Source organism: Sinohyriopsis cumingii, chromosome 2 (genome assembly GCF_028554795.1).
Source record: "Sinohyriopsis cumingii isolate HCF-2022 chromosome 2, ASM2855479v2, whole genome shotgun sequence".
NCBI lineage: Eukaryota > Metazoa > Mollusca > Bivalvia > Unionida > Unionidae > Sinohyriopsis > Sinohyriopsis cumingii.
In genome coordinates, this window is record NC_142962.1 from 87,201,081 (window position 1) to 87,345,259 (window position 144,179).

The 144,179-nt window shown below is 36.8% G+C and overlaps 1 protein-coding gene across 1 annotated transcript; it reads left to right on the forward strand.

Moving 5' to 3' along the window:
* Positions 1–133,203: 133,203 nt before the first annotated feature.
* On the forward strand, positions 133,204–133,794 carry LOC149805323 (uncharacterized). The gene has a single exon (XM_089934064.1). It carries the CDS (start codon positions 133,204–133,206, stop codon positions 133,792–133,794), a length of 591 nt encoding a protein of 196 aa, XP_089790190.1.
* Positions 133,795–144,179: the final 10,385 nt, after the last annotated feature.

The window sequence follows — 144,179 nt, forward strand, 5'->3', positions numbered from 1 at the left end:
GCCCCGTCAGCACGGAGTGGGCTTTGCCATCAAAAACAATCTCCTGGCCTCGGTTGAACCTCCCACAGGGGGCACTGAGCGTCTCTTGTCCATCCGCCTTACCACTGCTTCAGGTCCTGTCAACATCATCAGTGTCTACGCCCCAACCCTCACGTCATCAGAAGACGTGAAGGATCAGTTCTATGAGCAGCTGGACGAACAGATCAAAGGATGCCCCAAAAATGAACCACTATTCCTCCTCGGTGACTTTAATGCCAGAGTAGGTGCGGACCACGAGTCATGGCCTACCTGCCTCGGATATCATGGCACTGGAAAGACCAATGAAAACGGCCAGAGACTGCTGTAGCTATGCACCTACCATGGCCTGTGCATCACAAACACCTTCTTCAAGTGTAAGCCACAACACAAAGTGTCATGGAAACACCCCAGATCTCATCACTGGCACCAACTCGACTTGGTCATCACCAGGCGCTCTGCCCTTAACAGCGTCCTCTCCACCAGAACCTACCACAGTGCAGACTGTGACTCCGACCATGCCCTTGTGAGCAGCAGAGTGCGACTACAGCCACACACGCTACACCGCTCAAAACCAAAAGGACGTCCTCGCATAAACACTGCGCAGATGTCAGTCCCTGCCAAGGTGGAGGAGTATGTGTCTGCCCTGAACAAGGCTCTCCAGGACCTGCCTGAGTACGACGCTACAGCCAAGTGGAACGCCATGAAGGGTGCCATCTACAGTACAGCTATGTCAAAGTTTGGCAAGAAGGAACGACCCAGCTAGGACTGGTTCAATGCACACCTATCAAGGATGGAACCACAAATCGAGGAGAAACGAAAAGCCTTCATAGCTTACAAAAAATTCCCTAATGAGCGGACGCTTGCTGCTCTCAGAAGTGCCCGAAGTAACACCCAACGCATTGCTAGACAGTGTGCGAACGAGTACTGGCAACAACTGTGTGAAGGGATCCAGCGCAGTGCCGAGTTCGGACACATCCAAGGTATGTACAGTGGCATCAAGAAGGCTCTAGGCCCTACAGTGAAAGGGGTCGCTCCCCTGAAATCCCTGACGGGAGAGAAGATCACAGACCGTGGGCAACAGATGGCCAGATGGGTGGAGCACTAATCAGAACTATACTCCCGAGAAACGTCAGTCACTGATGCAGCCCTCAGCAGCATAAAGAATCTGCCCACCATGGAAGAGCTCGACAAAGTGCCAACCTTAGAGGAGCTCAGCAAAGCAATCGACTGCCTTCCAAACGACAAAGCACCAGGTAGTGACAGCATCCAGCCCAAAGCTATCAAACGTGGAAAACCAGCATTGATTAAACCACTGCACGAGCTACTTTGCCGCTGATGGGAGGAAGGAGTAGTCCCCCAAGACATGCGTGATGCCACAATTGTGACCCTTTACAAAAACAAGGGCGACCGCAGTGACTGTAATAATTACAGAGGGATCTCGCTCTTGAGTATTGTTGGTAAAGTGTACGCCCGCATCATACTCAACAGGCTGCAGTTGCTGGCAGACCGTGTGTACCCGGAATCACAGTGCGGCTTCAGAGCAGGCAGGTCGACGACAGACATGATCTTCTCCCTACGACAACTCCAAGAGAAGAGCAGAGAGCAAGGTCAACCACTCTACATGATGTTCATCGATCTCACCAAGGCCTTTGACTTGGTCAGCAGGAAGGGACTTTTTGAACTTCTGAGTAAGATCGTTGCCCCCCAAAACTCCTCAGCATGATAATCTCTTTCCATGCAGATATGAAGGGAACAGTCCTGTATGATGGATCCTCCTCAACCTCCTTCCCAATTAACAGTGGTGTGAAGCAGGGCTGCGTGCTGGCACCAACACTTTTTGGGATCTTCTTCTCCCTGCTCCTGTCCTACGCCTTCGACATGTCCACGGATGGCATATATCTACACACCAGGTCCGACGGGAGGCTGTTCAACCTGGCACGACTGCGCTCAAAGACCAAAGTGAGAGCTGTGCTCATCAGAGAGATGCTTTTTGCAGATGACGCAGCTCTTGTGGCCCACACCGAGGAAGCCCTCCAGAGACTGGGAGACCGTTTTGCTGTTGCCTTCACGCAGTTTGGTCTCACCATCAGCTTGGAAAAAACAAAAGTCAGCGTGCAAGATGCCACCATTGCCCCTTCAATCAAAATCAACAGTGTCACCCTGGAAGCAGTCAACAACTTTACCTACCTAGGGTCAACCATCAGCAACACTCGATTGATATGGAGCTGGACAGAAGGCTTGGAAAGGCAAACACCATCATGGCTCGATTAACGAAGAGGGTGTGGGAAAACAACGCGCTGACAGAGCACACCAAGGTCCGAGTCTACCAGGCCTGCGTTCTCAGCACCCTTCTATATGGAAGTGAGACCTGGAGTACCTACATGAGGCAAGAACGCCGGCTCAACTCCTTCCATATACGGTGCCTAAAAGGCATCCTGAAAATCAGCTGGTAAGACCGTGTTCCACACAGCGAGATCCTTCAGCGTGCAAGTACCCCCAGCATGTACTCCCTGCTAATTAAACGCCGCCTTCGATGGCTGGGTCACGTCCGACGCAAGGAGGATGGAAGGCTGCCAAAGGACATCCTATATGGACAGCTGGCTACTGGCATGAGAAGAGTCGGACGCCCCTCACTCCGTTTCAAAGATGTGTGCAAGAGGGACATGAAGGCATGCAACATTTCACCCGATGGCTGGGAAGAGCTGGCCGAGGACCGAGACACCTGGAGACTGATGGTAAACAATGGCATATCAGTCGCTGATGCGAGGAGAGGCCTGTTGGCGGCAGAGAAACGTAAGAGAAAGAAGAACGCAGCAGCAACCACAGTAACGCAGACTTCCCAGTATGTCTGCAGCAACTGCAATAGGGACTGTCACTCATGTAGAAGCCTGCACAGCCACAGCAGACGATGCCAACAGAGACAGACAACACCCCAAGGGCGCTATTCGCATGGTCTTTCGAGACCGAGTCGCCAATGATGATGATGATGATGATACCCTATTATGTATATTTGATTTAATTTAAATGTTTGTTAGTTTTAATTTTTAATTCTATTAATGCTAATGTAATGTAACTTTGTTTACTGGATTTGATATTGTCTAGAATAGAGTTCAGTTCAGTTCTTGTTGATTTTTATTTTTATTTTTGACGTAAACAACTAATAATAGAAACGCTGTATCTCATCCTGACCTAATTCCCGACCTTGTTTCAAAATCAGTGGCAGTTTTAGCAAACAACTTTTCTTTCATTTTTGTAAATTCTTTCTCAGAGTAAAAATTATTATGTTAAGTCAAGGCCATACCTGGACGACGTTATATTTATCATGTAACAAGCTTTCATTTCTTCTGGAAGGTCGACCTCTTGACCCCTATCCGGGAATCTGTTTTGATGTTTATGTTAGCCGTATACCTAATGTTTTGTTAAGAAGTAGTCAATGGGCTTAAAACTTTTGATATGTTAAGTTGTGTTGATGTGACCAGTTTGGGCTGAGATCTTATGTTCTTAAAATTATTGGATTTCAAGTGATCATTTTCCCAGGAAATACCAAAGTGCTCTAAACTAATTCTTCGACAAGGACATTTATCGAAATTAATACAGAATTCAATATCTGGATTAATATTTTCTGTGACTGAACAAGAGACTGATGACACTTCAGCACTTCGCAGGTTACAACAGACGTCATCGTCTTCGATTTTGGATTTCATCGGGATTCGAACTCAGTTTCATTCAGGATTTTTTATTACTAGGACTTTTATTTTTAATTCTTAGAATAATTTTGAATTTGATTCGTAAAACCTGAGTTCTTTTTCCTCATTTTTTCACTTTTATTCTAATGAAATAAAGTTTTGTTAAATTTGACAATGCGTGTTCTCTTTAGTTTGTTCCTGTTACTTTTTGTAAGAGCCTAGACTCGTAATAACCCCTATAACCAGGGTTTATTATACTACTACATAAGAGGTCATCATACCCCAATATCACGGGTCATTATACCCCTATATCAGGGGTTATTATACCACTGTATCAGGGATCATTGTACACCTATATCAGGCGTCATTATACCACAGTATCAGAGGTCATTATTCCCCAATATCAGCGGTCATTATATCCCTATACCAGGCGTAATCATACCCCGATATTATGTGTCATCATCCCACCATATCAGAGGTCATTAAACCACTATACCAGGGGACATTATACCCCTTTATCATATGTCATTATACCCCTATAAATCAGGGGCAATTATACCACTATATCAGTGGTCATCATACCCCTATACATCTATATAATGATTCATTTGTCCCCCTTTTGGCGGGTCATTATACCCCTATTTCAGGAGTTACTTTTGCTTTAGCTGCTTATAAATAACACCTAAGTGGGGACTTCGCTGTTTTTCAGGTTCATTTGGATGAGCGTTATACATTACTTTGAATCGTAAGCAATTCGAATGTCCATCATATTTGAAAGAGATGTTTTTTTTTCTTGTGTTTTTTTTCTTTCGTCTTTTTTCCAAATATGATTGCAGCAAAATATCAATAATAAAGCAAAACCAGCCAGTCTCACAACCTGTTTTCGGACATTTTCATTAGACTATTTTGCAGGTGAAATTTAAATTGTTGTATCAACTAAAATCAAAGGTGAGTAATTGTTTAATTGGATGGCTTTTTTAATTCATTATGTAAAACGCTTTTATGACTTGAAATTACTACAATCATGCAAATACAGATATAATAAAAATGATAGTGAGAAAGAGTTCACATTTTTGTTCCTTCCTTTTCCCTGTAATTTTGAGTGGTCAAACAATTCGATTAATATGAATATAATACTAGGTAAAGAGACGGGTGGGTGGGTATTTTCGTACTTATGTTAGGGTGATTGTATGATATAAAATACTTTACTTGTTATTAAAGTGATTTAGATTTTGGATATAGCTATCTAGTAGATGATCGACACTGCGTTATTGCCCGGATCGAGTAATTAACTACATAAAATATAAAATTAATGGATGGAATAACAGAGATCTAATCAATGATATAGAACAGAACAACACTTGCCCCCGTATATAAAATATAACAATTTAATCAATTATATAAACAACATGAAATTGAACATGACAACTGAATAATACATTTTCTCTTAGAAATAGAATGACAAAATTTATGCGAAATGCAATTAGTCGTGCTGTTATACCGATAAAACAATTTCATCACAGGTCCGAGTGACTGATCGAATTCAAATTACCGGCATGTCAATATGACCTGGTTGCTTCCGGTCCTTTCCAAATCAGTGTTGATGACAGGTCGTCGTTGCCTTATATATTTTCCATCTGTCTGTCTCTCTTCGGGTCCTCAGTCGTCACTTGGTTGCAGTCTTTTCCACACTACGGGGTGCACAGGTTTGGAGCTATGTTTTTCTTGTTCTCACTCCCTTTTCTATAAAGTCCAATCTTCTTTTTCGTGTTCTTCAACTTTCCAGACCCCATCCCTTGGACAATTTTTTTAACCAGAGAAACTTCTTGTTAATTTCTTTTGAATATCTCAGGTTTCCCTTCTGACAGAAAAGCTTGAACTGACGAACTTTGCAAGAAAATTACTTAAAACCCTGAATTTCGTTTGGGAAACACACACTATCGCTCAGTTAAGCAATTAGGATGAAATAATTACATTCTCTAACCGAAATGTTAACACTCCTTAGTCGGAAAATTTCTCTATACTTCCCCTTTACTTTTAACTATTCTGGAAAATATAATTTTATGACACCTATTTCAATTTGGCCCAATATTTCCCAAAATATGTCTCTGGCTTGTCCCTACTTTGTCATTTTCAACACTTAACCCTACGTTGTCGTATATGTCGGGCCGTTATCCTAGAGGGTCCTAATTAAAACACAATCATGCCTCCAAACAAGAGAGGTTGACCATTGCAAGCTACCAATTTCTTGCGAGCCTAGCCCATACGTCAATCCTAGCGTTTACATGTCATGCTGATCACGACAAAATTTGCTGTCACAAGGCATCTACACAAAGTTTGCACCATTACAACATATATACAAGCAAAAAGAAGGAACATCCGTGAGTATCCGTGTTCATCAATGATGCAAAAAAGAACACTGGCGTTAACCGTATTTGGTTCTAGTGCATGATGTCACTCGGCCGTGATAGGAGTGAGTTCAAATACTTGAATTAAGTAGTCGCTCGTGTGCGCATGTGGGAGTGATATAATAATTTAGCAAAGACACATTCTAGCTATTTAATCAATGAAATATAGAAGAATGAGAAGTCGGAGAATAATATACATCAATAGTTTAGACTCTCTCTCTCTCTCTCTCTCTCTCTCTCTCTCTGTCTATCTATCTATCTATCTATCTATCTATCTATATATATATATATATATATATATATATATATATATATATATATATATATATATATATATATATGGCACAATGACGAAGGTTCCCGAGTACAAATAGAATTGCTCATTCTCACAAAGTAAAGGTGGCGTTATGTTCCTATGCCCTGAGGAAGTTCGTAACCATTCTTAAACCCTTGTTCTTTCAGCTATTCATGCATATTTAAATATTCCATCTAAATATTCATACGCTTTTCCATATTTCTTCCAAACATTGGCACGTATTTCAATATTCGTTCCAACTTCTCACGCATACTTAAATATTCCTTACAACTATTCATGTGTATTTCAATATTTCTTTCAACTATTCATGTGTATTTCAATATTCCCCCAATTCGTCAGCAGATAACACCTCCTGTTATTATTACGGTTCAGCCCACAACATGTAAACAAAACTTAATGCAAATTCAATTTTGTTTATTTTCAAATTCAATCAGTCGCTCGTAAACTGATTTTAAATTCGTAGTTTCCCAAGTTTCCAGCGTTTTAGGTTTCAATTGTCGCACGAATGTCTTTGCCACAATGCAAATGCTTCGAAGATTTATGCTAATGACCAGTGTGAGAGGGAAAATCTAAGCTTGGCCGTTTCCTCTGAAGCATATTGTTGCTAAATTCGAAATCTTCAAAAGAAAAGAGACAGAGGAAAAGGCCAATTACTGAGTTGTCATCTGTGCCCGCTACCTACGAAAACCTGTTATTGTACTCTTTGTATGATGTTCACCCTAAACTGATACTACGATTAAGAAAAACAACACGTTCACCAATTGGTACGGTCGAATTTAAGCAGGGGGATATTTATTAGTGAGGTCAGTAGCCAGAGGGTGTTAAAGCGTCAGTATCGATGCCTGTTCGGAGAGGGTGTTGATATCATAGTTTATAGCAATGTTATGATTCGAGAAGAATTGGTTACCATAGCTGCACATTGCTGAATAGACTTTAGAGTTAAAGTAAAGGTCTGAAACTCAACTTTATTTGTACGGCATTTCTTCATGAATTTTAACAATATAAAGTTGAGATGTTATTAAACAGCTCCCTTGCTCCAGGTGTTTTGCTTTGCACATTCAGAAGAAAAAAAAACAACTGTTTTCGTATGGTAAGCAATTTCTCCTTTTGTTTAAATAGAAGCAGAAATACCCTTCAGTCAGCCTCAAGTGACAGATTGCCATATTGACTGAAACATATTGGTACATTTGATTTTAGCTCATAATTCCCTACTATAGTGAAACATTATGGTAAGCTCATAAGTCCCCATTATATAGATTGTCATTAACTAGCAGACTCTCACTGGTTTGAAATTTATCTTTATTTATAGACAAACTGACACCGTGTCCAAAATGTCAACAGTAGTTTGCCCTTTTCTACCCATGAAACTGATACCAAACGACTCAGAAAATTATTTAAACACAGGCACAAGGCACATTTTATGCCCGTCCAAACTGATAAATGTTTAAAAACAATTATATTGAAATATCAAACTCCTTATATAATCCTTACTATGGCTGCCGATGACGTCAACTGAAATGGTCTATAAGTAAAATTACAATAGATATGAAGATAATTGGAGACCTCAGTAACTACTGTGTTACCGTGCCATCTAAATTCTACAACTGGGACAAAATATATTTGGCCCAATAGCCAAACATTGCCCATCGTAATTGGTGCGTCAGTAACTTCTGACTGTTAAGAGCGCTTTCAATTTCATCCTCATTGTAAAGACGTTTTCACATAATGCAATGAAATATACACTGCATTGAGACGAGTTTGAATAAAGGCCAGTATTGTATTGAGACGAATTTTTATTAAGGCCAGTATTGCATTAAGACGAATTTGCATTAAGGGGAGTATTGCATTGAGACGAGTTTGCATACAGGCCAGTATCGCATTGAGACGAATTTGCATTAAGACCAGTATTGCATTGAGACAAGTTTGCATTGAGACGAGTATTTTATTGAGGTGGGTTTGCATAAAATCCTGTTTTGTACTGAGAAGAATTTACATAAAGGCATATACTGGATTGAGACGAGTTTGCCTACAGGCCACTATTGCACTGAAACGAGTTTTCATAAAGGCCAGTATTGTATTGAGACGAGTTTGCATTAAGGCCAGTATTGTATTGAGACGAGTTTGCATACAGGCCAGTATTGCATTGAGACGAGTTTGCATACAGGCCAGTATTGCATTGAGACGAGTTTGCATTAAGGCCAGGATTGCGTTGAATCGAAACTGCATTAAGGCCACTATTGTATTGAGACGAGTTTGCAAATCATGTCTTAATCTTTAAGTGGGAATATCAGTATAAGTATTTATTTATCAAAATGAACATCTGCTACATGCAACATTTCGATACAAGATTTAAACAGACAGTAAGCAATACAAAAACGGTATAAGAAGTACATTTAACACCTAAGGAGGCTCACTACAGAGCGAATCAAACAAATTCTGCGTTAGTCTTGATTGAGGTCGATGTTTTGCCTATTTCTATAAACCTGAAGACAATAGTCGTTGTTAACTATAGGGTTCTTAAAAACGAAAATACTAAGATAACTTTATTCTAATCATCTAATGACCACATATCACGAAATTTTAATTTCGAAGTTGCATGGATTGTCTTGCTTGACATTTGTGTGACTAATCAGTAAGCGCCACCATATACCAGTAAACACGACCCAAGTACCGAGTACAAAAGAGTTATTACTATCTCAAATTACTGGAAACTTAGAATATCCCCAAATATTGTTGATGATGACAACGACGATAATAGTAATTATAATAATAATAATAATAATAATAATAATAATAATAATAATAGCAATAGTAATAATGGCAATAGTAGTACTAATAAAATAGACTAGCTTAGTGTGCAAAAGAGATACACTTTAAACAAATAAACCAAGTATTATCCGTAAAGCCTTTGTTGTTTCAATTTACAATGAAATTTTATAATCAATCTCGAATACTAGTAATAATGATACATTATTGGGCCACCAAAGTTTGACAGAGCCGCACTGGCTTGAGGAATAAAGAGAACTGTATCCTTCTGAGAAAAAATAATTGTTTGTCAATTGATATCAACCAACCACTCAGTCAAATGGTAGAGTGACGGTACGAGACACATGTGGAAAAGTGCGAAACAGAAACCCACTGTACATGGATACTACATATTGTAACCAGGAACTTTTGAAAGTGCGCATAAACGTGCTTTTTAATTAAGATAACCAAAAGTACGGCTAAAGTGGCATCTTACTCGGACCTTTCCACCCTTGGTTTCGTTTTTGTTTTTGATCTAACTGAGGGATTTTAAGGTTATTTTATGAAGAACGTTGGTGTGAACGTGGAAATCTTTACAACTGATTAAATGCAAATTTACTTACATTATACATTTTCCCAGGTGGTAAATAAGAGATTAAAAGATGTTCCCAGTTTCACCGAGATGAAGCTATGTATGGCTCATTGTTCAATTAAACAACGTCATTTATTACCTCCAGGCCATTTTTCAGTTTCGTTTCCATGAAGCACGTTGAAAGATTTGTGCATTTGCTAATGGCAATATTTATAAATATTTATCAGCCGAAATCTGATTAAAGAGGCCGGTTTGTTGTTGCCAAGATATAGCAATGGTAATGAAAGTCCAAACACTAAGCATTCTTTCTTTTTTCCCTCCCGACCGCTCTGGTGGCCTAGTGGTTAAGCGTCCGCCTCGGATGCGGGAGGTCGTGGGGTCGATCCCCGGCCGAGTCATACCAAAGACTTCTAAACTGGTACTAACAGCTGCCTCGCTCGGCGCTCAGCATTAAGAGGTTAGTGTTATGACTGCTCAGCCTGGTGTCAAGATAATGTGACTGGGTGGGACATCATGCTACATGTCTGCGGCATGATGCCCCAGTGCTAGACATCAATATAAACTGCTATACTGCAGACACGGTAACGATATGACTGAAAAATTGTTAAAGCTACGTTAAAATTGGGCTATGTCAGGTTTTCATTTGGGTCATGTCAGGTTTTAATTTGAGCCCTGTCGGGTTCTTTTATAAGAAAAAGCGAAGCAGATAGTTTGGTTGCCATGCTTATTGTTTCACATTAATATACAAGACCATGTCGGACCTTTAGGTGCGGAAATTATTTCTCGAAATATTAAACGATTTCATGGAGCGAAGTAGAATATTGAAAACATGAAAGAATATACTAGTATGGAAAATACATCATTAAACAGAATATTTTCTTGTTAGTAAATACAAGTGCCGGATTATGGTTCTTGTTGGCCCTAGGTACATAAGTATACACTTTTCATTAACAAGGCACAGTGCATAAGGTGTCTAATGGATTATATGGCCCGGACAAAATCTCCAAAGAGACCATGCCTTGTTACCCTAAACCACGATTTTCATGTTCGAGTGAAGTTATTGCTTCGTCAAATTCAGCAACATTGAAATTGACGCCATTGAGGCAACAGTTATTTCCCTTAAAACATAAACTAAGCCGAAGAGTCTCCGATCTTCGACTATAGTCATCGCTGCTCTATTAAACTGAGTCTAATGGATACCACGCACTGACAAAAATCATACTGCTCTATTAAACTCAATCTAACGGACATCACTACCAGACTAAAATCATCGCTGTTCTATTTAACTTCCCATAAAGGACTCTGTTCTTTTACTTAAATCATTGCTACACTATTAAATTCCTCCGCTCTTTCATGAAGCAATTCAGAGGACTTCCAGCAGCCTCCTTCAATGTTCCGATGTTAATTGTCTTATGTGTATTAAAGTTATACTGTGTTCATGACTTTTGTCCGGGATTGAATGTTGTTGTGGATGGACTTTGTGCATAGCTGACCTTTGCGTATGATTGTAAGTTGTAAGCAAGATGATTACTAGAATTTGAGTTCAAGGCCGAACCATTTTTACAAGTCAGTGGAATTTTCCATTAGAATGATTAGTTTTTCAGAATATTATATCGCGTCGCAGGTAAAGTGAAAATATGCATATATAGATATATAGGGATTTGGTAAACAAATAAATTCATTCCGGTTTTATTTCAGTCTTTGGAAACCTTCCTCAGAGTTTGCGAGCGCTGACGCATACATACATACATACATACATACATACCTACATACGCACGTACGTACGTACGTACGTACATAAATACATACATACATACATACATACATACGGAGAGGATACAGAAGGAGCTACGTTGAGGAGGCTATTAACAAAACAAGACTCCTCAACAGAGGAAGCCTTCTGAGATATAAAACTAAGAAAACCAACAAGTGTACCCCTTCGTGCTAACTTTCCACCTCGATTCCCCAAACCAACAAGTGTGCCCCTTCGTGCTAACTTCCCACTTCGATTCCCCAAACCAACAAGCGTCTCTTCGTGCTAACTTTCCACCTCGATTCCCCAAATCAACAAGTGTGCCCCTTCGTGCTAACTTTCCACCTCGATTGCCCAAACCAACAAGTGTGTCCCTTCGTGCTAACTTTCCACCTCGATTCCCCAAATCAACAAGTGTGCCCCTTATTGCTAACTTTCCACCTCGATTCCCCAAACCAACAAGTGTGTCCCTTCATGCTAACTTTCCACTTCGATTCCCCAAACCAACAAGTGTGCCCCTTCGTGGTAATGTTCCACCTCGATTCCCCATACCAACAAGTGTGTCCCTTCGTGCTAACTTTCCACCTCGATTCCCCAAACCAACAAGTGTGCCCCTTCGTGCTAACTTTCCACTTCGATTCCCCAAACCAACAAGCGTGTCTCTTCGTCCTAACTTTCCACCTCTATTCCCCAAACCAACAAGTGTGTTCCTTCGTGCTAACTTTCCACATCGATTCCCCAAATCAACAAGTGTGCCCCTTCTTGCTAACTTTCCACCTCGATTCCCCAAACCATCAAGTGTGTCCCTTCATGCTAACTTTCCACTTCGATTCCCCAAACCAACAAGTGTGCCCCTTCGTGGTAATGTTCCACCTCGATTCCCCAAACCAACAAGTGTGTCCCTTCGTGCTAACTTTCCACCTCGATTCCCTAAACCAACAAGTGTGCCCCTTCGTGCTAACTTTCCACTTCGATTCCCCAAACCAACAAGCGTGTCTCTTCGTCCTAACTTTCCACCTCTATTCCCCAAACCAACAAGTGTGTCCCTTCGTGCTAACTTTCCACATCGATTCCCCAACCAACAAGTGTGCCCCATCGTGCCAACTTTCCACCTCGATTCCCCAAACCAACAAGTGTGTCCCTTCGTGCTAACTTTCCACATCGATTCCCCAAACTAACAAGTGTGCCCCTTCGTGCTAACTTTCCATCTCGATTCCCCAAACCAACAAGTGTGCCCTTTCGTGCTAACTTTCCACCTCTATTCCCCAAACCAACAAGTGTGCCCCTTCGTGCTAACTTTCCACCTCGATTCACCAAACCAACAAGTGTGCCCCTTCGTGCTAACTTTCCACCTAGATTCCCCAAACCTACAACACATGATACGCAATTATAGGTACCATACTGAATCATCAAAACGTCTAATGCAGAGGTGGGCAAACTTTCCAGTGCAAGTGCCGCATACACAAATTTACACCTTGTCGCGGGCCGCATAGTTCATTAAGTAAAATAATTAATATTTGAAATAGCAAAAACAAAAGGTTTTCTAAATAACAACTAATTAATTTTCAGTTGTCAATATGTTGTTAATATTTGAAAATTTAAACTTCAAAAGAAGCACATTTATTTGATAAACAGAGTAACATAAACAGAGTCAGTATGAATGATGACTTATTCCTAGGCCGCATGAAATCCCTTGGCGGGCCGCATGCGGCCAGCGGGCCGTAGTTTGCCCACCCCTGGTCTAATGGGTATATTTCAAAAAGCTTCTATGGTTGCATACCGTTGACCTAAAAATCGCAAGGATCATCCAATACGTGCCAGGATAACTTCAAACAAGACCACAGATTCAAGTACATACCATTGCAAAGACAAGTGTTGACTAGTTGGCAAACATATGCCCCAGACGAATCTTTCAGAAGTTTGGCAACATGAGTTAAATACACGATCAATCAGAAGTTAGGATGTAAAGCCAATAATACAATATGTCTTCAGAGATTCAAGACCTGTGCCATTCTATATGTTGGCGAAAACATTGATTTCTAAACGCGAATGAATATACACTAAAACTAAGTTTGCAACAAATTCAACGCGAAAATCGCCAACCACTACAAATAGAAAGGACTTTAAGTAGAGTCGTTCGAGATGTTACCAACTGAATCTAACCTGGGATGGACAGATATAGAACACACACGTAACAAACGATACTGCAGTTGTAAACTCATAGTGAATTTAACCTAAATAATAATAAAAATCTAACCTTCCTGTTGCAGCCTTCTCAAAATTGCGACCAGTCATCAGTTTGGTACCCAACGAAAATTTTGCTCTATTATCTACCGAAGTATGTGAATTTGGTATAATTTATTGTCTTTGTTCACAATTTAGAATTTGGTCAAAACATACTTGATAGACACAAGAACTCGTTTATCTACTATTTCTGCATAACTGTGTATTGTTATATCTCTTGTAAATTGTTCCAAGTGATTTTGACATGTAGGAGTCCAGTCTACCATGTAGGAGTCCAGTTGGACATATAGGAGCCCATAATTTGTCCTAGATTATGTGTTAAGTGCTTGTTTTGTATATATATATATATATATATATATATATATATATATATATATATATATATATATATATATATATATATATATATATATATATATATGTGTGTGTGTGTGTGTGTGTGTGTGTGACGTGTTTAGGCTCGAATAAAAAGTAACACAAGAAAGAGTGAAAACAACAAGCTTTGAAAAAATATAACAATTTATTTCCCTGGAAATATTCTATAAAAATGAAGGAAAAAAATGAACTTACGGTTTTATAGAATCAAATTCAAAAAATAATCCAAGAATAATCCACGAATAAAATTTTTGAAGTCCTAATAACAAAATGTTATTCTGATTTCAAGTTTGAATCCCGACGAAGAATCCAAGATGGAAGACGATGACGTATGGTGAAATCTGTAGTGTTGAATGCTACAGTTCCTTGTAGAAACAATAATTATCACTCCGGTTTCTGATAGCTGAATAAATGTTTATAAACAATTGTCCTTGTTCAACAGTTTTACATGTGCAAACGTATTTTCCAGAAAAATAACAGAATTAATCCTTTTGAATCCAAGTAATTTGAAATAAGCCCAATCCAAGTAATTTAAAATAACTCCAAACAGCACAACATACAACTTCCATCTTTAAAAAGCCTTTGTTACATGCATTCAGATTGATTGAAATCATAGTATGTTACACAGAAAGTCCAAAGTTACTAGTGCATAACGCCAGACAGGAAATTCTAATGTATTCATGCATTTTTCGTAAACATATGCTATGCTGTTTATTCTTTGGTTATTACTTGTAAAATGATTTGTTTCGTATGAGACCTGAACTTCGTATTTTATAGGATTTATGCATCATGACGTCACGAAATCGATTGCACAATATGCAAAAACAGTCTTCTCATAGGACGGCCGTCCATCTAACGTGTAATCGATTTACAAGAGAAGGCTTTACACAGCTATGACCATCCATGCGACGTGTAAATGATTTGCATGAGCTTGCTTTACGTTGCTACGACCGTCCATGCAACGTGTAAATGATTTGCAAGAGTAGGCTTTACACAGCTATGACCGTCCATGCAACGTGTAAATGCTTTGCAAGAGTAGGCTTTACACAGCTATGACCGTCCATGCAACGTGTAAATGATTTGCAAGAGTAGGCTTTACACAGCTATGACCGTCCATGCAACGTGTAAATGATTTGCACGAGCAGGCTTTACATTGCTACGACCGTCCATGCAACGTGTAAATGATTTGCAAGAGTAGGCTTTACACAGCTATGACCGTCCATGCAACGTGTAAATGATTTGCACGAACAGGCTTTACACAGCTACGACCGTTCATACAACGTGTACATGATTTGCACGAGTAGGCTTTGCACAGCTACGACCGTTCATACAACGTGTACATGATTTGCACGAGCAGGCTTTGCACAGCTACGGCCGTCCATGCAACGTGTAAATGATTTATCAATTCATGAATCCTGTAAAATACGTTCACTTCTTTAATAATTTAAATTGTTCGACGATCATTTAAGGAAATGGCATGCGTTCTTAATAGAAAATACAGTCAAAAGTCCGGCTGATATTTCATCGTGCACCATAAAATGAGACCCAATTATGAGATTTAGCCCATTCGAATTGCCTAACCATGTTTTCTTTTTGGTCTATAATTTTTCATTTTCTTTCTATCCCTTCTCATACTTCTCTAAAAGGTTTAGATTTCAAGAAGTTACATATGAAGATTAAATGTGCAAAATGGGAAACTTTCTTCGTCCGACATCTTTCGTAACCGCAACTAATTGAACATAAACTCCTGTATTCTTTTCCACAAAAAGAGATTTTAAAATTTTAGTACCTTTTATCAGCTAACTTTTATTGATTCAAAATATAAACACCAAAGACATTATGATAGCAACCAAATAACGAAAATCAAAGTTGTATTTTCGTCAAGCCGGAGAATCAGGGTGATTCCTTCTTAAATAGCAAATATTGTTTTTCGTAAGGGGCCTCAAAACCGACCCAACCTAACACTTGCGTGAACGTGGGTTGATAGTCCAACTCAAGAAAACAGTCGTCTCCAATTGAAAGGTTCTTAAAGGTACAAATACTACAGTAATGTCTGCTAATCACACAATGACTAATAATTACACACTTTCATGTTTGTCCTGTTTGATATTGGTATGATTACTCATTAAGCCTTTCCGAGTCATATATTACTACTTTATGCCTTGCAATAACAGATACGTTTCTTCTAATTGGAAACGTTGTTCAACTGACCTCGTGTCTGGTCGAGAGAAAAGAATGTTTCTCACTGACCCACCCAGCCAATCTCTAGATTCGGTTCAAAAATGCCTAAACCTTCTTTCATTTAAATGCAGATTAAAAATAGGAATAGATCTTCTTTCATATAATGCATGTTGCGAGCCTCGAAGCGGACTTCCAGTGAAACTTTTTTTTTACTTCCTTTAGGACGCGTTTTCATTCTAGTTGCCATGTGGACTTTCTTTTTTTCCAGAAAAAAATGATAAACAAATTACAAACCTATCCAGAATGGCAGCGCTGACTACAGAAAATCTTTCTTGTTACATGGGGTCTCACTATCAAGAGAATCAAACAAGTTCTGCGTGAGTCTGGCTTGACAGTCCATATTTTGCCTGTTTCCAAGGACCTCAAGACAACAGTCGTTGCAACTGAAAAGACTACCATAATGTTTTCTAATCTCCCAATGACAACACTTCACGAAATTCTCATATTAGCTACGTTTTCCTTGCTTCATATCTTGAGATACAAAACACGACCCAAACACCTAATACAACGAATTATTCCTGTCTCAAATTACTAAACTCGTGTACCTAAATTTATGCAGGCATTCCTTATGTTAGGAGGTAAGGAGGGTTCACTTTAAGAAATTAGTCCATGCTGTCGTAATGTCTCGAAATTTCTGCATACTATGACATCTTCTCCTAGAAATAAATTCCCAATACCGACAGTAAAAACATAATTACTAAAATCAAACAAAGTTATAAACTCGTGCTTAAGTACAAATATGACTTACCCTGGGTTAATTACAAAACTGAACCTGAATGAGTTGTTTGACACAATAGTTAAGCATGCAGTTCACGGTCGCAATCGATCAACGTCTCTTCTAAGTAGTATTTAAATAATTTATATACTAACAAAACATACTAATCGTAACTTACAACTAGTGTATGAGTCATCGGATTCATATTCATATCCATCTACAGTTGTCTAGTTTAGACAAGAGAAATATCAACTGCAATTATGTGCATTATCTCTTGCTTTGCAATTTTACTCCAACGTGTAGTAAATTTAGACAAAATTATCTGAAGTTCAGACAGTACTGTAGTAAATATAGACACAAACTAAATGAAGTTCGAACACTACGGTAATAAAACATGGACTCATTTAGACATAACTACCTGAAATTCGAACACTACTGTAATACATTTAAACACATCAACCTGAAGTTCGAACACTACTGTAGTAGATTTAAACTACCTGAAGTTCAAACAGTACTGTAGTAAATTTAGACAAAACTACCAAATGTTCGAACAGTACGGTACTAAAAAGTGGACTCCTTTAGACATAGCTGCCTGAAGTTTGAACACTACTGTAATAAATTTATACACAATTACCAGAAATTGAAACACTACTGTAGTAAATTTAGACATAACTACCTGAAGTTCGTAAACAACTGTAATGAAAAGTTTAGACACAACTACCCGAAGTTCTAACACTACTGTATTAAAAAATGGACTCCTTTAGAATAACTACCTGAAATGAAGTTCGAACACTACTGTAGTAAATGTAAACACATCTACTTTAAGTTCGCACCCTACTGTAGTAAATTTAAACTACCTGAAGTTCAAACAGTGCTGTAGCAAATTTAGAGAACACTACCTGAATTTCGATTACTAAGGTAATAAAAAATTGACTCCTTTAGACATAACTGCCTGATATTTGAACACTACTGTAATAAATTTAAACACGGCTACCTGAAGTTCGAACACTACTGTAGTAAATTTAGACCAAACTATCTGATGTTGAAACAGTACTGTAATAAATTTAAATATAACTACCTGAAGTTCGCAAAAGACTGTAATGAAAAATTTAGACACAACTACCTGAAGTTCTATTACTAATATAATAAAATATGGACTCCTTTAGAATAACTCCCTGAAGTTCGAACACTACTTTAGTAAATTGAGACCAAACTACATGATGTTCAAACAGTACTGTAGCAAATTTTGACAAAACTACCTGAGGTTCGAATACTATTGTAATAAAAAGTGGACTCCTTTAGATATAACTACCTGAAATTCGAACACTACTGTAATAAATTTAAACACAGCTACCTGAAGTTCGAACACTACTGTAGTAAATTTAGACAAAACTACCCAATGTTCGAACATTACTGTAATAAAAGGTGGACTCCATTTGAGATAGTTTCCTGATATTTGAACACTACTGTGATAAATTTATACACAACTACCAGAAGTTCTAGCACTACTTTAGTAAATTTGGACCAAACTACCTGAAGTTAAAACAGTAATGTAGCAAATCTAGACAAAACTACCGGAAGTTCGTAAACACCGGTAATAAAAGCTTAGACACAACTACCCGAAGTTCCAGCACTACTGTAATAAAAAAATAGATTCCTTTAGAATAATACCTGAAGTTCGAACAGTATTGTAATAAATTTAAACACATCTACCTAATGTTCGAACAATACTGTAGTAAATATAAACTACTTGAAGTTCAAACAGTACTGTAGTAAATTTAGACAAAACAACCTGAAGTTCGATTAATACGGTAATACAAAATGGACTCCTTTAGAATAACTACCTGTAGTTCGAACACTACTGTAATAAATTTAAACACATCCACCTGAAGTCCTAGCACCACTTTACACCAAACTACATGAAGTTCAAACATTACTGTAGTAAATTAAGACAAAACTACCCGATGTTCTAACACTACTGTATCAAAAAAAATGGACACCTTTAGAATAACTACCTGCAGTTCGAACACTACTGTAATTTAAATACATCTACCTGAAGTTCGAATACTACTGTAGTAAATTTAGACCAAACACACCTGAAGTTCAAAAGGTACTGTAGCACATTTTGACAAAATAACCTGAAGTTCGAACACTACGGTAATAAGAAATGGACTCCTTTAGACAAAAGTACCTGAAATTCGAACACTAATACATTTAAACTACCTGAAGTTTAAACAGTACTGTAGTAAATTTAGACAAAACTACCCAATGTTCGAACATTACGGAAATAAAAAGTTGACTCCTTTACACATAGCTGCCTAAAGTTTGAACACTATTGTAATAAATTTATACACAACTACCTGAAGTTGAAACACTACTGTAGTAAATTTAGACAAAATTACATGAAGTTCAAACACAACTGAAATTTTTTTAAACATAACTACCTGAAGTTCGTAAACAACTGTAATGCAAAGTTTAGACACAACTACCCGAAGTTCTAACACTACTGTAATTAAAAAAAATTGGACTCCTTTAGAATAATACCTGAAGTTCCAACAGTGCTGTAATAAATTTAAACACATATACCTAATGTTCGAACCCTACTGTAGCAAATTTAGACCAAACTGCCTGAAGTTCAACCAGTAATGTAGCAAATTTTGACAAAACTACCGGAAGTTCGAATACCATGGTACTACAAAATGAACTCCTTTAGACATAACTACCTGAAGTTCGAACACTACTGTAATAAATTTAAACACAGCTACCTGAAGTTTTAACACTACTGTAGTAAATTTAGACAAAACTACATGAAGTTCGAACACTACTGTATAAAACATTTGACTCAATTTCGATTAAACAATACAGCTCATGCATGCTGCTATAACAATATTCTTTTATCAATATAAAGGTCAAAAATCTGCATTTGGTTAGGAAAATAAAATTAGGGAACACATGTCTAAATGACTTTTTTTTCTTTTTCTAATATTAAAGTGATGGAGAAACATTTGTCGTCTATTGATAAAGAAGCAAAACGGTTGAGAATCAGTCTACTGATAAAGAAGCAAAACGGTTGAGAATCAGTCTTTCTCAACAGGCAACTTGGTAATTGTTTGGAACTCAACCTCCATTCTACAAACTGTTGAATTACGTTATCTGTTTCTCAGTGTGTAATCAAAACTCCCATATTTGTTTGATCACTTCCGCTGATTAAACCCATTATTGCCCACGATTTTATACTCACATCCTGATACAAAAATAAATCTTAGTAGAGCTATATTAAAGAAATCTGTCATGAATGCAGAATAACACAACTAATATTATTATTGTTTATCACTTCGTGCTTTCAATGTCCCTGTGGCGAAGTACTCATCCATTATCTGTCATTTTTCAAAGTCAGACGGAGAAGGAAGTGTTTGGCACAGTGAAATACCCGCAGGTACATTCTTTCCACAGCGTCTGACTTTATTCGTTTTCATAAATCTGAATGTGTACTTTTGACCTCTAATTGTATGGAGATTAAATGACGCACTCCATATTAGCAAGGTGTGAAAGTTTATCAGGGTACTTTATCATAACATGTTTACGAAAATAAAGAAGCCGACCGCATACTCTGTAAACCTTTTCTTAATATTTCAGTGGGTCTGTACAATATTACCTTACATACATACATACATACATACATACATACATACATACATACATACATACATACATACATACATACATACATACGTATAAATCAATGTCGCGAGATAAAGGAATCAAAAGTTTCCTGATGGTCTTAGATTGGAAAACTCCAAAAATGTTGCATGCTTGTTTTGAAGAAAAAGAAAAACTGAGCCCATATTTACGTTTCTTAGTTGTTTTGTTTGTTTTGTTTCGTTTTTTAAAATAAAAACGAACATTTAGTAAGAGCATTGCAGTAATATGGATGCTAAAAGAAAAATGTTTAAATTGTAGTGCAGTTGATGAGAATGATTGTTGTTATTCCTTCATTTCTAAAAGGAAACAATATAAAGAAGCAAACAATTTAAGGAAGCAAGATTTATGGTGCACAAATCTAGTGGAAGTATATAATAAATGTTGGCAAACAGGACTTAATTAACATGAAAACTCTCTTGGGTAAATTTGTTTTCTTCATCTACAACAAGGCACGATCCCGACTTTTTAAAGTAATAAGACCAAAGTTTCCAAACGCCACACGAAGAGAAATATCGGGGAGGTCAGCACTGGGTTTATTTGTTTGATGTCATTAATTGCGTATCATCCTATATTACAGGGCAATTAGTTCGTTTATTTACCTAACCATCCAATATCCTAAGTGCAGAACAAGAGGTAATTGATATAAATCCGTAGACTATGTATATGTAACGGAGTAGGTGTCAATTAACCATCGACGTTCACTTCACTAACCAACCTCCTACATTGGAATAAGTACTTTTTTTTTTAATCACGCAGCAAGCAAATATGTCGTCCATAGTTTCGTGAGCTCATAATGCACCACGATTGCTATAAAATAATTAGTCATCGGACCATTATGTCTTACAGTGTTTTCTCCTTTCTTTTTCTTCCGGGAATGACAACGAAGAATATCATTTGCTTGTATACACATTAGTTATTATAAGACCCTTACAATGCGCATGTCCCTGTGTCTCTGTAGTCATATTTATGCAAAAGACATGAATGCATCATATAGTTATTGGAAGCCTTATGGCTAGAAGATGTTTTGATTTTAAGGTCGCTATGTCCAACTCTCTTAGAATCCAGTATTAGACCAATCACTATTATTGCAGAATATTGTAACGGCAGAGATAAGTAATCTAAACAAGACACATATTTTAAGAAAAAATAGCCAGCATGTATAAGTTTCATATCGCTCGTACAATAAAAAGAGAAGCAAGATTCTTTAATGCGCTTTCCAGGATGATAAGGAATAATTATGTGACTATCAAAGTTTTCAAATGGCTCATGAAGTAAAACATAGACAGTATTGTTAAGATTTTACGATCTTATAAGAGCGAAAACCAATAACAATGTAAAGTTCAACAAAAAGTTTATTTCCCTATAATATAAAGTGAAAATATAAAAGATGTAAAAACGAAATTACGGTATTGGGAATAAAAAAACCTAAAGTTGTATCGCATGACCAAATGCATAAAGTTCCAACTGAATTCCAGTGGTATTTCAAAAGTTCCAATATTGAATGTGCTGATGTAGAACGTCGTAATGTCAAATGGACTGAACTGTGCTGATGTGCTAAAAGTCTTTTGATGTATCACGATAATATAATCCAAAAATGTTCTTGTCTGAATTCACTATAATTCCAAATTAATGTTCCAGCCCAAGAATATTATTGATGAACACTTTGTAACTCTAAAGAATGAGTATTTGAAAAAATAATTTCACCCTAATAAAAAACTGAACACAACAATAAAACTGACTTTACTTCATATTAAGATGAATATGTTTACCGTCATGGATAATGATCCTAATATTTAATCTATGCTCACCGAGTAAGTTTAGCTATGTATTATGTTGTTTACAAAAACAATGTCCCTGGTCAGATACACATGAACTCGATTTTGGACAAGGTCAAGTACAAAATACAAATGTATATAATCACTGAGAAAAAAAAGCGAATAAACAATAAAGTTAAATGAGATAATACCTAACAGTAGTGACCGATAAACTTATTTGTCGTGTATAAGGAAGAAAGAACATGCACTCAAAGCTGCTTAAGTATGCAAGCAACATTATTGGAAATTAATGCCTAAGTGTTCTGGTTATATTCAGGCTCAAATTTTGGTAAAACATCTGATTCAGTTCCGTCATGACGGAAGTCCAGTGCATAAAAATATTTTCAGGTAATTTTGTCTCGTAAATTGTAATCGTAGAAAACTTTTGAATTGCAAGCAGTATATAACTTGGGAGCAGTTTTGTGCTCGTAAAAACAGTAGAATAGATCCTATAGTAGACAAACGTCAAATGTCTCTTAAAACAGTAGAATATATCTTATAGTAGACAAACGTTAGATGTATCTTAAAGACAGTTGAATAGGTCTTATAGTAGACAAACGTCAGATATCTCTTAAAACAGCAGAATATATCTTATAGTAGACAAACGTCAGACGTCTCTTAAAGACAGAATGTATTTTATAGTCGACAAACGTCAGACGTTTCTTAAAGACAGTAAAATAGATCTTATAGTAGATAAACGTCAAATGTCTCTTAAAGACAGTAGACTAGGTCTGATAGTAGACACACGTCAAATGTCTTTTAAAGACAGTAGAATAGGTCTGATAGTAGACACACGTCAAATGTCTCTTAAAGACAGTAGACTAGGTCTGATAGTGGACACACGTCAAATGTCTCTTAAAGACAGTACACTAGGTCTGATAGTAGACACACGTCAAATGTATTTTAAAGACAGTAGAATAGGTCTGAAAGTAGACACACGTCAGATGTCTCTTAAAGACAGTAGACTAGGTCTGAAAGTAGACACACGTCAAATGTCTCTTAAAGACAGTAGACTAGGTCTGATAGTGGACACACGTCAAATGTCTCTTAAAGACAGTACACTAGGTCTGATAGTAGACACACGTCAAATTATTTTAAAGACAATGGAATAGGCCTGAAAGTAGACACACGTCAAATGTCTCTTAAAGACAGTAGAATAGGTCTTAAAGACGACTAACGTCATATGTCTCTCAAGCAGTAATGTGTGTGTGGTTAGGATTTTTAACGTAGCTTTAACACTTTTTCAGTCATATTGCTACGATGTCTGCAGTGTGGCAGTTTATAGTGATGTCTAGCACTGGGGCATCATGCAGCAGACATGCAGCATGATGTCCCACCCAGTCACCAGTCCTAACACTAACCTCTTAATGCTGAGCGCCAAGCGAGGCAGCTGTACCATTTTTGTAAGTCTTTGGTATGACTCGGCCGGGGTTTCGAACCCACGACATCCAGCTTCCGAGGCTGACGCTCCATCCACTAGGCCACCGCAGCGGTCTCAAGCAGTAATACATTATTGCAAACAAGAATGAACAAATATATTTTGTGTGTCTTCATTCATTGTTTAAAATTGGAAAAAGGCGTATTCTTATTTATGTATCGTAACAACCAAAAACAGCCACTCTCTTTGCAGATACATCTGTAAAAAAGATACTGAACATAACATTGTGTGCTTATGAATAGTGTTCTTGTATAAATAAAATTCCCATGAACATGACATCGTTTCTATGAATAGTGTCCGTGTATAAATCAAATGCCCATGAAGATGATGACATTTTACGTTTATGAATAGTGTCCATGTATAAATATATCACTCACCACAGCAGACAATAACGTCTAAGAGAAACGGTAATAACATACAACGCACTTGTTAACTCAGTCTTGATTTATTACCATTGTATACGTAACAGACTGTATGCGGTGCGGTATTTGTATGTAAACAAAACAACGATGGGATTGCTTTGCTTCCATTATGTATCTACTATGATTAAACAGATTTTAGAAGAAGCAGGTTTGAATTATTATTTGCTGTAAAGTCATTTCTGCCTTACAATATTCAATATTTTACATCACATGGGGACAGTTCAGTAGTTATGTATCACACCCCTTCCTTTAAATTTTAGACGGATACTCATTATTTACCTATCCAAGTCGATACATCCGACCCGTTTCTGAGACACATTCCTGCTTGTTGAAGACAAGTAATCGAATCACCATTTTCCACGAGCACGTGTACTTAGCAGAGGTGACAGTCAGACTCATTTTTTTATTACATGCGTCTTGATATAAATGTACAAAATAATACGCCATCCTCTTACAGGAAGGACAATTCTACGATACTTATTTTGGGTTTATTAAATCCACTCGTTCCTTCGCCCAGATTTTTGTCGAGTTATTAGCCCCATCAATAACTTATTTACAGTCATTTGCCTTCAGTAGGTCAGAAAGACTCTATAAAAAGCATTGTCTAGGATTCAAAGATCAGAGAACAACCAATGACGTCTCAAAAAGTAAGATTTAGACGTGAAATTACGAAGATTTTAAAGTGGACGTAACATATATTTTAGGATATCATGGAGCCAGCACATTAATTCACAACGCCTGCTCTTTAATCATTGCAAACTGCACCATGTGCACAAGACGCATACGTCACGGATACACTTCAAAATAAATTACATGTAAAACCGAGATTTACAGACCAATAACATACGCCTTCAGTAAAATTGAAATGCATATTTTTAACACGTTAAAACAATGACAAACTCATTTTTAATATTAATAAGGTCACTTAAAAGCGATAATTTTGTCAAATATTCAATGAACATGTTTCACAAGGATGGTCATTTCTTATTCATGATAGTATTTTGCATGACTGTTAATTTCTACCTACTAGGCATTTGTATAAACTGTAAAAGACCCCCAATTAAACCAAACGAGACGATGGCATTTTATAAACTGTAAAAGACACCAATGAAACCAAACCAGACGATGGCATTTTATAAACTGTAAAAGACCCCAATGAAACCAAACGAGACGATGGCATTTTATAAACTGGTAAAAAGTCACCAAATGGAGACGAGGGCACTCTAAGACAAAATATACGCTAAACAATGTAAGAAACCTGGACACAGATGTAAGGACAAATCATCATGTAATGTGTATGAATTCTAAAAGCCTGTTAAACTTGCTCTGTCATTGCGAAACTGTATTGGCCCGCCTTGACCTTGCGACATACATCGCTCATTAAAAAGCGTTTTCCGTTATAATTACGTACCTGACGTCAACGTGCGAAGTTAAACAACTAATTAAATGCTGTTCTACATAGAATACGTCTTTCCCCGGGTGGTACTTAGGATTAAAGGATTTATCAAAGTACCAAAGATATGGGAAAGATCAATATGTGATTGCTTATTAAAAAGTATAATTAATCACCTCTTGATAACGGGTCCGATTCTTCTTTGTAAAAGGTTGGAGAACTGCACTGTGTATTTTAATAAAATCTACCGTAATGTTTCAAATATGTAGTAGACAAGAATTATCAGTTTTCACTCGTATATGCTAATTAACTGAAACTCAATCGCATGGAAAACAGACTTTATTCCTTGGTTATATTTAGACATATTACATTTGATTGGTATTTTAGCCAGAGCACTACTTTGAACTTATGTCCTCGTACAGTCTATCCCAGGCAAATTAAAGCAACAAAAAAGCAACTAGACAACCAACCAGCCAAATCAGGAAATCAGCAGTTATTTTTTCCATGTAGGCCCATTGCTTTCCATCAAAGCTTCATTTCCGCACTCTCAAATAATATCGGAAAGAATATGCTGAGACAGCCGTTATCAAGTGAAAGTTAGATCATAAAGAATACACATTATTGCTCCCCCACCCCCTTAAAACTGCCTTTTCTACCTCAGCGAAATATATGTTGTCAACATTTGCTTGAGATTCACCCAGCAGTAGATAAATAGTTGTCTTCTGTCTTATCTGTAGACGTTTCCACACACATCACCGTTTTCTTTCTTTCCTGTCTATATTCTCACACATTCTATCTTCTTTCTTTCCTCGATATGTTTTCACAGGCATATCTGTCTTCATTCGTTCCTCACTCTAATTCTCAATACATCTCTTTTTTCTGTAAAATATGAAAATAGTTAATCACAAGCGAATAAATGTATCCCTAACAAATATTCATGTATGCTGGTTTCTTGACACTGGTTGCTATCTGATGATACATTATACGTGTAATAATTTATATAAATGGCAGATAAAACGAAATGGCAGCTAACATGTGTAATAATTTATATAATTGGCGGATAAAACGAAATGGCAGCTAACATGTGTAATAATTTATATAAATGGCAGATAAAACGAAATGGCAGCTAACATGTGTAATAATTTATATAATTGGCGGATAAAATGAAATGGCAGATAACATTTAGAGTAATTTATATTATTGGCAGGTAAAACGAAATGGCAAATAATATTAGAATAATTTGTATAATTGGCAGATAAAACGAACTGGCAGATAACATGTGTAATAATTTACACATTTGGCAGTTCAAACGATATGACAGATTTTGTTTGAAGAATCAGTGATAACAACGGGCGGTAAAACATAAAGGCAGATATGAGATTAGTACTTAACAATTTAATAAAATTATTCGGACTACTTTTGTGTGAGTGTGTGATTTGGAGTTTTTAACGTAGCTTTAAAAAAATTCAGTAATATCGCTACGATGTCTGCAGTGTAGCAGTTTATAGTGATGTCTAGCACTGGGGCATCATGCCGCAGACATGTAGCATGATGTCCCATCCAGCCACATTAACCTGACACGAGGCCGACCAGTCCTAACACTAACCTCTTAATGCTGAGCGCCAAGCGAGGCAGCTGTACCATTTTTGTAAGTCTTTGGTATGACTGGCCGGAGATCGAACCCACGATCTCCCGCATCCTAGGCTTACGGTCTAACCACTAGCCCACCGGAGCGGTCTCGGACTACTTTTGGAAGCTATTTCAAAGATGTAAAAGTGGAGTAAAACTGTCATCATAGTAGTCATTTTCATCATCGTGGTCGTCATCATCGTCATATTTGTTCTTCTTCCTTTTCTTCCTGGTCCGCTTCTTCCATAATGATGGTACTAACAGTTGCCTCGCTAGACGCTCAGCATTAAGAGATTAGTGTTAGGACTGGTCGGCCTGGTGTCGTTGTTGTTGCGGCCAGTATTAATGGTGGAGGAAGAACCCGGGAAATCCCCGGAAAGAACCACCGACCCTCGAGAAGCTACTGGCAAGCTTTCTCACATACCCACATTGGCCGAATTCGAGACTCGAACCTGGTGTCAGTTTAATGTGACTCGGTGGGACATCATGCTACATGTCTGTAGCATGATATACCAGTGCTAAACATCACAATAAACTGTTACTCTGCAGACATCGTAGCGATATGACTGATTTTGTTTTTAAAGCTACGTTAAAAATCCAAATAACACACACACACACACACACACACACACTTCCGTGGCACGAAATACACGAAATAATGTGTATACTCCGGGAAATGAAGACGAATACAGTCAACAATGGTATGGAGACGACGTTGCACATGACGGTTTTAATTATGATTATTATTTTCATATTTTTCAAATAACAATTTTCAGGAGATGATAGAATATGCCTTACGTGCAAACACCAAGTAAAGGATGACATTCACGCTTACGAGAAAGATAAAGAACAAATATGATACTTGTGGAAATGTCAGCTTTTTCTACCATATTATCCAGATCACATCAATGTTCGTATGGAAAAGAAATGTAAAAATAAGCATGACAACGTGCAGACACAAGCCACACAAAGCTTCAAGTACACCCACTTGGATCAAAGTACTAGAAATACTGTAAGGTTGGAGCTCATGACATTACTGATAGACTGCCATTTCAATGCACATGTCGAAAGAACAATTCTTCTAAATTGGAAAAAGATTTAAATAGTTTTATTTAAATGTTTGCCATGATAGTTGTGTTTGACATAATATGGGCTGCATACTTGAGAATAATTTAGCATATACTTTACAACTGAGTACCCATTCATTTAATTGTCAGCACGCACGAAGTCTAATACATTATTTGAACTGTCATTCATATATATATATATATCATGTTACAAATGGGGGAAAAACTTCTTAGGTGTTGAAGGTCACTGTAAATTTTCATTGATCTAATATATATAAACAAGTACGTAGCTGTTGTGAATTTCGATGCAATATTACTGCTGTGTTATCACAAAACATCTCATAATATTGTATCCATTGAAATGATACTGATGTGTTATTAGAAATATCTCAAAATAATTGTATCAGTTGAAATAGTACTGCTGTGTTATCATAAATATCTCAATAATATTGTATCAATTCATTTTACTCTTATCCTTTGTTTTTAAGTCAATGTAGAACACAAATTCAATCACCTTTGTTTTGACACCAAGTTCAATTAGGTTTGACTCCAAGTTCAATTAGTTTTGATTCCAAGTCCAAGTAGATTTGACCCCAAGTTTAAATAGGTTTGATCCCAAGTTCAATTAGGTTTAGACCGTCCATCATAAACTTTGCTCAAAATTTCGAGTTACATAATGTTACCTAGACTTAGAATTATTACTGCAAACTGACCAATGCAGCCTTTTGGTCAGGAAATGTTACTAAAAACTGACCAATGCAGCCTTTTGGTCAAGAAATGTTACTGCAAACTGACCAATGCAGCCTATTGGGCAGGAAATATTACTCCAAACTGACTAATGCAGCCGTTTGGTCGGAATAGAGGTAAGATTTGGAGTCTAGTACATATTTGGGACAAAGGGAACCGGTTTTCTGAACTACTTCTGTAAAAAGTTGATTGTTCGCCCTACATTTTAATTAAGAGCCAATTAATTAATGCAGGAAATATTTTAATGAAGACCACATGTCAGTACCATGATTCATGAGGAGTAGTAATCGTACGATTGTCAGGATGACCATGATGGTGCAGTGTTTGACGCCAGATGAATGTCATTTTCATCCAGAGCGAGCTGCATATATATTGCTATGACAGTGCTTGAGTGACAGCCACACGTTGATAAGACCATCGGGTCAGAAGAAGTGACCCTATAATGATTTTCAGGGTGGACGTCAAAGCAACCATTTTGGATGTTAGATTAGTATCATTTTAATGTAGGAATAACTATATATTACATGAGAGTTTTTCAAGCGTTGGTATGGTGATTTGTGAGAAATTGTTATTAAAAAGATTTTCAAATTATATTCAGGCACACTGATATCATTTGTCTTTTAAGTACTTTTATGTACATTTGATTTACTTTAATTGTTTGTTTGTTAGTTTTAAATTTGTTTTATTTCATTACATGTTATCATAATGTAATTTTATTTACTGGATTTGATATTGTCCATAAATTTTATTCAGTAGTAAACAACTAATAATAGAAACTTTGTATATAATTCTGACCTATTTCCTGATCTTGATTTGGAACCAGTAAGAGCTGTGATAAACAACGTTTTTATTTTTTTTAATATTCTTTCTCATATTATTTCTCAGAGTAATATTCATAAAGTGCAATAGAGGCCATGCTTGAAGTACGTGAAAAATAACATTTATCAATTAGGTTTATTTTTACATTTCTCGGATTAATTGCACTTTTTATTGATCTAGGTTAAATTGTGAGTGCATTAATTGATTTTATGAAGGCATTGCCTTATACTGAAATATATTTTTGTATGGCTTTGGCTTATTAAAACCGTCATTAGATGTAGAAACTGAATATAATGGAATTCAATTACACTATTGTGGGTTGTAAGGTTAAAGATAACACATTCTTTCTCGAGAATTTTCTTGTAAAACATGTGCATGTCAAGGGGAATGTTTATGTCAATATTAATGACGTAGAGAAAACTTTTATTTAAAAGGACATTGACGTTCCTGACATTGTTATGATAACGATGTTATCAAAATTGTATCTTGACTCTGCCGTAATTCAATCAACAGGTAATGATGGTTTACAAAATGTATTACATGTCCCGAAGGCTGTTGTTTCGAATGAAGATTAATAATTAATACATTAAGACTCTTGTTATGGCTTTTCGGAAACGTGGTAGAGTTGCCAATAACAAATGATTTTAACATTATGGAAACGGACAAGTTATTAACGAGGTACTGGTATACATTTCATAATACAGCGTAAAAGTTTGTTATGCAATTTAGTTGATGTTCTTATTGCTCCAATTCAATCACATGATGCGGAAGAGTGGCGATTTATACAAGGTACCAATGTTGAAGGTGGTTCATTTGTTTTGGTTTTTTTTTGATTTTTTATTTATTCTGTGACACTGTATATGATGAATTGGGTAGGGTTCCTCTTATAATACCTTTTTAGGAATATTAAAATTGGTTAGGAATTATGAAATATTGGTTAGGAATTAATACATTTTGGTTAGGAATTATTAATTATAGCAAATGGAAATATTCAAAAATAGAGTATGCCATGTTTTGTGTAGAAATTATAGTAATCCCAAATTTCTTCTTTAATTAGTAGTATGAATTAAAGAACGTTTAGAAACACTTGGTTTCCGACACCTAGGTGTAAATTATGTTGATATATTCTTATATGTAGCAAACCAGATCTTGAAAGATACGTGTGTTCAAATTGGAATTCTAGGTTTGAATCGTCATGTAGAGCAAGGTTATATTCTCACCTGAAAAAAAAAATGACATTCATGGTAAAAGGATCAAGCTTCATTTCTATTATTAATTTTAGAAAAACACTATCTGAATTGAACCCACGATACCATAGACTCGATGCTGGAACAGGTGGATAGGCGTTCAGTCCGTATCAAATGGAAAAAGGAGATATATTTGTAATGCGATAGGGGATGAATTAATTTTGCATTATAATGTAACTATAACATTGTTTATAAATGCAAGTGTATTCCTAAATATTATTGGAAGTAACTAAATATGTCCATCATAGTTATTAGTTTACCTTCAACTAATGAAAAGATTATATGAAATTTAAATTATTCTGCTTTTAAACTTCACAGTGAATTGTTGAAGTGTGCACTATAATCTTACAATGAATTTATTAAACTTTTTGCAAAATATTTTTAACGAGCCTCAGTCAGGTACTGTATATGATGATAATTGTATATTTTGAACTTTTGTTGTTTTAACTGCTTCAGTTGCTGTTAGTGTACTAACTATATAATTTTCTATTCAATGGGTAAGATTTTCTTTTTTCTTTTTGTCTTTTTGGGGCGTTTTCCAGATTGGTTGTTAGTTAGGTTTCTTTTTGTAATAATTTTCTTAGAGTCATAAATCGTAATGATTCGTATTTTAACAGATACATTATGGTTACTGGAGTAATAGTTCATATTTTAGCACATACGTTATGGATACTGGACTAATGATTCATATTTTAGCACATACGTTATGGATACTGGACTAATTATTCATATTTTAACGCATACATTATGGATACTGGATTAATGATTCATATTCTAGCACATACGTTATGGATACTGGACTAATGATTCATATTTTAACGCACACATTATGGATACTGGACTAATGATTCATATTTCAACGCATACGTTATGGTTACTGGAGTAATGGTTCGTATTTTAGCACATACGTTATGGATACTGGACTAATGATCCATATTTTAACGCACACATGACTAATGATTCATATTTTAACGCATACGTTATGGATACTGGACTAAAACTAGATATATGTCCATAGTATTTAAAATAATGTCCGTTATGGATAGTGAGTTAAAACAAGAAATATTTCCATTTGAAATTGGAAAAGATAATAACTGAAACATATACATTTTATTAAGATGGGTATTTGCTATTCGTTATATTACAAGTGCAGACATGGTTATATAGGTATATTACAAAGGCAGACACGTTTAAGTATAATTAAACGGTAGACACGATTATGTATATTACAAGGGCAGACACGATTTTGATTATTACAAGGGCAGACACGGTTAGGTAGTTATGTTACAAAGGCAGACACGTTTGTGTATAATATACAAGGGCAGACACGATTAGGTATATTACAAGGGCAGACAGGATTATGCATATTACAAGGGTAGACACGATTAGGTACGTTACAATGGCAGATACGATTAGGTATATTACAAGGACAGACGCGATTAAGTATGTTACAAGGGCAGATACGTTTAGTTTTATTGCAAGGGCTGACACGTTTATGTATATTACAATGGCAAACACAAATAATTATATTACAAGGCAGACACTATTACATTGCAAGGACATTTACTAATGTTTATGTTACAAGGGCATGTTCTATTAGTTATATTACAAAAGCACTGTAAGTTATATTACAGGGTTAGGAAACGGCTCCGGTGGACTAGTGGTAGAGCGTCCGCCTCTGATGCGGGAGGTCGCGGTTCGAACTCCGACCGAGTCATACCAAATACTTTTAAAAATGGTACTAACAGCGGCCTCGCTTAGCGCTCAGCATTAAGAGGTTAGTATTAGGACTGGTCGGCTTGGTGTCAGGATAATGTGCCTGGGTGGTACATCTTGCTACATGTCTATGGCATGATGCCCCAGTGCTAAACATCTGTAAACTGTCACACTGCAGACATCGTAGCGATATGACTGAAATATTGTTAAAGCTACGTTAAAAATCTAAATCACACACACACACACACACACACACACACACACACACACACACACACACTCACTCACACACACACACACACACACACACACACACACACACACACACACACACACACACACACACACACATACACACAGACACACACACACACACGCACACATGCACACAAACACACACACACAAGGTTAGGCAATGAAAAGAGAAGACAAACAACATAAACTGAAATAAAAGTTGATGAAAACTTCTTAGGATTAAGATTAATGTAATATATAATTTTCTTATGAGGACGAACGTTTTATTTCCCTTTAGAGAGTAAACATAATCATGTGTCACAGGATAGAAATGCACACTGTCATGTATCACAGGGATAGAAATACACATTGTCATGCATCGAAGGAGTATAAACACACGGTGTCATGTAACACAAAGATGGAAATACACACTGCAATATAACAGGGATAGAAATACACAGTGTCATGTAACACAAGGATAGAAATACACACTGCACTGTTATGTAGCATAAGGATAGAAATACACTGTCATGTAAAATAGGGATAGAAATACACAGTGTCATGTGACACAAGGATAGAAATACACAATGTCATTTAACACAGGGATAGAAATACACACTGTGATGTAACTTTGGGATAGCGAAAGCAGACAAACATTAAGGCAATGCCTATAGTTAGGCAAAGATGGCTAGAGCTAAGATTATTGGCATACATGTCTAAGAGTATTGGTCTACATGTCTAAGCGTACTGGTATATGTGTCTAAGAATATTGGTATACATGTCTAAGAATATTGGTATACACTTATACAAGTTTTGGTTTACAAGTCTAAGAGTATTTGTATTCAAGTTATGAATATTGGTATACATGTCCAAGGATATTTGTATACATGTCTAAGAGTATTGGTATAAAAGTCTACGAGTATTGGTGTACAAGTCTAAGAGTATTGGTATACACGTCTAAGGATATTTGTATACATGTCTAAAAGTATTGGTATAAAAGTCTAAGAGTATTGGTATACAAGTCTAAGAGTACTGTATACATGACTAAGGATATTTGTATACATGTCTAAAACTATCGGTATACAAGTCAAAGAGTACTGGTATACAAGTCTAAGAGTATTGGTATTATACAAGTCTAAGAGTATTGGTACACATGTCTAACGATATTTGAATACATGTCTAAGAGTATTGGTATAAAACTCTACTAGTATTGGTACACATGTCTAAAAGTATTTGTATATATGTCTAAGAGTATTAGTATAAAAGTATAAGAGCATTGATATAAAAGTCTACCAGTATTGGTATACAAGTCTAAGAATATTAGTAGAAAGGGAATTAGTACTCGAGATCTGACAGCTGAACTGATCAAGGAAAAACAGAATGGACATATATTCTCACAAGGAAGTTCTTGGAAAAAATATAAGAACACTGTTGTGCAGAAAAATGAAGTGCTGATTTAGCTGGTCATTCTAATTGCATATAAACTCTCTCCGAATACGTGTTTGCATGTTTTGCGCAATCTTTTAAATTTAATCATTGAAAAGTATCAAAAGTGTAAAATTTGGATGAAAACCACTAAAGTCAACGTTAGGAAACGGTCCCATACAAATATATGCAAAGTTACGTCATTGGTCAGATAACAGTTTTGTTCATTTAGAAACTTGTTCAGTAAAATCAAGACTGTTACCATACCTACATCTACCTCAGGTGGAATAAATTGATATAAAATGCCTTTTCTATTGAATTACATTACTTGTGATAAGATTGCGAAGTGAGCACATCACAAAGAATGCACAAGGTGAGGGTTTATCTCCTTAATTATCGTATGCCGTTTTGTGTTGTTCACAATTCCAATCAGTTGGACGATTTTAGAGGATTAAATATTTATTTGAAAAATATTGCAAAACGCACAAACAATCTCTTTTTACTGCATTATTGGTATACTTTTGTTTGTTCTCAACCGACATTATACATCACAATTCCACCTACCCACCAAGACAGGAACATAACACTTTTTTAGCATTAATAAGTGTTCTGTGTGGTTAAAGAATGACAGCTCCTGTTTATTGAGGGTGGTTTCATTCCCATCGAAGCGCTAGTTAACATGCTGCTTATTAATAATGTACTGAGTTGAATACCAAAACAAATTAGAGTAGTTTCCTTTATTTCCATAGGATCTGAATACCAAAACAAATTAGGGTAGTTGCCTTTACTCCCATGGGAGGATATACCTGTGGATTTTATTATGATGGCTTTGACCTTGGTTTGAACCTCCAAAAATGTTTATGCGAGAAAGCTAAATAATAATATAAGACCGCGGGTTAAATGGATTGTGATGATGCTTCCGATAATAACAGGTTTAGTCAGCTATAAGATTTAACTGAGCTACGGTATGTGCAATAATGTATCCTATCAGAAAGACTCAGGTCTGTTAATCGCTGTCTTCAACGTTTTCTTTGGTGAATAATACAACAATAGCAAATGTCTATCATTTATCACAGCGTTACTAGATTTTCTCCGACGCGATGAAATATCTATTATTTATCACAGCGTACGAGATGTTCTCTGACAGGATTCAGCATGATGTTATCGGACCTAGGACTTTGATACGAACTGCCCTGTTATGATGCTAAAAGTACGAATGCCCTGTTATGATGCTAAAAGAACGAGTTGCCCTGTCATGATGCTAAAAGTATGAATGTCCTGTTATGATGCTAAAAGAACGAGTTGCCCTGTCATGATGCTAAAAGTACGAATGCTCTGTCATGATGCTAAAAGTACGAGTTGCCCTGTCATGATGCTAAAAGTACATATGCTCTGTCATGATGCTAAAAGTCGAGTTTCCCTGTCATGATGCTAAAAGTACGAATGCTCTGTCGTGATGCTAAAAGAACGAGTTGCCCTGTCATGATGCTAAAAGTACGAATGCTCTGTCATGATGCTAAAAGTCGAGTTGCACTGTCATGATGATAAAAGTATGAATTACCCTGCCATGATGCTAAAAGTATGAATTCCCCTGTCATGATGATAAAAGTACGAATTACCCTGTTAGATGCTAAAGGTACGAATTGCCTTGTCAAGACGCTAAAGATAAGAATTGCCCTGGCATAATGCTGAAGGTACGAAATGACTTGTCATGATGCTAAAAGATGACAGGCTATCAGTTTTTAAATGATATTTGTCGACGCAAGCCAGATAAATTAACAAACAGCTACGGTCAAAATATTTTCTATTTAAAGTGGATGGGTTATTATGATATCGTTTGTGGTCATGGATATTGTTTTTTTTTTAACCTTTGCCCCAGGGATATTTTTTTTGTGTAACCGTGGCCCCAAGGATATTGGGATTTTTTGTTACCTTGGCTCCAAGAATATTGTTGTCTTTGTTACCTTGGCCTCAAGGATATTGTTCTTGTGTCACCTTGGTCCCAAGGACATTGTTTTCTCTTTGTTACCTTGGCCTCAATGATATTGTTTTTGTGTTACCTTGGCCCCAAGGATATTGTTGTTTTGTTACTTTGGCCCCAAGGATATTGTTGTCTTTGTTACCTTGGCCTCAAGGATATTGTTCTTGTGTTACCTTGGCTCCAAGGATATTGTTTTTGTGTTACCTTGGCCTCAAGGATATTGTTCTTGTGTTACCTTGGCCCCAAGGATATTGGTTTTGTGTTACCTTGGTCTCAAGGATATTGTTTTTGTGTTACTTAGGCCCCAAGGATATTGCTGTCTTTGTTACCTTGGCCTCAAGGATATTGTTCTTGTGTTACCTTGGCCCCAAGGATATTGTTTTTGTGTTACCTTGGCCTCAAGGATATTGTTATTGTGTTAGCTTGGCCCCAAGGATATTGTTTTTGTGTTACCTTGGTCTCAAGGATATTGTTTTTGTGTTACTTAGGCCCCAAGGATATTGCTGTCTTTGTTACCTTGGCCTCAAGGATATTGTTCTTGTGTTACCTTGGCCCCAAGGATATTGTTTTTGTGTTACCTTGGCCTCAAGGATATTGTTATTGTGTTAGCTTGGCCCCAAGGATATTGTTTTTGTGTTACCTTGGTCTCAAGGATATTGTTCTTGTGTTACCTTGGCCTCAAGGATATTGTTCTTGTGTTAGCTTGGCCCCAAGGATATTGTTTTTGTGTTACCTTGGTCTCAAGGATATTGTTCTTGTGTTATCTTGGCCTCAAGGATATTGTTCTTGTGTTACCTTGGCCCCAAGGATATTGTTTTTGTTTACCTTGGCCTCAAGGATATTGTTCTTGTTACCTTGGCCCCAAGGATATTGTTCTTGTGTTACCTTGGCCCCAAGAATATTGTTTTCTTTGTTATCCTGGCCTCAATGATATTGTTTTTGTGTTACCTTGACCCCAAGGATATTGTTTTTGTGTTACTTTGGCCCCAAGGATATTTTTGTCTTTGTTATCTTGGCCTCAAGGATATTATTTTTGTGTTACCTTGGTCTCAAGGATATTGTTTTTGTGTTACTTTGGCCCCAAGGATATTGTTTTTGTGTTACCTAGGCCCCAATGATATTGTTTTCCGTAGTCAACATAATTGCATGGCAATGTGTTATAAAATCACCTGTAATGAGGTAATATTACATGCGTTCATTATTTAAAGGGAAATTATAATTTTATGGAATACCCGTAGTGAATTCCTTTGCTTACTAGATGTGGTTATCGAGTACGATCGAAATGCCATACCGTAGATTCATCAATGTCGTAACCTAGGATATATTTACCTTAAGGCATGATGTAATGATGTTAGGCAACCACTAATATGTTATATTTTTATTGTGTTTTAAATAGACATATATAATTTTGAGTGATGTTACAAGAGTGCAGGTTACAGTTAAAATCCTCTCTTTATTGAATAATGCAAATGTAGAGCTGTAACGATGCATGCATTTGGCAAAACTTCTGGTATATTACTATAATAGTTATAATATACTTGCCAAGGCGACTCCATGCACAAAAGCCCTTGCGCTTCAACTATGACAGCTTTATTACAACCATAATTAGCCCAGTTAAACAGTATATGGCTCGCACTACTGTGGAGAAGTATATCGCTAGAACTATTATATATCGCTAGAACTATTAAAAATCGCTAGAACTATTATATATCGCTAGAACTATTATATGTCGCTAGAACTATTATATATCGCTAGAACTATTATATATCGCTAGAACTATTATAAAGCAGTAGACAGCTTGTACTATTTTTAAGCGGTATACAACTCGAACCATTGTAAAACAGTATATGGCTCGTATTATTGTAACAGCTTGTCGTTGTTGTTGTTGTTGAAGGGATTAACGCCATTTTTCAGCACAAGATAGGCTATACATTGCGGCCAGTGTAAATGGTGGAGGAAGAGCAGGGGAAAACCCTAGAAAGAACCACCGACCAACGAGCTACTGGCAAGCTTTCTCACATACCCACATTGGCCGAACGCGAGACTCGAACCCATGCAGACAGAGGTGAGAAGGCAGTCATCCGTAACGGAGAGTGCTTTAGACCACTTGGGGCCCCCTTGTACTGTTGTAAAGAAGTATAAAGCTCGTACTGTTGTAAAGCAATATACTGCTCTCAATATTGCGGTAAAACTATGCAAAACTTTAAAAAGTTTGGAAAGAATAATTTTGTTAACGTCATCTATGAACTTTTGACATTTAAAAAATATCAAATATAATTGTTTATGAAAGAAGTGACGCACTGTTTGCATGCTTGATGGTGAACTCTATCAGAAATACTTTATTCTGGTTGTCAGACTGAGGAATTACCTTCGTTTTTTAATGCATTAGTGCATCGAAGTTACGTAGGATTTATTACCTATAATTCATTTTCGAAGAAGGAAAAATATTCTTTAGATGATAAATAACATAACATCGTGCATATCTGATGGATAAAACATCAGTGAGTCAAATGATAAATGTGTGCATGTTCACCCCTCTATTTCAATGCTCTCAGGTCTTCCTATAATTTGTATGTATTCCCTTCTAAGTCAAATTTTCTGAAGTCGTCCGATAAACTGTCTTTATGTATCCCCTATAACTCGAACACTCTGAAGTCTTCGTATAAACAGTATATATGAATCCCTTCTAACTCGAATACTCTGAAGTCTTTATATAAACTGTAGACATGAATCCCCTCTAACTCGAATACTCTGAAGTCTTCCTCTAAACTGTGTAGATATGTATATCTTCTGGGGCCCCGAGTGGCCGGGTGGTCTAAAGCGCTCTCCGTCTCGGATCACTGCCATCTCATCTCTGTCTGCGTGGGTTCGAATCTCGGATTCGGCCAATGTGGGTATGTGAGAAAGCTTGCCAGTAGCTTCTCGTGGATCGGTGGTTCTTTCCGGGATTTTCTCGGGTTCTTCCTCCACCATTAATACTGGCCGTCATGTATAGCCTATCGTGTGCTGAAAAATGGCGTTAAACCCCACAACAATAGTTGTTTAACAACAATGTATCCCTTCAAACAAGAATACTCTGAATTCTTTCTATAAACTGTCTGCATGCATTCCCCTCTAGCTCACCTACGTTGAAGTCTTTCCATAAATTGTATGTTTGTATTCCATCTAACTCAAACACGTTGAAGTCTTCCCATAAAATGTGTGTATTTATTCCCTCTAACTCGAATACTCTTAAGTCTTCTCGTAAATATTATGGTATACCGGAAGTGTCTGCAAGCTGATTAATAAAAAAAGAAGATTGTGACGCCGCAATGACTCATGAATACATCTGTGATGCACACAGTATAATCTGCGCCCGCTAAGCTATGAATGGTGTTGCCTCGTATTGATAGATTGGTACAAAGTGTGTCCTTATTTTTTTTTACTTAGAGTGTAAATGAGTGACTGAAAACGATATTTCTTCATTGTATACAGCCAGTGCGTTGACAAGTTTGTCTGGGATCAGTTACTACAATTTGCACCCAGGATACCGGCGGGTTACGAAGTATAAAGAAATAATTTTGCCGAGTTATATGGCTAATGTTTATGAAATAGAATCAATATCATAAACTTATCACTGCGGGCCCATGTTTTGCCCTCTGCGTAGTGCTTACAGACTTTGGTCTATAATGTTCGCTCATGGTTGATGTCAGTACTTAATTCCTTGGATACCATATTGCGTAATCACATGACCTTAGTTCGTCAAGCGATATAATTCTCTTACTTTGCATTATCAAAGTACACACAGCATTTTTTATATATTTTAAAAAATTTATGGCAATGTTAGTGACAACTTCATCAGTTATTTCTAGCATGGTTAAAGATGGTTCTCGTTACTGTAGTACTGACTACTCAGATCGCAAGGCCTCGTGTCCGAAGCACCTTTGTAGAAACATTCTAATGAATTTCATTTTCATTATTGTGTAGTTTGTAGATAACATACCAGTCCTTAGATAAATTTCTCTCTCTCTCATTTGAAAAGAAATCAACCTATCCCTCAACATATGATATGTTGATGAACGTTTCAGAAAGTATTCTTATAACGTATTTATAACTTAAAATCGAAACTAATCGTAGGTCATATATTTACACAATGAACTCTTACACTTGATCTGAAAATATAAAGTCTATTATCTTGAATCGATTTATGTCGATATTTTTATACAGTGAGTTACTCGCGAATATCTAATCAAGAGGCCCTCGAATCTAGAGTGTGCCTAACCAAGAGGCCATTTGATTCAAAAGAATGTTCCCAATCAACAGGCTATTTGCTCTAGAGTATGCATAATCATTAAAAGGCCATTGGTTCTAGAGTTTGCCTAACCATTAAACGGCCATTGGTTCCAGAATGAGTGTAATTATTAAAATACCATTGGTTCTAGAGTGTGTCTAATAATTAAAAGATCATTGGTTCTAGAGTGTGTCTAATCATTAAAAGGCCATTTGCTCTAGAGTGTGTCTAATCATTAAGAGGCCATTGGTTCTAGAGCAGGGGTGTCAAACTCAATCGCTCAGCGGGCCAAAACTCAAATCACACGTAAGGTTGCGGGCCGAACAGGATAAACATTCAGTAAGCGGAAATTTAAACCTTTTTTAAACATTAATATAAATTAAAACAGAAAAAAGTTTTAATAATAAAAAATCATTGGCATACCCATTTTCGCTCTTATGCCAATTTGTCAGAGCTGGATGTTTGGCAAGGCTGCTAATTATAGGGAATTTGATTTGCACTTTATATCGCAGGGCCATTAAAAAATATTTTTGCCTAAAATTCTCTCTCGGGCCGAATATAATTGTTCGCCGGGCCTGATGTGGTCCGCGGGCCATGAGTTTGACACATGTGTTCTAGAGTGTGTCTAATCATTAAGAGGCCATTGTATCTAGAGTGTGTCTAATCATTAAGAGGCCATTGGTTTTAGAGTGTGTCTAATCATTAAGAGGCCAATGTTTATAGAGTGTGTCTAATCATCAAAATACCATTGGTTCTAGAGTGTGTCTAATTATTACGAGGCTACTGGTTCTAGAGTGTGTCTAATCATTAAAATGCCATTAGATCGAGTGTGTCTAATCATTAAAAGGTCATTGGTTCTAGAGTGTGTCTAATCATTAAAAGGTCATTGGTTCTAGAGTATCAAATCATTAAAAGGTCATTGGTTCTAGAGTGTGTCTAATCATTGAGGTAATTGGTTCTAGGGTGTGTCTAATTATTAAAAGGGTATTGGTTCTAGAGTGAGTCTAATCATTTAAAGGCCATTGGTTCTAGAGTGTGTTTAATCATTGAAATGTCATTAGATCTAGAGTGTATCTGATAAAGAATACATTGGGTCTTAAGTGTTTTTAATCAAGAGGCCATTGATCTTGAGTGTGTCCATTCAAGGAGCTGTTCGGTCCAGAGTGTGTCTAATCAAGAAGCCATTCGGTCCAGAGTGTGTCCATTCGAGAAGCCGTTCGAACCAGAGCGTATCCATTCAAGAAGCCATTCGGTCTAGACTGTGTCTAATCAAAAAGTCATTTGGTCCAGAGTGTGTCCATACCAGAAGCCTTTGAATGTAGAGGACGCCTAATCAAGAGGTCGTTTGATCTTGAGTGACTGAAAGCAACGAGCATGAATACAACCTAAACTTAGCTTGTAATCGTTTTTATGAGGGGTTATCGTGTCAGCTTAGGTTGTAATCGTTTCTATGAGGGGTTATCGTGTCAACTTAGGTTGTAATCGTTTTCATAAAGGGCTTCCGTGTCCACTTATTAACTTCTCAATGTTTTAATTAATTCTAACATTGACAGGTTTTTGATTGATATGTTTTTTGTCTTTATCATTAATCATAATCAGTTCTGACAGATGAAGACAACTTCTTTGTACTGTGATAACACTAAGCCTTCAAGAAATTCTAATTATTGCTCGCAATAACTGAAGGGTTTCTGAAGTGCCACTAAACTGCGCGCGACAAAACAGACGACTTTCTTAGTACTCGAGTTCAAAATACCGTTAAAAAAAAGACAAATACAATACCGACCCCTGTAAGGTCCTTGTGATAGCTTGGACGATATTTGTCCAGCCGCTTAGTGTTCATTGCTTGTCCGCCATTTTCTAGATGTATCTTACACTGGCTTACAGTAATTGGATTGGAGCTTTGAAGCACTGTGAGCGTTGTTCTCATTGGTGTAACAAAATTCTGGCGCCAAGAAGATAGAAAAATATATAAAAAATGCTTCATCGGGTTTCTTGTCACCCAGATTATATTTTACGCTACGGTGTTATTCCCAAATGAATTGCCATTCACCTTTTCATTCAGAGTCATGTAAAGTTTTGCTCGTGTTCTTCTGAGTGGAGAGTTTCTAAATGTGCACATAGCTTGGCCTGAATGACTCACTGTCATGCGATGTTTTAACATTAATTCGTCTACTCTAAGAGTTCACCATGGATACACGCACTGGGTACTAGTCACAGAACCAACACGTGAGACCGCAACCTTATTTGCTACAATGGTCTCCTGGTGTCCATGCTCACCGGGAAACTATTTTACACCCCACGAAACCTCCGCATCGCCGCAGGATAATTTTACCCGGTATCTGGAATAATACATATAGTACTTTATTAACTGGTTTTTATTTTTGTTAGGTATGTAGCAGTGCAATTATTCGGGATGTAATTCTATCCGACTTATTATCCAATATCATCATAATCGGATCAAATAAACCCCGAAGGTACAACACGTACATTATTTACATTGCAAAATACACTGAATTTGGGCTCTCATATTTGGAATATTGGCTTTTAATAAAGTACAAAGTGGCAATACTGTACAATAATCGATTTCAAGTGCATACGGAAACAAAAGCAGAACACCAGGCTGTATTTTTCTTGATACTTAATCACGCTAATAAACCATTGCATGCTTCGAAATATTTAAGTATCTTTTGTTAGATGTGCTTGAACTATCTTATTTAGAATTAAATCACGCAAGCACCATTTTACCTTGAAACTACTAACAATAGATATTTATTTAATTGTCAACATTATTAGAATATGACTAAAAATAGGAAATCAATCCGTTATATGTTTATTTTTAGTCATATACTAATAATGTTGACTATTAAATAAATATCTAACCGCATGCTGAATGTAATTATATTGTTTTAAATATTTTCTCAGGGTGTAGTTTACATACATACTACTCGTCAAACAAAACTTGCAAATACATATGTATTATTATCGCGGTAATGCGATCACGTGGAGTTGTCAGCATCAGTACGACACGCTACACGTGGAGTCATGATCAAGATTTTCGGATGCCGACAACAACACGTGATGTAACAATCACGATTGAATCACGACGGTAATAATAGGTATCTTATATACCTTTCAGTTTTCAATTAAATTAATAAAGTCCCAAAACACATCTTTAAAAAATGAAATTGCTTGACATTTAAAACCTTTCTTTCACGAAGTTAATCATAAGTAACAAACCGATTTTTATTTTGAACAGCTGCTATGCGAATGAATACTATTTCTATTAACTAAGCGTCTTTAATTGCACTCACGTATTGCACTATCATCACTGTAAATAACACGAGTTCTGCAACGCATGTTGGCAGCACAGACCGATGCATGTAGTTTACAGCTATTGTGCAGTTGTCCAATATTGTATCATGAAATATTTTACCAGCTGAATACCAGGGAAAGTTTACATGACGAATTCAAAATCAAGATCATAAATTAGTAGAGAGAGACAGACATACAGAGAGTAAGAGAGAGACAGACAGACTGACAGAGAGTACACTTGCTGTATATTCGTACCATACAATGTTAATGTTAATACACTTTGGCTTCTGTTAGAGGAATTTAAGGCAACAATGTAGTCAGAGGTGAGTTAACCGTATAACTGCAACGCATGAATACCTACATTCACGTCTAAGTTCCATCCTTCAGTGCGGTTTTTAGTTCATGAGCGGAAAGGCCTGAACATGTTCTCATTGGTTGTCTGTATACGTGGTAAAGTCATACAGAACAGATCGTTTGTCCCGTGGACATTATTTGTAATCGATATTTCATTGATGTGTATGCTGCCCAGCCCCTACTTTGAACATCCGATAATTAAACGGTTTCAAACTAAGTTGACTGGAACTCAGTTCTTTCTTGTCCACATATACCTCTAAACAGTGTCCGTCTCAACTATTTTTGCACGGCGACAAAGTTTACATTCTGTAAAGCCGTCACCTTTCCAAGAAGCTGTTGATAGTCGTCCTACCTTTGATAATGAAAGTTTTCTATCAGATTACAACTGTATAACGTATCGCCTAAAACAAGAGATACAGGAGTTATTGCCAAGAAACATGGGACATTCGAGTGATCGCCAAGAAACAAGAGACGTTGAAGTTATTGCCATGAAACAAGATACATTGGAGAGGCGGTCAAATTTGTGTGCAGTATAATATGTATTTTCACCGCCTTCTCAAGCCTTAAAATCTGACCGCATTACTGCCTATGATTCGGACTTCATAGTCAAATGAATTATGTTATACGTAAATTCCTATCTATCTTCAGTAATAACATCCTACTTAGTGCAATTTGACTTATTTCCGGTTTCTTTTCGCATTACTATTCGTTAAATTAGGGTTATTCCCTCCCCCCCACTAATTTTCAGTCCATTCTTGCTCATTTGCTTTGTGATTAGGTATATTCTACTCCAGCCTTACCCTTTTTTTGAATTCTATCTCCCCAGCCTTGCCATGAGCGGCATTTGAAAAGTTCTGAATATTTTGTTTTATCTCTTCTTTCTCTTCTTACCTGCCCTTAAATTGAATGGTTATCGAGAGACCACATGTTACCTTCAGCTACACGTGCAGCACGTCGAGCAACTATGCGCGTGGCGTAACATAGGTAAATGACAGTGACGTAAAAATGTTGGTGAAAGTTAACAAGTCTGTTACCGTGCAAAGAGCATACAGTAAAGTACGGCACTCTTAGGGGCCCCGAGTGGTCTAAAGCGCTCTCCGTTACGGATCACTGCCATCTCATCTCTGTCTGCGTGGGTTCGAGTCTCGGATTCAGCCAGTGTGGGTATGTGAGAAAGCTTGCCAGTAGCTTCTCGTGGATCGGTGGTTCTTTCCGGGGTTTTCCCGGGTTCTTCCTCCACCATTAATACTGACCTCCATGGCCTATCTTGTGCTGAAAAATGGCGTTAAACCCCACAACAACAACAATAACAACAACAACGGCACTCTTAGGGTATTATATGACTGATCTCAAGACGGATTAGGATACAGTGCGCAGATGTAATTCTTTGTCATAATCCTAAACTTCTGAGGTGGTTTCATCGTTCCTAAGATAGTCACAACTATATGGAATGGGAAGTGCTGCTGTTAATGGTTATTTTATGAAGACTATAATACACAGTGCGTGAGTTTTCAACAGGCTTTCTTGCTGTGTAAGTCCGGATGGGGAGGGGCTGGCAAGGTTTCCGGACGCCATCTCAAAGACTAAAATAGTACACGCAAACGTACAGTCACTGGTCACTTGAATTGTAACTTTCGTTTTCATCTTGCGCACGTTTATTATGTATAATGCACACTTGGAGTAAATAGACACATACTTTTGCTTTGTTTCCCTTTCAAGGAAAGTCAGGGTCTTATTTAAATTTTGGAAGGTACCCCACCCCCCAACATTTGACCTGATCCGGCCCTGCTGTGCATCAGTAAGCCAGTCTACGAGTCATGCAACGACTTCATCTGGTTTCTCGCTCCACTTAAGTGTTGATAGATACACAAAACGTTCTGACTGACAGTTTTTGTCTAATGACACTTTCGTGGCAGTTGGGCGATCAATTAACGCGTCGTCGTGTGCCACTCAAATCCCAACAAGTGCCTATACCTATGGACCTCAGACGCATACTCTCGCTGGCACAGGTATGAATATCACGTGATTAACTGGCACACGGTCAGTTTGTCTTACGTTATGCCTAATGTCCCTCAAGTATCCGACTTTTATGAAAAGTAAATATCCTCCAATCTTGACCTTTTGATACAATTTTTCTTTATAACATCAAGTTAAATTACATTCATGTGTCTGAAGTTGGAAAAAGTCTATCTGTACTTTCAACATCTTGCCGTTTTGGACAGTCCGCCAAATCGTTTTCAGACGATGGTTTCTTTAGAAATCATTGAGCCTAAATGCGAACAAAGCTTGGTTTTAAATGCTGTCACTGCACTGTGGCCTCAAACTTAATCTTTTTACAGGTTAATGGGTTTACTGTTGACTGTATTTCCAAGGTATATACTGTTAAATGCTTCGGGTTTCATATGAGAGTCTTTATTACAGGTTTAAATGATTTATGTCAATGACCAGTGAGTAATGAAGGGTCACACGGCAGTTGTCTTGGTAAAGACTCGTGACTAAATTAAGGCCAGTAAATAGAGTCAAATTTTATTATCCATGTACCTATTCATCGAGTATGACCTCAATACCATTCAAACTATTGTCATGAGTTAACATTGAGTTTGTCAGAAGCAGCAATGCGCTGTTTGTTGAATCTGATCTTTATACTGGCCCACAACTGCTGATCGTCGATGTCGTCAACTGGCCGACAACCGCTGATCGTTGATGTCGTTAATTGGCCCACAACTGCTGATCGTTGATGTCGTCAACTGGCCCACAACTGTTGACCGTTGATGTAGCTAATTGGCCCACAGCTGTTGATGGTTGATGTCGTTAACAGGTCCACAACTTTTGATTGTTGATGTCGTTAACTGGCCCACAACTGCTGTTCGTTGATGTCGTTAAAAGGCCCACAACTGCTGATCGCGGATGTCGTTACTATCTGGATCAGTAACATCAGTATCAGTCAGTAGACTGAGACACAGGCTTTCAGCCAACGTTCCCTCTAAGCGAATGGTAGATGTGCGCGCTATCTATGCACGCTGCATTGTGCAAACATTACTATGACTTGAGCAATATTTTTTAGATCTTCGTCGATTGCAATGCACGGGAATGTCTGAGCAGCTGCGCGGCCAAGTGCGCGTAGCTTAGAGGGAAAGATACTTTCAGCATAACTATAGTTTTGTCAGTTTTCGAAGCGATATTATGAAAATTAGAACTATGATATCCAAATTCGAGGCCATGACTACAATGGCACAGAGTTCGACACCTGGGGTGGGGAGAGGAGGGTGTAATGTCATTATTGATATAGGCAGTTATTTTGTACGTGCCAATGGAATCCATGTAACGTTCACTTCATGAATGGTATATGATGTTCATTAGTGCAGGTAAATTGTCGAGTTGATGGGGTCAGGTTTCTAGAAAAGATTATATAGATAGCTTAAAATAAACTAAAGAACAGAAACAATTTTTAACACATACCAAATGGTCAACAATAAATCTCAAGTTAGTGAACATAGATTCTGCATTTATGCCTTCAGTGTACAATTGAAGCATTTTATTTCGCTTTAAAAAGAACTGAATGAGTCAGACATACTCTTCAATCACTGTGTTCTAACACCGTGTTTTATACGGCTATATAATCACTGTGTTCTAACACCGTGTTTTATACGGCTATACAATCACTGTTTTCTAACATCGTGTTTTATACGGCTATACAATCAGGGCCGTCTTAACAACACTGTAGGCTCTGGGCAAAGCAATGCACTGGGGCCCCCTACCGGCCTTACCCACCCACAGGAATTCCACTAGATGTCACTATTTTTTAAAGTTGGGAAACGTGCTTCCCACTACACTTTTAATGCAAATTAAATTGCCAAAAGATCGTTCAATATTCATTAACAATATATGCAGCATGATGCCCCTAGAAGCGCGAGGCCCTGGTTAACTGTCCAGTGTGCCCATGCCGTAAGACGGCACTGTATACAATCACTGTTTTCTAATACAGTGTTTTATACCGCTATACAATCACTGTTTTCTGAAACAGCTTTCTATACATATGGGTCATTTTCCAGTAGTTCTTCTCAAGGGTGAAGTTAACACATTAATAAAATATTGTTGATATCACGGAACTAAATTGTAGAAGTAAATATGAGAAGTAAACTATGTCTTGTAGAGGATTTTAGTTTATATTTCTGTTCTCTGTATCATGGTTATTTTTAGTATTGATCTTTATATCATTGTTATTTTTAGTATGCATCCTTATATCATGGTTATTATTAGTATGCATCCTTATATCATGGTTATTATTAGTATTGATCTTTATATCATGGATTTTATAAGTATTGATCTTTATATCATGGTTATTATTAGTATGCATCTTTATATCATGGTCATTATTAGCATTGATCTTTATATCATGGATTTTATAAGTATTGATCTTTATATCATGGATTTTATAAGCATTGATCTTTATATCATGGTTATTATTAGTATTGATCTTTATATCATGGTTATTATTAGTATTGATCTTTATATCATGGTTATTATTAGTATTGATCTTTATATCATGGTTATTAGTCCATCTCTCTGGTAAGTCAGATGTAAAATACAGACAAAGTAACGAATGTAGGCAAAAACCTGTTCAAAATCGGATTCTTGTGTTTAAAGAGAAAGTAAAGGGAATGTAGGATAACTTTTCAAGTTTAGCCATTTTTCGTAATATATGTAGGAAAGTATTAGACCTGAATCACACGTTAATGTGCTTCGTCATTAGGAAACATGGCTTTAGGAGGAACGCAGAAGCTAATACTGAACCCATACGAACCCAAATTCTCATAATGGAGTACTGTACCAGTTTCTGGCGCATATGAAATAGACGAGTGAATCTTTACCTCCAAATCGGCACTGTACTCTGACCTGATGTTGTACATCCAAAATCGGCACTATACTCTGACCTGATGTTGCACATCGAAATCGGTGCTGTATTCTAATCTGACGTTGTATATTCCAATCGACACTATACTCTGACCTGATGTTGTACATCCAAATAGGCACTGTACTCTGACCTGATGTTGTAAATCCAAAATCGGCACTGTACTCTGACCTGATGTTGTACATCGAAATCGGCACTGTATTCTAATCTGACGTTGTATATTCCAATCGACACTATACTCTGACCTGATGTTGTACATCCAAATAGGCACTGTACTCTGACCTGATGTTGTAAATCCAAAATCGGCACTGTACTCTGACCTGATGTTGTACATCGAAATCGGCACTGTATTCTAATCTGACGTTGTATATTCCAATCGGCACTGTACTCTGTCCTGATGTTGTACATCGAAATCGGCACTGTATTCTAATCTGACGTTGTATATTCCAATCAGCACTCTACTCTGACCTGATGTTGTACATCGAAATCGGCGCTGTATTCTAATCTGACGTTGTATATTCCAGTCGGCACTCTACTCTGACCTGATGTTGTACATCGAAATCGGCGCTGTATTCTAATCTGACGTTGTATATTCCAATCGGCACTCTACTCTGACCTGATGTTGTACATCGAAATCGGCGCTGTATTCTAATCTGACGTTGCATATTCCGATCAGCACTGTACTCTGACCTGATGTTGTATATCCAAATCGGCACTGTACTCTGACTTGATATTGTACATCCAAATAGGCACTGTACTCTGACCTGATGTTGTGCATCCAAATCGGCACTGTACTCTGACTTGATGTTGTACATCCAAATAGGCACTGTACTCTGACCTGATGTTGTGCATCCAAAATCGGCACTGTACTCTGACCTGATGTTGTACATCGAAATCGGCATTGTATTCTAATCTGACGTTGTATATTCCAATCGACACTGTACTCTGACCTGATGTTGTACATCGAAATCGGTACTGTATTCCAATCTGACAATGTATATTCCAATCGGCACTCTACTCTGATCTGATGTTGTATATCGAAATCGGCGTTGTATTTTAATCTAACATTGTATATTCCAATCGGCACTCTACTCTGACCTGATGTTGTACATCGAAATCGGCACTGTATTCTAATCTGACGTTGCATATTCTGATCGGCATTATACTCTGACCTGATGTTGTACATTGAAATCGGCGCTGTATTCTAATCTGACGTTGTATATTCTATTCGGCACTAGACTCTGACCTGATGTTGTACATCCAAATCGGCACTGTACTCTGACCTGATGTTGTACATCCAAAATCGGCACTATACTCTGACCTGATGTTGTACATCGAAATCGGCACTGTATTCTAATCTGACGTTGTATATTCCAATCGGCACTGTACTCTGACCTGATGTTGTACATCGAAATCGGCACTGTATTCTAATCTGACGTTGTATATTCCAATCGGCACTCTACTCTGACCTGATGTTGTACATCGAAATCGGCGCTGTATTCTAATCTAACATTGTATATTCCAATCGGCACTCTACTCTGACCTGATGTTGTACATCGAAATCGGCACTGTATTCTAATCTGACGTTGCATATTCTGATCGGCATTATACTCTGACCTGATGTTGTACATTGAAATCGGCGCTGTATTCTAATCTGACGTTGTATATTCTATTCGGCACTAGACTCTGACCTGATGTTGTACATCCAAATCGGCACTGTACTCTGACCTGATGTTGTACATCCAAAATCGGCACTATACTCTGACCTGATGTTGTACATCGAAATCGGCACTGTATTCTAATCTGCACTAGACTCTGACCTGATGTTGTACATCCAAATCGGCACTGTACTCTGACCTGATGTTGTACATCCAAAATCGGCACTATACTCTGACCTGATGTTGTACATCGAAATCGGCACTGTATTCTAATCTGACGTTGTATATTCCAATCGGCACTGTACTCTGACCTGATGTTGTACATCGAAATCGGCACTGTATTCTAATCTGACGTTGTATATTCCAATCGGCACTCTACTCTGACCTGATGTTGTACATCGAAATCGGCGCTGTATTCTAATCTAACATTGTATATTCCAATCGGCACTCTACTCTGACCTGATGTTATACATCGAAATCGGCGCTGTATTCTAATCTAACATTGTATATTCCAATCGGCACTCTACTCTGACCTGATGTTGTACATCGAAATCGGCACTGTATTCTAATCTGACGTTGTATATTCCAATCGGCACTGTACTCTGACCTGATGTTGAACATTCAAATCGGCGCTGTATTCTAATCTGACGTTGCATATTCCAATCGGCACTTTACTCTGAGCTGATGTTGTACATCGAAATCGGCGCTGTATTCTAATCTGACGTTGTATATTCCAGTCGGCGCTGTACTCTGACCTGATATTTTTCATCGAAATCGGCACTGTATTCTAATCTGACGTTGTATATTCCAGTCGGCACTATACTCTGACCTGATGTTGTACATCGAAATCGGCGCTGTATTCTAATCTGACGTTGTACATCCAAATCGGCAATGTACTCTGACCTGATGTACATCCAAATCGGCACAATACTCTGACCTCATGTTGTACATCCAAATCGGCACTGTATTCTGATTTGATGCTGTACGTCCAAATCGGCCCTGTACTCTGACCTGATGTTGTACATCAAAATCGGCGCTGTATTCTTATCTCACGTTGTATATTCCAATCGGCCATGTGCTTTGACCTGATGTTTCGGCGTAATCAGAACTAATCTAGTACATAATAGTAATACAACCATTATTTATATCGAAATTTGTTTTCTTGACGCGATGTATTAATGAGCACACCTATCTTTCACAATGACTTAAAAATAATTATGGGCGCAAATTAGTTGCACAGCTTGTTGGCGGGGGGGGGGGGGGTGCGTGGGCGGACTGAGGTGAAAGGTTTCTAAATCATTGCCCATTTCATCAGAAGATGAAAGCTAAATTTATTGGTTTTCTTTGCTGTGTTTTTCATTTTTTAAGGTTTCTCGAGCATTGTTGATATTTACAACGGAATTATTCTACAGTTGATATGAATTTAATTGTTGCTTTGGCAGTAATGGAACTTAACGTTCACGTACCATCAAGTCAGTGTGTGATAAGGACGTTCACATGACACCATGTCTTTGTCTGAAAGGGCTAATACGTATGTTCTGATTGACCTGGAAGCAGAACCATTGATCCAAGGGAACGTAGATCATCTGTAAATTTACATCTTATTGGGAAATTACCGTCATGTTTTGATATGTGGTATGGTTTAAGTGGCACTGTCAACTAATGGAAGCCCAGTAAAAAATATCTCCCATACTCACCGGCAACTGATCAAACACCGAGGCACCTGCTGTTTCGACGAAGATACTGCAAGTAGAGCGTTTTCGATTCCTATGGATTGCTGAACAGTTTTCTACCTAAACCTTTTCACAATGCCATCTTCCTATTGTTGACAAACCTCCGAAATCACACGCTCTCCACGAGCCACACGTTACGCTGACACGACGAAAAGGAAACATGGCGGTTGCAGTCTACTCGGTACGCAAAGTACTCCGTTGGTTTCAGACTATGCCCGGTTACACTGCTGCTCACGTATATAAAAGACCATGTCAGGTGTACTAATGCTCACGTGTATAACAGATCATGTCAGGTTACACTACTGCTCACGTAAATAAAAGACCATGCCAGGTTACACAGCTGTTCACGTGTATAAACGACCATGTCAGGTTACACTGCTGCTCACGTGTATAAAGACCATGTCAAGTTACACTGCTGCTCACGTATATAAAGACCATGTCAAGTTACACTGCTGCTCACGTGTATAAACGACCATGTCAGGTTACACTGCTGCTCACGTATATACAAGACCATGTCAGGTTACACTGTTGCTCTCGTGAATAATAGACCACGTCGGTCACACTGCTGCTTACTGTATAAACTCACACTATTAATACATTTCCTCAGGCAGTTAAACTCTTCCATTAGCGTTGACACGATCATCAGGCATTATGTCACTTCTGATCGTGTTTCCAGTTTAAAAATGTGTTCCCTGATGATTAGTTGTTCACTCCGTTCCAAGTTTTGAAGAGTCATACTACTATAACTACTACTACTACTGCTACTACTACTAGTACTACTACTACTATTACTAATAATAATAATAATAATAGTAACGTGGACTTCGTACAGTGCCAAATCTTTAGAAGCTCTAAGCGCTTTACATATTAGATAACACATTAAAACATATACGTAGACAAGATTACAACACCACGAGATTACAAATCAAAATGAAGGTGTTAGGTTTACTTCAGTGTCATGCATTTTTAGTTGTTTAGTAGCAAACAGAAACGGAGGTTTAGGGACCGATGCTGTGAGATAGCATATGACGCAGAGTTGTTATGACGCAACTTCATCCGGTCAGGTCTACGAAGAATCAACTCTAAAATGTGACCATGTTTATATTTCTTACGTGTTGTGAAGTATCATGTTTGTCGAGGTCTCGTTTAGTCAGTCGATGATGGATAGCTTGCATGGTGTATGACTCGCCTGCCTAAAATTTAAACCGTTTTTCTATTTGTTACTCACGCCGATAAAACAGTAATTTACTTTTAAGTTCTTATAAATATATTCGAGCCATTAAACCTTTTGACCAATTAATCATGTGACATCTTCGAACTAATGGAGGTTCATAGCAATGCGCCTTTGGAATATTAATCTTTAAATTCCTGGAAATAGTGAATCTTCAGACCAATTGTTTCGGACCTTGTGTCCGAAACAATTGGTCTGAAGATTCGCTATTTCCAGGAATTAATTCGAAATGTATTGATCGTAGAGCCCTTGTGGCTGTACGATCAATACATTTGGAATTAATGACCCTTCTAGCCAAAGGACTTTATGAGCACAGAACGGTTAGATGATTGTGTACCTTCAGCCTCACATATATTGCCTTCCATTGTCACATCGCATTAATCTCTGTGCTAGAACAGTTTGTTGTAGAATTATTCCTTAGGCTTAGATTGGACATAATAAATATAATGTAGCTGAGCAAACTCTGTGACTTAATAATGCACTCAGAAGATTACCCTGTTCGGTGCCTTTTGCTTTCTGTACGACTTGCAACATTACCCCACATAGTATTCAGTGACATCAAAGAATAGTATATCAATATTTAAAAAAGTAAATGAGCTGATAAAACAGAAAGAAGTAGTGGGGTGGGTGGGAGGGGTAGGTGAATACTTAGTGAAATTATTAAGTACACCATGAAATAAAGTAGTCGAGTTCCCATGCATATTTGTAACGAAACATTATCTGCAGATTGTTTCCCAAAACACAGGTTTTATTTGCAGTTTGAAATGATCCAGAAACGTATAGGATCATTGCAGGGGTATAAAATGAGAGATTAACTGGCCTATAAATTACATTGTTATAGATGGACTCAATTGTTGGTAATACGTTCAGGCTCCAATCTGTCATCGAAAACTATTCTGGAAAACAGGAGGAAGGTTTTATTGTCTCTTGGCTATTGAAAAGGCATTTTATTAAGTTGATCGCAAGCCTATTACTCTAATAAATAAAGGGATGGGTACAATTTTTACGTATCTTATTTTATGTGTACCTGTATTCATATTTTTGGGTAATATGTGAGTGTATGCCAGGGTTTCAATGATTTAATGGAACAAGACAAGGATGTGTTCTGATACAAGTTTTATTCCACCTGTTCCATATAATAAGAGAAATATGTTTAAAATCAGACAAAGGTATTTATTAATGCAGCAACATTAAATTTATTTACTCTGACGCAAAGTAGAAGGATAAGTACCCTAGGCAATCTAGCGGTCTTTATGTATAATATATTTTAGAACTTATATAGATTGAACATATCTCAGTGGTAGAAATCTTGCCATCAATATAATATAATATAATATAATATAATATAATATAATATAATATAATATAATATAATATAATATAATATAATATAATATAATATAATATAATATAATATAATATAAGTAAAGAGTGTTAGCACATCTCTGGCAGATATCTGAGCATTTTTCTATCATAAAGACCTTACCTTCAATATAATGTGAGCTTTATTATTAATGACACGTCATCCAGCTGCAACTAGTATGCAGGAGCGGCTAGCACAGTCGTGTACAATGATGTATTATTGGCCAGTAGCCTTGAATTACCCTATATAGATATACATTTTCTTCTTATCAAACGTATAATTCCTTTCAAATGTTTGAATCTCTGTAGTACATAAACTTGTTTTTCATTGAATAACAGTATGTTGTAACCGATATGTTAGTTCTGTCTTTGAACGTTGCAAAATTTCTACCTTTTGGCTGTGTCCCATCTCCGATATTGATCCGAAACCTCTTCTGTTATGGTAGAAGTAGATTATATATATTCGATTTACAAAATGCTTACCTTTTAATTCCTTCAGATAGTGGCTTTCATCGGTTGCACTGGTTGCTAACAGTTGTCATTGGTAGGTTAACTCTTACACGAATAGTTTTATCCGATTACTACGAATGCTTACAGGAAAATTGAGGAAGCATTACAAACATCACGTTTAGGTCTTGAAGTTAAATTCGAGTAAACATTGTGACAACAGTCAGTTAGACAATATAATTTCCAAGGAAAACCCAAGGCCCCGAACTCCAATCCCATTAACATATTATCTAAAAGCAATGGCATTAATCGGGTATGCCCAAACTACTACCCTGAATTACGAACAGAGAAGAAGCACACAATACAAATGAAATATGCATAACACAAGGTGCCCTTTGTAAATAACGATGATACCTGGAACGATAACGATTTCCAGCATCCCACGTAATCTTCGAAAAGAGGCATTGGCTCTGGATTCTGCAACATTTTGCATTTCCAACAGAAGTTTTGCTTTCTGCTTTAGGCCCAGCCTAGCAAATTATATAGAGCGTGTTCCTTTGCGATGCAACCATGGTTGATATATCTTTTTTTATATCGTCACTGAACAATGCATGTATTTCTATACGGCTTGCAATGCTCACCGCTAAACTCAGTGATGTTTATCTCCTCTTCACGTGTATAAAAATACATTTTATCCACTTCTTTTATTTACCAAATTAAATTTCAACTTATGTTTCATTACTCTAAGTGGCGTTGAAGATTTAAAACGTTAGCACACGCTGCCTTGCCATGATGACTTACAATTGTATAATTTAACACACGCTGCCTTGCCATGATGATATTCCACTGTATACTTTTAGTACACACTGCTTTGCCTTGATGATATATAAATGTATACATTTAGTACACATTGCCTTGCCTGGATGACTTAAATTATGTATCTTTAGTATACACTGACTTCCCATGATGACTTACAACTACTGCTTTGCCAAGATGAATTGTAACTATATACCTTCAGTACACACTGTCTTAACATGATGACTTACAACTGTATACATTTTGTATGCACTGCCTTGCCATGATGGCTTAAAATTATATTCCTTTAAAGTACACTTCCTTGCATTGATGGCTTAAAATTGTATGCCTTTAGTACAAGTTATGTCGCCATGATGACTTACAACTCTATGCCTTTAGTACACACTACGTTAGCATAGTGACTTAAGACTGTGTGCTTTTAGTACAAACTGTTTTGCCATGATGGCGTATAACTGTATGCCTTAAATACACAGTGTTGCCATGATGACTTGCATCTGTATACCTTTAAAGCACACGGCGTTGGTGTTGTTATGATGACTTACAGCTGTATGCCTTTGGTACAAACTGTGTTGTCATGATGATTTACAACGATTTCCCTTTATTACATCGTTGCCATGATGACTTACACCTGTATGGCTTTAGTTCACTCTGAGTTACTATGATTACTAACAAATGTATACCTTTAGTACACATTGCGTTGCCATGACAACTGTTGAAGAAGTTGTTAATATTATTAATCCAAAAGCCACTTGACCAGCTCATACGTCGTGTGTGGCTAGAAGATAATCTGGCCAGCTGAATAAATCATAATTCGTGTTCTGCTAGCAGACAAAATTGTTCTTTGACAACTGGGCACATTGGAGTCTATCCAGAACATAACTGACGATGGCATTCGTTTTAGACAGTAAAGGTATGCACATAAAATTGACATGGCTTGAGATATCAAACAACGTCTATGTGTGACGGAGAAATGCAAAAGTAATATAGGAAATGGGAGTTTTTAACTGGATCAGTGTAACAATGACTACCATTTCAGGTGGCACGAGAGTAACATCGGGTAAAATAGGTGTTGCAGGAATACTGTTCAAGTTGTTCATTTAGCTTTTAATGCATGGTCGCCAGCATATGAATTGCTACAATAATGATTGATAAAAAATGTACCTACAACAAAGTTTGAAACATATTCAAATGATAGCGTTTCCCATCAGCAAGTATCTATGATATGATGAACATATCCATTAGTGACAATGATTAGATGAACATATCGATCAGTGGCAATGATATGATGAACATATCGATTAGTGACAATGGTATGATGAATATATATATTAGTGACAATGGTATGACGAACATATCGATTAGTGACAATGGTATGATGAACATATCGATTAGTGACAATGATTAGATGAACATATCGATCAGTGACAATTATAAATTTGGAGCATGCTGATTTTGTTATAGCGCCCCGTTTTAAGCAATTCTTAGATTTTTGTGATTACTTGTCTGATTATTGGAATTCAGTGCAATGGAAATATTCCTTAGCCCGAAATAATTAGCCAATTAATAGGAGCAAACGTCACGGAGTGAAGTGTTAGTGAGTTTCCTTGATGCCCTGGTTCATCAGTAGTGAATTTAGGTCGAAACCGAATGTGTGTCCCTGTCTTATCAAAGTCCCTATTAAAATATAATGGTGTACATTGGTGGTGTGACTGCAGTGACAGTATTTACGGTAGGAAACCGGTAAATTACACAAAGTAATACATAAGAAGGCACTAGGCAGATACCGTTTATGTCACCATTGTGGCAAATGTGATGCAGTTGTACTGGCGAAATGTGCCTGGAAACTGACAATGGTAGGATGAACATATCGATTAGTGACAATGATATGATGAACATATCGATTAGTGACAATGGTATGATGAACATATCGATTAGTGACAATGGCATAATGAACATATCGACTAGTGACAAAGAAATCAATCACGGTGATTGTATGATGATCCTTAGCGATTACAACTGCTACAAAAAGATATCATATACAGTCGAAAACAAATAAATAACAGACAGAATGAAAATGTCAGAGACTAATTGACGGAGGCAAATAGGTGCAACAACAAAGATGGACATAGAGGAATTTCAAGAAAAACATCAGATGAAATTTCAAGAAAAGAAGATTATGTTAATGTTAACCGCAAAGGTTGTACATCCGGTGTACATCTTCTACGACACGGTTACAAGCCGAGGAGACCAACACACAAAAAAACGATTTGAAAGAACAAAACAAGTTTAACAAAGGAGTCTGTTGTTCACAAAGAATACCTCATCTGCCATGAATGACAACATCCATTTCTTGTTTGTTTCACTTTTTGCTATACAATGTCCGATTCTTAGCTGTTTAAATTATTCGTATAATTTTTTTTAGCCCAGCAAACAGCAAACCTTTATTCTACCATATTAAGGTACTAATACTTTGTTGCTATTGACGACTGACGATCGTCACGGTACAAAAAGGGAAAGCCACTAATCTAACCAAGGTAGATTTTAGTGGCAGACATTTAGAAATATGTCTCTGTGTAAAAATACAAAGGGAGAACTGTAATAAAAGAGAAGTATTTTGCGGCAATGACAACAAAACAATGTAAACAATCTCTGCAGAAAATAATCCCATCAGTGATGGCGTGCCAAGAGAGAATGTAAATATATTGAAACTAAATAATATTTTTTTCTCCAATTCAGATATAATTAATATATTAATCACTTGCTTAACACTACATGTGTATCTTTTCAATTAACTGCATATTTAGCTTCCGTTTTATGTCGCAGAGTATGTATGTATGTATGTATGTATGTATGTATGTATGTATGTATGTATGTATGAACATATGTATATGTGCGTGTATATATATATATATATATATATATATATATATATATATATATATATATATATATATGGCATTGCGTGCAAATGTTTATTTTACTCTATTTTTTAAATAGTATTTAACTGAGAAAAGGACTGGGAGATTGAACTATGGGCCATGATTACTTCTATCTTTGAAGACAAGAATAAAAGCCATGCTTCTTAAGATAAAACATTTTATCGAGCCTTCAAACAAAATAATCTCCAGTTGATGTTTATTTAAAGCAATGGAATGCAAATATGTGCTTAATAAATCAATTGCAAAAAACATGGTGGGCATGAAGAAAACCTTTGAATACGAATATGCAATTTCATGATTACAGTTGATATTTTTTCTTCTGGTATGGAGTTTTGTCGTTGTTGATATTAATTCTTCGAAGACAACCTCATTTAATTTAGAATGATATAGATCGAAGTTAATGTATTCTCTCGCCCCCATTCACTCGACAACACATTCGATTTCAGTCCCATTCGACCCCATTACTTTAATATTCTCGTTGAATGAAACAAATTCCTCTTCGACAGTCTGCATTTGACTCCATGGTACGTCTCCTTAACTAGGCCAAATACCAAGCAATGCGACTTCGCCAAAAGAGAACATTCCGTGTCGAACCATCTCTGATTTGCCATTTTTAGAGCAGAAACATGCTCTTAAAACGACCCCGTCTTACTTACATTTCAGAGATCTTTAAGTATGTTTTCTTTATAGAAGCGAGAATTTCTTCGTAAGTAAATCTCGGGGATACCATAAAGGGATATTAGTAGCAATGTAAGTTCTTTTGTTCCTAAATTACGACACAAACAATGCATCTGTATATGCTCGCCATAGACACAACTCATACACCTGGATATGCCGGCCATAAACATTGCTTATTCTGCAAGACTCGCGTTGACTCTGTAGCTAACGTGAAGGACTCGCGACAGAAAAGATCAGGGCGGCTGATGTCATTTGGAAAGGCACTTTACTCTGATTGAGTTCGTACTAAATAACCTATGTCAGTTGATGCGCCGTTAAACACAAAACCAATCCGTATTAGGTATGTGTTGTTAATTAGAGTTGTGCGGTATTACCGGTTTATCGGTTTACAGCGGATTTTTTTTCCTTCCGGCGGTAGATACCACTGTACTTTTTCACTGTACCGGTACAGTAGTTTCTTTCAGTTAGGAATGTACACAAATTCCCGAAGAATCTTGTTGCTTCTTTAAGAGCGTGTTTTCATTATTCATAATATCTTTTTTTTCTTTCACAAAACGGTTGTATCTCTCACAAATTAATGGTGAATATTACAAATATAATTATATTTTTGACTTGGTACATTTCTCGTATGCCACCGCGGTAGACAAATGGAATGTTGCGAAACATGTTGAGGCCAAATCCAACTTCGGAAACATTTTTGATAAAGAAAAGCAAAGCCTCCAAAACTCAATAGAAAAACACGTGTCGTGTTTTAGTTATTTACCAGCGTACGTGAATGTGTGACGCATACTTATTCTTTTGCAAGACTGTGAATCATCCTACGATTTACAGGAGCGCATTTGTTTTATGTCAGAACGTTATTTAATTTCTATAGTCCACTAAATATTTTCTCGTTTTTCTTGGTATGTTTTATGTTTACTGACCCTCTCTGATAAATATCTTTCCAGAGTGTTAGCACCCCACTCAAAGTTTCCCTGCCTCTTATATCGATAATGTATCTAGAAAGTGTAGGCTTCAGTATCAACACTTCTATTTTTTATCAAAAGACTCTCGAATGTCAGCAAAATGTCTTGCACAGTATCAGCTATAGCGTAAGCTTAAACGTCCCACTTTAGTTACAGATTTTAAACTACAAATTATACAGCAATTAACACACACAAAGCAAATTCATCAGGTATCAAGTACTAGTCATTTACTTTGGAGGCGGAAGGGGGGGGGGCGGCTGTGATTTTCTTTTCAGTTATAATACTTTTTTCTTTTACTTTGATATAGTTTGAAATAATATCAAGAATATAAAATGGCGTTATTTTATTATCAGAGTATGGTACTTTACCAGTTATTGACAAACGAAATTTAAAAAAAAAAGGTATCGTACCCCTGACACTGAATATTGAATTGTTAGTCACAAATATAATTACAGTACACTGTGGTACGTATCGCGGTATATTCAGAAATATCGCGTTATATACCGTTGTACAAAATTGTTTTGGTACCCAGCTCCATTGTCAATAAACGTTTCTTGACCTCAATATAATTCTTCTTTTTTTGAGTCTCAGATAACCCTCGGTAATATTCCTCCGGTATAATACTACTAAGATAATTTACTTCCAAATTCAGTTATAGTTAAATAAGTTACAGTTAGGATAAAAAATAAGTGAGTAAAAATGTTACTAAAGCTTTGTTCACTTTGTTTTTGTTTTAAAACTTTATTTCATTTCATGGTACTTTCTCAGGAAGGAGCGGTGCATTGGGTGGTCGAGTGGTATAAGATCACTCTTCCTATTGCTGTGGAGCTCTTCGGACTATGTCACACATCTGTGCACTGATAATGTTCCCCGGTGGACTGCAGGCTCTGTGCGTTGCTGATGAGGACGTTGTTAATGGCTGAGCACGTACTGCACACGATAATACTCAAACATATCATCTCATTTCCCGCGAGCTCGAGTTTTGGCTCGACCAGTGCAAAAACGTACCAGTAGATTCCCATGAATCGAAGATTCTTCCAATGTTCTTTGCCCACTTAAATATACTGGCCGCGTTATAGAGCTTATCGCGTAGTGAAAATTAGCTCTCAATACCAGCAAACCAAACAAATCAATAGCCTCTCGATGGTATTTCCCAAATGATTTCATAAGATCTTGCTTTAGATTTTAAAACATTCTATGCCTTTTTGATAAAATTCTTGCAAAAATAATTGCAAAAATAAAACTTTACATTGATATATGTGTAATACTAAGACTTTACATTGATATGTCTAATAAAAGGACTTTACATTGATATGTGTAATAATAGGACTTTACACTGATATGTGTAAAATTAGACTTTACATTGATATGTGTAATTGTTGTTGTCGTTGTTGCAGGATTTAGCGCCATTTTTCAGCACACGATAGGCTATACATGGCGGCGAGTATTAATGGTGGAGGAAGAACCCGGAAAAAACCCGGAAAGAACCACCGACCCACGAGAAGCTACTGGCAAGCTTTCTCTCATACCCACATTAGCCGAATCCGAGACTCGAACCCACGCAGACAGAGGTGTGATGGCAGTGATCCGTAACGCAGAGCGCTTTAGACCACTCGGTCACTCGGGGCCCTGATATGTGTAATAATAAGACTTTATATTGATATGTGTAATAATAAGATTTTATATTGATATGTGTAATACTAAGACTTTACATTGATATGTGTAATAATAAGACTTTACATTGATATGTGTAATAATAAAACTACATTGATATGTCTAATAATAAAACTTTAAATTGATATATGCAATAATACGACTTTAAATTTATATATGGATACGCGTTAATAAGTCTAATACAATGAACAGACCCAGATACGTGGTCGTATAATGTACAGACCCAGAGATGTTGTCGTATAATGTACAGACCCGGAGATGTTGTCGTATAGTGTACATGCCCAGATATGTGGTCGTATAATGTACAGACCCAGAGATGTTGTCGTATAATGTACAGACCCGGAGATGTTGTCGTATAGTGTACAGACCCAGATATGTGGTCGTATAATGTACAGACCCAGAGATGTTATCGTATAGTGTACAGACCCAGATACGTGATCGTATAATGTACAGACCCAGAGATGTTGTCCTATAATGTACAGACCCGGAGATGTTGTCCTATAATGTACAGACCCAGCGATGTTGTCATATAATGTACAGACCCAGAGATGTTGTCGTATAATGTACAGACCCGGAGATGTTGTCGTATAGTGTACAGACCCAGATATGTGGTCGTATAATGTACAGACCCAGAGATGTTGTCGTATAGTGTACATACCCAGATCTGTGGTGGTATTATACACACCCCCAGATCTGTGATCGTATAATGCGCAGACCCAGATATGTGGTCATATAATATACAGACCTAAATCTGTGGTCGTATAATGAGCCCGCAGATCGAGGTACAATCAGTTTTGTAAGCCTAATCAGTAAAAACAAGTAACATACACCCTGATCTACAAGCGTACTGTGCGGAGCAGATCATATTCTATGTTGCTTATAGCAAAATCAAAAATATACATGTGTATAACGGTATTCATGGTACAATAACAATGAAAATGGCAAAGACTATGAGGTGCCTAAGTCAAATGGACTCAGATCTGATGAATACGCCTTAATTCCCTCTTATAGATGTAATTCTATATTTAATCTTGGATTCCATGGTAGTTACGTATAAATTGACAATATATTAAAACTAGAAGTATTTTGCTGATCTGGGTTCAAAAGTGTACATCTTTCAAGAATGTATAGAACTTGGTTAACAAGTAGATATAACAGTGAAAAGAGCTAATCACTAGCGATCTAATCACTAGAAAATCACCTTTGATGGAGTCATCGTCATTGTGTTAAATCCGAATAATTTTAATCTGTATTATCCTATAAAGCCTTAATCCTATGACGCAATCAATAGGATTATTGGTGAAATAATCACGGACCAACAACATTTATATAATAATGAGATGCCATTCTCTGATTTAACAAAAGACGTATAGGTTGAATGGCTTTTCAGTACATTATGTTGATCATACTCGGACAGCGTGCAATGGCTTGCCAGTACGTCACGTTGATCATACATGGACAGCGTTGAATGTCTCGCTAACACATTGCGTTGATAATATACCTGGACTGAGTTCAATGGCTTGCCAGCACGTAACGTTCTTCCATGTATGTGATGAACGTAACGTGCTGGCAAGCCAGTTAACTCAATCCATGTTTATGATCAACATAATGTGTTGGCGAGACATTCACAACAGTCAGGCACCAGTCACTTCAAAATTGCTTATCGTTTTATTTTTGCGCACGTTGATTGGGTATTATGAACACTTTGAGTAAACAGACACATAGACTTTTGATTTTGTTGCCCTTTCGAGGAAAGTCATGGCCCCTTTGAAATTTTGCAAACACCAAACCCATATCCCCACCTCTAAACACCAAACCTGATCCGACCATGCTGCGAAGGTTAGGAACCGGTCATGTGAGTGGGTATTAAATTTTGTGTTTATAAGTATTGATACAATATCTCTTTTCTCGTGACCGCTTTGGTGGCCTAGTGGTTTGAGCGTCCACCTCGGATGCGGGAGGTCATTAGTTCGATCCCCGGCCGAGTCATACCAAATACTTACAAAAATGGTACTAACAGCTTCGTCGCTTGGCGCTCAGCATTAAGAGGTTGGTGTTAGGGCTGGTCGGTCTGGTGTCAGGATAATGTGACTGGGTGGGACATCATACTACATGTCTGCGGCATGGTGCCCAAGTGCTAACATTACTATAACCTGACACACTGCAGACATCGAAGCGATATGACTGAACAATTGTTAAAGCTACGTTAAAAATCCAGTGCACACACACAAATTCTTTTTTCGTAAATATATCTACACCTTTGCCGTACACCCGCCATTTTATTTGGAGCGTAAAGGAAGTGGGCTATATATTTTAGATATCACAGATAGTTCATTTCAACAATATCTTTAGGAAGCCACTAATGTAAAGTAACGGGGTAACGTAGAGCTTTTTCTAATAATAACAATAGATTTGCAGAAATTGTCTCTAATCTAGAATATAAAACTAACTAAGCAAAGGTCATAACGCGGTGCCGGTAGTTTTATATTAAGTTAGCTAAATGGAAACACAGAGATAAAAATAAACATGTAAATATATAACATGTTGCAAGGAAAACAAAATTTCTGTTCGATCAAATCAATCAAACTTACTAGAAGATGAAATAGTACCATTTGAGGTGTAACCCAGTGCCAACAACACTTCAACTTTAGTGTGGCTTTGGCATAGGATTAAACAAGATTTGATGACGTAATCAAGTTTATCCATGACATCTAAATCAGGCCAAAGATTTTCAAGCATGAAGTGAAATCTTATTTTCTGGATTGCCTTGCAACTGTAGGAGTAATTTGATGTGAAACCCCTTCAAACGTTAATTATTTAATGTACATTTATGTAACGATTGCGGTGACATGATGAAATGAAATGGGCCTCTTTGTATTCTGCACGGTTAACATAAAAATCATACAAATCAAAACTATTTGAGCCCTTCATCCGATAAGCCATCCAAAATTTTAATCGTAGATTGTGGAGTTATATAATTTTCTTTCATACATTTTTATAAATATGAGTGAAATGACGGCTTAAAAACAGTAATAAACGATAAGTCTTGATAATCGTATAAGTTACGCGATCGTTAGTTTAGAACGTATTATTCAGTGACAATTGCTTTCCACGGACTACACTGACCCTGAGTAGATATGATATCTTTTATTTTATTTACTCGATTAGTACGTATCAAATGTAACTCCATAATACACAAAATTTAAAACAAGGTGCCTCTCTTATAAAAGAACGACAAAAATGTATGGGCGTACTTAGCTCTCTTTGCCAGGGTTTACTTATAAGTCGTACGAACTCCAATAAACAAAGAACAGTTTTGACGGACTTTAATCAATATTGCTTACAATACGGAATTCTAGGCGAAAATTTAAACGACTACGGGTTTTGGTCTACAGACGTAACCAAGTTATTAGAAACAGAAGCTTAACAGTAACGCATCTCACAGTTATTTGTCATCAATCAAATAAAACCTTTGATAGCAGAGGTGATGATTAACCTCTGTGATATATCGGGGAGTGTTCAACACTAGAATCAAATGTCTTACACTCGTTCACCCCGTATGCACGAGAACGGCTTTAGAAGACTAGTTTTTAATGTCGTCATAAGAAAAGCATTGAGTTTAAAAATTTGATCCCGATTGTTAAATTATTAACTCGTGGACGCGAGATTTAAATTGAAAAGGTAAAACTGACCTTTGTGACTCAATCGCACTCTGGAGATAATTCAGAGGGGTTAATATCAGATGCGTTTCAATATAAATTGACGGTACATGAAAGTTGAAGACAGAGGAACTGGTAGAGCTGTTTGGCCCACTTCACTCCTCACAGGTACACGAGTTTAATTTGAACCCAAAACCTTGATTAAGAGTTTTTAAAGGGTTTAAATGACCCTTAATCATGATATGCAATAACACTTTGTTATTACACATAAAAGAAAAAGTGAAACAAATTCATACAGTCAGATAGGCAGAATCAGCAGCTGACTGACCCCCCGGGACAATAGGAGATTTACTCGAGGATCACGTGGTCTGGAAGGGGACTCCAAGACGTAATATAAGCGCGATTCCCGTGGGTGGAGAACCTAGGCTATCGGCCAGACCCTGAGTTGAATATTGATTAAAGGAAAGAAATAAACAAACAGGTTTTATTTATATATATATATATATATATATATATATATATATATATATATATATATATATATATATATATATATATATATATATATATATATATATACATACATACATACATATATACATATATATATACATACATAGATACATAGATACATGCATATATACATATATACATACATAGATACATACATATATACATACATAGATACATACATACATACATACATACATAGATACATAGATACATACATAGATACATAGATACATACATATATACATATATACATACATAGATACATAGATACATACATATATATATACATACATACATACATATATACATACATACATATATACATGCCTAGATACATACATACATATATACATGCCTAGATACATACGTACATACATATATACATATATACATACATAGATACATACATACATATATACATATATACATACATAGATACATACATATATACATACATAAATACATACATATATCTATATATATAAACCTGACCGAGCTCGAATATTCAACAAGGTTTAATACACTCCGGATGAACCAACTTCGTAATACTGAGCTCAATCTTTGATTTCAAATTTTAAAATTAACAACAAGTCACGATATAAACATCGAACTTGATGACCTTAGATAGTTTCGCTATAAAAAAGAATCATACTAGGGCAGAGTCCCACGGTTTTTCTCCAGGTCGAAGGTAAATTAAAGGACAAGCGATACAATCTTCAAACTCATTCTCAAAAGGAATAAAATTAACAAATCCCTTCTTTGCAACGTGTCCTCAAACCGTATCATTTGTATCGTGGAATGTGCCCGGATTTACCTCAGAAACAATCAGTAGCATCTTAAATGCCCATCAGTTGACTTGAGTACCCTATTCTTGTTCCTCGATTGACTTGTGTACCCTATTCTTCAGAGACAAAATGAATCAGAATGAAAAAAGGTCACCTTAACGGTTGAAAAGTCAACCGGTGTAAGGGGTTTAATTAGGTATTAATATCTGAAGTGCCTTAACCGCTCTCATAGATCAAAGTTTATGTCTTCATTTGTACGGGTATTCACTAATATCATTTTGACCGGAATACACATTACCCATTGTACATGTATTAATATTATTTTGACCAGAATATGCACTGCCCATTGTACATGTATTAATATTATTTTGACCAGAATATGCACTGCCCATTGTACATGTATTAATATTATTTTGACCAGAATATGCACTGCCCATTGTACATGTATTAATATTATTTTGACCAGAATATGCACTGCCCATTGTACATGTATTAATATTATTTTGACCAGAATATGCACTGCCCATTGTACATGTATTAATATTATTTTGACCGGAATTTACATTGCTCCTTGTACATGTACGAACATTATTTTGACCGGAATGTGCATTACCGTTGTTCATAAACAAATATTATTTTGAACATATATGCATTGCCCATTTTACGTGTATAGTACATGTAGTTGCATTGAAACCAACCTTTTTACATGGGTTTCTTTTGCAAGTATCATATATATATATATATATATATATATATATATATATATATATATATATATATATATATATAGTTGTATCTTAGTTAAATTTTCGTTACTGAGTAGCTATAAACAGAATCATTTAAGCTCACAAGCATTTAAACTAAAAAGCATTCTCAAACTGAAAAATAATAATTGTATCCTCAAATTCCTTGATAAAATATTTTTTATAAAATCATTAGACTGGTTTCCATGGAAACTTAAATAATTGGAATTTGTTCCATGGAAACATATCTTCTTTTTTTTAAAAGAGGGCTTTAGATTTATTCAGCTGAAATTGAAGGATATGCACTAATATTGTTATAAAATCTGCCCTACCCTCCATTGTGTGCATAACACAGAACATTATTATTGTGTGTATCTTGATGCAGAATCAAGTCTGTTACCTTGATCCCTGTGACATTGTGTTGGATCATAGATAAACCAAAATCAAGTATGTTACCTTGATCTCTGTGACATTGTGTTGGATCATAGTTAAACCAAAATCAAGTCTGTTACCTTGATCTCTGTGACATTGTGTTGGATCATAGATAAACCAAAATCAAGTATGTTACCTTGATCTCTGTGACATTGTGTTGGATCATAGTTAAACCAAAATCAAGTCTGTTACCTTGATCTCTGTGACATTGTGTTGGATCATAGTTAAACCAAATTCAAGTATGTTACGTTGATCTCTGTAGCATTGTGTTGAATCATAGATCATGGTGATCATTCTGTAATCTCCTTTAAATTTAAGGATTTAAACATTTCGGAATAATAATAATAATAATAATAATAATAATAATAATAATAATAATGATAATAATAATAATAATAATAATAATAATAATAATAATAATAAACTTCATTTAACGAGGATAAGATATCTGGATATAAAAGAACCATCTGCCGTTTTTTAAATAAATTCTCAACAAAAGGCGGCATTACTCGAATCAAAAGCGTCAGTATTGATGTATACTCCTAGAAAAAGTATCAGCACAGCTGTACACTCCTATGAAAACATCAGCACAGCTGTATAGTCATATAAATAAATACACCAGTACAGCTGTACACTCCTATAAAAAGCATCAGTACATCTGAACACGCATATCAATAAATACATCAGTATAGCTGTACAATAATATAAAAATCGTATGCACAGCTGTACACTCCTATAAAAAGCATCAGCACTGCTGTACTATCCCAAAATACATCGGTGCAGCTGTTCACGCGGTAAAAACATATATACAGCTGTACACTGATAAAGATATAAATACATCTGTATACTCCTATAAAAGCTGCATCAGATCAGCTGTAGATTCCTATAAAAACCATCAGTACAGCTGAACACTATATCAGAAGCATTAGTACAGCTGTACAATCATATAAATACATCTGTACAGCTGTACACTCAAAAAACATCGTGACAACTGTACACTCATATGAAAAACAGCATCTGTACAGCTGTACACTCATGTAAAAAAAGTACAGTTGTACATTCCAGTAAAAAGATTCAGTAGAGCTGTCCACTCCTATAAAAAGCATTGGTACAGCTATACACTACTTATTTCACTGCATAGAAGGAGAAGTTCCAAGAAGCACAGGGATACCTTGATACAATGTGCCTATCCGTACGTTCGTACGCATGTGTCCCTGTTCATAACTTGGAAGCCACTGAGATACCAACTATATAGCCCTATATATACTTACGGGCATGGCAATACGAATTCCGCTTTACAACTGAAATTGGCTACTGGGTCTATATTTACCCATGGGACTTGATCCTAGGGGTACACATTTTGGGTGTGGGGGTGTGGATAGGTTAAAGCTGAGAAAGAATGAGAAAACTTTCAAAAACTTTCCAGTCTTATTGCGTTTCCATGCTTTGACTAACCTTCATTCAAATGTTCCCGCTTCAATATCACTGAAATTTTAATTTTGTATCGAATTTGAATCTGACCTTGTAAAAATCCATTATGACCCACTCCAGTTAACGTGAATGGCAAGTTTCCATAAAAATCCAATCAACCTTTCCCGCTGTGCAAGTCATATTAATAGATATAACATAATTCCCTACCAATTTTAAGGCATATATGAGGATAGACTAGTATATTATTTTTAGTATATTGTCGTGGAAGAAGAGAATGCACTGGCATAACGTGAGCCCTAATTAAATAAAGTTTCTATTTAGTTTTCACACTATCCATAACCTTAAGTGTGTGTGTGTGTGTGTGTGTGTGTGTGTGTGTGTGTGTGTGTGTGTGCGAGTTGGATTTTTAACGTTGCTTTAACAATGTTTCAGTCATATCACTACGATGTCTACAGTGTGGCAATTTATAATGAAGCCTAGCACTGGGGCATCATGTCGCAGACATGTAGATTGATGTCCCACCCAGTCACATTATCCTGACACCAGGCCAACTGGTTATAACACTAACCTCTTAATACTGAGCGTCAAGAGAGGCAGCTGTTAGTACCATTTTTGTAAGTCTTTGGTATGACTCAGCCGGGGATCGAACCCAGAGCTTGGTCTATGTTACTTTATAAATACTTGACTTTATTGCACTTACCCATAATGAAGACATATGGTTTTAAAAATTACTTTACAGGATAATGTTTTAACCCATGGGTCATGGATGAAACTTGAGTTTAAAAAAATCTCCTTACAAGCTAATGTCTGATTCCATGGGTCATGGATGAAAGCATAAGTGACAAATCATCTTACAGCCTAATGTCTGAATCGATAGGTAGTTTAGTAATTATTACCTGGTGGTAGCGTTATCATAGCGCTGTTATTAAAACATTGTATATGATTTGCCGTATCCTTGCAATTTACGTGCATGACTCAACATTTAGACTCCTAAAAAGTTTCTTACATCAACTGATACAATCAGAACATCGCTCGTCCATTTCAGGCTATTTTGCATACATGCATTTCCCTATATAATATGTATTTCAGGCTGTTTTACATAGATACATTTACCTAGGTGAAATGTATTTCAGGTTGTTTTAAATAGATACATTTCTGTATGTGATAATACTTCATACCCTGCAGTCATGCATCTGAATTAGTAAACGTCTAAGAGATCACATGAGATGTAGATAATTTCGTTTCGCGTTTACGTCATATCCTTAACTACCCTATAATGTTAAATCCATGTAGCAATTATTATCATTCCGGTGATCATACACATGTTTTGATACGATTATTGTCCTAGCATGGACGTAATAGGTTAACTTCAGTAATGCGAATACCCAATGTATGTATATGGATAAACATAGCATATATATGACGACATGGTTGAATAGAAATAAATAAATAATCCCAAAAAAAATTCTTACAGTGACGATTTGTTATAATATTAAAAACAAATTTCAGAGTGTCGATTTCTTGTAGGCATCATTTGCAGTCATTTTATACGGGAACTAATAGCTTCACCAGCTTCCATCCCGAATCCCACTGCTGTAGAAAACTTGGAACATGGATAGGTCGCTAAAAGTTTGAAGAAAGGAAGAATGGAAGGGAAGTAGAAAGACATGTATGTCTGTGGGGATGCGGCTAAATTAAACCAAGCATTAATCGTAGAGGTAATTGTTATGTGTAGATTTCATAAAGCGGCTTCTGCCAGATGATCTCACATGCATGGGTGATATTCAAACACGTTATAATATTTTTATATCTTTGACTGGATAAATAATTTGTTATTTATAATTTCTCCATTTCGAATACGTAGAAGTGAATGTAAAGTACCCAATCTCGGATGTTATCATTGTAACGTCTATTTGTTTGTAACTGTATGACATAAAACAGCACATGGTCGAATTTTGTTTATAGTGTCATTGTCAGGATTAAATGTATGTATGTATGTATGTATGTATGTATGTATGTATGTATGTATGTATGTATGTATGTATGTGTGTGTGTGTTTGTGTGTGTGTGTGTGTGAGAGAGAGAGAGAGAGAGAGAAAGAGAGAGAGAGAGAGATTTTGTGTTAAATTACAATGTAAGAACGAGATGAGTGAAACCAGACATTAATTTTAAGGAAAGAGTATAAGATTGCATGATAGATAAAAGCAAAACAAATATGGTCATATGTGATAAATATGTTGCAAACGTGGATATGACCGATGGATCTAATTAATATGAAAGAATGCAAGATTTCAGACAGAAATAGCTGCTAAACATGAAACCTGCAGGAAAGAAAAGGCCAGACTTTGTGTTATCAGGGTTCGACAAACAGGGGGAGTAAACAAATCTGAAAATCTTCACTTGAAAAACATCTTTTATCTCCTTTCATTAACTCTTTTGGCAACACTTTCATGCGCTGAGTGATTGGGGAATTTGCGCCACTGAGAAATCTGTTTTGAAAACTTATTCCAAGTTACAGATACCGGTGACTTACTGCGAAGAAGCAATGCATTGTGCAATCAAAATATCGAAGATATGAATATTGTCCGAAATTCAGTTTTCTCTGTAGATCCTATATAGTCCGTTTTAAAACACAACCCGGCCAAAACAGTTGCCGACCTTTGAAAGAGCCTACTCAAATTAGTATTTTCTGTTAAATTATTGAAGATTGATAATATTTTGTTGTGGGTAACATAAATTCTATTCTTCTAAATCTGAGGTGTACGAATTAAAGTGTTATGTCACGAATCCAGAGTCAGTTACAAACACATTTTGAAACAGACTGTGGCATTGTACACTAATTGCACGACTCTCAACCATCTGCCATCCTTGTGATATTTTGATTGCGTCAGGCGTTCTTCGCTCATGATAAAACTCTATTCACTCTAATATAATGTTGAATTATCTGTGACTTTATATAAAGTCTGCAAATACTTTCAAAACAGAAAGAAGAAAACAAGTTCTGACAAAAAATTCCTCTTTTTCATTTTCAGAATATATTGAATGACGTGGTTATACTCCTGGTAATAATATATACTCTAGAGTCCTGGTAATAATATATACTCTAGAGTCCTAGCAATAATATACACTCTAGAGTAATGGTAATAATATACACTCTAGAGTCCTGGTAATAATATACACTCTAGAGTCCTAGTAATAATATACACTCTAGAGTCCTAGTAATAATATACACTCTAGAGTCCTGATAATAATATACACTGTAGAGTCCTGGTAATAATATACACTCTAGAGTCCTAGTAATAATATACATTCTAGAGTCCTAGTAATGATATACACTCTAGAGTCATGGTAATACAATACACTCTAGAGTCCTAGTAATAATATGCACTCTAGAGTCCTAGTAATAATATACACTCTAGAGTCCTAGTAATAATATACACTCTAGAGTCCTAGTAATAATATACACTCTAGAGGCCTGGTAATAATATACACTCTAGAGTCCTAGTAATAATATACACTCTAGAGTCCTGGTAATAGTATACACTCTAGAGTCCTGTTAATAATATACAATCTAGAGTCCTGGTAATAGTATACACTCTAGAGTCCTAGTAATAATATACACTCTAGAGTCCTAGTAATAATATACACTCTAGAGTCCTGGTAATACTATACACTCTAGAGTCCTAGCAATACTATACACTCTAGAGTCCTGGTAATAATATACACTCTAGAGTCCTAGTAATAATATACACTCTAGAGTCCTAGTAATAATATACACTCTGGAGTCCTGGTAATAATATACACTCTAGAGTCCTGGTAACAATATACACTCTAGAGTCCTAGTAATAATATACATTCTAGAGTCCTAGCAATAATATACACTCTAGAGTCCTGGTAATACTATACACTCTAGAGTCCTAGTAATACTATACACTCCAGAGTCCTAGTAATAATATACACTCTAGAGTCCTAGTAATAATATACACTCTAGAGTCCTGGTAATACTATACACTCTAGAGTCCTGGTAATAATATACACTCTAGAGTCCTAGTAATAATATACACTCTGGAGTCCTGGTAATAATATACACTCTAGAGTCCTGGTAGTAATACACACTCTAGAGTCCTAGTAATAATATACATTCTAGAGTCCTAGCAATAATATACACTCTAGTGTCCTGGTAATACTATACACTCTAGAGTCCTAGTAATAATATACACTCTAGAGTCCTAGTAATAATATACACTCTAGAGTCCTGGTAATACTATACACTCTAGGGTCCTAGTAATACTATACACTCCAGAGTCCTAGGAATAATGTACACTCTAGAGTCCTGGTAATACTATACACTCTAGAGTCTTAGTAATAATATACACTCTAGAGTCCTAGTAATAGTATACACTCTAGAGTCCTAGTAATAATATACACTCTGGAGTCCTGGTAATAATATACACTCTAGAGTCCTGGTAACAATATACACTCTAGAGTCCTAGTAATAATATACACTCTAGAGTCCTAGTAATAATATACACTCTAGAGTCCTGGTAATACTATACACTCTAGGGTCCTAGTAATACTATACACTCCAGAGTCCTAGGAATAATGTACACTCTAGAGTCCTGGTAATACTATACACTCTAGAGTCTTAGTAATAATATACACTCTAGAGTCCTAGTAATAGTATACACTCTAGAGTCCTGGTAATAATATACACTCTAGAGTCCTGGTAATACTATACAATCTAGAGTCCTAGTAATAATATACACTCTAGAGTCCTAGTAATAATATACACTCTAGAGTCCTGGTAATAATATATGATCTATATAAGTCATGTCACTAAAGGTATATCACTGGATATTATAAAAATATTTATTGTACGCACAAATTCGGTACCATTTTTGAGACAGGAGAGTTAAATATATAAATACAAGTAGGTAAATTCAGATAGCACCATATGTCTCTCTGTCTCTCTGTCTCTCTCTCTCTCTCTACATACATACAAAACAGACATACATACCTACATACACCCGTATGTACATACATACATACATACATACGTACATACATACATACATACATACTTTCTTATGTTACATGTTTAGGCTGGAAGAAACAGTAAACAACAAGCTTTGAAAAAATTAACAAATAATCTATTTCCCTGGAAAACTCTGTGAAAATGAAGAAAGAAAAAAGAACTAACGGTTTTAAGAATAAAAATTCAACAATAATCCAAGAATAAACCACAAATTTTAGAAGTCCTAATAATAAAATGTTCTAATGAATTCCAGTTCGAGCCTCGACGAAGAATCCAAGATAGAAGACGATGACGTATACTGTATCCTCTGTGGTGTTGTAAGGTCTACAGTTCTGTGTTATTCACAAACAATAATCTGGTGTTTGAATTAATGAAATGTCTTGGTCCAAGAATTCTGTATGAGCACTCATATATTTCCAGGAAAATCAATTAATCATTTTGAATCCAAATAATTCGAATAAACAATAAAATAATTCCAAACTGATACAACAAAAGAAACACACTTACATCCAAGTGTTTAGAAGCCCAATTGAAAGATATCTCTATAAACAATGATTATACAGTAATTCGAAACGCAAACAAATTCCCAGATGAGGGTCAACTTTCCAGAATCTTCGAGAAGTAGTTACATATAAAACCACGTAGTCCCTGTATGACGTTGACAAAAACCAATCATTTCGCTGTTACATTCTACCCCTTTCATATCCCTTTCATTGTTTGATACATGACTTTTATTATTCATTTCTTACATAATGTTCTAATGAAACTACATAAAATAATAACTTGATTGATGATGCTACATAAGCAAGACCTTGAGTATTGGTTATACTACTGATGCTACGTAAAGCAAGAACTTGAGTATTAGTTATAATATTGACGCGACATAAAGCAAGACCTGGAGTATTGGTTATAATGTTGATGCTACATAAGGCAAGACCTTGAGTGTTGGTTATACTGATATATAAAGCAATAATTTGAGTATTGGTTATACTGATGATGCTACACAAAATAATAAATTGAGTACTGGTTATACTGTTGATGTTACATAAAACAATAATTTGAGTATTGGTTATACTGATACATAAAGCAATAATTTGAGTATTGGTTATACTGCTGATGCTACATAAAAATTAATTTGAGTATTGGTTATACTGATACATAAAGCAATAATTTGAGTATTGGTTATACTGATGATCTTTCATAAAACAATAATTTGAGTATTGGTTATACTGATACATAAAGCAATAATTTGAGTATTGGTTATACTGCTGATGCTACATAAAAAATAATTTGAGTATTGGTTATACTGATACATAAAGCAATAAACTGAGTACTGGTTGTACTGATGATGTTACATAAAATAATAAATTGAGTACTGGTTATACTGATACATAAAGCAATACATTGAGTACTGGTTATACTGATGATGCTACATAAATTAATAACTTGAGTTTGGATTATATCGATGAGACCTTTTGTGTCTTCTCTCGACAAACTTTGTATCTAAGTACACGATTGGTGCTAGAACAAACAGTCTTGTGTATTTTATAGGTCAAAATGTGATACGAATTTTACTTATTCTGTATCAAGTGATCAGACAGAATGCTCATCCTTGTGAAATATACGGTAGGATGTTTTTGTTTGTATCAAGCATGCCACGGTCAGTTTCTGCAACATACTTAAATGCACATGTACTCGCTCATGTCCAGTGGACTAAATGCAAGTAAAGAGCTCTAACTGCAATAGCGGATCCTTCATACAAAACAAGATTTTTCGGAGCGAAGTTCAGATGATATTCGCAATCGCACCATTGCTGCACGTAGTTCTTTGAGGTCAGTATTCCGGGTTTCATACGTCTGAAACAACCACTGAGTGTATTTGAGTCAATTTAACGCTATGTGGCGAGACAAATTGACAATTAGTGTGCTAATCCGCATATATCCGCATATATCCTTAATTTATAGTTTGAGATTAACACAGTACCAGGCTTGTCCCGTAGTACTATAAAATGTGGGTTGTTTTTAGCCGGCTAATAATATTTTTCACTGTTATAATTTCACCAACCGATGTTGCTTTGATCTAGCCATAGAATAAGAGAGAGTCAAAAAGCTTACTTATTAAACAAACTGTTGAGATCCATACACTCTAAATTAGACAACAATAACCTTTTTAGACCAAGACACTCTAATTTAGAATATAACTGTGCCATACTCATTGCAAAAATCAAAAAAAAAAAAAAAAAAAAAAAATCCCCGCAGTGGCAACACCTACGAAGCAAAAAGTAACTTGAATCAACGGTGCTTATGGTTTTGAAAATCAATCTCATTTAAGACTTTTAACTGAACAGTGAAGTAAATTTTAAAACGCCAAATACATATTAATATTTTAATGACTTTAGTGATAACAACGGGCGCTTCTTAACCAGGTCCAGTTTCACTTAAAAGTTTCAAACGTTTTCCTAAAATTGTTTATGATATTTCTGTAATATTTTGATATTTGTGACAGTCTTGTGACTGTGAAAGGTAGACACAATAGAAAGAACGAAAGATTACTTTTTAGTTTTTAAATTGTACCCTGTTAGTCCCTTTGGTTTTCAAATTGTACCCTGGAATCTCTTTAGTGTTCACTCTGTACCCTGTGAGTCCCTTTAGTGTTCAAATTATACGTTGTTAGTAAGAGAATTGTACAATGTGAGTCCCTTTGTATTAAAATTGTACATTTAGCTTTCAAAGTTTATACTGAGTCCCTTTAGTATTTAAATTGTACACTGTGAGTCCATTAAGTTTTGAAATTGTACCCCGTGAGTCCCATTAGTATTCAAATTGTACACTGTGAATTCCTTTAGTATTCAAATTGTACACTGTGAATTCCTTTAGTATTCAAATTGTACACTGTGAATTCCTTTAGTATTCAAATTGTACACTGTGAGTCCCATTAGTATTCAAATTGTACACTGTGAATTCCTTTAGTATTCAAATTGTACACTGTGAATTCCTTTAGTATTCAAATTGTACACTGTGAATTCCTTTAGTATTCAAATTGCACACTGTGAGTCCCATTAGTATTCAAATTGTACCCCGTGAGTCCCATTAGTATTCAAATTGTACCCCGTGAGTCCCACTAGTATTCAAATTGTACACTGTGAGTCCCATTAGTATTCAAATTGTACACTGTGAGTCCGATTATTATTGACAATTTGTTACATCAGTCCTCGTCTTCTCCTCAGGTGTAAAATAAATCTGATTTCGGGAAAATCCGCGGTGTTGTAACCAGTATTTTAATCCTTCAGGAAATTCCAGGGTGTTGTTACTGTATTTGAGTTATATACCTGCTTTGTGTTAAAAGAAAAACTCGCAAACCGAAACGAAACAATAAGGAAGCGATTTTTATTATAGATCTGAATGATATTTTGTCAATATTAGCAATTCTCTTCATATTAATTATATGAGTAGTAATTTACTGACAAATTGAAGAATACATAACCCTCTGTGAGTAAGGACTGGTCTTCAGTATAGTAAACACTGCATTATTAAACAACACTCAGGTCTTGTTATAATCCTATTTAGTGACTTACAAAGCTAATAGGATTAAGGTTTCACTTCAGATTGTCAGAAAGAAAGGTTTCGTAATTATATTGTTAGAGAAATAAAGAATGAAACATGATTTAGTCACATAGATAATAAAATCAAACCGTTATCTTCATAAGCTTCAATATTTCCAAGTTATTGTATAACAAATAGACTATAGAAATGATGTGGGCTGGGGGTGGGGGAGGAGGGAAGAGGGCAAAATTCCGGACGATGTGACAGGAATGATGATTTTTAGCGATATACAACTGTAAGAGAAAAATCGTTTAAAAGCAATCAGAAATGTCGAAACTGTAACGCTTTTAAAATCAAGATGTCTACGCGAAGAGAGAGAGAGAGAGAGAGAGAGAGAGAGAGAGAGAGAGAGAGAGAGAGAGAAAGGGGTGTGTGTGTGTCTTCCTCGTATCAGTTTTATCACAGGGTAATATCGAACACTTCTTCCCTACACTGGACAATGTTTTACCTGCCAGATTTTGATCGATAAATATTTCACCTACAGGTGATCGATAAGGCTTTTTAAAACAGCTTTGCAGGATACCGACTACTTTTCTGTAATGAATTTGTTCACTGAGAGATAATATCTAAGGCATGGTGAATGTAATGACTTCTAACAATACCCTCTCCGAAACAGACAATAGTTTGTACCCCATGGACAACGAGCACTGATTATCCTCGTCAACGGGAATTCCATTACAAAGAGAGATATTCATCAAATTATTCCAAACGTTGGCAGTCTTACACAATATTAATTGACTGCTGCTAAACAATTTGTAAAATAAATATTTTGTGAAAGAACCAGAGAAAATCGAAATGAGCAAAAGCTTTGTGACCGACATTTTGAACAGTCAAATGTTTCTGTCTCTCTTTAGGCGTTTGTAATTTTACGCATCTCTTAATGGCTTCGATATAGCAAACATGTCTGACAGGTCATAGATTATATTCTAAGATTAAAATGCAATTATTTTTACAAATAATGTCAATTCCATCAATGAAAATGTAAAGTAAATTAAATTACAGTGTTTAATTGTTAATTAACATACACGATATTAAACTTCCTATGCAACATAACTAGTTTCTGATAAATATCAGAATCGAAAGATTGATAATTGCACCGAATATCTGTGATGTTCTTTCCAACAGGAGAACATAGTCGTCCGAAAATAGAGTAATAGAAAGACGTGCAGCGCCAATGGACAGATCAACGAACTAATGATGGAAATAAAACTCTCTCTCTCTCTCTCTCTCTCTCTCTCTCTCTCTCTCTCAATGTGATGTTCCTCAAACTTTAAATTCGAAAATATATTAAAGTACGTTCTAGGCACGTATGTTAGTTCATTTGGGTGCTTGCTTCTATCTGCCTGTCTGTCTGTCTGTTTCTTTTCTGTAAGACAAAAATCTAAACGTTTCAGTAAGTACTGCATCTATGCAAGGAAAGTTAGATATATATCGTTTAAAGGGTATGCTTATCAAAGTGTATCTGACGGTTTTCAGACGAACAGTGTATCTGGTGGACTTTAGACCAATTAATATGAAATAGGCCAATCAAAGTCTATCTAGTGCTTTTCAGACTAATTGAAATGAAATAAGTTGATTAAACAGTAGCTGGCTGTTTTCAGACTTATTAATATGAAATATGCCGATCATAGTCTATCTGGCGGTTTTTCAGACTAATTAGTATAAAAATTGCTGATCAAATTGTAGCTGGCTATTATCAGACTTACTAATATTACTAATACACAACCATAATTTTGTCTGTCTTCACTATCTTCATGCATCTGTTATTGAAAAATAAGAAATAGGGCTATTTTTGAATATATAGCAGAAGATCGGTACTGATTAATTAAATTAACTTTTATTTATTTATTTCATTTCACAAAGAGCACATAAAAATATGAATTAAAACTCCATCCGTAGATTTTATCTGTCTTCAACTGTTAAAGTTCCTCTGGGCCTAAGGAATAACAGACACAAACATTTTAATGAAATGTTTGTAAAGCTATTCGAATTGGGAACCTCTTATTGTTATCAGTTACGTTTAAAAAATAAATCACTCAGCATGATAAACTTCTGGCTCTGTTGCATTTAGAATTGCTTTAAACCATTATACAAACGGTTGAAGTGATTATGTTTTTCAGCTTGTTAAAATATACGAAAAAGAAGAAAATAAAAAAACAGCAACAACAGACAACATAGAACTAGTCCTAAGTACCAGATCACAGGGATATAGTACCTCCATTGAAATTATCGGGTATATATGGATTAGCTCCAAATACGGTTCATAACATTATATATGAATTTGACCTTAGCTCCAAAGCCCTTCCATCAAGATATACATGGATTCAACGCTAGGTCCAAAATCCCTTCATAAAACTATGCATGGCTCTCACCTTGGCTCCAATGTCATCTTCATCAAATTATACATGGATTTGACCTTAGATTTAAAGTCCCCTTCATCAAATTGTAAATTGATTTAACCTCAGCTCCAAAGTCTCCTTCATCAAATTATACATGGATTTGACCATAGCTTCAAAGTCCCCTTCATCAAATTATATTTAGATTTCACCTTAAGTCTAAAGTCCCCTTCATCATATTATACATGGATTTGACCTTACCTCCAAAGTTCTCTTCATTAAATTATACATGTCCCCTTCATTAAATTACATTTGGATTTGACCTTAGCTCCAGACTCCCTTTCATAATGATATACATGGTTTTGACCTTAGCTCCAAAGACCCTTCATCAAATTATACATGGATTTGACCGTAGCTTCAAAATCACCTTCATCAAATTATATATTAACTTGGCCTTAGCTTCAAAGTCCCCTTCATCCAATTGTAAATTGATTTGACCTCATCTGCAAAGTCCCCTTCATTAAATTATATTTAGATATGACCTTTAAGTCCAAAGTCCCCTTCATCAAATTATACATGGATTCGACCTTAGCTTCAACGTCCTTTTCATCAAATTATACATGGATTTGATCTTAGCTCCAAAGTCCCCTTCATTAAATTATATATGAACTTGATCTTAGCTCCAAAGTCCCCTTCATCAAATTATATATGAACTTGATCTTAGCTCCAAAGTCCCCTTCATCAAATTATATATGAACTTGATCTTAGCTCCAAAGTCCCCTTCATCAAATTATACATGGATTTGATCTTAGCTCCAAAGTCCCCTTCATCAAATTATACATGGATTTGATCTTAGCTCCAAAGTCCCCTTCATCAAATTATATATGAACTTGACCTTAGCTTCAAGTCAACTTCATCTAATTATATATGGATTTGATCTTATTTCCACGACCCCTTCATTAAATTGTACATAAATTTGACCTTAACTCCAAAGTTCCCTTCATCCGTTTTACTACGACCTTATAGAGCAATGATAACCTCGGTTACTGCAAAGTCTGTCAGTTTATACTTCGTGTTCTTTGTATCTTTCTCACTTTGACAACAAATTAAGGGTTAATAAATCTGGGAGTTATTATTTTGTTAAATTAGAAAACCTTTATTTTCTTCAGAATAAAAGCACAAAAATGTTCTTTTTGGTTCCGCGCAATATTTAAATCGCTTTTTCTGATAATAGCCGAGGTCTCTCTATTAATGATACTGCGGAAAAATCTTGTATTCAGTAAACATGGTCATCATAACTACATTTATTCATACTGTGTATGTTATCGCGTTTTCATCACAATCTCCTAGCCTTCTCTATGCTAGGAAGACGTGCCTTAAGGACCTCACTGTGTTAATTCAGTTCCCATAGTAAATTTATGCAAACACCACGGTATTAAAAATTCAGTAACTTTAAATTTATGAGTGTTCATGATAAACCTATATTTATCAGTATAGCTGCATCGTGGATGACAGCTTCTGTGTAGAGAAAACCCTATGAGCTGCGGCATTTTCTGGATCGGCATGTGTTTGAAACACGTGCTTTCAATTATGTACCAAAGAGTCAAGTGCTAATTTTAGTAATGAGTGTTCCAAAATCAAGACTGTTAATGGACTGAGATTTCATCAATTAAAAATGTCTCTGTTTTATAAACTAAGACAAGGATAAGCTCTGAAACGATTCTATTTTTTTCTTTTTCTTTATTACTAAACTTGATCTTCTATTATCAACCACTCCTGGCCAGCCAAACCCATTTTTCTCTATTTTGTCTTCAACCATTTCCAGACCGGTTCCCATTTCTTTTATACCATTAGGTCTCACTGGGCAGTTTGTTTGGTGGATTTTCACCTGATAATGACCTACTGCAGAAAAATGAGGATAATTTTACACTGAAGATACAAATAAAAATTAATTAATTAATTTTTAAAGAAAGAACGCTTGTAGGTTTTAACTCAGGTCTTCTTTGGTAATTCCTTATACAACTGGTGGCTTTAATACTGAACCAGCGCTGCCACCAGCCCCTCTTTTTACGTTCATTTTTGGCAGAAAAGAGCTATTTTGAATATTTTCTTGTGACAAGGGGGCTAAAAGAATCAGTATGTGCCTTATGCATGAATAAAGTTCACTAGTACTGTAACAAATTAGCATACTTTTCATCATCCCTCAATCATCTCGATTTTTCGATATTTACCTCTGTAGCAGATATACGTAAATACACAAACCAAGTCGGCTGTTCATTTGCAGCTCAAGTTACGCATTTGATCTCCAATGCTATTCTAAGCGTGACAGGCAGTCACCAAACAAGCCAACAAATTTTGAGGCCTAACTAAAAGTCAATGTAAACCACATGGCAGATTTAGCTTATATGTAAATTTATAAATGCTAGGCTTATAATAATTAGGTTCATGCCTTCTACCTTCAAAATACGAAACTATCCAGTGAGACCTTCGTACCGTGTGTCCTGAAGACGATGGCCATGGTGAAAGATAAATGACTATGGTCCGATTGCATGAATAAACACAATGGTGAAAGGTACATGGCTATAGTTCGATTGTTTGAATGAACACGATGATAAATGGTAAATGACTTTGGTCCAATTGAATGAATGAGTTTGTGCTATCACGAATGAATACTTCATCCTAAACTAGTTTACAGTCTCTAACTTTAAATGACTACATGTACAAATAAGTTTTAGGCACGATCATTACAAAACGTACTCGTTCCATTTTTTCACGTTTTAGCAGAATTAGAACCGTCGGTCATATCAGAGATATACGAATGTCACTGGTCACATATGCTTGTACACGAGGTCATCGTAAATATTTTCATCTTTGGACGTAGTATTTTAAACTCGAAGTATGAGAAAAGTGGCGAGATTTACTCCATGTCCGGAGAAGTGGTGAGATTTCATTCAGTTATGTGACGTCCATTTTTCTAACATGCTTTTTCTTAAGGGTAAAATAAAATATTGCACATTGACAAATCTACTTTTGAGACACTATTTTTAAATACGTTAGTAGGTTTTCAGAGAAAAAATTCCAGATACTTTCAGGAAATGAAAATATACATTTGTATGGGTGGGGTGGGGTGGACACGAAAATGTAAACATGTAAAGGATGCGTAAGTTGCAGGTAAATGTCGCACGGCATACGTTATTCAAGATCATTAAGTTGAAACTTTCTAATTAGTTAATTGCTCAAGTATGTTTTATTATTTGTTTATTTTGAAGAAAAAATATATTGCACTGAACAAAATACTGGCCTTTATTTCTCCTTCAGTTTTAACAACCGCTGTGTGTCTTACACCTTCCGTCATAAAATTAATGCTAATATTTACTAATATTTACTATTATTTGCATCCTGGCAGCAAATATGCAACACGTTCATGTAATATTTAACAACTTTCTCCTCTTTTCACCTAAGTATATTCAGAATTGTTTGAAAATAATGCTGATGTAGGACTGTGCAGACCAGTTAAATCCGGCATGACCGTGTAAATAACTTGAATCATTCAGTAATCACGGCTGTCTTAGGCACATGTGTGTCAGATTATGTGAATAAGAAGAAAGTTTGTTCATGTAAGCAATATGGGACGCGAAATACATTTTAATTCGTTACCATGAATGTTTTCATTGTTTGCATAGCACGTAACTACTGAAGGCAAGCGGTCCATTTACATTCCTCCCACACACAGCTGGCGAGACTAGTTTTCTTTCTTTTACTTTATCTTGGATCAAATTCGCCCTCTTTTGAAAGTTTCCTTTCTTCAGAAGACCTAAAGATACATAATCCGAATTCATCTGATGTTTTTTTTTTCCTTAGAAGAAAGTTGCAACATAATATATTAAATATTAAGGGAAATTGATGTCATTTTGATTGTTAATGGAAGGTTTTTTTTTTCTGTGTGATGTGCGTTCAGGAATTCAAGCAAAGCTTGTTCTGTGAAAACTCTTTCAACCCATCTGATTTAATAAAAATATGCTATAAATATCCATGTTATTTCGCTAAGTAAATGAAAACAAATGTAGAAAATATGTGGAGTTATTCATACTATACACTGAAATTAGAATCAGTGATTCAATATTAAGATTTTTGTAATTTAAAGCCATGGCGACATACAGTGTCTCGGTATGACATCACGAATGTCTCGGTATGACAACATGATTGCCCCAGTATGACAACACGAATGTATCGGTATGACATTACGATCATATCGGTATGGCATTACTATTGTCTCGGTATGACATCAGTAGTTAAGGGGGATCTTATAGCGTCAATGGGAATTAGCATTACAGACCCCCTTGGGAACATATAGCGTCAAGGGAAATTTAACATGGAGAAAAATCGTGGGAACATATAGCGTCAAGGGAAATTAACATGGAGAAAAATCGTGGGACTGTTGAGCGTCAAGGGGATTTGAACATGGGAATAGGGGACTGTATAGCGTCAAAGGAATTTAAACAGGGTGGGACTGTATAGCGTCAAGGGAAATGGAACATGGGATTTTTTTTTTTAAAAAATAAAAAAGGGGTAGGCAATTCAAAGACTATCTCTTTTCGAGAAATATGGCTGGCCCTGAAAAGGGCCTTTGGGTTTTCTTCTTCTTCTTCTTCTTCTTCTAATTTCTTCTTTTCCTCCACCAAGTTCTTATTTTATCTCCTACACTCTTCTTCTCTTTCTTTTTTTTCTTCTCCTCCTCTTCTTTCTTCTTCTCTTCCTCCTCTTCTTTCTTCCTCTTTTCATTTTCTTCTTCTTTTTCAATTTTTTCATTCCATTCTCTCATCCTTATCCTTTCCTGTTCATCCTCCTTTTCCTCCTTTATTTCTTTTAACAGATCACTGATGATTACCTTCATTTTTCGTAAATTGTTTATCTCCATCTTCACTCTATGGGGACTATATGAGTAGTGATCCTCGTTTAGGTTAACCAACATTTGCTCAAACATTCCTAAATTGTCCATGACGTTTTGCAATTTTTCCATTTTGTTAAGGTGGTTTGAAGCCATCTTCTTTTTTATTCTTTGCAGAATGGTTTGAACCACGAATACTGTGGGTTCTTATACAAAAAGCGCGGACGTGATGGAAAACATCCCCTAAAACATAAAATGGATCTTACCTAGATCATAACCTAACATCGCGTGGACGTGAAGGAAAACATCCCCACTTTTCTCATTTCATATAATCAAACCCAAACTATACTCTCCACATACTCTAAGAAACAATAAAGAAACCCATAATCTACTATTCACACCAACCTACTTCATCATTTACAAACACAAACTCACAAACACATACACTTCCACTATTAATAAAGAGTTAGTGTTTATTTTCACACTACTCTACCTACACACATTGGCAAATCGATAGTTATTTCTTTTCTAGAGTATTGGGTAGCCCTGAAAAGGGCTGTTTTGTTTGGAACTTCATGGGCACCTGGTTAATGGTGGCACCTTCCAGGCCTGGCGCCACATACACATCTTATCCCCCAGTTACTTTTTACCTTTTTGGGGGAGAGAGCAGAGGCAGGATATGTCGCTTCAGAATCCCAATTTTCACTCTCTGGGATTTTGAAATTTCTTCTCTCCTTTTCCTCCTCCTCTTCTTTGTTTCTTCTTTCCTCTTTATATCTTCTTTCTTCTTCTTCTTTGTTTCTTCTTTCCTCCTCTCTTATCCTTCCCTCCTCGACAATGGCTTCCGCGGCCAGTTCATTTAATATGCGCCTGGCATATTCCAGATGCACATGAAGCTCCAACAGTTTCTCAAGTCTCGTGTTCATTTTTGGTGTTGATCAATCAACAAGGGTAGCTGGACTGCCGAACGAGTTTCAATTTATACTGAAAGCGCGGACGTGAACTAAAACATCCCCTAAAAACATAAAATCCATCTTACCTAGATCATGACCAAGAAACAACAACAACGCGCGGACCTAAAAGAAACACTTGCTCACTTTTTTATGCTACCCATCACTTCAATAGACTATCCACATACTCAAAGCAATCCAATCTAACCCCAAATATACACCTCAAGCACCCCAAAAAAAAAACAAACAAACATCATTTTAATCTACTATCCACACCAACCTACTTTATCACTTACAAACACAAACACACCAACACATACCCTCAAAATTTTTAAGAAAGAGTTAGTGTTTTTTTTCACACTACTCTACCTACACACATTGGCAAATGGATCATTACTTCTTTTCTAGAGTATTGGGGTAGCCCTGAAAAGGGCTGTTTTTTGTTTTGCTATGGCATTCTTTTTTAGTTTCTAAGAATGCGATGTCCTCTGAGGATAGACTTTCTGGCAATAGGTCTGCTTCTTCGGAAAGAGAAGAAGAACTCTTTGGTGTCGATACGGCAATCGACAAAGCCTCTGTCAGGTTCAGGTTGCTGCTGCTGCTGCTGCTGCTGCTGCTGCTGCTGTTCTTGTTGTTGCTGTTGCTGCTGTTTTTGAAGTCTGTACTTTTCTGTCCATTCTTCTTTTTCCCTGTTCACTTCTTCTCTGAAGAGCTCTTCTATTAGGTCTTCAGTGATTTTTAACATTCTCACATTCTCTATTTCTTCTGGCTTCGGTATCAGACTGTGTCTGACCCTATGCAAATTCACGTAGGCTTCGTTGAGCTTAGCTAGTTTGGAGCACATCTTCTTAGGAGGATGAGTCGACAATGGATGGTTAGACTGGAAACAACCCCGGTTATTATAGTGAAAGCGCGGACGTGAAGGAAAACATCCCCCACACGGTTTTTTCGAGCCGCAACGTTCATGAGAGGGATAGTAAGAAATGAAAGAGCATCAATTCAACATTCTTATAGCTAAACAAAAGACAAAGGCATTTTTTCAAAACACAACATTTTTTATTCAAAAATCACTTAACACTAAACAACAACATTTCTAACATTTTTAACAATAATCCAACACTATAACATCTAACAACCTTTTTCTAATCACAAACATTTTTTTCTTCAAATACTAACTACTTTGAACAGGGCTGACAACGTTGTGAATTAAATTGTGATTTCCACTGTTGGAAATCATTAGGCCATTGATGGACACTACGTTTCCTAGCTTGAGACAAAAGATAAGCATAATGGTCACAAAACCATCGATCTACTTTCACATCGTTTCTAGCAGAAGAACGAGGATCGAAATGAGTCACTAAATGTTCTAAGGAATAGCCCAGGCTGCGATGATGCAGAAAATACACACAATATTGTCCACACACCAAGGAATCTGTGCCTTGTAATTTCACGTTATTGAATCGGGTGGTTTGAGCATTTCTTCTCATAAAGTCGATGATATCGTCTTCCAAAGGGGGCAATCCGTACGAATCGAAATATTCCACACATCCTTCTTGAGGAAAGTAGACGGCTACCCAGTGGGTTCCTGGGAGATGACTTTCGTCCGTGTTGATCACGTAAGCTTGATGGTCTTTAGGTTTGCGATGAGGGAGTTCATCTTTAGCACAGACGACAGGATTCCAAGAAGCTGTATACGAACTGTGGTTCAAAAGGTAATAAAGTTCCCAGGTATCCATTGATTTCTGTGTTGTTTTTTTCTTCTTCTTCACAGGTAATAATAAGTCGTCAATTCGATTCTGACTTTTTGCTTGAAAATGTCTGACGAATAAACGGTTATTCGTTCTGTTTCCTCACTCTGATTCAGGAGAGCTTCGATACGATGGATCTCTTGAGTGGTTAATGGTGGACAAGAATGTTCACGCAAGTCTTTATACCACTGGTGCAACACGTCTTTGTTCGAGATGAGACTCCAAGCTTCGTCCAGATACTCGTCCAATTTTTCTTCTTGACTCAACATCAGGCATTTATCGTGTTGAATTTGACTGGGATGATCGTTTTGACATCCATAACAATTTTTCTTGATCAATTCCGTCATTTTGTCGACCAAGTGTTTGGCAAAACAGGAGACTAAATGGGCTTCTTGTTCTGGCCATCTTGACTTCATCATGATCACTTCTTCCACAGTCTCCTCACATTTCATGTCCAAAGTTTCTCCACTAGGTAAAGAGGGATAACAGTCTTCCATGGTTTCTAGTAATCTAGAATGACTTCTCTCAAACTGTTGATTTCTATGGTATTGTCGAATTCTGCATACAGAATGACGTTCACCGTTTCATCAGGGATTCGGTCTTTAAACTGAATTTCCACACGAATCTTGCCAGATTTTATAGGGTGGAAATGTCCCTCGTCGCTGCCTTGGTCAGGAGTGAAATCGAAAGCCCACAAAGCATAGCCTCCTACGTAATCCTCGTACGTAATACCGTGACTGGTGTTGGTTCCTAACTGGCCGGTGGCTTCGTACAGGGACAAGTACGATCTCAAGTAATTCTTCTTCTCAAAGTCAGGTTCGAAAGGTCGGGTACACAAGGTCTTGCCATCGCGACTGACTTCGATCTTGGACACGCCAAAGTGTTGAAAGTTGAAAGGATTTTTACCCAAATCTCCGTTGAAGGCTGTATTTTCGACGATACCAATGATCAAACGTTTGGGTAGCTGTCCTTGAAACAGATGATCTTCGATCATGGATCGTTGTCCCTTGGGAATGGTGAAGGTTTTCACTTCCACGCGTCGGATCGGATACTTAGCGGTCGTTCTGCTCAACGTCTGACTGATGTCGTTACCCACTTTAGGTAACACTTCCACACGGCGTACGTAGAGCCTGGCTTCCTCGATGACAGTTTTGCAAACAGTAGTACCTATCAAATGGAAAGCGGCACTGCTACGATTCAGTCTCAGGCGAACATTCACCCCGTTTAGCAAATATTTCTCTTGCAACCACATGTCCAGATGTAAACGATCCATCAGTTCTAAACTTTGTCCGTTTTTGATTTTGTCTCTTCGTTCTACAAATCCGTCATTGTTTGGTGTTTTGCTTGCATCAGTTTCGAATCTTTCAAACTGGCCTGCTTCGTCAGCTTCCCATAGCACACAGGCATTGAGATGAGTGTTCTTGGCATCTATTCCGTACGTCAAGAGATTTTCCAGGTACGCTCGATAAGGGTAAGTATCCATGCTGCTGCTGACCAGTTTGTTGTTCAAGTACAAGTCCACTCCGCTAAACAAGGAATGCATGAAATTGTTGACGGGAGCTATTACCTCATCGCCATCTAGGGTCGAATTGTCCTCATCGACAACTTTGACTTTCAAGTACAAGTAACTGCTATTCAGATCGATGTAATCTTCGGGCTGTCCTTTGATTTCAAACTCGATGGGAGCTGAGGCTGTCAATGAGGAGACGGGGTGAAATTCCACCCACTGGGATTCTTGCATGGTCATCATGGTGGGGGGCATGGCAAACAGATCCAGTTCCGTCTTGGAACAGGCGCAAGACTCTCGGTGCATCATTTTTTCTATGTTTCAATAATCGAAAACGTCTAAGTCTCGAACGGTTCTTCTTTTCTTGGCCTTTCTCGCTTGAAGTCTGGTGAAAGGGTGTTTTCTGCGTCGTCTCTTTCTGCCTTGTCCTTGCTGAATGCCTGACTCGGTAGCGTGCAGGGCATTTATAGGTGTGTCTCGTGGGCCCAAAATGTCTTTACCCGTTTTAGACATTTTTGCCTGCCCTCATGAAGGCTTCTTTAGGGTTTTGTTTGTCGATGATGACATTTTGGAGAAATTCTTTGCCTTGCGTCAGTGCCGCATCTTTCAAGGCGTGCAATCCGCGTGTCACCATCGGTTTCAACACCGGAGCCACCGAACGAAAGGCCGATTTTAACATATCTCCTAAGCCGTGTCCTCGCTGTCGAGCAACTCCTCGGTACACTGGATACATGACTTAAGAGTCGTGAGAGAACCGTTTTCGAAAATGGAGTTTCACCGTGACTTTTCCTTTGGTGAATGGAATATTTTGTCCCAAATCTCCTTTTATAGCAATGTTGACCGTGTCCAAATACGACTTGCTGACAGGCAAATAGTGAGGATGGACAAATTCGCGGTGGACGTGGTAAGTGTTTCCACCTTCTTCGTCAGCGTTCGTGGCAGAATCCACTTTGAAAGGAATGACACGCAGTAACGGTACGGAGGTGTGTCCCACCACGTTGTACTCCACCACATCGGAGTACACGAACATCAAATTCAGTCCTTGGTTCAGTTCTACCGGGGTACGAAAATACTTGGCAAAAGAATCGTTGTCAGAAATGACTGGTAATTCACCTTTTTCTTGTTCTACTTTCTTCCTTAGCTCCATGTCACCGCCCAACATGTCAAACAATTCATGACAAAATAAGAAAGACATGATTTTGGGCCCCTCAGGAAATTTCATCAGGAAGCGACGAGCTGTTTTGTGGTACTCCAGGGTGACACTTTTTTTGACACTTTCCAAAGCTTTCAGAAACACACTATTAAACCTGGTGGCTATGGTGTTGACCAAATGTTGACCACTAAAATAATAGCCTGGGGGAATGAACAAGTGATAGGTGGTCCACTTTGAATTTGGTGTACGGGTTTTCTTGTCATATTTGCTATGGGTATCCATCCACTGTTGCATTTGCTCGTCATGAACTTCCACATCAAATTTATTTTGATTGGGAAGGACATTGAGGACTTGGGTCGGGTGAATCATTTCTACTAAAGCCACTTCCCAATGGGCTTCGTGATCTAAGGGGATGGCTTGAGGTAATTTGGCCGTGTAACAGCACAATGTGTTATTGGGAAACACCTCCATGGAACTGTCACTGGGTAAGGTTAAGTAAAATTGGTTTTGGTGACTCATAATTCCAGAGTTCTGTGGCTCTCCGAGGGGATATTACTGGACGTCAGAGGCGTGTCTCCGCCCAAAATGGGGTTCTGATTGTGGTTGGACTGGTGACTGGCACTGGCACTGGCACTGGACACAACGTTCCCGTTCGAGGAGAATTTCAGGGAGGGATTGGGAAGCAGGTAACCGATGCAACTGCTCAATAAAATGGTCCACAATTGTTTGTCTCCTTGTTGCAAACTCAAATTGGCGATGGCTGCCCCGATGACACAATACACCACGAAGATTTGGCAGAAAAAGACGATTTGTGTTTTAGGCACACGTTCTCCACACCACACCCACAAGGGTTGTTTTTGTAAATCTTGCACAGAAGAACTAAGGGAAGAAGGAGTGGTCGACGTAGCTGCGTCTGCTGCTGTGTGAAAGGGCATGATGGTCACTTCTTCTTTTTATAGTCGATGACTTGCGAAGCGTCGATCCAAGAATCGAAACTGGGTGGATATCCTTTCCAACGTACTTTGACTTCTTTGACACGTCGTTTGCCCACTTTACGGGTTCTGCGTTCGAGAATGCTTTCGATGTCGTACACGTCGTCTTCTTTTTTGGTGACACGTTGTAACTCGGGCAAATAAAACGTTCCTTTGAGTACTTCTCCGTTCATGTCTTCCAATTTATAGACGGCAGGATGACGGCCATGCACTCGTCCAGTGACGCGAAACAATTCGGTCGTCCAGTTAGGTAAGTAACCTTTGTCGAAAGTGCGTTTGGTTTTGCCAATGCGCACCCAATCTCCTACGGTCAACTCTCCACTTTTCTTGGGGACAGCCCTCGTCGGGGACATACCGAACAGGCGCTCGAACACCAGCACTTCGTTGTCGGGAGTCACGTCTTGCGGGGCACGTCCGATGCTTCGATGGTAAGATTGGTTGTACGCTTGCACCAGGTGCGGTAAGATGTCGATGTACTTCAGAGTGTGGTGATGCGTAAAATATTTCCACATGCGTTCTTTCAAAGTGCGTTGAAAACGTTCCACGATGCTGGCTTTGGTTTCGGGATTCTCGGTGGTAAAAAAATGAATGTCACGTTTCTTTAATTCTTTTTGGAAAGCTTGGTTCAGAAATTCGGTGCCTTTGTCCGTTTGCCATCGAAGAGGGCGACGACCGCTTTGTTTCAACACCCGTTGCAGGGCTCGCACTAACTCGCTGCTCGATTTGGAAGTCAAGGGTACGACCCAGGCAAATTTGGAAAAGACGTCGATGACACAAAACAAATATTTGTAGCCGCGATTGTAGCTGGCCAAATGAGAGACATCGGCTAAATCGGCTTGCCATTCATGATCGATGCCTTCCACTCGGGTGCGACTTCTGGCAAACTTGCGTCGAATGGGTTTGTGTAAAGTGTAGGTAGCTTGTTCTTGTAACCATCGTTGCACTTGAGGTAAACGGAGACTTTTCAGTCGAGTTTTGGCAGAACGATACAATTTTTGAACTCCTGCGTAACCTGCAGGATGCGAGGGATCGTAGTAAATGCTGGCTAAGACTTTTTCCATTTTTTTTGTGTTTGTGTGTTAATAAGGCACCCACTCTTGGAAGAGGCTACTCTTTTTCTCTTGGGGTATTTTCTTGGATTGCAAGGCTTTGCGTGTGCGACCGGCAATAGGTGTCGAAGAGGAGGATGTCTGAGCAGGGGATATCGGTTCTTGTTTCACTTCTGTCTTCACTTTCTTTTTCTCTTGTGATGAAGAAGGGGTGGCCATCATCTTTTTAATCCATCCAGTTCTGGAGGTAGGTGGTGTTGTTAACTTGCGTACTTTTTCTGGTGGAGTTTGAAACCCTTCTTCTTCTTCTTCTTTTCCTTTTTCTTTCTTGACCACTGGTACCGGTACTGGTACTGGTACTGGTGATGGTGCTGGACTTTTCATCAAGGTCTTAAAATCTTTTAGAGTGGGTAAAGCTGTTTCGTCTAAAGCTTTCTGGTGAAAGAGTTGCAGTCGTTGCAAGAGTTGACCGTACTTTTGCGATTTTTCTGTTTCGGACAAATCTTGGCGATCCATCAAGGACTGCAATTCGTGTTGTAACTGGGACATCTCGCTCAAATTGGGATTGGGAGGTAAATGCGGGGTGCGTTGTTCTTGCCACCGATGGTATTCCATCCATCGTTTGTAAGGCACTAAAGCTAGTTTTCGTCCTTCCATGGGGTTGTCAGGGGTCGATTCTGAGATCTTGGGACTTTCGAAGGCCTTTTTATCTTGCTCCCATTAGTCCTCCCAACATGGTTCCCAAGACTCCTTTCAGTATGGGGCCTAACAAGAGAGGCAAAATGCCTCCACGTTGAACCAACATCTTCTTTTTTTGACGAATGGGAATTTTCTTTTGAACCATTTGGCGAAGAACGTGACGATGTTTGCCTAAGCATTGTTTCTGGTGTTTGGACAAAGGGATCGTGCCTTTCAAAACGTTCAAACAACATTCGCACACGGTATCGATGACCTCTTTGGAGGCCGTTTGAATGAGTTTTTTTCGTAGGGGTGAAGAAGCTTTGGACAGGACAGATAACAGGTCCCCATGTTTGGCTAAACGTGGTGGCAGTCCTTTCCTTTTCTTTCCTTGGGGTTTTCTGGAGGGTGACATCTTTGAGTCTTTAGGAGCACCAAAAGAACACTGATACCCTACTTGGTCACAGGCCTTTTTTATACTGGAACGCGTCGCCACTGATTGTCTTTACGTTTTATCAGTTTGAGGACAGGCATGACACGTCGTGCAGGGGTACGCAACGGACTAAATCGAGCCAGTTCTTGCTTGGACAAATCCAGTAAACTTTGTAACATGCCCGATCTTTCTTGGACTTTGATTTTGGGAGAAGGTACTTTGTGAGCAGCAGCCACTGCCACTAAATTGGAGGGTCCTGCCACTGGGGAAGTTCTTTTGGGGGTCATCAACGGAGATGTTCTTGGTGTGATCAACGTCTCCAAGTACTCTTCAGTTCTGGGTGTCATCAACGGAGAAGTGGATGAACGTGAGGATGCCGGAGACGCAGTCACTGCTGTGGCAGGTCGTGGTTTGCGAGTGTAAGGTTGCGTCCTGGCCGAAGTGCCTCTCTTGCGACTAGTTTTCTTCTGTGGACTTTTCTTTTTCTGGGGACTTTTTCTCTGTTTCTTTTTCTGGGGGCTTCTTTTCTTTTTTCGGGGTGGTGTCTGGTAAGAGGAGGGTCCCGCCACTGGAGAAGTTATTCTTCTTGGGGACCTGGTCTTTTTCTTTTTCTTCTTGGGGCTTCGTTGAACTTTTGTCTTGGGGATAACTTTGGGGGCATTAGGATCCCATCTTAAGAGTGAGCGAATGATGACCCCTCCTAGAGTACCGCTCCCTCCAGGTTTCAAAATGATTTGTTTTTTGGTTTGAGTGTCGATGCGGGGATCGGCCAGTTGGACCAAAGCGACTTTGTTTCGATCGAAAAAGCGTTGGGTTTGATGAGGAATCTGAATGATTCCTTGGAGTAATTGACGTGCCGTCACCGTGAACCATCGTAAGACTTCTTTGAGACTAGCTTCTAAGACACGAGCTCGTGTTTGTGGATCTTTTTCTCGACTGATGCCATACAAGGCACGAATCAATTTGACGGGAAGATGCGACTGAAGGGACGTCATGTTCGCACTGTGTTTGACAGACGAAAAAGGGTCTGAGGTTTTTATAGATTTTTTTCATGGGGAGTGAAATGAAGTCGAGGACGGAGACGTGTACAGGACAGGCCCTCCGTCTTGGCACCAGTGGTGAAACAAGTGGGTACGAAATCGCAAATCCTCGGGGGTCGTAGGTTTCAAATCGACGAGTAAATAGGCGTGTGGCGTTTGAGTGGCATCGTCGTACGCCTGAGTCAGCCAAGGCGTTCCTAACTGTTTGGCTAAGACTTGCACTTGCGATTTATCTCGAGGGCTTTTAAACAAGACCACGTAATGCGCATTGAGACTGATGGTACGATGGGCTTTACTTTGTTGAAACAAATTTTGGGTGATGTAAACGACACTGGCATTACGGTGATGCCCTTTGCGCGTGAACCACAATTTAATTTCTTCTTCGTCTTCTCCTAACATGTCGTCGAAAATGACCAAATGGGTTAGACGGGAGTCAGAGACGATGCCGTCGTCTTCTTTAGGAATGCCTTCCACAAACACGACGGAATCGCCTTGACTTTCTCGCAAAAGGCTGTACGCCGATTGCCACTCTTTGTAACACCACACGATCCGTTGAGGGGGCCGATCGATCAAATGATGTTTATGCTCGATCAAACGTTTGACGAATTCGGTTTTACCTGAACCGCTAGGTCCAGCAATGAGCATGTTAAAGGGATGGCGAAGATACAAAGCCTCCCAACTGGCACGATCTAAGTGTTCGTCGATGACTTTGACAGTAGAGGAAGAGGGAGCAGAGACAGTAGAGGTAGCCATGGTGTCAGAAATGTCACTTGTGACACGAAAACAAACAAGACAAGAGTTTATATACTTTTTCAGAACACGTTTATTGAATGTTTTTTATCAAACATGAATACGAAAGACAAAAATACATAAAAGCCAAAGGCTTAAGTACAAGAATAAGAGGCACATGATAACGATGAACGTGGAATAAACACAAGTGTCTGTACAACAATCACATGTTTTGGGTAATGTTCTAACTAGTTCAACAGGGGGTAAAGTCACACAAGTGTCCTCCCGAAAAGGTCTTTCAGGTCTGTCCACGACAGTCCTGTCTTGGGTGACGGGTTCTTCTGGCACCGTCACTAACACGGGTTGAAAAGTAACTTTTTTCCTTGAACAACTCTCGTGCATACTGGGCCACTTCTTGGGTCCAAGCCTCAAAATCCCATTCTTTCCAGGCACGGACATCTGTCCAATGGGGATGTAAGTCACAAGCTACACACACATCGTCATACACGTCTTGGGTAGCTAAAAGTTGACGAATCTTTTTTTCCTGTTGAGGTCGAGAAGTATCCAGATGAAAACGCAAGGCTTTGAGCAAAAGGAGTTTTTCGTGACCATTTAAGGCCATGGAGGTGGTAAGTACTGATCGTAAAGAGTCCACAAAGAATCGGCTGGTAAACGAAATCCCAAAAAACAAGTCACTAAGACACACACCACTTGTCGTCCCAAATTGAATGGATACAGTTCTTGTAATAATCGATGGTAATGATCCACAGTTTGAATATGGTCATTGAGTTCCTTCCACGGAATCTGTTGGATGACATGTGACATAAACCGTGGCATGGCAGCCTGTTTTTATAGTCTCTTTTTTTTGGATGCAATACACGTACTTTCTAGCCAGAGATCTTCGTTCTCCAGTAGGGAATCTAAATCTTGCATACTGTAACCGAAACGTCAGAGTTCGTTTAGGTGTTTCCTCTTCCGCTAAGCAGATTCCACGTAAAATATGTTTGTAATCCTTTACCTCGTCTTCCTCAATGCGTTGCACTAGGTGAATCTCGAAGTAACCATAATCATGAACATGTCGATCATTAGCGACCTCAAAGTGTTGAACAAGGTCTGACCATTGAAAGAATTTCTGACGAATCAGTTCTCTTATACCATTCAGGTACCAGTGGTTAAAGATCTGGTGACGTATCGGATGCAATTGTTCTTTACGTTTGACTTGTATTTTCACCAGCTCTCGGTAAATGCGTTCTCTCAACTCCACAGGCAAAGCACGAATGTTCTCTAGCAAAGTATCCATGAATAGGTTATACTAAATTCTCTTTGGTCTGACACAAGAAATGTACTCTTTGCACAAACATGGTTTTAATTCAGTGTCAAATCTAAATCGTTTCACCACTAATCTACACATTACAATTCGTTCAGAAGTTTCCTCTTTCACCAAGTTGACATTGCGTGAAAGATGTTGGTAATTCGTTAACTCTTCCTCTGGAATTCGATGCAGTACGTTTACAATGTAGTAGATAGAATCGTCCATACCAAACCATTCCTTTTTATAACCAGGAGGTCGTTGATCAATGTCTGTCCAATGGAACACTTTCAACTCAATCAGTCCTTGTATAGCCTGAAGGTACCAGTGGTTCAAACACCGGTGACGTAACGGATGCAATTGTTCTTTACGTTTCACTTGTATTTTGACCAGTTCTCGGTAAATGCGTTCTCTCAACTCCACAGGCAAAGCACGAATGTTCTCTTGTAAAGTATCCATGAACAGATTATTATGGTAAGAAGTTACTTCAATGTCTCGGTCCCACTAAAGGTAAGTAATGACAATTCGGTGACCATCGAGCATGTTCTACGTAGGCCGAATCTTGCGGTTCCCAGTGGTGAAGTGACACACCGCAACTGAAGCACTTGACTTTATCTCCTTCGCCCAAGTAGAAAAATCCGGCTCTGGCTAATTCTTCGGGGGTCGGTCCTCCCAGATACTTAGGCCATTTTCCTTTGAACGATTGAAGACGATTTTCAAAGTCGCAGTATTCCGACAAACGCACAGGGAACGAATATTCGTCTTTCACAGGTTCGTTTCGATGAGGGTTGAGTGACATGGGTAGGAGTTTGCTCAGGGCTGGATGACATCCGTAGGGGGGTAGACGTGAAGGTGAACATTCCCCTTTAAAACGAAACCCAGTAAAATGTCCAAGAGGACGAGCGGCATCACTTTCGCATCCCACAGGTTTGACACGCACAGCATCACTTTCCATGATAGGGGTAGGGGCACTAAAGTTCCCATGATGCTTTACGGAATCGCTCAGGTCACAAGGTACAGCATCGTACCCATCGCAAGGCTCACAATCGCATTCCACTTCCGAAGCCTCACACTTGAATTGTGCCCTTCTAAACAACCTGTTCTGTGTTTCTCTGAAAGTATTCATCTTGTTCGCTCGGTCTTGGTAGTCACAATGAACTATCGATTTTGCCTAGGGTTCCTTTTTATATACAGACCAATACCGACGTGACCGTACGGTAAGGTGAAATGATTGGGAAGTCGAACTCGCTTCTGGTACACGATTTGATAGACTTTTTCCAAGGGTCGACTGACGATGTGGTGAGTGGGTAAACGTACAATCTTGTTCGGTTGATAGGTGGTCACTTTAAAGTTTCCATCCTCTTCCGATTGCAAGGCTTCTTTCAATACCCCAAAGTTGACCACTCGACTGGTACGATGATTCAGAGTCAGTCCTTTCACTTTGCACGTCGTGTGCACTTCTCCTTGTTTGTCCCGGTATTCGTAGCCGTAATTTTTGGGACCGCCACTGACGAAACTTAGAATCTTGTCGTCGGGATGCTCGTCTGTCCAGGCTCCTAAACGGTCTCCTTCGATGTCAGGGTGATGTTGAATCGGGTGATGGATGTAAATGCAACTGTCCGTGTCAAAGTACAGGACGCGTTCTTCTAACAGTTCTAAAGCTTCGTACAATTTTAAGCGAGCATGGGCTGTCACGTAAGCCGCAATGATGACATTTCCAAAGGGGTCGTCTTGTACAAAGTCCAGATCTTCTTCGTAATTGACTAAGATCAAATCCTCGCGAACGACGTCCACGTGTTTCATGAATTTGGTTTTGTCGTGAATCATCTGGAAGTAGCGGGAAGGTTCTGTCAAATATTCCGTCTTGGGTAAACACGGTCGTTGTGCCATTTTACCCCACAAGCAATTTAACATCACTTTGGCAAACGATCGCCTGCCTTCGTTTTTCTCGATGTGGTCTAAAGTGATGCCTTCTTGTTCGTAGTATTTCTCTTTGAATTGTATTTGGTCTTCGGGAGTGTGACACCAGGAAGGATAGCCGCTGGCTTCTTGCTTCAGTTTCAAAAAGGCATCCACGTAGTCTGCGAAAATGCCTTTCTGAGTAGGGTCACCCTTGTGGTATTGTTGTGTCTTGGGAAAGTGGCAAATTTCGTACACTTCTAACAGCTGGTATCCCATGTCCAGAGCTTTGAACAATTCTACGCTGACCCAGGTTCCCGTCAAGGCCCGTTCTTCCTGGGTGTGCTGACAAGGTTGGTCTTGGTTGCACGTTTCGGCACAAGTACGGCACAAGGGAAACATCATTTTGCCTTGACAATGGTGAGGTAAGACGGGATGGTATAGGTTCGTGGGAGGCAAAACTTTGCACTTGATCAAGCCTTCGTATTGTCGAATGTTGACCAGGTCGATGTGTTCCGTCAGCAATTGCGGGTGCCCTACAGGAAAGCGACAATATTTGCACACGTAGGGATACAGCGAACACACGTCCAAGTATTTGATTTCTTCTCCTTTCTCTTCGTCGGCTTGGTACAGCAAACAGGTGGCATTGGTCCTTCCTCCGTACAAACTATCCCTCGGGTTCAGCGGGTCCATGAACTGGTAACTTTCCACGAGGCGTTTAAACTCGGGATCGGTTTTCAAACGGTGATCGTACTCGTGTTCCCACATTTCCACCACTTGGTATCCTTGCTGTTCTAACTTTAGGCGTCGCTGACAAGTGTCCTGGTACAAGTCTTCCATGGTTCGTTGTAAAAACTGATTTTTAGTGCCACGGTCAGGGTAACAAACGGGACATCCGTGAAATAAGCAACCGTTAAACTCGTACACGATCTTGGGGTTTTCTAAGTCCCAGCCATCGACCGAATACGTTCCGATGGTCTTTTCACCCCCTCCGTTGCGAGCATGCTGAATCCACTTGTCTTCCTTGTCGCACAAGTAATGTAACCAGCGTAGGGCTTTGACCGAGTATTGACGCTTGACAAAGTGGGTCGTTTGAGGGCTGATGACAGCCACGGTGTTTTCAGGCATGAATCGTTGTCGATACACTAAGGAACACGCTTTGGCAATGGTGCAAGCTTCTTTCAAAGGATCGACCCCTCCGTGTTCCATGAACAGTTCTCGAAATTTTCCACAGCAACGCCGTAAAATGTCCACGTCGGAACGACAATACTTTAACATTTCTTCCTGAAAGTCGAAAGGGTCCGAGGCGTGAGCCTGGTACCAAGCGTAGAAAGCTTCTCGTTGTTCGGTACGCATGTTGTCGGGGTCGTAATAGTGAGCCTCGGGGAAATGGGGTAGAACGGCGTGTTGATTGGCTTCCGTATTGAAAAAGTGTGGAAAGTACCCTTTAGCCATTTCTGTCATTCCAAACGTTTTAGGCATTCGACTCAAAGGCATGGCCAAATAGCTCATCGAATCTTTAAACTGTACTTGTCCCACTTGCATGAAAATGATTTTGGCTCCGTTCAAAGTCACTTTAGGACGTTCGGTGCCTTGTTCCGCATAGTACCTCAAAAGAAACTGTCCATCGTATCCGGAGAAATTGTGAGCCATCACCGTGGCATGGCGATGACAATCTCCGTAAAGTTCGATGTCCTCTTGGCTCCACGTCTTGTCGACGGGGTCTAAGACCCATTGGGCAAAATCGGCTAACGTGTTTGGTCCCCGAAATATTTTTTCACGCCCTCCAGGAATCTTGCTGCAGTGAGGGCAATGACTGAAGATAGGTTCTTGAATGCACTTCTCGCACGCTCGATGAGCCACGCAGAAATTAGGAATGTGAATGCCAGTCTCTTGCATGCATTCGAAATCGAAAAAGATGAAATTGCCTTTCTTCTTGTGACCGTCCTCTTTCTCTGGTGGGGGTTGGTATTTTTGCACGTAACATTCGTGTTCCAAGTCCACGATGTGGTGACAAATGTGACATTTTTTCTTTCCTGAACATACGTGTGCCTTGGTATTATTGGTACGTATGACTTGTTCACACGTAGGGCACAATCTCAGGAGTTGACAAGCACATTTCTTCTGTGAACCTTGCGTTTTCAGATGTTGTTGGTAACAGGTAGGGCTGACAAACGTACGCAGACAAGTTGAACAAGGCACTGGTTCTTCGCTCAGACAGGGTTGAGCGGCCAAACATCCTGAGCATTTCCATCCACAATGCTTGTGTTGCTCTCGATTATTATAACCATGGTCACATTTCTCACAGTAATAACCGTATCCCAGGAATCCAGTGATACTGGTAATGGTATCGAAATGGTCATCGTGATGATAAACATGAATGTATTTTCCGTCCTTAAAATCTTGCCCTCGAAACAACATAGGCCCTCGCACTTCTTGAGGGTGCACTTTCAAGGTGTATCGTGGAGCTAGGGCATCTTGCAATTTTTGCATCTCAGGAATGCCACAGGGTGTGTCTTTGGACAGGCCAGCTTGTTGCAACAGGAGTTCTGCTTCGTTTCGTTGTTTGGCTCGGTCGGATTGTTGAATAGTTTTCCAGGTTCTTTTCCATTCTACCGTGTCGTTCTTGTTGGCATAGGTTCGTCCCACCACGATGGCACGGGCTAAACACATCTGGTCATGAGGGTTGTGAATTTGGACAAGGCTACGCTTAATGCTGCGAAGGTCGTTCACCAATAACATCTTTTTGCGTCCGGTCCCTTGAGGAGGAGAGACGTGGGTCATGTCCAATGTGGCTTTTCCATCGGTGATGTCAAACTGGTCATTAGATTGTTGCACGTGTTGAATCTTGTCCATGACTTTGGAAGCGGTCAATTCTGCAGGGGTGCTAAACTCGATCCAAACAGGGGATTTCAAACCGTCGTGTTGTATGGAAAGTCTCAAGCGATCGTCTTCTTTGGGTTGACATTGTTGCTTGAGTGAAGTGAGCAAAGAATCCCACACTCCGGTGATAAACACTTCTGCTTTCTCTAACGGCACTTCAGCCTTGAAATCTTTAAACTTCACTGTGTATTTGTAAGCCGTAGTTCTAAATTTTCTAGAGGAGCGCTTTTCCGTCTCTCGAATGGAATAGTACTTTTCAGGGTTAACTAAGGGTGGTGAACTTGGTTTAGAGGGTTCTGATTCTGGTTCACTCATGTCCTCTTCAAAATCACTGGCATGAATTTGTGCCAAGATTTCAGCCCTGGTACGAGGCGATAGATCACGTTTCTGCCTCTTACTTCTTTCTTCTTCTTCTTCTTTCTTCTCGAATGAATTAGATCGTTTCATCTTGAAAGCAAAAAGTCAAATGACTCAAGTTCAAACACCATGAGCTACTTTATAGTCATAGCATACCAGCGTATATAAAAGGGTGTGTGTCTTGTCCTTTCACTATTCATTTCACTCTCAAGTCGAGCACAACGATGGAAGAGACTAACCAGATGGAACGTTTCGTCAGAGCTTTGCGAGGGGTCATTAGAAAATTCTCTTCAGACCAGCCTACGGACTACTCTCCTTCCTTTAGAGATAAAAGTCAAGATACTTGCTATATCTATCAGAAGAAAGGGCATTGGTCTTCAGAGTGTCCAGACCGTCAAAAAAGAACAAAAACAGGGACTAAAAAAGACAAAAGTCAAGATACCTGTTATTATTGTAAAGAAAAAGGACATTGGTCTCCAGATTGCCCAAAAAAGAAACAAGAGGAGTCAGAAGAAAAGAAGGATTCTTCAGAAGAAGAGAGGGATTCTTCAGAAGAAGAGAGGAATTCTTCAGAGGAAGAAAGCAGACAGGTGAAGAAAAAGAAACAGGAGAAGAAAAGAAGAAGGGAAGACAGTGAGGAGGAAGAAGAGGAAAAGAGTGTGACAGTGAAGAAATTCAAAAAACAGAGAGACTAAACAAGGAAAAAGAAGAAGTCAATGAACTTTAAATTAAAGTGTTATGATGTGAATTGTGAATTGGATTGTAAAAAATGGAGAAAAGAATAAATGAATGATATAAGGTAAGAGTCTTTGAGTTTTGATTTTAAAATAAGAAGCTACACTCACGCACTCATACAAAGACACGTACTATAGGGTAAAATGGGTGGGTTTTTTTTGAGTTATTGGCAAATTGAAATTGTATTTCTTTTCGAGATATGTGGGTGGCCCTGAAAAGGGCCTTTTTTTCTTTATGATGTAGGGGTGAGTTTAAGCAATCAACTTTAACTGCCTTATGCCTTTGCCACGGCCAAGGCCTACTTCTGGACTGCGTAATGTTGATGATGATGATAATGATTGGGTTGAAATCACTAAGGGTGGTACGGTAGGCTTAGTCACAGGGTTGACGTGTTTAGCTCGGGAAGGTCGTATTCTCTTCGGTCGTGATAAAGAAGTCTGATACATTTGTTTCAGACTTCTTAACTCCGCTAAAATGTCCAACAGTACCGTGACCGTTTGATTTTCACCCTCTTGTTTCTTTGCTGCTACTTCTTCTTGCTGTTGTTTTTTTCTTACCTCTTCTTCTTGTTGCTGTTGCTGTAGGAGAAAAGCCTGTTCCGCTTCCTTTTGTCGTTGTATAAATTTCTCCAATTCTTCTTTCTGTCTCTGTCTAAAATTCTCCACTTGCGGTAATGAAGAAGGTAACGAAGGTTCCGGAACAAATTCTTGCGAGGAGAGAAAATCGACAAAATCCCAATTCACCTCTTCTGAAAGTAAGTCCGGGTTCCCTTGGGCGGTCTCCCCTGCTGGTGCACCCCATTGGATCGTTTTCTGAGTTTCCGTCATGTTGAATCACTATCGCATAGATTGACTGCACACAAGCGCTAGCGAATCTATATAGACTACGTGACGTCACAGACTGCTCTCTTCGGATTGGATGCGGGCTGACTGAATTCTGTAACGCGTGTTCGGATTGGTGAATGAACTCAATCCGTTTCAATCCTTTCTGTCCCTATAAATAAGCGCAGTTCACTGCATTGATTCACCTATTCTCGGAGCCTCAACATGTGGACAGACGTTGAATCTTCAACCCTTGTGTCAACAATGATGTTCAGGACGGACATGCTCATGTATGTCCGATCCAAGTGGACCGTTGTCCACAGGACCAGCAGCAGCCTGTGGATAAGAAGAGTCTATATAGAGAGACAAGGTTGCCTCAAGAGGACTCTGATGTATGGCCCTGCTGTAAGACGAAGTTTGAGGACAAGAAGATGTCGCAAATGCCCTTTATGTTAAGGGCATATTAACATAAACCAAAGGCCCTTTTCAGGGCCAGCCATATTTCTCGAAAAGAGATAGTCTTTGAATTGCCTACCCCTTTTTTATTTTTAAAAAAAAAAATCCCATGTTCCATTTCCCTTGACGCTATACAGTCCCACCCTGTTTAAATTCCTTTGACGCTATACAGTCCCCTATTCCCATGTTCAAATCCCCTTGACGCTCAACAGTCCCACGATTTTTCTCCATGTTAATTTCCCTTGACGCTATATGTTCCCACGATTTTTCTCCATGTTAAATTTCCCTTGACGCTATATGTTCCCAAGGGGGTCTGTAATGCTAATTCCCATTGACGCTATAAGATCCCCCTTAACTACTGACATCACAATTGTCTCGGTACGACAGAATGATTGTCTCGGAATGACATCACGATTGTCTCGGTAAGACATCATGATTGCCTCAGTATGACAACACAATTGTCTTAGTATGACAACACAGATGTCTCACTATGACAGCATGATTTTATACATTTACTTAATTCTGAAATCTGGATTCTTTATTTCCCTTGTTCATTTATAGAGAATGATATGTAATTAGGAACATGAGTTAAATTGTGAACACAACTAAACATTATAAGGTTTGATTACAAACTAAACATTATAAGGTCTAATTACAAACTAAACATTATACGGTCTAATTGGAAACTAAACATTATACGGTCTAATTACAAACTAAACATTACATGGTCTAATTACAAACTAAACTGTATACGGTCTAATTACAAACTAAACATTACATGGTCTGTTGTTGTTGTTGTTGTTGTGGGGTTTAACGCCATTTTTCAGCACACGATAGGCAATACATGGCGGCCAGTATTAATGGTGGAGGAAGAACCACATTGGCTGAATCCGAGACTCGAACCCACTCAGACAGAGGTGAGATGGCAGTGATCCGTAACGGAGAGCGCTTTAGACCACTCGGCCACTCGGGGCCCTTTACATGGTCTAATTACAAACTAAACATTACATGGTCTAATTACAAACTAAACATTATACGGTCTAATTACAAACTAAACATTACATGGTCTAATTACATAATAAGCATTATACGGTCTAATTGCAAACTAAACATTACATAGTCTAACTGCAAACCAAACATTACATGGTCTAATTACACAATAAACATTATACGGTCTAATTACAAACTAAACATTATACGGTCTTATCACAGACTAAAGTATGGGCCTAATTACAAACTAAACAGTTAGAGCGTCCGCCTCGCATGCGGGATATCGTGGGTTCGATCCCCGGCTGAGTCGTACCGAAGACTTACAAAAATGGTACTAACAGCTGCCTCGCTTGGCGCTCAGCATTAAGAGGTTAGTGTTAGGACTGGTCGGCCTGGTGTCAGAATAATGTGACTGGGTGGGACATCGTGCTACAGGTCTACCGCATGATGCCCCAGTGCTAGACATCACTATAAACTGTCACACTGCAGACATCGTAGCGATATGACTGAAAAGTTGTTAAAGCGACGTTAAAAATCCAAATCACACACACACACACACACACACACACACACACACACACTAAACATCATACGGTCTGATTACAAACTAAACATTATACGGTTTAGTTGCAAACTAAACATTATACGGTCTAGTTACAAACTAAACATTATACCGTCTGAATACAAACTAAACATTATACGGTCTAATTACAAACTAAACATTATACGGTCTAATTACAAACTAAACATCAATGGTCTAATTACAAACTAAACATTATACGGTATGATTACAGACTGAAAAGGTACAAAATGACAACCAACTATTGATAATCTACATATGAGTCACGTGTATAGCAGATATTACATGAATCACTTGTATTGCAGATATTACATATATGAGTCACTTGTATTGCAGATATTACATATATGACACACTAGAATTGCAGATATAACATTTATGAGACACAGATATTGCAGAAATCACATATATTAGAAACCACTAATGTAAATATTACATATACGAGTCACTACTATTGCAAATATTGCATATATGAGACGCTAGTATTGCAGATATATATATATATATATATATATATATATATATATATATATATATATATATATATATATATATATATATATATATATATATATATATATATATATATATATATATATATATATATATATATATATATGACACACTAGATTGTAGATATTACATATATGAGGCACTAGTATTGTAGATATTAAAGAGGTAGGCTATATTGAGAGAACCGATTTTCTCATCTCATCACTATAATATTTTTACATTCCATTGCTCAAATTAAAACTATCCCTCATACATATTTGACAAAGAATATTTTGCTTATGATAAATTATGCAAACTGTGTTATTTTTAAGATGTGTCGGTTCACTACATATGTTTTGACATGGTGTGTTATCTCAAATACATGTCAGTTCCCTATATAATTTGTTTGCCAAGGTGTGTTATTTCAGTGATGTGCCCGTTGGCTATATATTTTTTTTCACATGGTGTGTTATTTCAAATATATGTCAGTTGGCTATATATTTTGTTTGACATGGTGTATTATTTCAAAAGAACTGTAACTTGGCTACATATATTTTAAACTGGTTGTGTTATTTCAGAGATGTGCGAGTTGACAGTATATTTTTTCATAAAGTTTTCAGTGAGAGAAAGACAAACCCCTCATAAGGTATTATTCCCTTAATGAGGTTTCTAATGAAAATCTTATTAATGAGAAACGTCTTAATTTATACTTATCAAGGTACAAAATACGATAAAGACACCAGGAATCGAGATAGGGGCCCATCTATGCGATAAAGATGTCATAAAAGCTGTTGTTCACCAGACGATTATCCTCTTACCGCATTTATTATTAATAAGGCAATGGCTTCATTCATAAAATATGTTTTGTTAATATAAGTAAAAATCGAGAAACAACTTTTTGTAAACATTTTTATGTTAGAAAGAATACTTTTGATTGCTTGATATATGTTTTAAATGTATAGTTAAACATTCATATTTGTCTACACGAAACAAGAACGTATTCGATGAAAATGAAAATTGTAATATATGCGAACTTAACTAACATACATGGAAATCTCCATAATGATAAACAGAATATGCGATAATCTATAAGCATATACAGGATATGCGATAATCTCTATAAGCATATACAGGATATGCGATAATCTCTATAAGCATATACAGGATATGCGATAATCTCTATAAGCATATACATAATATGAGATACACTCCATAAAGATATGCAGAATATGTGATAATCTCCATAAGCATATACATGATATGCGATAATCTCTATAAGCATATTCGAGATCTGAGATAAGCTTTACATTCAAAGTCAGTTAAAGTGCGCCAATTACAAATATCGGGGTCACAGACGTTTTTTTGATGACCAATAGTATATTTTTGATGGGAATTTGACTTTTAAGTTAACCCCTAGGCAATAACGAGTTGAAAAAATAACAATAACATTCTGTTTGACTCATTTATTGGTCAACACGGACTCATTTTGAAGCCTACACAGTAAAAACCATTGTGTCACAAATTTGGGGTACTAAATTTATTTACATGGCAAGAAAATTTGTAGCGAAATAAATAAGTGAAATAAGTCTTCTATGATAGAGAATTGTCTGAATTTTGATAAAAACACTCTGTTTTTATGTCAGTATATTTGGAATTTAAAAAAAACAACAAATTATTTGTGTCCCATAAAATGCTGTGAATTACGTTACAATTTTATGATAGCCGTATTGCAAACATATTTGATTAATACAGTAATGGTACCAGAACAAATATGTACATTAATGCTTCGAAATATTTATAAATCATGATTTAAAGGTGTAGGAATAATTTTGTCCTAAAAACCAGTCTTTGATTTCAATTTTTAATTTTTTGCATTTAATTGTGGAATTACGTTACGGTACCTACCTCATAATAAGTATATGGTATATGCGTCAAACACTGTGAGTTATAAACACACTTATGTTAACCATAATTGCCATATAAACATTGCTTTTAGCTGTTGTAACATTTCTCATATATTTGAAAATGCTTATGTCCGTGAATTACGTTGCGGTGAATTACGTTACGGTATATTCAGTAAACATGGTTTAAAACTATTTCCTAGGAACAAATTACCTGGAAACATTATTTTCTGACACCGCCTAACATACGGGCGTTTATTGAAAAACGGAAGTTGCCAAGCGGGAGACATTTAAAACATTTTCTGGTGTAAACATTACCATCACTCGTAAGTACACATTTATTTAACAAGAAGAACACTTAGTATATAACATCAATTGTCAGCGAAAATCATTATAAAACGACAAAATATATAATATACCGAAGAACTGTGAACATGGAATATTGATTCCATTTGTATTTACGTCACGTGAAGGCACACAGTTTAGTGTAACGTAATTCACTATTGTGTAACGTAATTCACCAACATCTAATGATTTGCATATTTCGTTAACTGCTTTCAGGAGATGACTAGAATGAGCAATGCTGAACGGCAAAAAAGATACAGAGAGAGGAAAAAGGAAAAAGAAGGCGAAGAATACCTAAAAAGGGAGGTACAAAGAGTGAAACGATATTATGTACCAACAACAGAACTTTCTGATCGATCATTGTCTAAAAGACGGAAGAAGATACGACAATGCATGCGAAAACATCGTCAAGGGAAAAAAAGCACACAGCACCGCCAGCAAGATCAGAACGAAACAGAAATGAGATCTAACGAAGAACCTGGACCATGTGACTCAACAACAGATAGGGAAGTACCAAGCACATCAACCCCTGGACAGCCTCTTTTTGTCAAAATGAATTTCAACGAAAAGAAGCGTAAAAGGAGAACAAATAAATCTCTATCAAGAGCAAACAAGAAGATAAAGACTTTAGACATGAAAGTTAAGACACTAAACACAAGAAATGCTACACTTAGAAAGAAAGTACAACGATTGAATAGAAAACTCAATAAATCTTCATCACGTGTAGATACAATTAGAACTCCACAACCAAGTACTGACACTGAAACAGGTGTTCCTAGTACTACCACACCGAAAAGTCGAGCTATTACGGAAGTAAATCAACTCAATATGACTCCAAGATCAAGAAAGAAAGTACGACAAAAACTCCTTTTTCAAAATTGTTTAGTTGGAGACACTGAAGAGGCAGCACAGAGATTGAAAGGAAAAGCTAAAATAAGAACAACATTGGGAGTTATATGTGGTAAACTTATTCACCGATACAGAATGGGCAGGCAGATTAGCCGAAGTCTTGGAGTACATAGAAAACAGTTGCTTAAAGCAAGGGTAGGAAAGAGCATTAAAAAACAGCGACTTAATGCTGAACGACAATCAGTGAGGACAAGAGTTAGGCTGTTTATGGAGAGGGATGATAACAGCACATGTCTGCCAGGGAAGAAAGATGCCAATAGAGGAGACGAACACCAACAGAAAAGAACATTGAATGATTATATTTATAACTTGCACAGAAAGTTTTTAGCGGAAAACAGCGACACAAAGATAAGCTTGACAACATTTAGAAGTATGAGACCTAAACATATTAGCGTTGTCAAATTTAGCAACAGAAAGACATGTTTATGTCAACGACACCAAAACATGGTTTTAAAGTTAAAGGCACTTAAAAGTTTGGGCATTCCGACCTCCGAAAATCCAGATGTTTACGTTGAGCAAAGGTCAGACGAAGAAATCGTCGAAGGAATAGAAAGTATCAGCGAAGAAAAGATCAAGTTTTCAGAATGGAAGAGGGTAGACGTTGAGAAAAACGGAAAGTTCTTTAAAAGAATGCAAATAGTATCAGTGGAGAAAAGTAAGACAGACTTTGTTGCACTTTTGAGATCAGAACTGACAGAATTTAGGAAACATATTCACAGAGTCAAAGAACAATACGGTCAGTCAAGACGTTTGAAAGACATACTGCCGACAACACATGCCATATGTCACATGGATTTCGCAGAAAATTATACTTGCGGGTTTGCGGAAGAAATCCAGTCAGCATATTTTGATAAGAATGCTGTCACGTTGCATCCAGTTGTAATTTATACCAAGGATAAAGAAGATGAGGTAAAGGTAAAGCATAAATCACTAGTAGTAGTATCTGATGAGTTGTCTCACACTTCATCGACATTCTTTGCAATCATGAAGCATGTTGTAAAAGAAGTGAAAGCTGTATTACAGAATGTTGAAATGGTTCACTATATGACGGACTCGCCTACGTCACAGTATAGAAACAAGCAGATTTTTTCTATAGTAGCACATCATGATACGATCTTTCCCGGTATTAAAGCTTCCTGGTTATACTTTGAAGCTGGACACGGGAAAGGCCCCTGTGACGGGGTCGGGGGTACTGCCAAACGACTAGCTGATATGGCCGTCAAAAGACACTCGGCAATAATTCAGTCAGCAGATGATTTTTTCCAATGGGGGAAAACACAGGAAAATAGCGCACTTAAGTACATATTTGTCCCAAAGTCTCAATGTACAGAAGCCCATGAAGAACTCTCGAATCTTGTCGGAAAGCAAGTGAAGGGTACTATACAGGTACATGCAGTTATTCCACTTGGAGAAGGCAGCATTGCTGTGAGGAATACGTCATGCTTTTGTGATAAGTGTTTCGTCGACGGTCAACCAGTACCAGCATGTGATGGATGGACAGTACATCAGATGAGCGAAACCAACATAGTCCAAAATTCAGAAGCTGAACAAACAACAGGACATGATGAAAGTGAACAGCAGGCTACAGAACTAATGGAATGCAATAAAATAAACACAGATGAACTTTATCAAGTCAACACATACGTAGCAGCGATTTATGAAAGCAGGTGGTACGTTGGACAAGTTTTAGAATACGACGAAGACGACCAGGAATATAATATTAATTTCATGGTGGCTGGAAAAAACTCTTTCAAATGGCCTGCGAAACCAGATCAGATTTGGATACCAAGTTCCGACGTATTGTGCTCATTGGATGAGCCGATAAAGCAAGGAAAGACCCGCGATATGTTTAAATTCTCAGGACGAGACCTTGAGAAGGTCAGAAATCTATTTGGTGGCGCTCACCAGATAATATGTACTTTTGAGAGAGTGACGTATGTAAGGTGAAGTAGTTCGCATTTAAAACATGCACAGTGGAGAGAATGTTTGCATATGTCTATGCTACATTAATGTAATGTGGATGATATTTCTTTTGGATATTGTACTTTTGGAAATTTTACATGATTTAAGCACACTGCTAACTAAAATGACTGCTCCCTTGTGTTAAAAAATCAGTCTGAATTAGTCTAAAGTACACTGTACATAGCAGCTATTAAAATAGGGAAAATGAATTTTGCCAGACTAGACAATACCAGCTTCTGAAAGTGCAATGAATGAATTACCAAATATATAAAATGTAAAAAAAGTTATCGGCTCTTTTTTATACAATTTACCTCTGAAGTTCAGGAAGGGAAAATGACCAAGTAGAGCTAGCACTTTTTTGAAAGGTGCACATTTGAAGTAAGGCCAAGCTGTATACTCTATAACCCATAGTACACCCATCAATCATACACCAAAATAAAGGGAATTAAAGGTTCTTTGCATTATACCTAAGATATACAAGGTCTTTTTTAAATAGCCAGTATAACCAGTGAGGAAAGCCGGGGACATTCTTTTTCTTTAAATTCCTAACCCTATGCAAAATGCGAAACTGTATAGCGCCACCTTTGACAGACTTTGACTGTACATCATGAACATGCAACAGGATATATACTGAAGCGACCATGTGCAGTAAAACGTTAGTGAATTACGTTACAGCATCATTTGTGTTTTATACAAGCAATATAACAGTATTGAGTACACAATCATTTGTTCCAAAACATTTAATTGTGTAAAATGATCATAGCCCATTGTTTATCTTTGTTCAAACCGTTGTGAACAGCACAATTTCATTTGTGAAACTTGGGATTTTTGAATATTTCTTCGCGTTGGGAATTTAATGTAACATTTTAAAAGGTTTTATGTGTTAATATAGTTGCAAAGATATTGCAAATCATTGTAACAAAAAATAATCATAACCCAAAAGTTCTTTTTTTCTACAATGGTTCCAGTTTAAACATAAATAACAAGGATATATATTTTATGGACTTTTGTGAACTACGTTACAAATAGTACTACTTCTGTAAAGTCTAATAAATATCTGTTTGGTAAAGTTTCAAGTCATATTAATTGTTAAGTATTATCTTAAATGGTTAACAAATGCACAGATTTAATTAAATGGTCTTTAGACTTTAAAATAAAAGGGTATCAACATTGAAAAATAGCCACTTTTTCTTAAAAGCGTCTATTTTCCTTTTTATTGTTTAAGTATAAATGAGTTGACCGATATGTTTTAGAGTTGGTTAGTGTATTGTTTCTTAAATGTTTTATTTGGTAAATCAATCATATATCTATCATATAAATGTGTTTTATACGCAATTGTGGTTCTTTTTACGATAAAATAGATTTGATATGATTACAGTAGTAAGAAGTAACGTAATTCACCATCCAAAATACCCCCACATGTATATTCATGTTTTTCTTGGTGTGAATTTGTTATTCAAGAGCTACCTTTTGTGTTTTCTAATTGTTCAAATATAGTTCTTTCAAAATAAATACATTTGTCTTGTTTTCAAAGCCGAAAATCTTCAGTCGTTTTTCGTGTGCAAATGGCGCACTTTAACTGACTTTGAATGTTTAACAAATAAGGATGATACTAGTTAGTTTTAAAAGTGACATACCTTGCCAGTGATACTGTCTTTCGATTGTGTACCACATTGTATTCTATTTAGATAAAAGAGAGGGGAGAGGGATGGAGTGGGGTCATAAGGAACATAAAGCTTCTTAATTATCACCGTCGCCATCATCGTGCTCATCATCGTTCATCATCATCATCATCCTGTTGTTTTTTTTTCTGCTTCTTTAGACTCGGGTTGAAACAGGAAATAACATTTAATTAAAAGTAGTTTTTTTATACCTGGATGGTGTTTCAATTGATGTTTCAAGAGGCTGATATCGGCAAGGTGCGTTCACACGATTCATTTTTTTTTAAAAGGCAATCAGTGTAATTAACAGAGATAAGTTTACATGTGTACACAGCCCGGAACATAAACAGTACAGGTTTATATGTATACACAGTCCGGGAAAAATACAGGTTTACATGTGAACTGAGACCAGGAAAATAATACAGGTTTACATGTATACACAGACCGTGAAACAAAAAAATACAGGCTTACGGTTTTACACAGCCCGGTGAGGAAAAAAAACGGTTTATATATGTACATATACCGGTTTAAAAAAAATCGCAGGCTTACGTGTGTACACAGCGCGGGAAATAACAAATACAGATCTACATTTGTACACAGACTGGGAAACAAAAAATACAGGATTACATGTGTACACAGCCCAGGAAAAAAATACAGATTTACATGTGTACGCAGCCCGGGATATAAAAAAATATAGGTTTACGTGTGTACACACGCCGGAAAATTATTTTAAAAAATACTGGTTTACAATTGTACAAAGGCCAAGAAATTAAAAAATAAAGGTTGAAATGTGTAAACAGGCCGAAAAATAAAAACACAGGTTGATATGTTTAAACAGACGGGGAAATAAAAAAAGGTCAGGTGAAATTGTATCAAGATCTTATTGATAAATTTATTTATCTGACGTCAGAATCTTAATGTTTTTAAGCATTCTTTATAGTTGAGGTATAGTTTACATTGTGTTTAATCGCTTACTCAACTTTATTAAGCAATTAATTGACAAATGTCTGGGATAATTTTAAAAATTCAAGTGATATGATTCTATGGACATATTATTACATTACCTAATTCTATTAATCTATTATTAAACTGCATCATTCTATGAACCTGTTGTTACATTACCTCATACCGGCCGTAAAGGACCATGTTTAAGGCCTGAAAAGACCATGTTTAAGGCCTAAAAGACCATGGTTTAGTCCTGGAAAGACCATGTTTAAGGACATAAACTGTGATGAATAATGTTTTTGTACTAAGGAAAGTCCAGTTTACACAGATGAGGTTTAATGTTTGTGTTATTTCACGCGCACAAATTTGCCCGTAAAGATTACGCTTGAAGAGGAACAATAGACCTTGTATTTATAGAATTAATTTCTATTTCTAAAATGCTTCGTATTCATTGATATAAAATAAAGGTATGTATAATTGACAAATAATTAGTTTTACTTCATACAGGTTTTTTTCCGTTGATACTATCTGAAAAAAGTTATTTTTCTGACTAATCTAATGTATGTGAAAAACATTTAACTGTTTGACGTGCAAATTAGATTATCTGTTTAAGGTGTTTAGTCTCATTTTCAATAAAAACAGACGCCTTTAAGGTATTATATTGAACGTGTATTTTAAATCAATTTAAGAACAGCACACATTCAGACCACAACGGCGGCAAATTACTTTGTACATAAAGTTACGGCAAATGGATTCTGAGCATGGTCTTAAGATTGGTCAGTTGGACAGCAGCTGTTATACTTTCTGTGTGTCTAATGATTGGTCAGTTGGACAGTAGCTGTTACACTTTTTATGTGCCTAATGACTGGTCAGTTGGACAGTGGCTGTTACACTTTCTATGTGCTTAATGTTTGGTCAGTTGGACAGTGGCTGTTACACATTCTATGTGCCTAATGATTGGTCAGTTGGACAGTAGCTGTTGCACTTTATATGTGCCTAATGATTGGTCAGTTGGACAGTAGCTGTTATACGTTCTATGTGCCTAATGATTGGTCGGTTGGACAGTAGCTGTTACACTTTCTATGTGCCTAATGATTGGTCGGTTGGACAGTAGCTGTTACACTTTCTATGTGCCTAATGATTGGTCAGTTGGACAGTAGCAGTTACAATTTCTATGTGCCTAATGATTGGTCAGTTGGACTGCAGCTGTTATACTTTCTTCTGAGCATGGTCTAAAGATTGTTCAGTTGGACAGTAGCTGTTATACTTTCTATGTGCCTAATGATTGGTCATTTGGACAGTAGCTATTATACTTTCTATGCGCCTAACGATTGGTCAGTTTGACAGTAGCTGTTACACTTTCTGAGTGTTACCTAAGTGTGATCAGTTGGACAGTAGCTGTTGTACTTTCTTCTGAGCGTGGTCCAAAGATTGGTCAATTGGACAATAGCTGTTATACTTTCTTCTGAGTGTGGTCCAAAGATTGGTCAACTGGACAGTAGCTGTTGCACTTTCTTCTGAGTGTCGTCTAAAGAGTGGTCAATTGGACAGTAGCTATTGTACATAAAAGTATTATCGACGAAGTTGATTTTCCGTGATGATCAATGTATAGAGGCTGAGATTTGTGTTGGTTGACTGTTAATACTTCAGTCATATTGTTTGATGTGAAGTTTTATCAACCCATTACACTCTAATAATAACAACAACAAGAAAACACCGACCACTCCTGCGATTTCCAATCAAAATGTACAAACCACATATTAAAATGGACCATTATAAGTTAAAAAAATGTAATTGCACAGACCTTCCTGCACTCCGCCACTCACCCCTTTTGCCGACGAAGGCATTTGGTAGGCTTTATAAGCCAATCTTCGGAAATTATTGCATTTCACCTCGACAACATGTTACAGCGGTGGTTATTAAAGGTTAGGGTCATATGTCAAACTGGGAAACTCGCTAGAAATGGAAACGCTTTAGCTTTTGAAAGATTGAAATGCGTAGAAAGTAAAAAACAACGGTGTTATACAACAATTTTCAAAAAAACGAGGAATATCCTGATCATAACAATATATCACTGGCATGACCGCTATGACATTCTACCTCGCATCACTGTATAAAGGATCGACGATTCTTGGCTAGCGAAGATCGGGCTATGTACTCTATTGCAGTTAAGAGGCAAATGAAAGAAAACTTCGATCTACATAAAGTGAATGTTTTGTTGATTTAATATGCTGATCTGATGTTCGAAAGGAAGGAAGTAAATTGGAACTATAAGATTTAATTAATCATAGTTGGGTATTTATCGATGTGTAAATTTTACATAATCACTCAAAAAGTTAATATAAAGTTTTCGGACTTTATTTACCTTGTGAGTGATTAGGTAAAAATTTTACACATCGATATATACCCAAACATGATCAATTATTTCTCTAATATATATATATATATATATATATATATATATATATATATATATATATATATATATATATATATATATATATATATACACACACACACACACACACACACACACACACACACATAATCTGTACATAGTTTGTAATATCTATAAAATTTTGAATTCTTTCTAATGCGGCTCATTTGTGTAATATTTGCTAATAACTTCCATCCATGGATAATTATTTTTTTTTTTTGTTTTGGCAAAAAAAAAAAAACAGTAAATTACTTTTCCTTTCTGCTAGTCATGCAGACTAGTATCGTATAACTATGCGGCAAAAATGACATTCAAATCAACTAATACACCTGTACGCCTTGTCATTATTTTTGTTATTTATTATGCACAACGCTGGCGGTATATACTGCTATCTCTGACCGGAATCTGCAGTAATCCTAATGCACAGATGACCGATAAACTCAAACGAAAATTATGTTGTCAGCAACTTAACAAAAGCGACAACTCTATAAAAAATTACATTCTTATATCAAGTACATATATTGCAATAGGAATAATTGTCCGGGAGTAATTTAAAACTACTTGTAAACGTTCATTTTTAAGCGGCCTCTTGGAAAGTGGAAAACGAAATTTTAAAAAATCTCTTCTGTTTCGACATTTACATAATGCTTCCAGATTATCATGTACGTTATCTCATCTTAACTGAAAAACTAGATTTTAGGATTGTTATGTTTCGATTACAGTTTCAAAGGCCAATTTCAGCACAGTCATGATTACTTATTCACGAGCTTTTGAAAGAGCCAAACTATTGACTTTGCACAACAATCTTAGATATCAGACATTAATGGGATACGGTTTACGTCTTCTAATATGTGTGTATATGTACTGAGTTTAACGGCAGTTCGTTACAATAAGGATCGTATGGTGCCGATTAAAAGCAAAGTTCTAAACGGAAGCTTTAAAGAAAGCTGTTTACTTTAAAAAGTAAACGTAAACATGGCGTCAATTTAAGATAAAAGATAATGCTGTTAAAATTCTCCAAAACATTTATCAAATAAATGTTACGTGTAAATGATGAAAAATATTCAATATGCATGGGCAAGTTCAGCTAATACTCAAACATCAAAGGGAATTAATGTATATAATTTTATGCAATGTGAATTAATGGAATTTCCAGGTGAAATATTTATGATAATTTACTCGAGTAAAATACGATAAATATTTTTCATTGCCGCAAAATTAATTATGTTTATACGCTTGCTGGTCTAGTGCTAAATATTGTTGCCTAACATGCAGCCGAATCAATTTCAAATCCAATAATGTACATTTGTCGTCTTTTAATGTGCTGTTTTGCCTTGAATTAGGAACGAGAATTAAGTTATCATTAATATTTTCTGTACAGGAAACAAAGCAGTACATAAACAGCTCACATTATCTTGAGGGATAACGTAATGAATTGGCTGTCAGTCTAATTAGTTCTAAAAAAATAAATTCAAAACTTGTACACACAAATAATTGAACTTATTCCAAATAAAAGTAAATTATCAATATTTATACTGAAAATTGTACAGACTTTCAATTTAGACTGCACAGAAAACAATCTTGCAACAAAATTATAAATATTCATCATATTTAATTCCCCCTCAAAATAATCTTTAAAAAAAATACTTTCGTTTAATTCCATTGTTTGACCCATGACATGAAACTTTGTGAAACAGTTTACAAGATTCTTATTATTTTTTATGTAGATACCATAAGAAACTTGCATAAAGCTGATTTTGTAGATAAATCACGCCCACTGATGACATTTAACAATATTGCTGTATATTGTATCAGGAATACTGCTGTAAGGGTTTCAAGATGCTATATTTTAATTCTAAATGAATCATTCTGAGGATGGATGGATGGATGGATGGATGGATTGACGTACATACGGACGGACGGACAGACAGACAGAAGTCAGACAGATAGATAAATAAATTAGTTAGATAGATTGATCGATCGATCGATCAATAGACAGACAGACAGACAGATAGATAGATAGATAGATAGATAGATAGATAGACAGAATTACATTGATCATCCAACTGACTGCCATGTATAGAAAAGAAAACTAGCTTTATGTTTTTCAGTCATATTTAGATGATTAGGCAAATATGTACTGTTTTCAGGCACACCAGATGAATAGGCAAATATAGACCCACACGTGAAATAAATAAACTAATACAGAACATTTTCAGACATGTCAGATGACACATACTATTTTCAGACGTATCATGAATAGGCTAACACATATTTTCAGACATGTCAGATGATTAGGCTAACACAGACTATTTTCAGACATGTCAGATGAATAGGCTAACACAGGCTATTTTTGGACAATTTCTTACACGTCACTACATGCCATATTAGATTACTGCGGGAAAATGCTGCCATTGCTCAGTAATTATGTAATCTCAAGAAAAGTTACTGAGGCACACATCGATAAAGAAATATTGACTGACTGCATGCGTAGTCGACTCAGTAAAGATGATATGATCTGGTTCACTTATGAAGAATCAGTTCCTGGCTTGTACAATGCGGGTAACTTTGTGCCTTTAAGCCAATAACTCCATTGGTATTTTAAAAGTCAGTGTTCACTGGCAAGATACAGTAACATGTCATTCAAATGTCAAGACTTTATATTACCGTTAACTTATGTTTCAGCATTTTCAATGGAGGCATTTGGGTTTCTTTTAAAATAGATTGTTCCTGCACAATGAGGGTGGTTTGGGGGTTGGTCGTGCTCAGTCATTAGTATAGTCTATTCGTTTTAATCAAACCGTTTACAATATTCCCAGTTTATTCGGCTAAAAAAGATTGTAAAATCTTTAATACGGACGTGTAACTACACGCTCTGACACTTGACCTGCTCTGATATCGCACTCGGACGCTCTTTGTTTTCTTATTTTTGGTGCTTTCGTCACCTTAGGTTATCAAAATCAATCGGATGACAAAGAAACAAATCTCTTATCACATTTTTCATTTACCAACAGCAGATTTAAAAAAGGCTTCTCAAAATGACTGCTGATTGCTCTCGAAGACGAATATTAGACCAAATTCTAGTCAAAAAGTCGCACATCAAAGGAACGAATGCTTTGAATGAACGTTTACACAACCTGTCTTAATCTCCGAGGATCAATTTAGGTAAATGTAACAAAAAACAAATGACACTTTTCATTGATATTAGCTCGCTGTCCTTCAGAAAGATTCTAAAATATGTGAAGCAGCTATTAAACCATACTATGCACCTAGAAACAAACAAAATAAGAAACATTTAAGGGCAACGGAAAGTTAAAGTTGTTTTTCCAAGTACTGTATTGACTTGCACAGCTGTACAGCCTTTCTCACATTAGGTGTACAGCCTTTCTCACATTTCAGATTAAGACATCCGGATACTTTTGTATGGGGTAATATGTTCTAATGGATGCAATATTTCAGAGAGAGAGAGAGAGAGAGAGAGAGAGAGAGAGAGAGAGAGAGAGAGAGATTGTCAAAATGCATATATATTAGATTTTTTTCGAACTTGTATGGATTATTTTATGAAAAATAATGCTACTGTCCTTGACAAACTTCTTGGTGGCTGTGACTGGATTAGATAAGAAGATTCAAGTAATTAGATTTAAATATGAATACATTTTTAGTAAATTAATAGAAATTCTTACTTGATTGAAATATTAATACATTTTGAGTCAATCAATAAAAAGTCTTACTTGCACTTTGGACGAAATTTGTTATTCTGAAAAAGCAATCAATTATTGAGTAATCAATTAGCCCTTGTCTTAAAAAAATATCTTCATGATTTGGAAATGCAACCTTGAAAATTTCCTATGTTTCATGTATTATTGTGTTTAACATTTAGATATTGTAAATTTTCATTATGACACGTTTTAGTCAGTAACTTGTACATGTGTATGGAAACCATTAAGAATTTTCTGTTTATTGTTGTTTATCCTACTTATTGGCATACCTTACGTGTTTGCACTAGTTATGCCTTTGTGTTAGTAAATACAATACTATTAAAGGGTTCCTGAGTCATGGCTAACAAAATGATTTCTCCACAGCTCTAATTACAGCACTTACGTTAAACGAAAATTACATCGTTGTGCCCAGAGGTGAAAAATCATCAGGGTTAATTACCATTTCACTCCAACACAGCGTGTTTCTCAACATTCCGTAAATTTGCGTACAATAGTGTGTGTGGACAATTGTTGGGCCCACTGGAGGCGAACAAAGCGTATTCTTGTAAAATAGTCAACATATCGTGATCTAAAAATTTCGCATCCTTTATCTGTAAATAGGTTTTAAATTAGCTGCATTCCCATGTTTCAGTCCTTTAGTTTCTCAGTGATCATTTGTCGTTTGAATGACCCAATGTACCAGATACATCTAAAATTGAGGCCTAGTGGGAAGAAATCAATATTTAGGTCTCACTGGACAGTTTATCTGGTGAATTTGAATCCGACAATGTCATATTGCAGAAAAATGAGAATAAGTTAACGCTGAACATGCAAATAAAACAAACTAATGATTTTTTGTAGAAAGCATGACGGTGAGATTTTGACTGCGGCAATTAGGTTAATTCCTGATACAACTGGTGGCTTTTATATTCAACCCACACTACCACCAACCCCTCTTTTGTACATTCATTTTTGACAGCAAAGAGCTATTTTGAATATTTTCCTGTGACAAGGCAGCTAAAAGAATCAGTATGTGCCTTATGCATGAATAAAGTTCACTAGTACTATAACAAATTAGCATACTTTTCATCACCCCTCAACCATCTCGATTTTTAGATATTTACCTCTGTAGCAGACATACATAAATACGTGTGCCAAGTCGGCGGTTCATTTACAGCCCAAGTTACGCATTTGATTTCCAGTGCCAGTATAACTGTGACAGGCCGCCACCAAACAAGCCAACCCATTTTCAAGCCTGACTCAAAGTAAATCTAAACCACATTACAGATTTAGCTTCTATGTGAATTTATAAATGCTAGGCTTGTGATAATTAGGTTCATGCCTTCTGCCTTAAAAATTAGGGAGGTGTTAAAATAGGAAACTATCGAGTTAGACCTTATTTCCAAGATTTTTAATTTATTTTTTAAAACTAAGTTTCTATTTTAGGATTGATCCCAATTACGACTACCAAGTAGACTATGTACGCAAATTTCAACAGCACATAAGGGGTATAAACCCTGCATTTCACTAAGGGAAATAACTGAATACAGATTTAGATTCGGATCGCAATTATTTTTATATGTAGTCCATACATTTCTATTTCAGTAGTGAACTTTCTGATGTGTCCAAATAGTAATAAATCGTATGTCAATCTACCATATGTTCAAAACTCAAATATGTGTGAAATCTGTGTGAAGTTCTTGGATTGATTCCAAGGTCAGAATCAAGACTGTGTTTAGAACTCAAAACCAAGTAAACATGATTACCTAAAACATAACAACAATCATAATATATAATGTATTATTGTTTACAAAAATAGCTATGTAATATGTTGTTTATAAGAAAAAGGCATTAATCAGGTGGGCCCAACTCATGCCCTCAATTATGGACAAAGGTCAAACACACAAAACAATCATGGACTAAAGCCCACACACAACACAAATTAAATATGCATAACACAGTAGTGCTGTTTGTTTTAAGGTAATATTGACTTTAGTCACCAGAAGACAACATTTCACTACATTTCACTAAAGGACGAAACAAAAAGATGCAAGACAAAATCTGACTAAACGACGATACAAAAAGATACAAGACAAAATCTGATTAAAGGACGATACAAAATGATACAATACGTATAAACTAAAGGACGACAAGAAAATATACACGCCGCTACGGTGGCATAAGGAGTTAGAGCGTCGGTCTCGGCTGCGGGAGGTCGCGGGTTAGAACCCCGACCGAGTCATACCAAAAACTTATAAAAATGGTATAGCAGCTGTCTCGCTTGGCGCTCAGCATTAAGAGGTTAGTTTTATGACTGGTCGGGGTGGTGTCAGGATAATGTGACTGGGTGGGACATTATACAGCATATATGCGGCACGATACCCCAGTACTGGGTATCATTATAAACTGCCACATTACATACATCGTAGCAATATGACTTTAACATTGTTAAAGCTACGTACAAAATTCCACACACACAAGATACAATACAGATGAAACAAGGACAACACAAAAAGCTACAATACGGATAAACTACACAGCCAAGCATTTCTAAGCGTGCATTGTCGTGACAAGAATAATCTGTGTTGCATAAACCTTACCTGAAATATCACATCCAAAGTTCTCATGTCAGGCTGTTTTCGGAGTTTTCACCGTTTAAATGTATATCACATCTAATTGCTAATTATCAGGTGTTAAATGATTAGTAATGAGAACGTATCAAAACCAACATCTGACTGCTCATTAACAGGCATGTTGGTCACCTTCTGGGATTGGATTTACCTTATTTGTGTACCTTTCTTGCCACATTTCTTTAAAGTGTTGTTTTTACCATGCTGCGAACCTCATACTTTAAAAAAAAAAACAAAAAAAAACGTGTTTCATTTACCAATCGAAATCAATGCCAGACAAAATCCAGGGAAACTTAGTATTGTTGTAAGCAGGGGCGTGGTAAGCGGGGTGGTCACTTGAACCGAAAACTTTATACACCCCCCCCCATTTCACCTCTAAACATGTTTTGACCCACATCCGTAAAACTTAATAGATGGTCACTACATGTTTGCCCCCACTCCCTACCCGAAAACATTTCTGCGTGCGCCCTTGTTGTACTTGACTTGAAAAAGAATTCTTTCAATTTCGTCAGTTCGTTGTTGTATGTACTGAAGTCCATGTTACAGCCGGTTTTGCACAGAATGACCTAGGAATGTTTTGGAAGAACGACGAACAGTTATGAAAGTATGGTAAATTTATTTGCTTTTGCTATTTTGTTGTCATGTCAGTTTAGTTTGTCAAAATCAGAGAGTTCTGCTTTGTCATTTTGTGTTTTTACATAAGTATTACTACTTTGTCAGTTTGTGTTGATACATAACTAGTACTACTTTGTCAGTTTGTGTTGATAAAAAAACTAGTACTACTTTGTCCGTTTATGTTGGTGCAAAACTAGTACTACTTTGTCAGTTTATGTTGGTACATAACTAGTACTACTTCGTCAGTTTGTGCTGGTACAAAACTTGTACTACTTGGTCAGTTTGTGTTGGTACATAACTAGTACTACTTTGTCAGTTTCTGTTTGTACATAACTAGTACTGCTTTGTCAGTTTATGCTGGTACATAGCTAGTACTACCTGGTTAGTTTGTGTTGGTATGTAACTAGTACTACGTTGTCAGTTTGTGTTGGTACATAACTAGCACTACTTTGTCAATTTATGTTGGTACATAACTAGTACTACTTTGTCAGTTTGTTTAGGTACATAACTGGTACTACTTTGTCAGGTTGTTTAGGTACGTAACTAGTACTACTTTGTCAGTTTGTTTAGGTACATAACTAGTACTACTTTGTCAGTTTGTTTAGGTACATAACTAGTACTACTTTGTCAGGTTGTATAGGTACATAACTAGTACTACTTTGTCAGGTTGTATAGGTACATAACTAGTACTACTTTGTCAGGTTGTATAGGTACGTAACTAGTACTACTTTGTCAGTTTGTTTAGGTACATAACTAGTACTACTTTGTCAGTTTGTTTAGGTACATAACTAGTACTACTTTGTCAGGTTGTATAGGTACATAACTAGTACTACTTTGTCAGGTTGTATAGGTACATAACTAGTACTACTTTGTCAGGTTGTATAGGTACATAGCGAGTACTATTTTGTCAGGTTGTATAGGTACATAATGAGTATATTTTTGTCAGTTTGTGTTGGCGCATAACATATTTTTATTTAACAAAATCTTTTCCAACATATGTCTGTAACGAGATTTCGTATCTGAAAGGTCTGTTATGAGAACGGAAATATTTATCTTTGTTCTATTTCATTTTCTTCTTATCCACCTATCTACCTTCCTCTGTAATGCAACAATACACATATCATCACACGAAATGTGTGTCGATGACTGTGCTAATGATAGATAAGATAACAAAATATTTATGACAATTTCGATAAAAAAAGTTCCGACAAAAAAAAGTTCCGACAAAAATGTATAAAAATTCAAAAATATGCTGAAAGGTATGAACACGACGTACACTGGAGATAGGAACGCAGACAATCATGAAAATGAAAGTAATCAACAAGTCAACAAGTCACTGGACCGAAACTCGATGACCATTATATATTTCGGACATCAATGGAGACAGAAGAGTGACAGAAATCACCTTTCTTTAAGTTTCTAGTTTAGAAAAGATAAGTAAGTATAAAAATAAATAAAGCAATGTTTCGACGAAAAGAGCAAAGAACTCCGCAAAACAAACCTTAAACAGAGGTACGTTGGATTGGAAATTTTCAGGAAATGCTTTAAAACTATTGTATTAAAATTTAAAGATATCCAAGCGTCTCTAAGCGATGAGTGGATGCATGTGTATTCCCCATATTTGTAGAAAACATATTTACTAGAGCACCGATTCGAGCAGAAAATAAACAGATCCGGTTCCGGTTTAACAAGACTTTTCTGATAGATTGTAGCTGCTATCTTTCTTGTTGGTTCATTCGTTTGAAAGAAATTAACATCGTAGTTCATTTTATACAATTAATTCTTCGAATGTTTTAATCGCTCTGAAAACAATCTTGTTTCGTTCATTGATGAAAAGCAAGGATTATCTTGCAGTCGTGTAATTATTCCGACAATTATGGGTAGAGTTTAAATAAGGATTAACCGGATTAAAGAATGTTTAAAAATATCCCACCCAGGCGAAGCGGAATTATCGCCATACTGTCCAAATCACATTTAGTACATAGTACCAAACTAGAAAACATCTACCACATACCATGGAATGAAATATGACTAAAATTGGGATACATTAATCGAGCACGTCAGGATTGACCTCCATGCTTTGATGTAGAAATAGCATGTCGGTCGATATTTAAATATAATTTATTGAAATAGATCACATAACATAAACACAACATACAATCATCGTCATAGGCGTACGTTCTGTGTTGAATACGGCATGATTTTAATTCGTTCTCTCTCATAGGTTTCTTCTTTTGTTGGTATTGCATGATATCAAGCTACAAATGTTTATGTAACAAAGTAATCGTACCGGCATGTAGTAAGTTACAGGTAGACTACAATGGGGTATAGTAGACATAGTGACTCGTTATGTTTTCTACATGTCTGCTGGGTGCATTTGAAATATCACACCGGAAATCCATCAGAGGGGTGACATGTTCATTGATAGTATGATATTACAATTTAAGTCAGTCGATCCAAACATTTCAATATAGATAAATTATATCCTTATAAAGTATTGTACTTGAATAAAGAACATTTTTTTTGTTGTATTGACGCTGGCTTACTTCTAACGGTATATCGCCAAAATATTCTCAAACAGTCGTACAATTTTGAAACTATTCTTTCGCATTATCTTGTGGCATGCAGTTAAATTGATGTTGTGATCCTTGAGCAGACGAAATTGTGTGTTTGTGAATGTGTGTGTGTGTGTGTGTGCGTGTGTGTGTGTGTGAAAGAGAGAGAGAGAGAGAGAGAGAGAGAGAGAGAGAGAGAGAGATAGTGTGATTTGGATTTTTAACGTTGCTTTAACAAATTTTCTTTAATATCACTAGTATGTCTGCAGTGTGGCAGATTATAGTGATGTCTAGCACTGAGGCATCATGCAACATCATGTCCCACCCAGCCACATTATCCTGACACCAGACCGACACTAACCTCTTAATACGGAGTGCCTACCGAGGCAGTGGTTAGTGCATTTTTAAAATTAAAAAAGTCTTTGGTATGACTCGGCCTGGGTTTGAACCCGCAACCTTTCGCATCCGATGCGGACGCTCTAACCACTAGGCCACCATATTGGTATTAAAATCGGACACGTGTTTACAAGAATGTTTTATACTACGAGAGAATTTGTTTTAAAAAATAGCTATATTTCCAATAATTTTATTTTAAATTGTTACTCATTTTGCTTCCTTCAAAACTATTTTTTTTCTTTACTGTATGTTCAGACTCCTCTCATATGCATGTGTAAGTAACATAGCAAAGTAACATTTAAAAGTTTTTCTGATAAAATTCAATTGGTGACAAATTAGGTATTGGTAAAGATTTCAAATATTTCTATGCTACTTTAGATGCAAACAATGTTCATTAGATTATAAATTCGCGCTTCATATCAACATGTTTCAGTTTTTCTTTTTCTCTCAAAAGTTATAGTGCACGATTCCCGTCAACATTTTGGTGATTTATAGACAGTGAATTAAATTACCTGAGAAATCATTATCTAATCTCCTGATACAGAAATAACATGGATAGAATGAATGATATAATCGATCATATCTGTAGCGAGATATCACTAAACCATGTTGATTAAATCACGATCTTATTAAACAAATGTTTTGTACTACAGGAAAAACATAACCTGTTCGGTTCAGCTTTTAAAAAATTAAACGACGAGACACTGCTGTGTTGAATACGGTGAGGAAATCTGCCAAGTAATGTCCTACATGAGTTTTATAACACATTCATCTTGATAGCAGAGGAATAACTCGGTTTATGGATTTTTGATGATTAAGTATAGGGCAATCATGATGCTATTAAAGCTGATGATAAATGAACCATGTTTCATACCTTAGAGCAGATTACTTGCGAAATAATTTTATCACACCTTCCATTGAGGTATAACACTTAATTTTCGTTTGTTCTTAGGTGAAAAAAAATCGATCGAAATTTTGTGCATGATTCACAGTGTGAACTAAAAGAAGTAGATATTAGATACAGTGCAAAGTCACGCTTAATACCATCTTTATAGAAGTCAATGGATAAATCAAATGGAAATCACCCTAGTTTTCAACGTTTTATAAATAAAGTGTAATATTAAATCAGCTGAAATATTCCATGTCGACCTTATTAAAAACGTACCTGGATCACAGGACTGTTTTCAGTGTCATGGTAAAATTTTGCACAAATCTTAATTTATTATACGATCGATTAAAAGCAATAAAGGATCAAATAAAACGTTGTTTAGCTATTTTTTTTAAAAGTTTATATTAGGTATAGCGAAATCGGTAGACCTTTCAAATACATTAACTGGGAAACAATGTGAACAGATCAGTTCGGTTTTGTGCAGTATTAGCTTGTAAAAATATATTTTAGTTAGCCTCTCATGGAATGTTTGTCCGCCTTCATCTTCCCACCCACCCAATTCCACCCATCCCCGCCAACCACCCGTAATTCCGTTTGTTTAAGTGAAATGCTGGATTTCACTTTTTCCTTTTACAGATTGAAGAGGGATGAATGTCATATATATATATATTAGCATACAGTAAGTTTTAGTTGCCCCATTATAATAGGTCATTTAGAACTGTGTATGCGTTGTTCTGAGTGGAATTTTCCACCTTTGTACGAAACGAAGCCTCAGTTGCACATTGACACGCAAAGCCATAACTGAACGAAATTTGGTTCCTAAATGATATCGTCACGAAGACACTCGTTGGAGACTGGCGGCAGTACCATCAAGTACAACCATGGCTGTCTCGCAGCTAACGTCGTTCACTGGTCACTACACCCCCCTGAAGCCCATACGAAGCCGCCACATCGATGCAGGGGAATTTTGCCGCTGGAAATGAGTGTCGTTTGAATGATACTGATTATAATCTGACAGCTAGCTATTATTTGCTCAGTATGTATAGATATGTTATTCAACTAGATGTAATTCTATCTATAACTTTGTCAGATCAAATCACCCGATAAGAGTATCAAATAAGCTGCATAGGTAAAACATATTTAATTTAAACTGAAAAATATTTTATTATTTAATGTTGCTACTTCGAGAAAAAAAAACAACAAATTTAAGCCACAATCATTTACCAAGAAATCACTTTCGATTCAAATGGGGACGAGAGTATTTCGCCACATTTCTCATTGCTGGAATTCAAAATCAATTTTCATATGAGAAAATATTTGTATTTTGTCAAATGTTTGAATGTATTTTGTTAACTTAGTACAAACATCTTCCAAACATACAGCTTAACAACCGCTATCATCGGTGCTCAATGAATATAAGATCCGTTACACATGTAAAGTCGTTAAGTACGAAGTAACAATTTGATAGCAGACACTGTATATTACACTGTTTCCAAAATTAGAATTTTATCGGTTGCAAGGTGAGATCTGAAAAAAAAAATGTTTTAGTCCCTTATCTCAGAAATTATCAGATTGCGTGTATTGTGAATTGCCTATATTAAATAACATGCAAAGCCCCTAACTGAGAATTTGCTATAAAAATATGCCTTAGATGTGATTATGAATTTTAATGAATCTTTCGATTGTTTGGGGACCCGTATGACTGAGTTGTCTAAGGCGATCATCTTTACAGATTACCGACATTTCACATATGTCGATGTGGGTTCGAATCACGTGCTCGGACAGCATGGGTATGTGATAAAGCTTACCAATAGCTGCAGGTGTCTCTTTCCCTATTTTTTTCGGATTCTTCCTCCACTGGATATACTGGTCGCTTTGTAGTGGTGAAAATGACGTTAAACCTATTTTTAAAAAATCGATTGTTGAGTCCATTTGATAACTGTTTCAATTATTTTAATTAGGTTAAACTATTTAAAATCTTACAGCAGCGTATTTATATTTGTGAACAAAAATCACAGATCAGTTTAAGGAAGCCAGTGTGCATTATTTCCAATCAGAAACATTTGCATCCAACATGAGGGTCTGGTCTGATGTTTCTAGAAATCTAAATTAAATCCTGAGTACTCAACCAAAGTCTTGGTTACATTGATATAAAAGGAATTCAACGCTTTTAGACTGACATATATCATCATTTATACCAAGTCTTCCATGAAGTGAATTTTACTGAAAGTAAACGACATTAAACACTTGTGACACCCAATTTTACTGTGATTTCTCAATGATTATGCTCATGTACGGTTCATGAAGTTTGACATATGTCTTCCTTTCCTACAATGTCCGTTCGTGTCAGGGATATACTCACTGATTCACTCTTGAATGTCAAGTCAAATGAAGTACAAATCAAGTCCTTTTAGATTAGACTGTAACTCGGTCACATTCTTTTAGTTTAGTCTGTATGCCACGTCTTTTAGTTAAGCCTTTTGCCACATCACAGTCTTTTAGTTTAGACTGTATGCCACCTAACATCCTATCAGTTTAAACTGTATAAAACGTCACATACATGCATACATACATACATACATACATACATACATACATACATACATACATACCGCTCCGGTGGCCTCTTGGTTAGAGCGTCCGCCTCGGATGCGAGAGGTCGTGGGTTCGATCTCTGGCCGAGCCATACCAGAGACTTACAAAAATGGTACTAACGGCTGCCTCGCTTGGCGTTCAGCATTAAGAGGTTAGTGTTAGGACTGGTCGGCCTGGTGGCAGGATAATGTGACTGGGTGGGACATGATGCTACATGTCTGCAGCATGATGCCCGAGTGTTAGACATCACTATAAACTGCCACATTGCAGACATCGTAGCGATATGACTGAAAAATTGTTAAAGCTACGTTAAAAATCAAAATCACATAACACACATAACATATACATGCATATATATATATGTATATATATATATATATATATATATATATATATATATATATATATATATATATATATATATATATATATATATATATATATATATATATATATATATATATATATATATATATCTGTGTGTGTGTGTCTTTGCTGCCAGACTTTCTGTTGGGGACAGTGTAAGAATAACATTTAAATCTATTAGGCAGCAACCATCCAATTACAAAATATGTTACAATCAGTCTTGTTGTGGACGGTGTGAGAGTGTGGGTGTGGGTGTAAGTGGTTATTCCTATAATGTAATAGACACAAATCTCCAATAAGTTATGTGTAATGTAAATTGACGATCTTCAGCGATCAGTTACTTGGGTATGTTGTCTTGATATTTCGAATAATCCATGCAGGCCCGGCCCTAGGATGTGCGAGGCCCAAGGCAGCATCCGGGTTCCACGGCAGCAAGCGATGAACGTGGGGCCCGAAGCCAAAAAACTGCATTGCGAGTCAAGCGGTTGCATCATTCGCCTTGCCCTAGGGCCGGGCCTGAATCATTGCTCACATAATATTTCTGGTTAGAATTATCTCTATAATAAGAGCATTTTGTGGCCATGGTTTACAAAATTGAAAATATATTTCTATACACTACTTTGGTCATTCTACTGATTCCTTTATAAAGAACATTTGTATGTTTAAAACATTTTTCTCTATGTCACACACTACCAAGTCCTATTGATTTTAATGACACTCGTCGTGTTAGCTTAAGTTACATTCCTGTACGCGGAGATGAATATGAACTACCTTTTATTTACACTACCATGCATTATTTAACAATGCAACATTTAGTTAGTAAACAATAGTTTCATTCTACAGTTACTGGGACCACCACAAGGATTATTTTACAACGGATTCAATATAACGTGACCAGAATGTAGACTTTCTCCGCTAAACTGAATTTAAATTAGTTGCATTATTCAAAAAGGCGAATTAGCCAACGTTTCAGTTCTGCCGCTTATTGCAATTCGTGGTCAGATGGCGTGATGGGGGATGGCGCGGGTAGTGGTCAAGGAAGGAGGACATTGCCATCGGACGCCAGGCAAAAGGAGACGCGAACTGTTTTCTTTCTGTGGCAATGGCACGTTTCATCCTATTTCGTCTACAACCTAGGGTTAAGGGGACATACAATTATTCTCGGGGAAAGGGAGGGAGGAGAAAGGGGCTGGCATAAAAGTGTTTTTTGCACACAATTGTTCTTAATTAACTTCTGTACAAGCGATTAGTTCCTAACAAATTACCTTAAAAGTTGACCATTCTTGAAGGTGTCAAGGCTTCGGATTAGCCTCATTTCGGCCCTAAACTGTGTTGGATACTGATCTTACCTAGTGGTCACTTAGGATACTTTATTGACGTTATGACCAATGGTTATTTCTGGACTATTAATATCAGTACTAAATAGACTTGAGTAGCCAAATACGCGACAAGTTTGAAGTTAGTTTCGGTTTGATAAATTGTTGTTGGGTTGATAGGTTTACATTCAAAATGACGACATTAAAGAAGCCCAAAATATCGGGACCAAATATATATGTAAATTTATCTCTCTCTCTCACTCTCTCTCTCTCTCTCTCTCTCTCTCTCTCTCTCTCTCTCTCTCTATATATATATATATATATATATATATATATATATGTATATATATGTGTATATATATGTATATATATATATATGTGTGTGTGTATATATATATATATGGAGATAATAATTCTTTAAGCAGTTTACGTTGATGACTGTGCTCTCATGGCACACAGGGAAGCAGATCTCCAGATCATCGTTACTCGCTTTCCGGAAGCCTCGAGACCATTTGGACTCACTATCAGTCTGAACAAGACAGAGGTACTTCTCCAACCTGTCCCAGGCACAATAGTTCGCCCCTCCATTGTCTATCGAACACACCCATCGGAAAGCCGTCGATCACTTCAAGTACCTTGGAAGCATCAAATCTTCCGATGAATCGCTAGATAAAGAGAAAATGGCACGCATCATCAGCGCCAGTCAATCACTAGGACGTATCCGCTCTCGTGTGTTGAATCACAGGAATATCAAACTGTCCACCGATATAAAAGTGTATAAAGCAGTTGTGCTAACATGCCTCCTATATGGATGTGAGACCGAGACAACATACAAGAAGCACATCAAACAACTGGAGCACTTCCACACGAAAGCCCTGCGGTGGATTATGGGCTTCAGATGGCAAGACAAAGGGAAGAACCTAGAAGTGTTGAATAGAGATGGCTTAACCAGTATCGAAGCGATGATTAAAAGAGCCCAACTCCGGTGGACGGGTCATGCCGGCCGTATGGAGGATTCCCGAATGCCGCGTCAGATTTTGTATGGAGCTCTATCTAGTGGACACAGAAAAATTGGTCGTCCGAAGAACAGATTCAAAGACTCCATCAAGGACAGCCTGAGATGCTGCTCGATATCTGTGACAAACGTCGTGAACTGCGCCAAGGATAGACCTGACTGGCGTGCAACTGTTAGTAATGGGTGCAAAACCTTCGAGGATGCCCGCAGAACAAATGTTGCCGACGCCAGAAAACGCAGAAAGGCCACAACGTGAAGATCCAACCCATGCCTCCAGTGTACACACTGTTCTAGGACATGCGCATATATATGTAGACTTTGCTTCATATTTACAGATACGCTGACGGTTGATGCAAGAGTACTGAATTTTTAGAATTAAAACTCATATTGATAAATTAATCATTATTTAAGTTTAACTATGTACTGCTTATTTTTTCTTTTAATATATATTAACTATTTAGTAACTAGAGTAAATTGGTGTGTTGAAATACATAAATATGCAATGAGAATTATATATACCTCTGTTTTTTGTTTCTTCAGCATATTTACTTAGCGGCATGCCTTACACGGGGATTCGATAAATAAGGTTAAAACGTAATCAATTTCAGCCCAAACTATGTGGTCAATTTGGAATTGCCCAAACTGTGCGGGTCAAGTAAACAAACGCACACAGATAGCTACTAAAGAGTTTTTATTTACAGTGCATATACTTAGACTGAGCAGGTTGAGCACAACGGACGGTTAGTTTTCCAGTTTCCCGTTCAGAGTATATCGTTATGGGTAAATCAGGTATAAATTGCACATTGCCGTAATGTGTACTATCTTGCTACGTCATCATTGCATGCTATTCTGCTATATAGTCGCGTCTACCATGATCGTTTTAAATTACATTATTGTTGAAAAGGCGATTACAATGGAATGATGTAGACGTAGTGACTACAGACTTGCCTTATTTGCGGTTAACTACTGAGACTGAAATATCATGATACATACCTATGAATAGGACAAACAATATCAAAAAGTGTGACATTTCAGTTTAAGTTATTTATTTTGATAGTTTTAGTAACTGTCAACTTTTTTTAGTCCAGAATATCTTCTTAGCAGGATAGAGGTAATCCTCTCGTCCTCTTGTCCAGACACGGCAAATATTTGCTGGGCCGTGCATGAAGATTAGTACATAAACATTAAAGGGCATTTTCTACCCTGAACAAACGCAGAACATCATCGTCGCTTAACATTTGACATGTAAATATCATGAATCTAATTTGCCTATTTGTCGTTAGATATGAACATATTGCAATAGAAAAATGGAAACGACCTCGTTTTTTTTCTTTTCTTCTATTTTTTAAAAATAATTTTCGGATGTAAGCTTGACATTAAAGCGAGTACAAATTATAAACCTATTGCCTTGCGGTTTTACACTCAGACTTTGAATGGTTTTTTATTTACCGTAACACTTTTCAAAAAGTTAGGCGTCATTTTGACGTCGAGAAAGTCTCCCTTTCAATGATCGATCATTCTTCTTGGTGAGTCATCACTATGAGACGTTTAAAGAAAGAGAATAACAAAATGTTTCATCTGGGCAGGCAGCTACAGCTATGCCAGGTCACAAGTATTTTCAAAATTGACGCTTATTTTCATGCCCAAGGGAAGATGCCAGCAGATTTTTCTCTCTGGATAATATTGCTTTTCGCAAGAAAATTGTTGCCAAGTTAAGTTTTAAACGAGTATTTTAAGTGTCTCAACCGATTCCCACCAGATATGACATACTGATTGGTGTCGTAATCTATTTATAAAGCAGAGAACATCGTGATAACAGCTAATGATATATAAAAGTTCCAATTCTCTTTGCCAATCAGCAATTTTCCTTTCTATGGCGCCCGTGTATATAATTTTTTTTATAGAAAAAAACGGATCATTAACTATGAACGTTGGTGGAAATTTAGATTGTTGGAATTCTTCTTCCTTCAAGTGCAAGTTACTGACACTTTGGTTGTGAAAAGTAATTATATACTTGTGGAAATATCTGCTGGCTTCTGTACTTTGGTGCGACAATGTATTAATAAAGCTTCAGTTTTGAAAACACTACCCAGAGACGAATAAGTGGGAAATATTTCACTTTAACTACAATATAATAATAATAAAAATTTTAACTTTATCAAACTTCAGGCTCTACATATAGTTTTTGCATGTTTATTTCGCGCTCTACATACAGTTTTTGCAGTTTTATGAAACCTTGCTTTCAACCAGTTTTGCACGTTTTCTTCGTGCTGTTCATACAGTTATTACACTTTTATAAAACTTTGTACTTTACGTAGTTATTACACTTTTATAAAACTTTGTGTTCTACATACAGTTATTATAATTTTATGAAACTTCTTGCTCTACATACAGTTTTGCACGTTTACTCCGTACTCAACATACAATTTTGCACGTTTACTCCGTACTCAACATACAATTTTGCACGTTTACTCCGTACTCAACATACAATTTTGCACGTTTACTTCGTGGTTCACATGTAGTTTTTGCATGCTGATTTCCTTTGAAAATGATCAAAGACAAAGTAATACTGTTGATTAGTTGGAATATGTGCAAGACAAAGATATCAATTAGATCTGAGAGAATACCGTAATTGTATTATTACCCGATGACGGTCGAACTATAAGTTTATTATAGTACACTTTATTTTTAAAAAAATCCGCAGTGCACGTCAGCTTGATGGATATCAGCACTTTGTATTATTGTATTGATTGGTGGATATCAAATGCACATATCCATATTGTATTGACTGGTGGATATCAAATGTACATATCCATACTGTACTGACTGGTGGATATCAAATGCATTTATCCATATTGTATTGACTGGTGGATATCAAATGCACATATCCATACTGTATTGACTGGTGGATATCAAATGCACTTATTTATACTGTATGGACTGGTGGATATCAAATGCATTTATCCATATTGTATTGACTGGTGGATATCAAATGCATTTATCCATACTGTATTGACTGGTGGATATCAAATGAACTTTTTCTTACTGTATTGACTGGTGGATATCAAAGAAACTTTTTCTTACTATATTGACTGGTAGATATCAAATGAACCTTTTTATACTGTATTGACTGGTGGATATCAAATGCACCTATTCATACTGCATTGACTGGTGGATATCAAATGCATTTATCCATACTATATTGACTGGTGGATATCAAATGCACAAATCCATACTGTATTGACTGGTGGCTATCAAATGAATTTTTCTTACTGTATTAACTGGTGGATATCAAAGAAACTTTTTCTTACTATATCGACTGGCAGATATCAAATGAACCTTTTTATACTGTATTGACTGGTGGATATCAACTGAACTTTTTTATACTTTAGTGACTGGTGGATATCAAATAAACATTTTTTTCTACTTTATTGATTAAAGGATATAAAATACACGTTTCATACTGTATAAGACTGATTTATATTAAATATCATACCGTATTGACTGAAATATATCGTTTTTAAATAATAATAGGAAACGCAGATTTATTAAGGTTGGTATGATTTATTAGTCAGTGTCATTTAAATCTGTTTTGCACATTTTCAAAAGATGGACTATGGCTTAGATTAAAGGTTAAAGTGTTTCATACTAACAATAAATCACACCTTCACAGGACTATGATAAATGAATCATTAATCACGGTGACTGCCAATTGTCCATACGTAACCTTTCTCTCATCTAAAATACTTGTTAACCTCGCTTTCCCTAAATGCTAGGGATTATTTATAAGAAGAAAAAATATATTGATACTAAATATCGGTGGGTTCAACGTTTATTGTTGAATAAAAAGACTTTCTTCGCTCAAGACAGTATTCATTGACATTGCACACAAGTGAATGTAAATAGCTTTTTAAATCAGGAAGACCGCTGAAGTTATAAGGATGAAATAATTCGACCTTAATTTACACAGTGTTCTTGGCTGGTATGCAGTATTGATGAACTAAATAGTCGGAAGTTGCACTGTTACTATTCGGATTTACTGGTATCAGTCCTAATAACCTAAACCTAATTAGTGGCCGCCGCGAGTGACCGCCCCTGACTTTTCACTCCACGTACTGAACTAGATTTTGCATCGTTACTTTTGTGATCCCGAGTATGCAGATTTATGATGCATGTGCTTAATTGTCCACTACTAATTAGTATTAAAAAAAATGCCAACAAGGCTAATTCAAGTACATCTACCTACATCGATCAATTGTCTTCCAATTTTCTTTCTTTTGAAAAATTACTGGGAATCTCAAAGTTGCCTTTTCAGGAAGAAGACTCTCAAGCGTGATAATGTTACTTTCAAAACTTTTCTCATGTACTTCTTATTCTCCAAGAGCTCTGATATTTAGAGATGTTATGAGTTCACATATTCAGAATTTTTTCATTCAAGACTGAAACTGAATTGTTCATATTGTTTTTTTCAGGAATTGTTCATATTGATTTTATCAGAAATTCCCGTGCTATTTCAATTTATTAATAATTAATGAAACATTTAAGTTCAATCAAAGTCGATAATACATTATCTTTTTTAAGTGGTAAAAAACACTTGACTGGTGACCAGTCGGGTCCTGATAGGTTGCTGCATGTGAACCGAAACTCTTAGGTTAATGCCAATCTATATGATTAGACTGGGCAACGGGCTATTTTCGTTTAGTATTTATGCGATCTTTGACTGTCAGAAGCCGCGCTTGGCCGAGATGTCAAGTATGCATATTAACGAGAAATGTATTCACTTCAGTAATATTACTGGCTAATATTCAATTATGATATTATACAGCATCTACATCATGCAATATTTGAAAGCCCGCACAGACACTAGAATGGGAATGATTCTGATATATATGTTGCTTGTAAAACTTATGAAATTTTATTTAAAATTGTATTATCGTTAAACCTTTGTCAGTAAGACGTTTAGATCAACGGACTGAGTTAATGTAATACGTATGCTATTCAATCTAATACGTATGATATCTACTTTTGATTCATAATAACAAAAGAGAAAAGTCACTTGCATAGACAAAATCAAATACAGACTGTCATAAGACCAGAAACACAGTCTGGCAGAAAATTAAACAGACTGTTATTAGATCAAAACACGGTCTGTCATAGCTTTGAAAATTTTGTCCTAAAGTAAAAAAGACGCAGTCTGGCATGAAATCAGACCGTCATCAGACCAAAAACACAGTCTGACACAAAAGCAAACAAATGGTCCTAACATTAAACACAGACCAACATAGCTTATGATGTACAAGGCAAAATATTCTTTTGGATACAAATTTAAGATTGGGACTGCGTTTGATTCTACCTGGTGTACAATGGTAGCAACCATACAGCATAACAAAACTGCTGATTACTGGTTTCTTTTCAGTTACTCATGATGAGTTTAACATACCATGACACGGTAACGGATCATGACACCGGTTTATGGCTGTAATCACGGCAAGTCTTAATGTAATTTTTTTTTTGTAGATCATGACACCAGTTTTGTACTGTAATAATGGTAAGTCTTAAATAAACGTCAAATTATTGTTTCTAATATACTGGATAATTTCTGAAGCTCCGCCAAGCAGTGAGCGACACATTAAACTTGAGTTCAGAAAATTGCGCAAAGACGAGTGCGATAGCATACGGCTGAGAATGAGGAGAGTCCTCTGTAATCCCAGTCTGTAGTCCTTAAATCTCAGTCTCTAGTCCATAAATCAGAAGGGCTTATTATTTCAGATTTGCACTTTTATTTTTATAGTTCAGAGTCTTGAATATCATTATTTGGAGAAAGATCTTGCGCCAAGATGATAGAAGAACACGTTTTATCAATTTTGTTTGGTGTTTTTCTTATGTCTTCTCTGTTCCTGATTCTGTTTTCTTTTGCAGTGTTATCGCCTGTTTAAATTACTTTTCGCAATTTCATCGCTGCCCGTGTAGAGCTTTGCTTTTGGATTCGAAATCTTTTAAACCTGCGCTAACAGTAATTTTTGACCTGATGGTACGCTAACATGCAAACTCCAAAGTCAATAACTTTTTGTTATTTAAGCAAGAATCCCTCACAGAGATACCATTGGTGACAGGTCTTCGTGCGACCTCGATGGTCGTTTAGCATAAATTGTCCTCCTAGTGGTCGTACTCCATGGGAAAGAAGTAACACAATGGAATTCTAACCAGTGGAAGCGCTTGAGAATTGCACAAGACATGTTGTAATTCAATGCATTTCTATAATTTATTTTAGTTAAGTATGTAGGAATGTGATTTGTTTGAATGTTATTATGTCTGTATCCTAGTCATATTTCATCATTTAACAAAGCGATCAAATAAACCGAGGCGGTTAAACACGTACGTTCTTAAAAAAAAAGAAATACATAAGGTTTCTTCCATTTATATTGAGTGTTGTGTGATTATGTTTACAATGTTACCGTGGTATAGAATAAAAATTGATGACGCTTCTGATGCACCCAAACACTATTGACTCAACCCCTTGGTTTCTTTCTGATGGCACATATAGACACTTTTAATACTACCAAATATGTGTATATTTTATGATATTTGGACAATTATCTAATTTTCTTTTTGTTCGTGGTGCGAACATAAAGTGTATAAAAGAATCCGTTTCAAAAGCATTACCTCACATCAACGATGACAATCAAACGATCAGAGTTACGTTTTGACAAAAGTGGAGGTTAGTAGCAAAATGTTATGATTCTTTTGTGTATTCAGCTGTCAACAAATGTAAAATGGAAAACGTAGGGAGGTCAAATCCACGGTTTGTATTTGTTTTCTCAGGCAACCTCAGAATGCGTATTGTTCTTCTAGGATCGGCATATAATTTCGCATGGCAAAGCTGACAGCTTTTTAATAATAATAATAATAATAATAATAATAACATCTCTTTAACGAGGATAACATATCTGGTCATGACTGACCCATCTGCCATGTGGTCCTCAATTTATATAATTGGCTGTATTAAAAAAATACAAAAAAATACAAAAGATCATACACATAATCAGGTATCGTCGCACACTCATTCATACATATTTAACATGAATAAATGTGTTTGACTAAACTGGAAAACATATACACATATGAACAATATTTTATACACAGGTACATACATTTCATTATAACCGAAGACATACGTAATGCATAAATCGAATAAGACCATAGCATATTATTTATGGATATAATGATAAAGTTTTAAATTCAGAGCCTTTATTATGTCATTCCAGCTGGTCAAGAAAGAATTTCCTTAATGATATTTTAAACGAAGCAAGGGAATTTGAATGACATATCCTCAGTGGTAAAGAATTCCATACAGTAGGTGCTGATACAGTAAATGAGCTTTTGTAATGGTTGGTTTTCGACCACCGAATCTGGAGATCGTTGTTAGTCGTCGATCGGAGATAACGCTCAGTGTTTGATGATCTTAGTTCAATTAGGTTAGAGATATAATCTGGAGAAAGATCGTTTAAACACTTGTGCCATGATTCCTTTAAAATAAACAATACGTTTTTGCATGGGTAACCATTGCATACGTGAAAACAAAACGTTCGAGGGAGTCATAATAGGAGGTTTTATTATTATTCGGGATGCCCTTTTCTGGAGTTTATCAGTTCTGGATAGATTATAATTGGATGTTTCCCCATATGGTACAGCCGTAATCATAAGTGGTAGCATATATCCCGAAAAATAAAGTTCAAGTGCTTGAACTTTATTTTTCTGGATATAAAATTCATATAGTACTTTCAAACAAATAAATAGACAAAACGTCTAAGTACTGGCTTTCTAGCTGGCGGAAGCAATGAGTTTTAATATGGCCTATGGATAGGTCAAGGCCATCAGGCAGAGTCGTACTCATTTGCCATATCCAACGGGATTTTTCCGGACACTAAATAAATGATGAACATTAAATCGGTTTTGTATTTACAAAACGGTTTTGTATTTATAAAAAGGTTTTGTATTTATAAAACGGTTTTGTATTTATAAAACGGATTTGTATTTAAAACGGTTGTTTTTGATAAAACGGTTTTGTATTTACTAAACGGTTTGCATTTATATTTAATATTCCCGTTTTTAACACTCTAAAAAGCTTTAACTTTACAATGTGAATGGCCTCAAAGCCAATTGGAATTAATAAACGTTACATTCAAATAGTATTGACTAGTGAACGTCAGCAACATCGACTCAGTAGTTCTAGTAGTTAGTCTGGATGTGAGACACGGATTAAACACCACAGAAATAACAATCTACCATCTAATATTAAAAATGTGTATCAGAAAAGAGTTTACCTAATCATCAAGAGACAAAACAATCGATTTTTACAATACCTCTTTCCTGCATATAAAATATTTGATTATGACAATAATCTTTCCTGCACATCAAAAGACAAACTAACTAAACTTTTAGTACCACTTACGTGCTCGTCGATAGAAAATAAACATTGATTTTCTAATACTGCTAACCTGCTTATCAATAGACAAAACAATTTATTTTCTAATGGATCTTCCCTCGCAGCAATATATAAAAAGCAACAGACTTTCGAATACATCTTACATAGACAGCAATAGATGAAACAATTGATTGTCTAATACAACTACACACCAATCGACAAAACAATTGATTTTCTAATATACCTACACGTCAATAGACTAAACAATTGATTTTTAATACACCTTCTGATCAATTGACAAAATAATTTTCTGATCCATCTGCTCATCTTTGATGAGAAACTTTTAAATCAAGAGAAAAATAATCGAAAATAAAATTCGTGTTAAAATCAAGCCTAAAATGCTAATTGCTATTATTAACTTATCTTAAAATCAAGGCTAAAACACAAATTGCTGTCAGTAATTCGTGTTGAAATCAAGGTCAAAATGCTAATTGCTATCTTTAATTCGTGTTAACATCAAGGTTAAAAATGCTAATTACTATCAGTAATTCATGTTAAAATCAAAGTAAAAAATGATAATTGCTCTCAGTAATTTGTGTTGAAATCAAGGTAAAAAAATGCTAAATGCTATCAGTAATTCGTGTATGTATGTATGTATGTATGTATGTATGTATGTATGAATGTATCTATATATATATATATATATATATATATATATATATATATATATATATATATATATATATATATATATATATATATATATATATATATATATATATATACATACATATATATCTGATTTAATTTTATTGTTTGCAGTTTTTAAAATCTTTTTATTTTTAATTTCATTTTTTGTCAAAGTAATGTAACTTTGTTTGCTAGGAATTTGGTATTTTTCCAGAAAATTCAGTTTGACCTGACTCTTTTCATAAACACCTAATAATAGAAACACTGTTTCTATTTTTGACTTGGTTCTCGACCTTGATTCAGAAATCAGAGACAAGTAAACAACTTTCTTATTTTATTTTATTCTCGGAGTAAAATGAGTTGTTTTTATCAAGGTCATACGGGAATACGTGACTTTATATGTAAACAGCCTCTATTTTGCAAATCTGGGTTTTCCGAAATTGCAAAGTAGTTAGATTCATTAGTGATGTTTTGAGAGATATTTCTCAGTTGAGCTTTTACACTGGAAAGTGTGTGTGTGTGTGTGTGTGTGTGTGTGTGTGTGACCAGTTTGGAGTTATATTTTAAATTTTTTTTCTTCAAATTATTTGGATTCTAAAAGATTAATTCATTTTCCTGGAAATATTTGAGTACTCATACAGAATTCGTGGACGAAGACATTCTTTAAATTTTATTCTGAAATTAAAACACCGGAATCTTATTTTCTATGGTTCACAAAGAACTGTAAATACATCAGCGCTATGATGACTACAGTATACGCCATCGCCTTCCATTTTGGATTTTTCGTCGTGCCTCGAACTTGAATTAATTAGAACATTTAATTACTAAGACTTCTAAAATTTAATTCGTGGATTATTTTTGGATTATTTTTGGACTTGATTCTTAAAACCGCAAGTATTTTTTGTCTTCTTCATTTTTACAGTGTTTTTCGAAAGAAAGAAATTTGTTGTTAAATTTTTCAAAGCTTGTTGTATTTGATTACTTTTTGTTACTGTTTATTAAAGCCTAAAACCGTAACATAAGACTTGCTAAAATCAAGGTTGCAAATGCTAATTGCGATCAGTAATTCGTGTTAAAATCAAGGTAAAAAATGCTGATTGTTTTCAGTAATTCGTGTTAAAATCAAGGTAAAATATGCTGATTGTTATCAGTAAGAAATTTTGGTGTCACTTTCTCATTCTGCTTGAGATTTCTGAGGAAGAATAAAAAGGAAGAATCAGTAAAAGATGATAGAGACGATGAAGAGCGTGTGTGCGTGTGATTTAGATTTTTTACGTAGCTTTAACAATTTTTCAGTCATATCACTACGATGTCTACAGTACAGTGTGACAGTTTGTAGTGATGTCTAGCACTGGGCATCATGCCGCAGACATGTAGCATGATGTCCCACATAGTCACATTATCCTGACACCAGGCCGGCCAGTCCTAACACTAAGCTCTTAATGCTGAGCGCCTAGCTGCTACTACCATTTTTATAAGTCTTTGGTTTGACTCAGCCGGGGTTCGAACCCGCGACCTCCCTCATC

What these genes read in the sequence shown, in the direction of transcription:
- LOC149805323 (XM_089934064.1), top strand. Translation starts at nt 133,204, where the DNA reads ATGGCACGCATCATCAGCGCCAGTCAATCACTAGGACGTATCCGCTCT.